At 35.1% G+C, this 127,614-nt stretch overlaps 2 protein-coding genes and 3 pseudogenes across 8 annotated transcripts; 4 read left to right on the top strand and 1 right to left on the bottom strand.

Annotated features, from left to right (window-relative positions):
- Positions 1 to 6,620: 6,620 nt before the first annotated feature.
- On the top strand, positions 6,621 to 20,812 carry KLRK1 (killer cell lectin like receptor K1). Of its 7 annotated transcripts, none has more exons than XM_077170037.1 (8): positions 7,219 to 7,416; positions 8,393 to 8,494; positions 9,782 to 9,883; positions 11,033 to 11,125; positions 11,338 to 11,373; positions 11,760 to 11,911; positions 12,762 to 12,865; positions 15,330 to 20,487. In XM_077170037.1, the coding sequence occupies exons 2-8, from the start codon at positions 8,434 to 8,436 to the stop codon at positions 15,448 to 15,450; spliced, it is 669 nt and encodes a 222-aa protein (XP_077026152.1). In that variant the 5' UTR covers positions 7,219 to 7,416; positions 8,393 to 8,433; the 3' UTR covers positions 15,451 to 20,487. The 7 variants fall into 7 exon arrangements, with proteins under 7 accessions (XP_077026157.1, XP_077026152.1, XP_077026155.1 ...); XM_077170040.1 differs by having other exon boundaries at positions 7,221 to 7,416; positions 8,390 to 8,494; positions 11,353 to 11,373; XM_077170039.1 differs by having other exon boundaries at positions 7,221 to 7,416; positions 8,390 to 8,494; positions 11,763 to 11,911.
- Positions 20,813 to 22,789: 1,977 nt separating this feature from the next.
- LOC143690499 (cAMP-regulated phosphoprotein 19 pseudogene) lies at positions 22,790 to 23,789 on the top strand (annotated as a pseudogene).
- A 7,543-nt stretch (positions 23,790 to 31,332) lies between these two features.
- On the top strand, positions 31,333 to 48,981 carry LOC143691495 (NKG2-A/NKG2-B type II integral membrane protein-like). The gene is made up of 7 exons (XM_077170021.1): positions 31,333 to 31,510; positions 33,206 to 33,433; positions 33,820 to 33,924; positions 34,486 to 34,539; positions 35,081 to 35,232; positions 47,505 to 47,605; positions 47,937 to 48,981. Exons 1-7 carry the CDS (start codon positions 31,489 to 31,491, stop codon positions 48,046 to 48,048), a joined length of 774 nt encoding a protein of 257 aa, XP_077026136.1. The 5' UTR covers positions 31,333 to 31,488; the 3' UTR covers positions 48,049 to 48,981.
- Positions 48,982 to 57,424: 8,443 nt separating this feature from the next.
- On the top strand, positions 57,425 to 64,356 carry LOC143689781 (NKG2-A/NKG2-B type II integral membrane protein-like; annotated as a pseudogene).
- Positions 64,357 to 114,941: 50,585 nt separating this feature from the next.
- On the bottom strand, positions 114,942 to 118,384 carry LOC143690498 (natural killer cells antigen CD94-like; annotated as a pseudogene).
- Positions 118,385 to 127,614: the final 9,230 nt, after the last annotated feature.

The raw sequence follows: 127,614 nt of genomic DNA, 5'->3' as shown, positions 1-127,614 counted from the left end.
AACAACTTCTTCTCTTCCTTCTCCTTCTCCTTTTTATTTTTCCCACTTTCTAAAGATGGTCCAGCTATTTATTTATTATTATTTATTTTGGCCTCCCTAGACGACATGAACCAACTGCTTATACTTTTACCTTTTTTTTATTGTATAATATAACATATATACAAAGCAAACAAACGAACAAACAAAAAGCAGTAGTTTTCAAAACACACTTCAACAAGTAGTTACAGGACAGATCCCAGAGTTCATCATGGGCCACCATACCATCCTTTCAGGTTTTTCCTTCTAACTGCTACAGAATATGACAGGCTAGAAGGAATAAATTTTTTTTTATCACCACAATTGACTTTTTGTATGAAAAATAACATATATATAAAAAAGCAATAAGTTTCAAAGCATATCACAACAATTTGTTGTAGACTAGATTTCAGAGTATGGTATGGGTTACAATTCCACAATTTTAGGCTTTTACTTCTAGCTGCTCTAAGATACTAAAGACTAAAAGAAATATCAATTTAATGATTCAGCAATTATACCTTCTCTGTATAACTCCACCATCACCTTTGATATTTCTATCCCACTCTTTAGGGGTATGTGAGCTATGGCCATCCTAAATTTTTCATGTTAGAAGGGGCTGTCAATAATGTGGGATAGAGAGATTGAACTAGCTGATGTTCTGGAGATGCTGGGCCCTCTAGGTTTCAGGGCTTAACTGGTCCAGGGACCCATCCAGACGTTGTATGTTTCTGGAAAGTCACCCTAGTGCATGGAACCTTTGTAGAAATTTATATATTGCCCTAGGTGTTCTTTAGGATTGGTGGAAAGTGTTTTTTTGGGGGGGGATGCTTGGCAAGTTATGATAGGTAGCATGTCTAACTGAAGCTTGTGGAAGAGTGGCCTCCATAGAAGCCTCTCGACTCTATTTGATCTCTCTCAGCCACTGATGCTTTATTAGTTACACTTCTTTTCCCCTTTTTAGTCAGGATGAAATTGTTGATCCCATGATGCTAGGGCTGGACTCAACCCTGGAAGTCATCTTCCACGCTGCCAGGGAGACTTTCACCACTGGATGTCATGTCCCACATAGCAGGGAGGGCAATGATTCACTTGCAGAGTTTGGCTTAGAGAGAGTGAAGCCACATCTGAGCAACAAAAGAGGTCCTGCAGAAGCAACTTAAGCACACCTGTAGGTAGGCTAGGCATCTCCCCTGCCTGCATAAGCTTCACAACAGTAAGCCTCAAGATCAAGAGCTTGGCCTGTTGATTTGGGTGACCCAAAAGTTTGACACAGTATAAAGTGTATCCCTGATGGTAAAGTTAAATGGTTCCATATTTTTTCCTCCATCCCTCAAGGAACTTTACCAATACTTTTTGATTATCTGCTTAATATATTCTAGGATGTATCTAGGCATTACATTAAGCTACAAAGGATTAAAGGCTCTCTTATTCTGGGTTCCTGTGTTTCAGTTGTCCAGATGAGGTATACAGAGGTTGTTAGATTATGTGCTACAGAAAATTTAGGTTCCACACAAAATAAACCTCTCTTCCTTTGATCTCAAAGAGTATGTGTGGTTCTAAAATATAGACACTGTCTCTTCTACTCCTTGTTCTGAATTCCTTTAATCCAACTTGATCAGTTTCATTCTTAATTCTAAATACCAGGTTATATATATATACAACACCCTCTCAAAATCCAGAAATAATAATTACCACTCCTGACTAAATGTGCCTGCTGTAAGAACTTACAATTTAGGCCCCTGTTTTTTTAAAAGCATCTTCTAAAGAAGACCATACAATAATTATTCTTTCATTTCTGCCTTATTTTGCCTCACCAAATGTCCCACAGGTTCATTCACATCATTGCATGCCTAACGACTTCATTCCTTTTTTTGTAGCAGCACAATATTCGATCATATGTATTCGTCATCGTTCACCAATCTACTTCTCAGTCTATGCATCCTTCAGCCACCTGCACTCATTAGGCATAATGTATAATGCCCAAATCACACAGTCCTTCAACACTCTCAATTTAGGTAATTTCATTGTTCCCAAGAGAAAGATAGCCAATAAACTACCCTCACCAAATAAGAAATCTAAACCTCCCCTTACCTCTTGACCCTCCCCCCATTATTGACTCCTGCTGTTGCTGTGGTAGTGCTGATGGTTTCCTTTTAAACACAGCCCATAGTATGCAATATCAGTTTTCTTCCTGCACCCTGGACTTAAACACTCTTTGTATCTAAGTCATACCTTGAAGTAGTTCTTGCAAGAACTTATTTATATTTCTAATGTTATTCTGAGGAACTCATAGGTCTATGCAACCCCTTTCAATCTTTTATTTTAATTAATTAAAAAAATTAACTAACAGAACATTTAGAAATCATTCCATTCTACATATACAATCAGTAATTCTTAATATCATCACATAGTTGCATATTCATCATTTCTTAGTACATTTGCATCAATTTAGAAAAAGAAATAAAAAGACAACAGAATAAGAAATAAAATGATAATAGAGAGAAAAAAAACAGAAACAAAAACAAAAACCTATAGTTCACATGCAGCTTCATTCAAGGTGTTAACATAATCACATTACAATTAGATAGTATTGTGCTGTCCATTTCTGAGTTTTTGTATCCAGTCCTGTTGCACAGTCTGTATCCCTTCAGCTCCAATTACCCATTATCTTACCCCTTTCAATCTTGTTCTTCTTCAATATGGTCATATTACTTATAGATCCATTACAGAAGCACCTTCACTTCTTTCTGTTCCCTTACACTGGAGTTCAACCTCATTAGCTAACCCTTCACCCATCTCCAGCTTCTATGTATCTCTAAGTTCCCCATATTCTGTATAATATGCCTCTGATTTTACCTTTACCATAATGTGAAGGTAAATGTCATAAATGGGAAGTCATACAGTAGCTATCCTTTTTTTATCTGGTTTATTTCACCCAACAGCATGCCCTCAAGGCTCATCCATCTTGTCATGTACTTCAGGATGTCATTTTATTTTACTGCTGCATAACAGTCCACTGTATGTATATACCACATTTTGTTAATCCACTTGTCTGTTGATGGGTATTTGGATTGTTTCCGTCTTTCGGTGATTGTGAATAATGCTGCTATGAACATTGGAGTGCAAATGTCTGTGTCACTGCTTTCAATTCTTTTGGTGCTATTGCTGGTCTTAGGGCAACTTGATATTTAGTTTCCCAAGGAACTGCCAAACATCTTCCATAGTGGCTGTACCATTATATATTCCCACCAGCACTGCATAAGCGTCCCAATTTCTCCACATCCTCTTCAACATTTGTAGTTCTCTGTTTCTTTAATAGCAGCCATTCTTATAGGTATGAGATGGTATCTCATTGTAGTCTTGATCTACATTGGCCTTATAGCTAATGAAAATGAGCATCTCTTCATGCGCTTGTGAGCCATCTCTATTCGTCCTTCAGAAAAAAAATGCCTACTTATAACTTCATTGCATTTTATAACAGGGTAGTTTGTTTTTTTGTTGTTGAGTTATATAATTTCTTTATGTATACAGGATATCAAACCTTTGTCTGATGCATGATTTCCAAATATTTTCTAGCATTGAGTTGGCTGGCTTTTCACCTTTTTGACAAAATCTTTAGAGATGCAGAAACATTTGATTTTGAAGAGTTTCCATTTATCTATGTTTTCTTTTGTTGCTTGTGCTTTGGATGTAAAGTTTAGGAAGCTACCTCCTACTACTAGGTCTTGAAGCTATTTCCCTACATTTTCTTCTAGAAACTTTATAGCACTAGTTCTTATATTTAGATGTTTGATTCATTTTAAGCTAATTTTTGTGTAGAGTCTAAGATAAGGGTCCTTTTTCATTCTTTTGACTATTGATATCCAGGTGTTCCATGTCTATTTATTGAAAAAACTATTTTGGTCCATTTCAGTGGATTTGGGGGCATTGTCAAAAATCAGTTGACCATAGATTTGGTGCTCAATTTTTGCACTCTTGATTTGATTCCTCTGTCAATACTTCTACCTTTGTGCCAGTACCATGTTGTTTTGACCACTGTGGCTTTATAATAAATTTTAAAGTCAAGGAATCCTAATCCTTCCTCTTTGTTCTTATTTTCTAGGATGCTCTCAGCTGTTTGTGGTCTCTTTCGCTTCCAGATAAATTTGGTAACTAGATTTTCCAAGTCTTCAAAGGAGGTTTTAGGGTTTTGATTGGTACTGCTTTGAATCTGCAGATCAATTTGGGTAGAATTGATAGCTTAACTATATTTAACCTTCCTATCCATGAGCAGGGAATGTCTTTCCACCTTTTTAGATCTTCTTTTAGCAATGTTATGTACTTTTCTGTGTTCATGTTCTGTACGTCCCTAGGTTCTTGATTCTTTAGTTGTGATTTTCAATGGAATTTCCTTAACTGACTCCTCAGTTAGGTTTTTGCTTGTGTATAGAAATGTTACTGATTTTTGCACATCAGTTTTATATCCCGCCACCTTGCTGAATTTATTAGCTCAAGTAACATTGCTGTAGATTTCTTAGGATTTTCCATGTATAGTATCATGTCATCTGAGAATACTGAAAGCTTTACTTCTTCCTTTCCAGTTTGGATCTCTTTTCTTTCTTTCTCCTGCCTGATTGCTCTTGCTAGAACTTCTAGTACAATGTTGAATAATAGTGGTAACAGAAGGCATCCTTCTCTTGTACCTGATCTTCAGGGAAAGCTTTAAGACTCTCTCCATTGAGATGATGTTGGCTATTGGTTTTTCGTATATGCCCTGTATCATATTAAGGAAATGACCTTTGATTCCTAATTTTTGAGGTGTTTTTCAGAAAAGTATGTTGAATTTTGTCAAATGCTTTTTCAGCATCGATCAAGGTGATCATGTGATTTTCCCCTTTTGATTTGTTAATGTGCTGTATTACATTAATTGATTTTTTTGTGTGTTGAACCTTCCTTGCATTCCTGGTATAAACCCCACCCCACCTGTATAATTCTTTTAATGCGTTCTCAGATTCAATTAGCTAGTATTTTCGTTGAGAACTGTTGCATCTATGTTCATTAGGGAGATTGGCGTGTAATTTTCCTTTCTTATAGCATCTTTACCCAGTTTCAGCATTAAAATGATATTAGCTTCATAAAATAAGTTAGGTAATGTCCCTTTTCCCTCAATTTTTTGGAAATGTTTGAGCAGAAGTGGTGTTAGTTCTTTTTGGAATGCTTGATAAAATTCTCCTGTGATGCCATCTAGCCCTGGGCTTTTCTTTGCAGGAAGATTTTTGATGACTGATTGAATCTCTTTACCTGTGATTGGTTTGTTGAGATCTTCTGTTTCTGCATACGTCAGTGTAGCTTGTTTGTGTGCCTATGGAATTTGTCCATTCCCTCTAAGTCATCTAGTTTTTTGGCATAGAGTTGTTCATAGTGTCCTCTTATGATTTATTTTGTTTCTTTAGGATCTGTAGTAGCACCCCTTCTCAGTTCTGATTTTGTTTATATGCTTGCTAATGATCCATCAATCATATTAATTTTCTCAAAGAACCAACTTCTGGTTTTATTGATTCTTTGTATTGTTCTTTTGTTCTCCTATTCATTTAACTCTGCTTTAATCCTATTATTTCTTGTCTTCTGTTTGCTTTTGGGTTAGTTGGCTGTTCTTTCTCAAGTTCCTCCAGGTGGGCAGAACATTAAGACATTAAGTCCTTGATGTTTGCTCTCTCTTGTTTTTTAATATAGGCATTTAGGGCAATGCATTTCTTTCTCACCACAGCCTTTGCCACATCCCATAAGTTCTGATATATAGTACACTCATTTCCATTTGTCTCCAGATAGCTACTGATTTCTCTAGCAATTTCTTCTCTGATCCACTGGTTGTTTAAAAGTGTATCATTTAGTCTCCATATATTCGTGAAAGCTCTAATTCTTAAGTGATAACTGATATCCAGTTTCATGCCATTGTGATTAGAGAAATTGCTTCGATAATTTCCAGTGATTTTAAATTTATCAAGACCTGTTTTGTGCCCTAGCATATGATCTATCCTGCAGAATGTTTCATGAGCACTAGATAAGAATGAATATCCTGGTGTTTTGGGGATTATTGACCTATATATGTCTGTTAGGTCTAATTCATTTATCAATTTGCTTAACTTCTCCATTTTCTTTTTGATCTTCTGTTTGGTTGTTCTGTCTATAGAGGAGAGTTTTGTATTGAGGTTTCCTACTATTATTGTTGAAACATCCATCACTTCCTTCTGTTTTGCCAATGCCTATCTCATGTACTTTGGAGGCCCTTGATGGGGAGCCCAGCTACTTATTTTTAAATAAATCTTTTAGCAAATTTAAATTTGATAAATAGTTTCAAATTTACAGTAAAGCTGCAAAAAAGTAGAGAGTTTTCAGATACCCTATGGCCAGTTTCACCTATTATTAACATTTTATATTGGTGTAGTAAATTTGTCACAATGAATTAATCAATACTGATACATTATTATTAACGCTGGTTCATATATTATTGAGATTTTCTTAACTTTCACCTAATTTCCTTTTACTGTTTCGTGATTCCATCCAGGATGCTGCATTGAGCTTACTTTTAAGCTCCTCTGTTATGACAGTTTACTTGCAATTTTTTAATTTTAATAGAAATTATTAGTAGCTAAAAATCAGAGAAGCTTAAGACATGAGTTGATTGTGTTGCTGTTTCTGCATGGGATTTTGTGCTATTGCTCTGTGTAATAAAGAGGGAGTATTACCTGGAGCAATGCCCACAAGAAGGAAAGAGATATGAGCCTTATTTAGGAGCAGGGATCAATCTGAAGTACCACACACACCATCAGTGAAATAATGTTGGCCGTGAGTTGATACTTATTGAAGCTAGATGAATGATGGTTTATCATACAATTTTTAAACTTTTAATAAAGTTTATACATAGATATATGCAAAAATATGATGCAACATACTTGATACCACCCAAAACAGCTTGAGTCACAGATTATTATGTTTATGTAATTTTCTTATGTTTATTTTACACAGTTCTTTTATCCACATGTTACAATAATTTTTATGCTTTTGAGTTATGAAGAGATTAGATAGCCCCATCCTCTGTTTCTCATAATTCTGGGCTGCTTCTTATCACTGAATCAATCATTGTTTTGGCCATAAAACATTGCTGGTACCTAACACTTAGCAAACCTCGAGGCACACGTCACCCATTGCAGTTATATAAAGGCAGAAGCACTGTGGTTTGTGCCACATTTATTCAACAGAAAAATTAGGTTAGAATGATATTTTCCATTTTCTTACCATAGATGTAAAAAACTGGACATCTCTAACTTCAAGTAAAAATTTGGAACTTAGTAGATGTCTGCAGTTTCCAGTTGTAGAGGAACATTTTATCCACAAGAACCAGGACTTTGCTTCTATGAACAGGTGTGTGTCTGTGTGTGGGTTGTGTATTTCTATCACGTATTACACAAGTAATGAAGAATTGTTTCTACTTCAAGAAAGTTACTGAGAATATGTCTCCTATAATGGCAGTACTACTTGTTACTTAAGTGTGTGAATAGGATAACTGAGGGCGGGAATGTTTATCACTTCTAAACAGAACTAGAAGAAAAAATCTTTATATTTTAGATTGGATGGACTGAGATTCAGTGTCAGTTCTGATTCTTATAGGTTTTAAATCTTGTTCAAGATACTTGCCTTCTGCGATGCACAATTTTACCTACAAAATGAGAGAAATTATATTACTTCCAACAATAATGATCATATATGGAAAATCGGTCTTTGAAATAAATATTATTCGTGTTTATTAAATAGCTATGATTTTTATGGTATTTCTCTGAACACTGAGATTTTAGTTTATGCATGTAAGGTAATTTTTATTAATGCAATGAAATTGGTTTTTGTTATTAGTGATGATAAGGATGACGATGATTTATTGTTAATAATGATGATAAGGTAATATAGACAAAAGTTGAAATCGTAAGTTCTTGGAAAAACATGTTACAAAAATTCATCTCTTTCTCAAATTTGGCTAGCACAGCAATTGATTATTACGAAATAAAATGCAACAACTGTAAATAGAAAAGTACCCATATTGCCATTCAATATCAGTGATATGATTTATTTGGGGAAGTAAATATCTTAATGGAGACAAGTTTAAAACACGCATTTTATATGCTGTGACACTTTGAAACAATTGGTCATTATTTTACAGCCAAGTGAAATTTATAAAATTTATTTTATCTGGCTTTCTATGAATCTTCATTTTCATTCTTCCTTTTCATAGACATGCACTGGGGAAATATATCCAAAATTTCAATTTTCCAATCAAATTCTTTCATCTCACCAGAAGGAATAAAATACAGGAAATAAAAATTCTGATTTTTATTTTATTCAGCAGTCTTTTGCAGAGTTAAAACATATGGATTTGTCGCTGGGTACATGTGCAGTCATAATTATACGAGGGAATTGATACATGATCGGAGGTCTAATCGCATCTTGGGTATGCATTTTTCACCTGAAGTTCTTTTTCTGTATTATTATTATAAGATACCCAGAATTTTATGCAAACACATAAGGCATAAGAAAGTAATGTACTCTGAATCACTTTATATTACTTTTAAATTGTCTTCAAAAGCTTGAACCCCCTCCCTCCCATTTAATTAATTATGGACAGTAAAGTCAGTTACATTTGAGGCATCTTGAAATAGTGAGATGACATTGGGCTATGAAGTCAAATATAATCTGACCTTTACCACACTTTATCTAACTTTGAGATCCAAGGCAATGTCCATTCTCTATGCCTTTTAGTTTCCTTTTCTATCCATAGAGATATATAATAAACATACTAAGCTTCCTTACTTATGTGGATTCTGAGAGATTCAAATCAAGTGACACATATATAGAAATGTTTCTTAAACTGAAAGTGTTGTAAATTACTAATGGCTTGCAGCATTATATTTAAAAAATATATATGACTTTGACCATCTCTAAGATTCATTTATCTCATTCATAAATAATATCTACCATCTTTACTTCACAGGCTTAATAATTAAATATTTTACGTGAAACCATGCTCAAATCTGATTTTTAGCTATAAAAGACATTATCATTGTTATTTATAAAAGCCTTTTCAATATTCAGCAACTGATTTATATTTCAAGATGAGAGCAAAATATTTTATGGTGTTGTACAGAGGAAAGATTTTATATTTGTCTATATCCTAAAATTTCAAACCCTACTACTTTAGTCTTTGGGTGTTATTCACTATAAAGAATGCTAGACACACTAGCATTTACTAAGTGCTTACTATATGGTTGGCATTATTGATAGTATATGTTTAATCTTTCATTTTATTTTTAAAATACCCACACCATGTTGCTATATGTGGCAAGTAAGGACACTGGGATTCAAAAGTTAAATTATTCGTGTGAGTTAGTAATTATCAGTCAACGATTTAGCATAGCTTGCTAGGCCTCTCCTTTTCACTTTAGCAGTTTATTATAAGTGTTAGTTTTCGTTATATATTATGTATTAACTTATTTTACTTAAATTTGTGTTCCATAGGATTAGTGCTAAAGATACTTCACCATGAAATAAGTATAATTTTATTTATATTCCAAACTTTAAACATCATAAGAAAATAATAATATAAAACAAAAGTAAATTTCTTATTATAATTTTTAAAAGTATATGAATGGAAAGGGCAAGTTGAATTAAAAAAATTTTTGACTCATGTAGTAGAAAGGTCAAAATTGGCCTCTTATTGGCCTGAATTGCTTTTCTCCAGAGATGAGTGAATTTTATAACTTTGAATTGGCAAAACATGATGCTTCAACACGGAGGCAGCACAGGAGATCCACGCTAACCACAAGCAAATGCAGAGAAAGTTGTGAGTCCTATATTCTATGTCTTTTTCTGTCAGTATCCTCTGGTGGTTCTTGAAAACTATCCGATTAAAGCAGTGATAGTCATTCAGTTTATTTTACCTTTATGAAGAAAGCAGAAATGAAAATTACTATCATGTTGGAATATATAATACAATTAGTGGAAATTATTGGGTTTAGGATCTATTCAGGTCATGAAAAAATGACAAAAACAAAAGATGAGACAGTTTCTAAGAAATCACTGGATCCATTACCTTTAGGGAAGAATAAGAGGAAATGGAAAGCAGAAGAGAAAAGAAAAAAAGATGTCCTCTAGAGTTATGTTTTAAGTATACTAAAAGAGATGACTGAACTGCTATTTACAGAACTGATTTAGCCTATCAGATCTGTAAATTTTAAAAATGTAAATAATATGCGATGCTGAAGAAAGCATGAGTAAACAGGCATTTATTCTTGGTGCTCTGTAAAAATTGGTTGAACCTCTTTGGATTGAAATTTTCAATCATTACAAACATTTTAAATGTGTAGGCCTATGACTCAATGGAGATTTCTTTGTGGAGATTTCTCCTAGAGAGACAGTCAGAAATATGCACAACAGCGTGTACAGAATACTATTAATGGTAACATTATTTCTAACAGCATAAATTAAGATTAATTTAAATATTTATTAGAAAAAAATAAATGTGTCAATAATTAGCTTTTAATCCTACTATCAAAGGAATACAATACAACCAGATATTTTATTAAAATGAGGTGGCTTTAAAGGCTCTTGTATGGAATGATCATTGGTACCTTTTTTTAAGTGAAAAAAAATCATAGACTATTTTGGATAGTTTCTTAAATATGTATTTAAAAACAGTCGTTGAGGTAAACTAACTGTCTATATTTATGTTTCTGAATACTAAAACAAAAAATGATGGCTGTGATATATTTAATAGAGGGGAAACAGAAATATTTGTGGGAAGAATTTTTGTACTCATATTTAAAAACATTTAAAAAGAATTTATCTATCTGAGAAAATTAATTAAAGCAGAAAAAGTAGTAATACTGGCCCAACAAAAAGAAACACCCTAAATTTTACCTGAAATGATGAGATAGCTGAGCCCTTTATCCTTCATTTTATAATCTCTCTCTCTCTCCTTCTTCTTTGACAGCATCTCCATTTTTTCCTGGACGTTTTATTGCTGTGCTTATGGCGATCCGTTTCATTGTTGTGGTAACCATATGCACAATCATATTCAAAAACTGTGAGTGATAACAAACTTAAAGGTTTCAGCATTGTTGATCTAACAGCTGTATAGCATTACTTCGATTAGCAGTCAGACATAAACCAACAATATTGAAACAGATATCCTAATATTTTTGTTATTGGTCTCAAGACTTGTAAGTTATTTTTTTGCTTAGCAAACCTAAGTTAGTAACGTTATGAAACTTTTTAATAATATGATTGTTTTAATAGCGTTATTCAATGAAGGCTCTTCAATGTCTTTGAAAGGTAAGTAAATGTTTTCTTATTTTGCAGCACAAGCGTATACATCTATATAAACACATATGCAAAGAACTTAGTGAAAGAATGATTAAGAAATTATCAAAGTCCATAATGTACTTTAGTTTATATCTGAAAGAAATACAGATACAATATGATATATAATATTAAATTTTATATATACGCAATAAAGTCATACTCATAAAAAGTAGAGGATGCTTAGCTTTGGCATGTCTTTATATGGAAATGTGTAGGCATTTGTCATTGGGGATGATCATAAAGGTTTAATTGTCTGCAATTTTAGAGTTGGAATGGAAAGGGCTTTTAACTTGATGAAATACAAATGGCTATAATATTCAGATATGTGCAGAATTAATATTATATTCTCTTTCTAGAAGGCTACTGTGGTCCATGTCCTAAAAACTGGATATGTTATAGAAATACCTGCTATCAATTTTCTAATGAGAGCAAAAGCTGGTACCAGAGTCGAGCTTCTTGTATGTCTCAAAATTCCAGTCTCCTGAAGATATACAGCAAAGAGGACCAGGTTGTGTATTTGTTTTAGCTCCATTATTTAACCCCTAATGCATGAGACAACTCACTGGAATACAAACCTGGCAAACAAATGTTCTTTCTCCTTCAGTTTCAAAATCAATGAGTCATCTCAGGCAAGAAATTGAAACTATAGCTTTAAGTAAAGTCAGACTGAATAAGACAGGTCTAGCCATATGAGCTCGAACAAAATATGTATTTAGTAAAATATGTAGTGAAAAGTTTTTTAATATTATTTTAATTACTTCAATTATTTCATTAATCCAAAGACAAATGCTAATTTAGTCACAATTTTACCAAAAATAACTGTTACAAAATGTGAGCAAATGAATTGATATCTGAGTTTTAAGGAATGGATAAAGAATAATCATTATAATAAACATGTTACATTTAGAGTGTAATAATAAACATTTTACCTCAATAATGTCATTTGAACCCATAATAACTTGAAAAGAAGGGAGTCTATATAAGATTATAAGATACATACATATATATTTGATAATATTTGTAGATACCTCATGTGATCTTTGGAAGCATCATTAAATTCCTATAACTTCTTTATTTCTAATGGTTTTGTGATTTACGTAATCTCAAATGGGTAGTATGTATTAGAGTCAGCACTAGGACTCAGATATTTTAATACCAAATCAAAATCTTTCTGCATTAAAAATAAGAAAGCAAAGAAACTGTAGGAATTATATATGCGCTAAATAGGAATTATGGTAATTAGGGAATGGAATACATTTTCCACAAGTTGGGAAGAAATGATTAAATGATTGTGTCCTTGTGTTTGCCAAAACTTTGAGCACTGACATTATTGGTGGTTTATTTCTGGTTTCAAACAGGATTTCTTCAAATTGGTTAGGTCTTATCATTGGATGGGACTAGTGCAAATTCCAACAAATGGGTCCTGGCAGTGGGAAGATGGCTCCATTCTCTTGCCCAACCAGTAAGTCTCTGGCCCAATAAGGTCTTTATCTGTGGATTTGTTCCTAAGCTATTCCATATGATCACTCCTCTATTGCATTTTTTTTTGCACAACCCAAAAACATTCCCATAGTCTATCTTATTCAGAAAAAAAAAAAATTCTTAGTGCCTAAATTCGGGAAGGAAGGAACAGAGCAGAGCAAACAACAACAATATTGGATGACTTTGAGTGCTTGTTATGTGCTAAGAAGTATGCAAAGTATTATGCCTACTTTATAGATAAGGAAACCTAAGCAGACAGGTTAACTATTCTATGAATTATTTTAAACTTTTAACACCTTAATAGAGGTGTAATAGACATACAATAAACTCTACATATTTAAAATGTACAAATTGCTAAATTACATTTGTAGACACCCATGAAATCATCAATGTCATCAAAAATAATTAACATATCCATCACCTTCTTGCCCTTTTTGGAATCCTTCTTTCTGCCCCTCCCTGTCTACTTGTCTCTGTCCTCATGCAACTGATCTGCTTGCTGTCGCAATAGATTAGTTTTCAATTTATGGAATTTTACGTGAATGTAGTCATATGGTGTATCCTTATTTTGTGTCTGGCTTCTTTCACTCAGCATAATCATTTAGAGATTAAATCATCTTATAGAAAGCCTGAAGAGTTATTTTCTTTGGTTTATGAGAGGTATTCCATTTATGTATGTAGCACATTTTATCGTTTCATTGTTTTGATGGATACTTGCATAGTTAACATTTGTTAAGTGTTACAAACCAAGCTGCTTGCTTTGAACATTTATGCACAAGTCTTTGTTTGATCATATGTTCTCATTTTTCTTGTTTAAATATCTAAGAGTGGAATGGCTAGATTATATAAGAAGTCTCTGTTAAACATCTAAGAAACTGCCAAGCTCTTATCCAAAATTATTGTACCATTTTACATCTCCAGTATGTCAGAATTCTATTTTCTATACCTCCTGGCCAACTCTTGGTATGGTCGTTTTCTTTAATTTTAGACATTCTAAAAGTTGTGTAGTGGTATCTTATTATGGTTCTAATTTGCATTTCCTTAATGACTGTTGAGCATCTTTTTTGTGCTTGTTCTTATTTCATTGATTTCTACTTTTATCTTTATCATTTACTTTCTTTTTCTTCTGGATAGATTTGTTTTCCTTTTTCTGTTTTCTTACAGTGAAAGCTGAGATCACTGATTAGAAACCTTCTTTTCTAACAGTATTCATATTCTAAATATTTAGGATTTGGGGGGATCATCCTCCATATTTTGCGATCAGTATCTCAAACATTTTCAAATGGTTTCTGATTTCCCATTTGCTTTCTACTTTGATCCATGGGTTATTTAGAAGCATGCTATTTAGTTTCCAACATTTTGGAATTTCCCAGAAAAGTTTGTGTTATGGTTTTCTACTTTAGTTCCATTGTGATCAGAGAACATAGCTGGTATGCATGGCTTAAAACATCTTAATTTTTTTTTTATTATTATTAACGGAAAGAAAGAAAAAAAAAGAAATTAACACAACATTTAGAAATCATACCATTCTACATATGCACTCAGTAATTCTTAACATCATCACATAGATGCATGATCATCGTTTCTTAGTAATTAAATTTTTTATTGAGATTTGTTGAATCAATAATGTCTATCTTGGGAAATATTCCACATGTACTTGAAAAGAATGTGTGTTCTGCTGCTCTTGGGTAGAGCATTCTATAAATGTCAATTACATCAAGTTAATTGAGAGTATTGCTCACATCTTCTATATCCTTAATGAATTTCTGTGTGTTTTATTAATTATTAAGAACAAGGTACTAAAAGCCTGGGCAATAATTATGAGTTTATTTATTTTCCTTTTATTTATAGCAAGTTTTCTTGATTATTTTTAATTCCATTATTGGGTACATAAATGTTTATGATTTTGTATGCTTTGGATGAATTCATCCTTTCATCGTTATGAAATTAGCTCCTTGATCCTTGATAACATTATGTGCTTTGAAATCCTAATTTGTCTAATGCAAAAATAGTCACTCCTTTTACCTTTTGATAAGGATTATCATGGAATACACCTTCCCATTCTTTTATTTTTATATTTAAAGTGAACATCTAACAGACAAAATATAGTAGCATCTCACTTTTTAATTCAATCTGGTCATCTCTGAACTTGACATAGTGGTGTTTATACCGTTCACATTAACATGATAACCATGGATAGTAATTATTGGATTTAAATCTATTATCTTGCTATTTGCTCTCTGGGTGTCCTATTTGTTATTTCTTCTTCTTTTCTTCCTTTGCATTTTTTTTTTAGTTACTGACATTTTATATTAAGATTTGTCTCCTTATTAAGTATTGATCAAAGGTTTATCATATACAGTTGTAACATATTTTGATATTGTAGCTCTTCATGTATGGTATAACAGCATTGTAATAATATCTTTCCATTTTTCCCTTACCAGCCATACAGGGTGTGATTGCGTGATTGCGGCCATACATTTTATCTTTGCAAAAATAAACATTATACTACAGTGTTATAATTTTTATAAACAGTCAGTTATTTTTTTAACGAGATTTAAATAAACTAATTGGAGAAAAATAAACTTATGGGACCTTCCACGACTGATGACACCACTGTTCCAAGAGGGTGATGTGTTCTGACTCTGTGGGGAAAGGACACAGAAACGTGTGTGAGATCCTCCAGACCTCGCTCTATGTGTCTCTTCTTTTGGCTTCTTCTTACACATACCCTTTTTCTGTAATAAAGCTTTAATTGAGAATGAGAGATCAGATGAAGAGACAGTATATGAAGAAGAGATGTGCTCCCGTTGTTAACCCCATCAAGACCCCGGAGACATGATGTAGCCCCAGTTAAGCCACCAGTTAAACCACCCCAAAGAAGAGCACCTCCAGTGAGCCCTGACAAAAATCCTTGACCCGCAGAATCGTGAACGATGAATTGTTCTATTAAAGAAAATTTCACATTTACCCATGATGTTACCATTTCTGGTGCACAGCATTCCATTTGTAGATCCTGTGTCCGTCTGGTATCATAGCACTTCTGTCATAAGGACTCCTTTTAAAATTTCTTGTAGTCTGGTTTTGCTGCTGATTCATCATTTCAACTTTTGTATGAAACTCTTTATTTCAACTTAATTTTTGAGAGTTGACATAGACTTCAAGTTTGACAGGTTGGGCTTTCTTTTTTGCTTTCAGTTCTTTCAACAGTTTCTCCTCACGTGCACTGCTTCTCTGAGAAGTCCGATGTCACACTTATCTTTGCTTCCCTCTGTGTAACATAGTTTTTCCTCTGGCTGCTTTAATACTTTTCCTTTATCTCTGGATTTGAAAATTTTGCTTTTGATTTGTCTTAGTTTGGTCTTCTTCATCTTTCTTGTAATTAACTTTTGATTGAGGCTCTTGGATCTGTGAATTTATAACTTTCAACAAAATTAGTAAATTTATTGCCATTATTTCTTCAAATATTTTTCTTCCCCCTACCTTCTTTTTCCCTCCGAGATTACAATTATAGGTTCATCAAGCCACTTGGTACTGAGGCAGAGCTTACCAATACTCTCTTCATTTTTCTTTTCTGGTTATGTTTCATTTGGAAAGTTTCTAACATCATGAATTCAAGTTCACTAATCTTTCCTTCTGCAATGTCTATTCTTCCACTAATGTTATCAAGTGTATATTTCATCAAAGATGTAGCTTTCATTTTAGTTAGGCTTTTTAATATTTCTCGTGTCTTTATTTAATTTTTGAATGTTGGAATGCATTTAAATGCTTTAATGCACTCTGCTAATTCTAATGTCTGTGTTCTGCATCAGTTTTGACTGGTTAATTTTCCTCCTCATTAGGGTCATGTTATTTTGCTTCTTTGCTTTTCTGTAAGTTTTTACTGAATTCCTACATTGACTCTTACTTTCTTTGGTGCTATATACTGTTTAGTTGTAAAAAATAATCTTGAGCTTTTTCTCTGTTGATAAGTGACTTAGAAATAGTTTGATCTGTTTGGGCTTTGCTTTTAGGTATTATTAGGCAGGATGTTAAGTCCAAGGTTTATTATTCCTCACTACTGAGGCAAGACCCTTCTAAGTAATCTGCCTAGTCTTATGAATTATGAAGTTTTATAATATGGCTGGAGGGATTACAGAAAATTCCATGGTCTGTGTTAACAACAGCTGCAGTCTCCTCTAAACCTCTTGGATTATTCTTTTTCCAGCCTCAGCTGGTTTCCTCACAGCCATGCATTAGCAGTAGATTGCTGAATACTCAAATGGACTTTATGTATATCTTCAGATATTTTTCTCTGTTTGACTCTCTTATTTCTAATACTCTGTTCTGAGAAATCTAGCTATCTTGGTCTCTCTGGAATTTCAAGTATTCCATGTATTCAGTTCCTATAACCTGCTCTTTTAACCACTTAACTATACAACCCAACACTACACACCAGGACTAAGTGACAGTAATCCAGTAGCCATAGTTTATGAATGGAATCTTAGTCCTTGTGCTTGAATGCAAGAATAGCTCTCTGAAAAGTTCATTTCTATCATTTGATGAGCTGTCCTCTTACTAAACTATTCAGTAATTTCTCCATTCTAGTGCAAAAGCTCAAGAATAAAATCTAAGTGGTTTGTTATTGCTGATTTCCCTCTTCTTTTAGTCTCTTAACATCACAGATGACACACACTTTCTCTAGATTGTGAATGCATTTCTTTATTTCAAATCTATTTTAGTTACTTGAGTCTCAAATTCTTTAATAAGTGATAAATTACAATAATCACAACAACATCATTGTTAATATTTGGTTATTAGGCTCTTCCTCTCTGTCAGACAGCTTTAAACTTTTTCATACCATTAAATCGTATACGGTAGATTATTACTTAGAGGCTAACTTTACTGTTAAGGAATTGGGTCTTAGAGAGTATAAATGACTCACCTACCACATGAAATTAGTAACCTATGACAGAGATTCAAATGTAGGTCTTTCTGACTGTAGAGCCAGAACTAGTCAACAATGTTTCAGTTTCTTTGTTGCTAAAGCAAGTATCATGGGTTGGTATGGGTTGGCGTTCTGGTTTGCTAGCTGCCAGAGTGCAATATACCAGAAACAGAATGAGTTTTTAAAATTTTTTTTATTTTTTACTTGGGTAGGCACCGGGAATTGAACCCGAGTCCTCTGGCATGGCAGGCGAGCATTCTTGCCTGCTGAGCCACCACGGCTCCAGAATGACTTTTAAGAAGGGGAATTTAATAAATTGCTAGTTTACAGTTCTAAGGCCGAGAAAATATCTTAATTAAAACAAGTCTGTAGAAATGTCCAATCTAAGGCATCCAGGGAGAGATACCCAGATTTAAGAAGGCCAATGCAATTCAGGGTATCTCTCTCAAGTGGAAAGGCACATGGTGGACACGGTCAGAGCTTCTTTCTCATCTGGAAAGGCTTATGGTGAACACAGTCAGGGTTCTTCTGTCAGCTGGAAGGGCACATGGTGAATACGGCATCACCTGCTAGCTTGCTCTCCTGGCTTCCTGTTTCATGAAGCTCCCCAGGAGGCATTTTCCTCCTTTGTCACAAAGGTTGCTGGCTGGTGGACTCTGCTTCTTGTGGCTATGTCATTCTTCTCTGCCTTCTCCAAACCTCCTGGCTTTCTCTCTTTTTGTTCTCTAGCTTTTTCCAAAGTGCTTCTTCTTTTAAAGGATTCCAGTAAATAAAACCAAGCAAGACCCACCAGGAATGGGTGGAGACATGTCTCCACCTATCAAGTTTAATACCCACACTGACTGAGTCACATCTTCGTGGAGATAAGCTAATTAAAGTTTCCAAAATACAGTACTGAATAGGGATGAAGAAGAAACTGTTGCTTCCACAAGGCTGATTAGGATTAAAACATGGCTTTTCTAGGGTACATAAATCTTTACAAACCAGCCCAGTTGCTTTAAACAATGGGAGTTTCCAGGCTCATGGATGAGGCCAGAAGTCCATATGAATGCATTATCAAGGCCATGCTTTCTTCCCAAAGACTGATTTTGGGGGGCTCTCTGCTGGGGATACTGGGTCCTGGGTTCCTCTATCACATGGAGATACATGCAGCAGCCTCTTCTGCTTTCTCCCTTCTCTTCTGATTTCTGCTGACTTTCAGCTTCTGGCTGCTCCCTCTGTGGCTTTTTCCCCTATAAAATCTTCAGTAATAGGATTAAGACCCACCCTGGGGCACACTTTATCTAAAGTCAAAAGGTCCTATTAACGAGGGTTCAGACCCATAAGAATGGGATAAGTTTAAGAATATGCTTTTCTGGGGTACATAACTCTGAACAATCACAAATGCTGTAAAATTTCTCTTATTTTTTCATTGACTTTATTGGCTTTGCTATCTGAATGATTATCTGGCAGTAATCAGAAAGTTTCCCCCTTGTGTTCATTGGAACAGAGAATGCTTACCTTTCCACCTAATCATATATTTGGGATTTGGAGGCCATGGTATATCCTAAGAAATGTTCTGGGGATGGCCTCAATTCTGCATAGATTGAAATTTCATCTTTGACAAAAACAAAAAGTAATTCTTTGGAAACACTAACACAATTTTGTATGATAGTAACTCAATATTTTCCCCTATGTAAATGGAAAAGTTCCTTTCAAGAACAAAGCAACTAACATGCAGAGATGACTAGTCGGTCATGATTAAGAGATTACAGAAACGTAACTCCCTCAGGAGCTTCACCCCCTAGTCAGAGATATAGAAATAAACAAATTAGCCTAATCCAATATTATCAGCGCTCTGTCTGGACTGTGATTAATGTGCTGTGGGAGAATGGATGGAAAGTGAAGAACCACATAAAGAAAGTGTATTAGAAAAGATAAAGCTCTAGTGTGCTTAGATTGAGACCTACTAAAAGTAGACACTAAAAATCACATATTTTTTCACCCTATAGTGTCCAGTTGTTTATCTATTAATAAGGTTTGTTCCCTTGTCTTTTTAAAACACAGATACTATCAGAATATGGTCCTTCCCACCAGTTTCTGGCAGAAAACAAATCATTATTCATTGCCTTCATCATAAATCTCCAAATTACTCAAAATCCCGAGCCATACATACATATAGAAATAACTATCTTTATGTGGAATACCTACACATACAGACACACACACATGCCTCAAATATATGTACCTAGTTGAGGATTTTACACTTTTTTTCCCTTAGCCCGTGAAATTGCATGTATGTCAAGATTGTTCATTTTTGCCCAAAACATTCCATCTGTTGGATTCTAAGTTGCATTGTGAATTCATCTCTAATGTAAATATTTATTCTAAAAAAGAATTTTAAACCTTCCTTTTCACAGATATATAGATGAAAAGATTCCAGTCTCTCTGAACTGGAATTCAGGTTTTTAACTATTGCTAAAAAAATGAATATAATATAAAATGCAATGCAATTTATTGCATTTATTTCCTGAGTTGACTGTATTTTACATACAGCTGTATTAAGAGGATCCAAGCATGGTCTTAAAATCTCTGTAATTGTATTATTTAAGTACTTATTTTGCAAGCCCAATAAATATTATTTCATTTTGACATTACTGTCTAAATACTGTCATGAATATGTTTTGTCTTTTTCTCTAACCTAGATTAAAAGTGGTGCAAATGCAGAATGGTACCTGTGCAGTCTATGGCTCAAACTTTAAAGGCTATACAGAAAACTGTTTATCTCCAAACACATACATCTGCATGCAGAGGAATTTGTAAGGTGCCTATGGTTTATACATTAAAAAAGATACAGAAGACACAAAGTCATTCCCAGAGTGTTGTCCATGAAGAAAAAAATATATATATATAAAAGTGTTACCAATGTTTATTAAGTTATGTACCTATATGTAGTATCCAACAAAAATGTAGCCTTGTAGGCAAAGAGGGTAAACAATTAAAGAACTTTTCCTCTATTCAGTGGGGCTGCTTTGTTTCATTTTGTTTTTAATTTTAAGTAGTCGTGCCGATTCATTTAAAAGATTTTAAGCTTTTGAAGATACCAAGGGTTGATATAAATTTGAGGTTATGACTACATTAAATATGCACAGATGTGAAAATTTGAGGCGCTGTTTATATTAAATATATACAGATATGACCAACATGCTTTAGAACTTTTAGAACTCTAAACATTTTAAAAATTAAATAAACCTACAGCAGGTGAAGTGTATTTTAGGATTCATTAAATTGTATTTTCCATGTTTTGCAATTTCAAAATAAAAGTTGAAAAATCTACAAAATACCCTCAAAATTACAACCTACTATTAACTATTTAATATAGCTAGTGTTTTGTTTTCCAGAAATTTAATTAGTTGGTGCAAAAAAGAAAAGAATCTGGCCTTTTTTTTTTTGCATGTGCAGGCACCAGGTATCGAACCCAGGTCTCCAGCATGGTAGGCGAGAACTCTGCCTGTTGAGTCACCATGGCCCACCCAGAATCTGGCTTTTTTTAATCTACAAAGAATAGAAACTAAAGAACTGAGTTTGAAGAGGTCTTATGGAAGAAATTATATCTGAATTTAAATCTGTTGAATTAGTAGAAATCATCTAGACAAATGTTAAGAGAACAGAATTACTGGTAAATGGGACAATACTTGCAAATGTGTAGAAATAAGAGTCTGTGACTCCAAGGAAAGCAAGACTGAAGAGAGCAGAATGATGAAGAGGATGAAGCACATAAAATCCACAGTATAGGGCCATGGTGGCTCAGCAGGCAGAGCTCTTGCCTACCATGCTGGAGATCCAGGTTCAATTTCTGATGCCTGCCTATGCAAAAAAACAAAACAGCAAGCAGAAAAATATAACAAGCACTCAGAAACCCTTTTTGTATTTGTTTCTGTTTCTGGAATTATGGGGGGAGGATATCCTAAAATTCTTCCTACTGAAAATAACAAAAAAGAAAAGATGTAATGAAGATGGTTCTCTAATGTGTCTATAAGCAATATTGCCACATGGAAGATGAACATGATTGAAAGGGCTTATATAGACCTACGTGTCCCACTGATTAACACTAGAAATATAAGTGCTTGCAAGAAAAAAGTTTTAAAATATAATTACAACTTAGGGAAAACATCACTAAACTGAAAAATGGATTTGAAATCAGTAGAAACTCAGAATTAAATGAAAATGAGAATCCCAACAGTAAAGCGACCACTGAACTAGCTTTCATTCTGAGGGTTTGTTTGAACTTTGGAAACCTAAGTTTTTGTTTTGATGGTTGGCATCGAGACCTAGAAATACAAAGTAGAGCCTAGGATCCAACTAACCTGAAGGGTTGAATACAACTTAACCTTTCTAAAACTGGGCTCTCCAAAGGCTAAAATCTCATGTAAGAAATACCACATAAAATTCACAGTACGGGGCCACCGCGGCTCAGCAGGCAGATTTCTTGCCTACCATGCTGGAGACCCGAGTTCGACTCCTGATGCCTGCCCATGCCAAAAAAAAGAAAAAAGAAAAAGAAAAATCCACAGTCCAGGAAACAGTAGCAAGGACCATTGCTAACCTTGACCTTTGAAGGGATGAAATGGAAAAGAAAAATCTCCCCCGAACATTTGTAAAAACAAATGAGCCCTCGGTAAAGTTTGCAGCCCAAAGTATAGCAAAAAAAACCTTGCAGGCAAAAATATTTTTTAAACAGTTTAAGTTAATAGTCTACAATAACCGATTAAAAATTGGAATTCTTAATGAAAGAAAGCAACTTTCACTCAGTGTCCAAATAATTTTGACCAATAAACTTCCCAAGACTATGAATTCAAAGTGAAAAATAAAAAAAACACAAAACAGAGCATCAGGGCTGCCCAGGAGGTCGATCAGGGAGCGGGAACATGCCAGTGTCCTTGGCACTGGTAATCGCGTCTTTTCCGGTGGCTCATCTGCAGAGGGAGAGCTCTGTCGGCGGAACACCGCGTGGCAGCCTCTACGGAGGGGGGGAAGTAAATGCAAGATAAAGTGACTAGTTCAGAGAAAGCTGAAGAAGCAAAATTAAAAGCAAGCTATGGTCATCTAGGGCAAAAGCCTGGAGGTTCAGGTTTCCTAAGAAAACAATTACACAAAGGGCCAAAATTGTTTTTATTCTGGGGATTACAACATGGCCAAAGCAAAAGTGAAGAGCAAGCAACTTCCTGCTGCAGCCCCGGATAAGACGGAGGTCACTGGTGACCACATTCCCAGTCCACAGGACCTTCCTCGATGGAAACCATCCCTTGTTGCTAACAAGCTGGCTGGAGGATTAAAAATACTGAGCTGGATGGGGCCTTTCTCCCTCTCAGCCAACAGGGCAAGCACACTCACTGCCCTACCCCTCTCCACGTGGGACATGACTCCCAGGGGTGTAAAACTCCCTGGCAACTCGGGACAGAAACCTAGAATGAGCTGGGATCAGCATCAAGGGATTGAGAAAAACTTCTCAACCGAAAGGGGGAAAGAGAGAAATGAGACAAAATAAAGTGTCAGTGGTGAGAGATTTCAGAGTTGAGAGGTTATCCTGAAGGGTATTCTTATGCATTATATAGATATCCCCTTTTTGTTCAAGGTGTATTAGAGAAGCTAGAGGGAAGTGCCTGAAAATGTAGAGCTGTCTTCCAGTAGCCATGTCTCTTGAAGAAGATTGTATAATGATATAGCTTTCGCAATATGACTGTGATTGTGAAAACCTTGTGTCTGATGCTTCTTTAATCTGTGGTATGGAGAGATGAATAAAAACTATGGATTAAAAATAAATAAACAATAGGGGGAACAAATGTTAAAAAAAAAAAAAGCACTGAACTGCATGAATCTTCTAACTCCAAATATTTCTCCTTAACATGTTACTTCTCAGCTTTTTGTTTCCTTTCAGTCACTGAGTCATTTGGGACAGACAGCTTTGCAGGTAGCAGTAGTGTATGTTACTATGTAAGGGAATATATGTGTGTAGAGTTTTGATTCGTTTAAGAGTGCATTGATGAAAAGGACATGCTTGAACAACATAATTTACTTGAAAATAATTGTGTATATTACCTAACTCCTAGTAGTACTGCTGGTTCCAACAAGTAACGAGTTTTATAATTTTTATGTTTGGGATTTTCCTTCATCTTAATTATAGCTTTGTACATTACTCTGATTTAAATAACCTCTATTGTACTGATTTCTTTAGAATTTTGCAAAACAGAAGTTTAGAATCTCAAGTAGGGGAAAAGGTTACATATTTCAAACACAAACAAATAGATGGGGTTCTTTGCTTGAACTTGAATGGCCTTATACCTGTTTCAGCTTTAACAATGCAATTTAATTTGGGCAATATTTGCCCATTCTGGTGTGACTTTTGTGACTCTAATACTTAACAGCTGCCAGTGAAGTTAGTATTTTTATTTCTATAGTATTAGAACACTTTTTGTTGTTGATGATGTGAGTGACATGTGCATGTGCATTGACTGTTGAATTCACTTTTGTGCCATTTTTGTAAATACAGTAGTTTTGCACAATTTCTCACACATGTCTATATTGATTTCACATTTTAAAAAGTAGATATCAGAGGACTTCCGGGGAGATGGCCAAATAGAGTAGGCCAAGATTAGCTCTGCTCCATGGAAAAGTTAGAGAAGGGATAGGAGTGTGTCTGAGGCAGTGATTTGGGAGTGCAGCTGACCTGAGAGAGTGCTCTGCACCCCGTAGTGAACCCTGGTTGCAGAGGCAGAGGAACTGAAAGGCAGAAAGCTAGAGCCTGTCATGGAAGTGCTGAGCTACGGAGCCCATAGGACTGCATGAACAGGAGCACAGGACAAGGAAGTAAGCCAGGTCCCGCCTCCCCCCACCCCCCAGCTCTGTGCATCAGTTTAAGGCATTCCTAGGCCCAAACATGAACACAGGCCTCAATCACATCATTCAGTTCTGGGGCCACACTTTTCAGCAGTCCTAGGACTATGCATTCACATGGCCTTCAACCACACTTCCCAGCTTTGAGAAAGTGCTGACCTGTGCAGCCGGGTCCCATCTACCCCCAATCCATGAAGGCGTAGTACCAACCTGCTGCCACAGCTCTACCATGCGCACAAAGGACCCCATGCCTTAGACCAGCACACCCCAGGGTTACACCCCCTGGACTGGTGCACCTGCACAGCGACATCCTCCCTGGCCGCTAGGCACCCACATTCATAAGCATCAGCAAAACATCCTGAACCTGTGCCTATACTTGCCCTGAAATAAAGCACCACACTGAGTGCCTCACCCCATACCCTGCTCCCTGCTGTACAACCATCCCACAAACACAAAGCCCTAGACTACTGAAAGGAATCAACTCCCAAAGTAAATCAATCAAGATATTTACATGCCACGAAGATAGCAGAAGATCACAAAGCATATCACAATGCAGACAGATGTAGCCCTGCCTAATGACCAAATTAAAACACCAGAGGAGACACAGACATTGGAACAATTAATCAAAGATGCTCATTCAACTCTACTTATTAAAATAGCAAATGATGTGGGCGGGCCGCGGTGGCTCAGCGGGCAAGAGTGCTTGCCTGCCGTGCCGGAGGACCCCGGTTCGATTCCCGGCCCCAGCCCATGTAACAAACAAACAAACAAACAAAATATAATAAAACAAGAAAATGTTTAAAAATGTTTCCCTTTCTTCCTCCCTTCCTTCCTTCTCTGTCTTTCCTTCCTTTCCTCCCTCTCTCTAAAAAAAAAAAAAAATAGCAAATGATGTAAAGGAGGTCAAGAAGACAGTACAAGAGCATAAAGAGGTATTTGAAAGAATAAATAGAAAAATAACAGATACCACAGAGATTAAAGACTCTCTTGACCAAATAAAGAGCATACTAGAGGCATAGAACATTACATTTGAAGAGACAGAAGAAAGAATAAGTGATATAGAGGACAGGATTGCTGACTTTGAGGACTCAAATCAGCAAGTGGCAAAAAAGATGGAAAAAATTGAATTGAATCTCAGGGAATGATAGACAAAACAAAGCACACAAATATAAGAATTATTTGTGTCCCTGAAGGGGAAGAGCAGAGTAAAGGGCTAGGAAGAGTAGTTGAGGATATAATGGGGAAAAACTTCCCAACCCTCACATAGGACATAAATATACAAGTCAAAGAAGTCCCACAAACTCCAAACAGAATAAATCCAAATAAACCATTCCTCAAGACACATACTAATCAGTCTGTCAAATGTGGAGAGAAGCAGAAATTTCTGAAAACAGCAAGAGACAAACAATCTACTACATACAAGGGAAACTAAATAAGAGTGAATTCATATTACTCAACTAACCCTGGAGGCGAGAAGGCAGTGGTATGATATATTCAAGACCCTGAAAGAGAGAGACTTCCAGTCAAGAATTCTATACCCTGCCAAATTGTCCTTTGAAACTGAGAGAGAGATTAAAGGTTTCAGAGACAAAGAAGTCCCGAAAGAATTTGTCAACAAGAGACTGTCCCTAGAAGAAATACTAAAAGGACTTCTGCCAGCTGAAAAAAAAAGACAGGAGAGGGAGGTCTGGAGGAAGGCACAGAATCGAAGAATACCACTAAGGGTAATTTAAGAATGCAAAGAAAAAGAGGGGAAAAATATAAAGATCTGACAAATAAAATAAAATAGAGGTAGGATTTTATTTTATTTTATTTTATTTTATTTTCTTGGGTCAAGACAGTGGACCCAAGAAACACCTTTTCAGTGATAACTTTGAATGTTAATAAACTAAACTTACGAATTAAAAGATACAAATTGGCAGAATGGATTAAGAAACTTAATCCAGTAATATGTTGCTGACAAGAGACTTATCTTAGACACAAGGATACAAATAGATTGAAAGTGAAAGGATGGAAAATTATTTTCTATGCAAGTTGTAGCCAAAAGAAAGCAGAATTAGTTATACTAATACCAGACAAAATAAGCTGTGAATGTAAAGACATCATAAGAGATAAAGAAGGACACTATACACTAATTAAAGGGTCAATTTACCAAGAAGATATAACAATCATAAATATTTATGCTCCCAATCCAGGAGCTCCAAAGTACATGAGACAGACATTGGCAAAACTGAAGGGAGCAATAGATGTTTCAACAATAAGTAGGAGACTCCAATACACCACTTTCCTCTATAGATAAAACAACCAGACAGAAGATCAACAAGGAAATAGAGAAGTTAAATAACTGATAGATGCATTAGGCCTAACAGACATATATAGGTCATTGCACCCCAAAACATAAGGATATACATTCTTCTCTTGTGCTCATGGAACATTCTATGGGAGAGATCATATGCTGGGGCACAAAACAGGTCTTTATAAATTTGAAAACACTGAAATTATTCAAAGCATTTCTCTGATCACAATGGGATGAAGTTGAATCTCAATAACTACCAAAGAACAAGACTATTCACAAATACATGGAGATTAAATGACACACTCTTAAACAGTGGGTGAAAGAAGAAATTGCCAGAGAAATCAGTAGCTATCTGGAGATGAATGAAAATGAGAATACAACTTATCAGAAATTACAGGATGTAGCAAAGGCTGTACTGAGAGGGAAATTTATTGCCCAAATGCCTATAGTAAAAAACAAGAAAGGGCAAAAATTGAGGACTTAACACAACACACCAGGAGGAAAATGAGAAAGAACAGCAAACGAACCCCAAAGCAAATAGAAGAAGAGAAATAACAAGGATAAAAGCAGAGACAAATGAATGGGAGAACAAAGAACAAAAGAAACAATCAATAAAACCAAAAGTTGGTTCATGAGAAAATCAATAAAATTGAAGGCCCACTAGCAAGACTGACAAAGAAAAAAGAGAGAGGATGCAAATAAATAAAATAGGAATGAGAAGGGGTACATTACGACAAATCCTGAAGAAACAAAATAAGTCATAAGAGGAAACTATGAACAACTATATGCCAACAAACTAGACAACTTGGATAAAATGGACAAGTTCCTGGAGACACACAAACAAGCTACATTGACTCAGGAAGAAATAAAAGATCTCAACAAGCCAATCACAAGTGAAGAAATTCAATCAGTCATAAAAATCTTCCTACAAAGAAAAGCCCAGGGCCAGATGGCTTCACAGGGGAATTTATCAAACATTCCAAAAAGAACCAACACCGATCCTGCTCAAACTTTTCCAAAAAATTGAGGAAAAAGGAACTCTACCTAATTCATTTTATGAAATTAATATCATTTTAATACAAAAACAGGGTAGAGATGCTATAAGAAAGGAAAACTACAGGCCAATCTCCCTAATGAACATAGATGCAACAATTCTCAATAAAATATTAGCAAATAGAATTCAACAATACATTAAAAGAATTATATACCATGACCAAGTGGGGGTTTATACCAGGAATGCAAGAACAGTTCAATACAAGAAAAGCAATTAATGTAATACAGTACATTAACAAATTGAAAGGGAAAAATCACATCATTTCAATTAATGGTGAAAAAGCATTTGACAAAATTCAGCATCTTTTTCTGATAAAATCACTCCAAAAGATAGGCATCAAAGGTCACTACCTCAATATGATAAAAAGAATATATGAAAAACTGATAGCCAGTATCTTACTAAATGGAAAGAGACTGAAAACTTACCCCTAAGATCAGGTACAAGACAACTATGCCCACTGTCACCATTACTATGTAACATTATACTAGAAGTTCTAGCTAGAGAAATCAGGCAGGACAAAGAAACAAAAAGCATCCAAATTGGAAAGGAAGAAGCAAGCTCTCATTATTTGCAGATGATATGATATTAAACTTGGAAGATCTTGAGAAATGTACAGCAAAGTTACTTGAACTGATAAATTCAGCAAGGTGGTGGGATATAAAATTAATGTGCAGAAATCAGTAACATTTCTATACACAAGCAATGACCTAGCTGAGGAGTCAGTTAAGGAAAAAATTCCATTCAAAGTAGCAACTAAAAGAATCAAGTACTTAAGAATGAACTTAACTATAGACATAAAGGACGTGCATACAGAAAACTACATAACATTGCTAAAAAAAAATCAAAGGACATCTATGTAGATGGAAAGACATTTCCTGCTCATGGATAGGAATGCTAAATATAGTTAAGATATCTATTCTCCCTAAATTGATCTACAGATTCAACACAATACCAATCAAAATGCCAACAACCTACTTTGAAGGTTTGGAAAAGCTAATTACCAAATTCATTTGCAAGGGAAAGAGACATCATGCAGCTAAAGCATTCTAAAAGAGAAGAATGAAGTGGGAGGATTAACACTTCCTGACTTTAAAACCTATTATAAAGCCACAGTAGGGAAAACAGCATGGTACTGACACAAAGATAGAAGCATTGACCAATGGAATTGAATCAAGAGTGTAGAAATAGACCACCAAATCTATGGTCAACTGATTTTTTACAGGGCCCCCAAACCCTCTGAATGGGGACAAAATAGTCTTTTCAGTAATTGGTCATGGAAGACTTGGATATTAAAAGTCAAGAGAATGAAAAAGGAAAACTTACACCCTGCAGAAAATTTAATCAAAGTGGATCAAATACTTAAATGTAAGAACTAGCACCATAGATCTTCTAAAGGAAAATGTAGGGAAACATCTTCAAGACCTGGTAATAGGAGGTAGCTTCCTAAACTTTACACCCAAAGCATAAGTAACAAAAGAAGAAATAGATAAATGGAAACTCCTCAAAATCAAATGCTTCTGCACCTCAAAAGACTTTGTCAAAAAAGGTAAAGAGGCAGCCAACTCAATGGGAGAAAATACTTGGAAATCACATATCAGACTAAGATTTGACTTCCTGTATATACAAAGAAATAATACAACTCAATAAGAAAAGAACAAACAACCCAATTATAAAATGGGCTAAAGATATGAATAGGCATTTTTCTGAGGCGCAAATACAGATGGCTCAAAGGCACATGAAGAGATGCTAATTTTCATTGGCTATAAGGGAAATGCAGATTAAGGAGTACAATGAGATACCACCTGACACCTAGAAGAATGGCTGCTATTAAACAAACAGGAAACCATAAATGTTGGAGAGGATGTGAAGAAACCGGGACATTTATGCACTGCTGGTGGGAATGCATAACAGTGCAGCCACTATGGAAGGCTGTTTGGTTGTTCCTTAGGAAACTAAATGTCAAATCGCCCTATGACCCAGCAATAGCACTGCCCGGAAGAGCTGAAAGCAACAACACAAACAAATATTTGTACACCAATGTTCATAACAGCATTATTCACTATTGTCAAAAGATGGAAAGAAACCAAATACCCATCAACAGACAAGTGGATCAACAAAATGTGGTATATACATGTGATGGAATATTATGCAGCAGTAAGACAAGATGATATTCTGAAGCACCTGACAAGATGGATGAGCCTTCGGGATATAATGCCGAGTGAAATTAGTCAGATACGAAAGAATGGATACTGTATGATTCCACTTTTATAACCAGCATAACGGTATAATCAGAGGCTTATAATACAGACTATAGGGGCCTCAGATATACATAGAATGCTGAATCATTACACTGATATGTCTTTTAGTCTCCAGTATTTTAGAGCAGCTAGAAGTAAAAGCCTAAAATCATGGAATTGTAACCCATGTCAATCTCTGAAATATGTTCTCCAACTACTTGTGGTGCTGTGTTTTGAAATTTATAGCTTTGTTGTTTGTTTTTTCACAAAAACAAGAACGAAAAAAGTTAATTGTGACCAAAAAAATATTTAAGCCTTCTAGCTTCCCATATTATGGAGCAGATAAAAGGAAAAACATGAGAGGATCGTATAGTAGCCTATGACAAACTGGGATCTGTCCTGTACTTGTTGAACAGTGGTTTGAAAAATATTGCTTTTTGATTTCTTTGCTTTGTATATATGCTATATTGTACAATGAAAAAAAGTTAAAAAGAATTGCATGCAAGAATTTAAAGAACTAAGACAAAGAAACCAAGGAGATAACTTTTGGAAGTATGGTCTTTGTGTCAGTTACATAAGGTAGAAAATGTAGTAATTCTCCAGAATAATTAGTGACAAAATCTTTATCTGTTTATAATGGTGCTATGCTTTATAGAGTATTTGACATCATAATGGAAATGTTATAATAGGGAGATATGGAAGAGAAGTAAGACATGCCAAGATTTAGCAGGCAACCTTAAATGTAGGACTTAGACATGTAAAACAGTGTTAACATGGCCTAAATTTATGGAATTTGTGATTGAGATTGAACCAAGTTAACTGCATGTGTGATCAAGTTCTCTCTCCAACCAAAATCCATATAACATGTGATCATCTCAAAAAAACATGAAAGATACAATCTTAACGACACATTTCAAGGTAAACTTTATACTTGTAATAGAAGTTTGAAGTTTCCTATGTTCTGGAGGTGTGCAATGTGATCAACTGAGTTAAAAATAACCCAGTTATGAGAATTTCCTGTTCATACCTTAAATAACACAATCATGAGCCATCTATGTTTTATACTCTGGCTTTGCTTTGATTCATCACAAGACAGTGTGTGAACAGCACAGATATTGTTTGTTCTTGCCCCGGATTTATGTCTTTAAATATCTCTTTTCTTTCCCAGCTATAGCAGCCTCTTTAGGGAGTCACCAGCCTCCCTACTAAAGGATGCATGACTTTCTGGCTGAAAAAAGGTATGTGCCACTGCCCTCCTGTCTTCCTCACTGAATAGGAGATTGCAAGTGCTATACATGATGCAGATGTGGTATTAATACGCAGCAAAATCAGAGTAGAACATTGGAGTCTTTATTTGAATAATTCAGGGTGAAAAAGAATACCTCAAATATGAAATATTTGTAGTACTTCTTAAAATATTCTATTTCTTATGGAGATCTTATCAAATGCACGTGCACACGCACATTTGGATTTGTTAATCAACATAATTTAAGTTGAGGTTCTACAATTATCATGAAAATGAATCACTAATTTTGAATTTTATAATCAAAGGAGTGTCATTGTATACTAATGTATTCGGCAATATTTAATTAGCTCACATTTTATAACAGTATTCTTAAAAAAGAACTCTTTGAAAGATGCAAAGCAAAACATAATTCCTCATAAAAATTAGTATAAATACATGCAGTTTGAGTTTTTCAGAAAAACATGAGATAACTTCTATAAAATACAAATCTAATCTTAATAATAAAATTAGTCTTAAAAATTAAGATAAATCTGCCAAAAAATGAGCCACACAGTTTTTAGAAACTCTTTTCTAATGAATTATTTTACAGTTTTTGAAAAGCATCAGAAACCACACCATGCCAATTGTGACTAAAATAATAATTAAGCTAAACATCTATTGAGAGTTTGATTACAAAGTGTTTTACAAGCATTATTTTAAAATATTATTCCCATTTAAAATTAGAAAACTAGGTCCTAGAGATACTAAGTAATTATTTAAAGACCGTAAATTTTAAGTTGTGAAGCCAGAGTTAAATTCTAGATATTTAGAATTTATGTCTAGAGCTTTTTTGAGGAAATTATTAGATTAAATTAACTGAAAGATTACAATTACCTACATAATCAAAGGAATCCTCACTGTCCTTGACAATCATAGTATATTTTTGGAAGTGTGAATAAATATCTTCTCCCATTTATTTATCAGTTTATGGTCTTTTATTTTAGCCATTAAACTAATTGACTATTACTTCTATAAAATAAATATTCAAACTATCTTTTTTTTGCTATGTTTCCAATATTCTTTAGGTTGTAGATAGGTTTAGTGAGGTTTTCAAACTTTTAAAATATTTCCTTAAATTTTAATGAGTCCTCAAAACTTTCTATGCATTCATTAATAAGAAAATTCATAAAATAAAAAACCTTATCTTCTTAATAAATAAATTAACATCACTAAATAAAAATAATTTAGTGTAATAATGAAATGTATACTACTTTTACATGTCTCCTATCTTTAAACACTCAGAATTTAACCTTTATTATATTTCAAAAATATCATAAAATTGATGCATATGTTTTTCAAATATAGAATTTTAATATTTAACCCAGGGGTTATAGTATTTGAATCTTTTTCTGGAACCTGATTTCAAATAAATAAAGCTACTCTTTTTTCATGAGCTTTATTCCCAAATAATTTAGTTTTCCATCACTCCAACCAATAGTATCTTGTCAAATACAGAATATTTTAAAAAATACTTACTCTGCCATGAGACACTTGTTTAAGGCTCTCAGTAAATTAGAACTAGACCTTTAGACTCTTTAACTGAGAAAGGACCTCTAGTGTTCGCCTTGCATCCTCCCCTTCCCTGCCCTGTTTGAGGGTACTAGGGATTTGTCATTGTATGTACCATGTTTCAACTTCTTAAACACAGTTATCACAGAGCACAGTTTCTGTCACCACGGAGCTACCGAGATGAATAACCAAAGTGTGATGTACGCAGAACTGAATCTGGCCAAGAACCCAAAGAGGAAGCAAATAAAACCCAAGGACATTAATTGCTCCATTTCAAACCCTGAGCAGGAAATAACCTATGTGGAATTAAATCTTCAACATCTTTCTCATGATCCTCAAGGGAATGGCAAGAATTCATACTGCAAAGGTAAAACATTTAATCGATTCTCAATATAACTGCTCTAAGATGTGCAGTGGGGTGCAGAGGTGAGGGAAAAGTAAAAGTTATAGAAATGAACATTAATAGATTTAGCAAATAAGCTCATATATTTTCTTCATTTTTGTGAATAAGAGCTCAAAGGGTAGATATGGTATTCTAGCATGAATTTTAATGAGTAATTTTATGCAGACTGTTGAAATTTGTAGACTTTGATTCACACCTCATGGAACATTATATTTACTGAAAATTCACAGCAATATTCTGAGAGAAAAATTACATTGGGAGATGTAGTCTTGGGATTCAGCATTTATGGATATGATTCCCTCCATGTAAACCAAACAATTGCCTCCATCTACTCTTTTCTTTCTCTGCAGATTTCCCATCACCTCCGGAAAAACTCATTGCTGGGGTCCTGGGAATAGCATGCCTTATCTTGTTGTCCTCCGTAATAACTATGGCAGTCATAGTTACCACTCCAAGTAAGTTTTTGAATGATCATAAGGGAATTTTCATTTTAATGATTTCAAAATTTCTCTAAATATTTCATATCAGGGGATAGAATTCACATTTTTATGTATTTATTATAACTAAACGTATATATTGCCTAAATGTGGAGAGGTCATTCTGAATTTCTCAAGTTATAAATGGCAAAATGGTTGCAGAGTATTATTTTTAAGTTTAAGTACACATATTTATTTAAGTCTAAGTGTATGTGTGTATATACTTATCTATATATGCCTTCTGATCTCAAATCAAAAATACTTGTTTTAGGAGAAACAAGTTTATAAAAAAACATAAATACAAATAAATCTTTCACATAACTAGTCAAATATTGTACAAATGTAGATATTGGTCCATTATGCTGTTGAAATTTTTTCCCCAAGACATTAATTGCTTTATTAAGTGTCCTTGGTGAAATCACTTTATTCAACATTGTTCTAATTCTAAATAATACATGAAATTTCAAGCTGGAAAACTAAAATTATTATTATTTCTTAATAGCAACTTTAATTCTGAAAGAATTACATTCATATTTCTAGCTACTGATATACAGAAACAGAAAAATGATTCCCTGATAAAAAGAACCGAGAAAGGTATGTAATGGTTTTTAAATTTCTCATACATTGGTACAGCTTTTATCTTTGTCTTAGGCCATGCCAAAATGATAATAGTTTTTGAAAAGTATAAAAATCAGCATAAATTTTCACCAATAAGGATTATATAAGACATTCCTTTTTCCAACAATAAGGACAATTCATTTAAAATCAACTTTGTCCATTTCTTATAATATTCTACTGCTATATTAAGGTAAGAAGCAAATATTTTATTATTCTAATGAAATGGTATGGCTCAGTGATTTTCAGGAAATGAATGTAGAGGAATTTTTGATTGCTTGCTTTATATGGGTACATAAATTAGGGACTAAGAGGCTGTACCTTGAGTGTTTGTGTTGGGGGGCCAGTTTGTTTTATATACATAAACCTGTGAGGGAGCATATACAGGTTATGTACATATTTATGTTAATACTATGAATGCATGCAAGTTAATTTTCTTTTTTAAAATTCATATGAAAAAATTAATTAATCAAATTAAATTAAAAAGGTTTCTGAACACTAATTCGTCATCTTTCTTCAGCCTCTCATTGTGGTCGTTGTCCGGAGGGCTGGTTTACATATTCCAACAACTGTTATTACATCAGTGCTGAACGAAAAACATGGAAAGACAGTTTGGTGGCCTGTGCTTCTAATAAATCCAACCTGTTTTATGCAGAAAATGAAGAAGAAATGGTAATATTTTAAGTGTTCCTAACAGTTTATTAAAAACTCACTTCAAATGATATTATATTTATAGGAATTATCTATATATTTCCCTTAGTTATAGTTTTTCTCAAAATCGTAAATACTCCTTTTTGAATTTACATTTGATTCATATTTTTATACCATTGATGTATATTTGCTAATTTTCAGTTCTTTGTTTTCATGAAAAAATGTTTCTATGCATGCCTTTTTCCTGAAATAAGCTTAATTTAGTTTCATTATAAAGAGAATTGAAGTTATCATAATGGTGCAGATAGTTTACAAAATGAATAGAACCATTAACTACCAATCAGGCCAAGGAATAGAAGTTTTAGCCCTCTGTATCTCCAGCCTCTGTCTGGTCTCATCACTTTTCCATTCTCCTCTCTAAACCACTATCTTGACTTAATATTATATTTAGCTTTGCTTATTTTTGAACTTTATAAAAACAGAGTCAGATAGAATGCATTTTTGTCTATCTACTTTCCCTCACATATATCTGTGCAATTCATCCATATTGTTGCTGTTAGTTGTAGTCTGTACATTTTCACTGCTGTATTATTGTTAATATAACATTTAAAACATCTATTCTACTGGGGATAGAAATTTAAGTTGTTTCTATTGTTTGGTTATTATGAATAATTATTCTCTAAATACCCTTAGGTATACTATTTGTAGGTGTGAAATTGCAGGCCATAGTAATATATGTGTCAAAATTCTAAACATTTCCAACAGTTTCCTATTTCATTGCCAAATACACGTTGCATCCATTAGCAACTAGACATGTCCCTTGATCCACATTCTCATAAAACCCTAGTACATCGGAAATTTTAATAGCAGAAACTCTGGTGCTTATATAGCAGATAGCGATATCATAATGATATTAATAGGAATTCCTGATTATAATTAGTTTGAACACAGTTATGTGCTATTAACCTTTAGTATACAGGCATATATTGGAGATATTAAAGGTTCAATTCTAGACCATGCAATAAAGTGACTATCACGGTAGACCCAAGTCACACGATTTTTTTGGCTTCTCAGTGCATATAAAAGTTAATCTATTAAGTGTGCAATAGCATTATGTTAAATAAAAACAGTGTACATACCTTAATTAAAAATACATTATTGCTAAAAAATGCAAACCAAAATCTGAACCTTCAGTGAGTCATAATGTTTTTGCTGGTGGAGGGTTCTTGCGGATATTGATGACTGCTGACTGGCCAGGGTGGTGGTCGCTGGAGATTGTGGTGGCTGTGGCAATTTCTTAAAATAAGACAACAATGAAATTTGCTGCATCAATTGACTATTCTTTTCACAAAAGATTTCTCTGTAGTATCTGATGCTGTTTGATGGCATTTTACCCAAAGTAAAATTTCCTTTAAAATTGTAGTCAATGCTCCAAACCCTGCCACTGCTTTATCAACTAAGTTCATCCAATATTCTAAAACCTTGTTGTCATTTCAACATTGTTTACAGCATCTTCACCAGGAGTAGTTTCCATCTCAAGAAATCACTTTCTTTTTTTTTTTTCTTTTTTGATTAATTAAAAGAAAATTAACAAACACAACATTTAGATATCATTCAATTCTACATATACAATCAGTAATTCTTTTTTTATTAATTAAAAAAATTAACTAACACAACATTTAGAAATCATTCCATTCTACATATGCAATCAGTAATTCTTAAACTCATCACATAGATGTATGATCATCATTTCTTAGTACATTTGCATCAATTTAGAAAAAGAAATAGCAAAACAACAGAAAAAGAAATAAATGATATAGAGAAAAAAATAAAAATAAAAAATGCAAAAAATATATATAAAAAACCAGATAAACAAAAAAAAACTATAGCTCATATGCAGCTTCATTCAGTGTTTTAACATAATTACATTACAATTAGGTAGTATTGTGCTGTCCATTTTTTAGTTTTTGTATCTAATCCTGTTGCACAGTCTGTATCACTTCAGCTCCAATTACCCATTATCTTACCCTGTTTCTAACTCCTGATGGTCTCTGTTACCAATGACATATTCCAAGTTTATTCTCTAATGTCGGTTCACATTGGTGGGACCATACAGTATTTGTCCTTTAGTTTTTGGCTAGTCTCACTCGGCATAATGTTCTCTAGGTCCATCCATGTTATTACATGCTTCATAAGTTCATTCTGTCTTAAAGCTGTATAGTATTCCATCGTATGTATATACCACAGTTTGTTTAGCCACTCGTCTGTTGATGGACATTTTGGCTGTTTGCATCTCTTTGCAATTGTAAATAACGCTGCTATAAACATTGGTGTGCAAATGTCCGTTTGTATCTTTGCCCTTAAGTTCTTGGAGTAGATACCTAGCAATGGTATTGCTGGGTCGTATGGCAATTCTATATTCAGTTTTTTTAGGAACCGCCAAACTGCCTTCCACAGTGGTTGCACCATTTGACATTCCCACCAACAGTGGATAAGTGTGCCTCTTTCTCCGCATCCTCTCCAGCACTTGTCATTTTCTGTTTTGTTGATAATGGCCATTCTGGTGGATGTGAGATGATATCTCATTGTGGTTTTGATTTGCATTTCTCTAATGGCCAGGGACATTGAGCATCTCTTCATGTGCCTTTTGGCCATTTGTATTTCCTCTTCTGAGAGGTGTCTGTTCAAGTCTTTTTTCCATTTTGTAATTGGGTTGGCTGTCCTTTTGTTGTTGAGTTGGACAATCTCTTTATAAATTCTGGATACTAGACCTTTATCTGATATGTCGTTTCCAAATATTGTCTCCCATTGTGTAGGTTGTCTTTCTACTTTCTTGATGAAGTTCTTTGATGCACAAAAGTGTTTAATTTTGAGGAGCTCCCATTTCTTTCTTTCTTTCTTCAGTGCTCTTGCTTTAGGTTTAAGGCCCATAAAACCACCTCCAATTGTAAGATTCATAAGATATCTCCCTACATTTTCCTCTAACTGTTTTATGGTCTTAGACCTAATGTTTAGATCTTTGATCCATTTTGAGTTAACTTTTGTATAGGGTGTGAGATACGGGTCCTCTTTCATTCTTTTGCATATGGATATCCGGTTCTCTAGGCACCATTTATTGAAGAGACTGTTCTGTCCCAGGTGACTTGGCTTGACTGCCTTATCAAAGATCAAATGTCCATAGATGAGAGGGTCTATATCTGAGCACTCTATTCGATTCCATTGGTCGATATATCTATCTTTATGCCAATACCATGCTGTTTTGACCACTGTAGCTTCATAATATGCCTTAAAGTCCGGCAGCGTGAGACCTCCAGCTTTGTTTTTTTTCCTCAAGATACTTTTAGCAATTCAGGGCACGCTGCCCCTCCAGATAAATTTGCTTATTGGTTTCTCTATTTCCGAAAAATAAGTTGTTGGGGTTTTGATTGATATTGCATTGAATCTGTAAATCAATTTAGGTAGAATTGACATCTTAACTATATTTAGTCTTCCAATCCATGAACACGGTATGCTCTTCCATCTATTTAAGTCTTCTGTGATTTCTTTTAACAGTTTCTTGTAGTTTTCTTTGTATAGGTCTTTTATCTCTTCAGTTAAATTTATTCCTAAGTATTTTACCCTTTTAGTTGCAATTGTAAATGGAATTCGTTTCTTGATTCCCCCTCAGCTTGTTCATTGTTAGTGTATAGAAACACTACAGATTTTTGAATGTTGATCTTGTAACCTGCCACTTTGCTGTACTCATTTATTAGCTCTAGTAGTTTTCTGTGGATTTTTCAGGGTTTTCGATGTATAGTATCATATCATCTGCAAACAGTGATAGTTTTACTTCTTCCTTTCCAATGTTGATGCCTTGTATTTCTTTTTCTTGTCTAATTGCTCTGGCTAGAACTTTCAAAACGATGTTGAATAACAGTGGTGATAGTGGACATCCTTGTCTTATTCCTGATCTTAGGGGGAAAGTTTTCAATTTTTCCCCATTGAGGATGATACTAGCTGTGGGTTTTTCATATATTCCCTTTATCATCTTAAGGAAGTTCCCTTGTATTCCTATCCTTTGAAGTGTTTTCAAAAGGAAAGGATGTTGAATCTTGTTAAATGCCTTCTCTGCATCAATTGAGATGGTCATGTGATTTTTCTGCTTTGATTTGTTGATATGGTGTATTACATTAATTGATTTTCTTATGTTGAACCATCCTTGCATACCTGGGATGAATCCTGCTTGGTCATGATGTATAATTCTTTTAATGTGTTGCTGGATTCGATTTGCTAGAATTTTGTTGAGGATTTTTGCATCTATATTCATTAGAGAGATTGGTCTGTAGTTTTCTTTTTTTGTAATATCTTTGCCTGGTTTTGGTATGAGGGTGATGTTGGCTTCATAGAATGAATTAGGTAGTTTTCCCTCCACTTCAATATTTTTTAAAAGTTTGAGCACGGTTGGTACTAATTCTTTCCAGAATGTTTGGTAGAATTCACATATGAAGCTGTCTGGTCTTGGACTTTTCTTTTTGGGAAGCTTTTGAATGACTGATTCAATTTCTTTACTTGTGATTGGTTTGTTGAGGTCATCTATTTCTTCTTGAGTCAAAGTTGGTTGTTCATGCCTTTCTAGGAACCTGTCCATTTCATCTACATTTTGTATTTATTAGCATAAAGTTGTTCATAGTATCCTGTTATTATCTCCTTTATTTCTGTGAGGTCAGTGGTTATGTCTCGTCTTCCATTTCTGATCTTATTTATTTGCGTCCTCTCTCTTCTTCTTTTTGTCAATCTTGCTAAGAGCCCATCAATCTTATGATTTTCTCATAGAACCATCTTCTGGTCTTATTGATTTTCTTTATTGTTTTCATGTTCTCAATTTCATTAATTTCTGCTCTAATCTTTGTTATTTCTTTCCTTTTGTTTGCTTTGGGGTTAGTTTGCTGTTCTTTCTCCAGTTCTTCCAAGTGGACAGTTAATTCCCAAATTTTTGCCCTTTCTTCTTTTTTGATATAGGCATTTAGGGCAATAAATTTCCCTCTTAGCACTGCCTTTGCTGCATCCCATAAGTTTTGATATGTTGTATTTTCATTTTCATTCACGTTGAGATATTTACTGATTTCTCTTGTAATTTCTTCCTTGACCTACTGGTTGTTTAAGAGTGTGTTGTTGAGCCTCCATGTATTTGTGAATTTTCTGGCACTCTGCCTATTATTGATTTCCAACTTCATTCCTTTATGATCTGAGAAAGTGTTGTGTATGATTTCAATCTTTTTAAATTTGTTGAGATTTGCTTTGTGACCCAGCATATGGTCTATCTTTGAGAATGATCCATGAGCACTTGAGAGAAAGGTGTATCCTGCTTTTGTGGGGTGTAATGTCCTATAAATGTCTGTTAAGTCTAGCTCATTTATTGTAATATTCAAATTCTCTGTTTCTTTATTGATCCTCTGTCTAGATGTCCTGTCCATTGATGAGAGTGGGGAATTGAAGTCTCCAACTATTATGGTAGATGTGTCTATTTCCCTTTTCAGTGTTTGCAGTGTATTCCTCACGTATTTTGGGGCATTCTGGTTCAGTGCATAAATATTTATGATTGTTATGTCTTCTTGTTGAATTGTTCCTTTTATTAGTAGATAGTATCCTTCTTTGTCTCTTTTAACTGTTTTACATTTGAAGTCTAATTTGCTGGATATTAGTATAGCTACTCCTGCTCTTTTCTGGTTGTTATTTGCATGAAATATCTTTTCCCAACCTTTCACTTTCAACCTATGTTTATCTTTGTGTCTAAGATGTGTTTCCTGTAGACAGCATATAGAAGGATCCTGTTTTTTAATCCATTCTGCCAGTCTATGTCTTTTGATTGGGGAATTCAGTCCATTAGCATTTAGTGTTATTACTGTTTGGGTAGTACTTTCCTCTACCATTTTACCTTTTGTATTTTATATGTCATATCTAATTTTCTTCTTTCTACCCTCTTCTCCACACCTCTCTCTTCTGTCTTTTCATATCTGTCTGTAGTGCTCCCTTTAGTATTTCTTGCAGAGCTGGTCTCTTGGTTACAAATTCTCTCAGTGACTTTTTGTCTGAAAATATTTTAATTTCTTCCTCATTTTTGAAGGACATTTTTGCTGGATATAGAATTCTTGGTTGGCAGTTTTTCTCTTTTAGCAATTTAAATATATCATTCCACTGTCTTCTTGCTTCCATGGTTTCTGCTGAGAAATCTACGCATAGTCTTATTGGGTTTCCCTTGTATGTGATGGATTGCTTTTCTCTTGCTGCTTTCAAGATCCTCTCTTTCTCTTTGACCTCTGACATTGTGACTAGTAAGTGTCTTGGAGAACCTCTATTTGGATCTATTCTCTTTGGCGTGCGTTACACTTCTTGGATCTGTAATTTTAGGTCTTTCATAAGAGTTGGGAAATTTTCAGTGATAATTTCTTCCATTAGTTTTTCTCCTCCTTTTCCTTTCTCTTCTCCTTCCGGGACACCCACAACACGTATATTTGTGCGCTTCATATTATCATTCAATTCCCTGAGACCCTGCTCATATTTTTCCATTCTTTTCCCTATAGTTTCTGTTTCTTTTTGGTTTTCAGATGTTCCATCCCCCAGTTCACTAATTCTAACCTCTGACTCTTGAAATCTACCATTGTAGGTTTCCATTGTTTTTTTCATCTCTTCTACTGTATCTTTCATTCCCATAAGTTCTGTGATTTGTTTTTTCAGACTTTCCATTTCTTATTTTTTGTTCATTCCTTGCCTTCTTCATGTCCTCCCCCAATTCATTGATTTGGTTTTTGATGAGGTTTTCCATTACTGTTCATATATTCAGAATTAGTTTTCTCAGCTCCTGTATCTCACTTGAACTATTGGTTTGTTCCTTTGACTGGGCCATATCTTCAATCTTCCTGGTGTGATTTGTTATTTTTTGCTGGCATCTGGACATTTAATTACCTTAGTTAGTTTATTCTGGAGATTGTTTTCACTTACCCTACCTAGGGTTTTCTTGCTAGATGAGTTTGTTGTCTATCTGTTCTTTGACCTTCAGTTCAGCTTTTTCTGGGCCTCTAGCTTAAGTTTTGTTCAACAGAGGGTAGTTTTTCAGTTCTTGTTTTCTTGTTTCTTGTCCTGCTTGTAAGGTACCTTTTCCCTCCCCACCCTTAGGAGGGTCTGCATAGGTTTTACAGACTCCAGCTGGGTTTTCCCAGACTAAACTGGCCTCCTTTGGGGGGGGGGGGGGTAGGAGTCACCTGTGTCAGTTTTCCCTGAGGGTGAGACCCAGCAGGTTGAAAGACTTTCCTGTAAAGTCTCTGGGCTCTGTTTTTCTTATTCTGCCCAGTATGTGATGCTTGTCTGTCTGTGGGTCCCACCAGCAAAAGATGTTGTGGCTCCTTTAACTTTGGAAAGCTCTCCCTGCTGGGGGCATGGTGGAGACAGATGAAAGGTTGTAGGCTGATTTTAATGGCTTCAAATTGTGAAGCCCTGGGGTCTGAATTCCTTGAGAGAGGGATTCCACCTGAGTTGCGTTTCACCCCTCCCCTGGGGAAGGCTCAGGCGGGAGACAGCCCTGAAAGCAGCCTGTTTCTGTGTATGCCTGGGGTAGTTCCAGCCTGTGTAATCTCGCCGCTGAATCCAGAGGCAGCCAAGCCTCCATAGAAACAGCCACAAAAGCCTCCGTTTCATCCCCTTTCTTCCTTTTTCGGTTAGCCCAATAGGCAACCTCCGCCTTGACCAGTTTCGCCTGAGCTGGTCCAGACTGGGGTATGCTGTGTGTTCAGTCAGTATCGTGGCTCCTCGAGCTGTTCTGTACTATTTCTGGTTATTTAGTAGTTGTTCTGTAGGACGAACTAAAGTGTGCACATTACTAAGCCGCCATCTTGGCCCCTCCTCACTAAGAAATCACTTTCTTTATTCATCGATAAGTAGCATTCATTAACATTTTATCATGAGATTATAGTAACAGTTTATCATGAGATTTTAGCCATTCAGTCACTTCTTCAGACTCCATTCCTAATTCTAGTTCTCTTGCTATTTCCACCATGTCTGCAGTGACTTTCTCCACTCAATTCTTGAACCCGTCAATGTCATCCCTGAGGGGTGGAATCAACCTCCTCCAAACTCTTGTTCTTGTTGATATTTTGCCCTCCTCCCATGAATAATGAATGTTCTTAATGGCATCTAGAATGGTGAATCCTTTCCAGGCTTTCAACTGACTTTGCTCAGATCTATCAGAAGATTCACTCTCTGTGCCAGCTAGAGCCGAACAATATACATCTCTTAATAAGACTTGGTAGGTGAAATTACTTCTTGGACCATGGGCTGCAGAATGGGTGTTGTGTGAAAACAATAGTAATCTTGTACATCCTTATTAGAGATCTTGGGTGACCAGGGGTATTATTAATGAGCAGTAGTATTTTGAAAGGAATCTTGCTCTGAGCAGTAGGTCTCAACAGTGGGCTTAAAAATATTCAGTAAAATATGGCATAAACAGTTATGCCACCATTCAGGCTTTGTTTATCCATTTGTAGAACATGGTCAGAGTAGATTTATCATAATTCTTAAGGGTTCTGGGATTTTCAGGAAGGTAAATGAGCACTGGCTTCAACATAAAGTCACCAGCTGCACTAGCCCCTAATAAGAGAGTCAGCCTGTCCTTTGAAGCTTTGAAGCCAGGCATTGACTTCTCTCTAGCTGTGAAAGTCCCAGATGGCATCTTCTTCATATATAAAGCTGTTTCATCTACATGGAAAAACTGTTGTTTAGTGCAGCCACCTCATCAATTATCTTAGTTCCGTAGTCTGGATAATCTGTTGCAACTTCTACATCAGCGCTTACTGTTTCACCTTACACTTTGATGTTATGGAGATGATGTCTTTCCTTAATACTCAAAAACTAATGTCTTTTGGCTTCTAACTTCCTCACCTCCCATATCCTTCATCCACTAGAAGAAAGTTAGGGCCTTGCCCTGGATTAGGCTTTAGTTTAATGGAATATTCTGGCTGATTTGATATTCTATCCAGACCACTTAAAACTTATTCCGTATAAGCAATAAGGCTGTTTTACTTTCTTATTGTTTGTGTATTTGCTGGGCTAGCACTTTTAATTTCCTTCAAGAACTTTTCATTTGATTCACAATGTGGCTAATGATTTGGAGCAAGAGGCCTAGCCTTCGACCTATTTTGGTTATTGACATGCCTTCCTCACTAAGCTTAATCATTTCTATCTTTTGATTTATAGTGAGAGGCTTCCTTTCACTTGAACACTTAGAGACCATTGTAGAGTGATTAATTGGCCTAATTTTTAGTAGATAGCCTTATGTGTAACACTTACTATAACATAGAATGTGACTTTGATTGTCATTCTTTTGCACAGTAGCATTCTCAAGAGTACCTCATGACCATTCCAAATGAGTTGTTTCATACTATATTAATTTCTTAAAAACTTGAATGCTTGATTTTGAGATCGCTATAAACCCACATGCTAGATCCTCCTTGCTAGTGCCAGTGCAGTGTCTCTGTGTAGGGAAGGTGTGTCTGGTACCTTCAGGGTCAAAGAGGCTTCCTGGGTGGAGTCTTATTATGGAATTCTCTTTGCTGTCCTCTCCCTTCGTGTCTCTTGGTAAGGGAGGAGATGTTCTTCCTTTGACTATTCACTGTTAGCAGATTTCTTGGTGGTGTCCTCCCTCCAGTACTGCCAGCCTCTACTGGTATTGTTGCAGGACTCTTTTTCATTCCAGAGGAGGAATGAACTTACCTGAGTCACCTTCTGTTGCCAGATTGGGGCTGGAAAATCTCAGACTTACATTTCTTCCTTGTGTTGGGTGGAGGGACATAAGATGCCCTGCCAGTCTGTGTTTCTTCCAGTCTTGGGGTCCCAAATAATTTTACCTTTCTCTTTCCACCTTACAGAGTTGACTTGCTTATGCCTATTATTTATTTCCATGGTTTATAGTTATACTTAGCAGAGAGTGTGTGGGGACAGGGTTGGGGGAATGTATCTTGTCTAAACCTTTATATATATTCCACCAAAACAGAAACAGATAAAAGTGGGACTAATCTAGTTAAAGAACTATGTGGGGTCTAGAAAACACAATTTGACCTTTATGTCATTTATCTCTTCAATGGCAACCCTTTAATTTCGTTCACAATGCCCTAACTCTAAGAAACATAGAAAAATGCATTCATTTAGAGGGAAAAATATTACAGTATATGGAAACTTTTTAAAAAATCATTGCTATGTTAATTTTGTTAAACTGGGTAACAATTAACTAACATAAATCTCCATTTTCTTTGTTAACATATGAGGACAGAGAAAAGTATAAGGCATAAAACTTAATGAGGAATAGAGTGCTCAGATATAGTCCCTCTCATCTATGGACATTTGATCTTTGATAAGGCAGTCAAGCCAAGTCACCTGGGACAGAACAGTCTCTTCAATAAATGGTGCCTAGAGAACTGGATATCCATATGCAAAAGAATGAAAGAGGACCCGTATATCACACCCTATACAAAAGTTAACTCAAAATGGATCAAAGATCTAAACATTAGGTCTAAGACCATAAAACAGTTAGAGGAAAATGTAGGGAGATATCTTATGAATCTTACAATTGGAGGTGGTTTTATGGGCCTTAAACCTAAAGCAAGAGCACTGAAGAAAGAAAGAAAGAAATGGGAGCTCCTCAAAATTAAACACTTTTGTGCATCAAAGAACTTCATCAAGAAAGTAGAAAGACAACCTACACAATGGGAGACAATATTTGGAAACGACATATCAGATAAAGGTCTAGTATCCAGAATTTATAAAGAGATTGTCCAACTCAACAACAAAAGGACAGCCAACCCAATTACAAAATGGAAAAAAGACTTGAACAGACACCTCTCAGAAGAGGAAATACAAATGGCCAAAAGGCACATGAAGAGATGCTCAATGTCCCTGGCCATTAGAGAAATGCAAATCAAAACTACAATGAGATATCATCTCACATCCACCAGAATGACCATTATCAACAAAACAGAAAATGACAAGTGCTGGAGAGGATGCGGAGAAAGAGGCACACTTATCCACTGTTGGTGGGAATGTCAAATGGTGCAACCACTGTGGAAGGCAGTTTGGCGGTTCCTCAAAAAGCTGAATATAGAATTGCCATACGACCCGGCAATACCATTGCTGGGTATCTACTCAAAGAACTTAAGGGCAAAGATACAAACGGACATTTGCACACCAATGTTTATAGCAGCGTTATTTACAATTGCAAAGAGATGCAAACAGCCGAAATCTCCATCAACAGACGAGTGGCTAAACAAACTGTGGTATATACATACGATGGAATATTATGCAGCTTTAAGACAGAATGAACTTATGAAGCATGTAATAACATGGATGGACCTAGAGAACATTATGCTGAGTGAGTCTAGCCAAAAACTAAAGGACAAATACTGTATGGTCCCACTGATGTGAACCGACATTCGAGAATAAACTTGGAATATGTCATTGGTAACAGAGACCATCAGGAGTTAGAAACAGGGTAAGATAATGGGTAATTGGAGCTGAAGTGATACAGACTGTGCAACAGGACTAGATACAAAAACTCAAAAATGGACAACACAATAATACCTAATTGTAAAGTAATCATGTTAAAACACTGAATGAAGCTGCATCTGAGCTATAGGTTTTTGTTTTTTTTGTTTTTGTTTTTGTTTTTGTTTTTGTCAGGTTGTTTGTCTTTTTTTTATTACTATTATTATTACTTTTATTTTTTTTCTCTATATTAACATTCTATATCTTTTTCTGTTGTGTTGCTAGTTCTTCTAAACCGATGCAAATATACTAAGAAATGATGATCATGCATCTATGTGATGATGTTAAGAATTACTGATTGCATATGTAGAATGGTATGATTTCTAAATGTAGGGTTAATTTCTTTTTTTCCATTAATTAATAAAAAAAAAAATTCATAGATTTAAGAAAATTTTCCAATATGCGTATATACATCAATGTGTAATCCTTGCCTGGTGAGCAGTCTTAGCTCAGTCTGTAAAGGAACTGTTGAATTAAATGTGATTGAAATTTAAAAAAAAAAACAACTTAATGAGTTAATTGTAGCAAAAGGTAGAAATATTTTGAAGTTTTTGACAATATGAAAAAGCGGTTTTCAACTTTAATATATTTGTATTGTTAGAATAGAATCCATTACTCCCATCTTGTTTTGAAAATTAATAACCATATGAAAGAAAATACCGCTTGCCTTTAAAAGATATTAATATTAAAAATGATTATCTAAGTGGAATTTCTTTGTTTTTTGATAGAATGTGTTGAATTGCCTATCATTAGGATCATGGGTTGGACTCTCTCGTAAAAGCAGTTCTCATCCATGGAAATGGATGAAAGGTCTCATTTTCAACAAAAGGTAAGTTTTTCTGAGTGATAATATGTAGAAGAATAAAAGCTATAAAATAGAAAATTCAGAAGATTAATTTTGATAAATTTGTTTGCATAATATTGAATTTGTTTGCAATTTCAAAGGTATTGAAAATTGCATGTCACTATAAACATTAAAGAATAGTATACTCACTGTTCAAAAAACCCAGCATTATAATACCAATATTAGTAATCATATTACAGGAAAAATGTGGTCCATTTTCAAAATATTCTTCTAATATTGTTATTCAGAAAATAACACTGCTTCACAGATTCTCCCCATAGAATAAAACTGAATTGTGCACTTTTCTCCATTTCAGAGTGATGAACTCACAAAATCCTATCTATAACTGTGCTATGCTACTCTTATATAACCTTCATGCAGACAATTGTGGATCTTCAAAACAATATGTTTGTAAGCATCAGTTTTAGAATTAAAGCACCTGAGTGTGGAAGTTTGAAGTGACTCTATGTTTCTTCATAATATTATGATTACAAAAATCTTGAAATGAATTATATTACTTGTTCTAATATTGAAAATGATTAAAACACATTTATTGAAACATGATACATACATCAAAAAATACCCTGACATCATTACTTTACCACTCAATAATTTATCACAAAACAAATACATCCTTGTAACTTCAACATAATTCAGTAATATTGAATAACATAAAATCAGCAACTCAGATGCTCCACCCTGCTAGCTCCCACATCTTGCCAAAACTCACAACCACCTATTTTTAACACCATATTTGTAATAATTTATAAATTTTTTTGTATTGGAAATCATACTGTAGGAATTATTTTGTTTCACCTTCTTTTGCTCAATTTTATATTTTGACATCCATTTGTCACAAAAGATCACATATATGATTTCTTTTATATGAAGTATCCAGAATAGGCAAATTCATATAGATATAAAGTGGATTAGTGGTTCTAACTAATCAGAGACGGGAATGGGAATTAATGGAGAAAGGATTTCTTTTAGGGGTGATGAAAATTTTCTAAAATTAGATAAATGGTGATGATCACAAGCTTTGTGAATATACAAAAACCACTGAACTATGCAACTTAAATGGTTGAATTTTAAGTTATGTGAATTTCATTTCAATAAAGCCATTAAAGAAATAGCCTGCCATGATTTTGTTTATAGACTGCATTTAATTTTAAAGTAATTTGTAAACATTTGTCATCTTTATGCTATTGAGTCTTCCTATCAATAACATAGAATATCCCTCCATGTTTGCTTTCTGTAGTTTCTCATATTTTATATTGTTCTATATTCAAGTCTTATAAAGACATAGGTGTTTTACACTTGTGCTTTTGTCAAGTCATTTCTGTTTTTTAACTTCCTTTTGTAATTATTTTTTGCTGTAAACAGAAATAAAATTGATGTTGGAATATTTGTCTCAGTAACTGTTAATTTTACTTATTACTTCTATAGTTTCAACTATAGATTCTTCTGTATTTTACCACATGGCTAGCTCATTATTTCTTAATTTCTGACTTAGTTTCACTCACTGGGATTTCATTCTAAGGTTGAAGAGAAGTCATTGTAAAGTTTCTATATGCATATTCTACTTTGAAAGCTGCTGGAATGCAGTATACCAGAAGTGGAGTGGCTTTTATAAAGTGGAATCTAAAAGTTACAAGTTTACAATTGTAAGGAAACGAAGGTATCCAGATTAAGGCATCACATGGCTGGCATCTGCTAATCCCTTGCTCCTGGGCTCCATTGCTTTCAGCTTCTATTCCTGTGAGGGTTCCTCACTTTACTTCTCCAGAGCTGGCTTTCATCCCTTGGCTTCCCTTGGCTGTCTCCAAATTCTGGCTTGCTTAACATCTCATGGCAATGTCTGCTGGGCTCCGAGCATCTCCATACATCTGTGTCTCTGTTTGCCACATGTCCACATCTGTGTAAGCTCTGCTGTGAAGTTTCTGTCGGTTCTGAGGCTTCTGTCCTTTCTGTCAGCTCCAAAATGCTTCCTCTTTTAAAGGATACTAATCAATAAACTAATCAGTATCTGCCTGGAATGGGTGAAGTTGCATCTCCATTGAGATAATCTAATAAAAAATTTCCAACCTATGCTGTAGAATCAGAATTAAAAGAAAGAGCTGCTCCCACAGATTGGGTCAGGATTAAAACATGGTTTTTCTGGGGGTACATAATACTTTCAAATGGCACAATGCACCAATCCCTATTTTATGGGAAAAGATTTCAACCTTTCATCAAGAGATTAATTGATTCTTTTCCACCATACCTACAATTCAAGCAGTTCCCTTGTATTCTTATTTTTCTAGGAGCTTTTTGTGCAGCTTGCAAACTAGAATATGCTGAATTTTTGTAGTTTTTGTATCAGTTGGAATGACAGTGTATGTTTTCTTTTAATAATGTTAATGAAGTAAACTACATTTAGTACATTCGATATGTTCTGCAACCACCACCTCTGTCTAGTTCCAAAACATTTCCATTCCTTTAAAATAAAGCCTCTTGCTCTTAAGCACTTTCTCCCCATTTCTCCTTCTCCCGGCCCCTGGTAACCACCATCCATGTTCAGTCTTTATGGATTTATCTATTTTGGTTATTTCATATAAATGGACTCATACAGATGTGATCTTTTTGTCTGGCTTTTTTTTTATTAACACAGACAGCATTTTGATGATTCTTCCACATTGTATCATGTTTTAGTACTTCATTGATTTTTATGTCAGAATAATATTCCATGCAATGGGATATACCACAATTTTTTTATTGACTATATACTACAAGTTGTTTATCCATTCATCTTTTGATGGACATTTAGGTTTTTTCCACCTTTTGGCATTTGTGAATAGTGCCACTTTGAATAACCTTTTGGTGTTCATGTACTTGTCTGAGTATTTTATTTCAATTTTTTTGATTATATAACTGGGAGTGGAATGATGGGCTATGTGGTGATTGTATATTCAACATTTATAAGAACTTCCAAGCTATTTTCCACAGGAGATGAGCCATTTTTGTAGTCTTACCACAATACAATAGGGCTTTAATTTTCCACATTTTCATAAACACCTGTTACTTTCCATTTTTTATTATAGTCATCTTATTGGGTATGAAGTGATGCCTAATTGTGACTTTGATTTTTATTTCCTTAATGACAACTAATGTTGGACATTTTTTCAAGGGTTTGGTGATCATTTGTATATCTTCTTTGGAAAAATGTCTATTTAAGCCCTTTGCCCATTTTTAAGTTGCATAATTTGTCTTCTTGCTGTGTTTTAAAAATACTTTATATATTCTGTATATTATACCCCTATCAGATATATGATTTGCAAGTACTTTCTCCAATTTTAGATGACCTTTTCTCTTTCTTCATGGTGTCTGCATTAGTTAGGGTTCTCTAGAGAAACAGAATCAACAGGAAATATTTGTAAATATAAAATTTATAAAAGTGTCTCATGTAACCATGGGAATGTAGAGTCCAAAAACTGTAGGCCAGGCTATGAAGCTAACGATTCTGATGGAGGGTCTGGATGAACTCCACAGGAGAGGCTCACCAGCTGAAGCAGGAAGAGAGCCTGTCTCTTCTGAATCCTCAGAAGGTTTCCAGTGATTAGAGTAAGCATCACTTACTAAAGAAAACACTCCCCTTGGCTGATTACAAATGGAATCAGCTATGGATGGAGCCAACATGATGATTTAATTCTATGAAATGTCCTTATAGCAAAAGACAGGCCAGCACTTGCCCAGCCAGACAAACAGGTACCACCAGCTGACCAAGTTGACACAGGAACCTGACCATGACAGTGTCTTTTGATGCACAAAAAATTTTAACTTAGAAGAAGTAGTCCAATTTATCTTTTTTTCTTTCATTGCTCTATTTTTATTGTCATATCTAGGAATCCATCACCAAATCTCAGGCTGCTAAGATTTATCTCTGTGGATTCTTATAAGAGTTTTATGGTTTTGGTTCTCCTATTTAGGTTGCTGATCCTTTTTTAGTTCAGTTTGTATATGGTATGAAGTAGGGGTCGAGTTTTGTTTTTTTCTGCATGTAGATATCTACTTGTTCCTGCACCATTTTTTGAAGAGACTATTACTTCCCTGTTGAATGGTCTTGGCACTCATCTCAAAAATCAATTGACCAGAGATGCGTGTGTTTTTCTTGTTCAATATGTGAATACTTATACTGGTACCATTTTGATTTGATTGTAGTAGCTTTATAGTAAGTGTGAATTCTCCAAATTTGTTTTTCTTTTTTCATGATTGTTTTGACTATTCAAGATCAGGTGCATTTTCATGTGAAATTGAAAATTGGCTTTTCACTTTTTACAAAAAGTCTATTGGAATTTAATAGTGATCACATTGAAGCTGTAGATTGTTTTGGCTAATATTGCTGTCTTTGTACATTGCCTTCTAATCATTGGATATAGACTTTCTTTCCATTTATTAAGGATATCTTTAATTTCTTTCAGCTATGTTTTATAGTGTTCAGTGTACAAGTCTTTTACCTCCTTGGATAAATTCATTCCTATGTGTTTTATTCTTTTGGATGCTACTGTAATTTCAATTGTTTCTTAATTTATTTTTTGTATTATTCATGGTGATGTACAGAAACACACTGATTTTTTTGTGTGGATGTTTGTGGTAGTTAGGTTCAGGTGTCATCTTGGTACCATTGTTCTGTTGCTGTGGACTTAAATCATCTGCATGTGAAGTTCATCTATGGCTGATACATCTGCAGTTTGCTAGGGAGAGTGCCTTCTACAATAAGTGACATTTGATTTAATTAGCTGGAAGTTTAAAAGAGAGAGGTCAGAAGGAAGGACAGCCTAAGCAGCTCAGCATATCTCATCTCAGCACTTGCAGCTCAGCCCAAATGTGTGGAGATGCAGAAAGCCCAAAGGCTTGGTGAAAGCCACTGGAACTCAGAAGCCAGGAGAGAAGGCCAACAGTCATCACTGGGCCTTCCCATGTGACAGAGAAACTCAGATGAAAGCTTGCTGCCTTTAATGATGTAACTAAATAAATCTCCTTATTAAAAGCCAATCCATCTCTGGTGTTTTGCATTCTGGCAGCTTTAGCAGACTAAAACAATGTTGTGCTAAGCATTTTCTTAAATTTTATTTGAGGCCCAGAAACTTTTTTTGTGCATACAATCATGGTGATGCATTCAATCGCTCTGATAGTTAATTACATATGTCAACCTGGGCAGGTTATTGTGTCCAGTTGTTTGGTCAATCAAGCAGTGCTCTGTTTATTACTTTGAGGGTATTTCATAGGGGAGATTGGTATTTATAATCATCTGATTGAATCAATGGCTGATTTCATCTACAAGCACTAAAAAGACTGCCCTCAGCAATATGGGGAGTCTCCTCATCCATACAGTTCGAGGTCTTAAAAGTCATAATCAAAGATTTTGGAAGTCAGCTTCAGCATCTAGCTTTCCATGAGAAATTTGGTTTCAACTTCAGTTGAAAGTATTGACTCTTGCTGTAATTTCCAGACAGTCAGCTTCCCTGAAGGAATTCAAACTAATGACTTTATCAACTTTATCAAAATTCTCAGCCTGCCCTATGGAATTCAGATTTGCCAGACACCAATTTCATGTGAGCCAATGCCTTGTAGTAAATTCCTCTTTATATATATTTACACATGCATACATACCCTTATATATACCCTCTGTGAGGTTTGTTTCTCTGGAGGCCCCTGACTAAATTACATACTCTATTTTAATTGAAAAATTGTTCTATTTATATTTAATGCAATTATCACTTAATTTGGATTGAAATCTATCATGTACTATTTTTCTTTCTTCTTATAACTCCAATTCTATGCTATTTTTCTCTTCCTTTTCTTATCTTTCTTTAGAATAAATATTTAAACATTTTAATTTTTTTCCATCCATCCCTATAAAAGTTTGCTAATTCATTATGCTTTAACTTTTCCTTTAGTAGTGCTCTACATACTACAATGTATAGTCTTTACTCATTAATGTCTTACAAATTAATACTTTTATTACTTCTCAAACTGTGAAGAAGATACTATACCCTGTATTTATTGCTTGCTGCTACATTAATTCTCTTCCTAATATACCTATGTGTTTTATCATTGGAAAATGTCTCATTAATATTTTGTCCAGTCAATATTCATTTATTTATATCAACATAATTTTATTTTCTTCAACTCTTCTTTCCTTTCTGCATATCCAACCTTTAATCTGGGATATATATTTTCCTTCTACTAGAAATTACTTAATATTTTCTTTAGTGAAAGTTGGCTGGTGATTCCATCAATTTTTTTAATTCTTTGGAATTAAATTGAATTTTGCCATTATAATAAAAGGATATTTTCACTTGATATTGAATTTTAATTTAGCAATCTCTCTGAAAATACTAGATTCTGTCATTTTTAGAAATAAATTGATAGGTAGATAGATCAAGTAAATAAAGTAAATTCCAACTACTCCTTAGATTTTGAGCAATTTTCATCATGTGTTTATGTTGTCTGAGCACAGATTTCATTAACTGTAAATGCCAGAAATGCCAACCCATATTATTACATGTATCAAAGGACATGATTGTTTAATTGAAGACACCAAAATTGGATTTCTGTTGGAATAGCAAGTATAAATACCTTCAATTTAAAAAAAAAGAACATTAGTGAGCATCAATTTCTGGCATCATGATAAAAGATTTTGTTACTTTTATTATATAATGTGGTAATAGGAGAGGAAAAATTAATTTATGAAATATGACAAACAGAAAAATATTTCTAATAAATAAAATATAATTAACAGAAATACTTAGCCAACATTAGCTTTAGTTATTGAAGGTTCAGGTATTAGTTCAAAATCAGGGACATAACTAAGTATGAAAATGCTATTTTTCTAGACTTGGGAGAGCTTACTATTTGGGTTCGAATCTGAACTAAATATTCTAGGGGGTGCATGAAGGTAAATTTCCATAGAAAGATATGTAACAAACTTACCCATTCTTAATATGAGATGAAGAATGATTAAAACAATTCCATTTCATACAAAGTAGGTTATATAAATTATAAATTTTTTTTTGTTTCTGTTTGATAGTCATGTGTTATTTCAACTTGTGGTATTAGTCTCCATATTCTGACCTCTCCATTTTTTTTTTTTTCGCTTGATGATGTATTAGTTTACTCGGACTACTATAACAAAATAACAAAAACTTGGATGGCTTAAAAGAATGCAAATTTATTTTCCCACTATTCTGGAGCGTAGGAATCCTAAATCAGACTTTTAGCAGGGTTGCTTCCTTCTGGGAACTCTAAGGAAAATCTGTTCCAATGCCTCTCTACTAACTTCTAGTGATTGCCAGCAATCACTGTTTCTTCTTGGCCTGTTCATGCATCTCTCTAATCTCTGCCTCCATTGTCACATGCTCTTCTTGCCCATGTATGTGTGTTTGTTTCTGTGTTTCTTCTTATAAAGGCAGCAGTGATTGGGTTTAGAACCTACCATACATAGTCCAGTAGGATCTTAATTTACATCCTAATTACATCTGCAGATACTCTTTCCAAATAGATCACATTCACATGTTCTGAGCATAGGATTTGAATGTTTTTTATTTTTGGAGAGGAAGACAAAATTTAACCACAAAACACGAGATTTTTGAAAACCACTTTTTCTTGTCCTCAACAGTTTGATTTGGGTTATTTGTGGTTTTCAATCTGATCTTCTTGTTAAATACAGATTATATCAATTCAAACATGACTGAATGCTTAATACAATGAGTAATTATTTTAAACAATCAATAGCTTGTTAATATAGCATAGTTTATTAATTTTTTTTAATATTTTTATTGACAAATCTTCACACACATATAATCCATACATTGTGTACAATGATACTTGTGTATTTATCACCATGATAATTTTTAGAACATTAGCATCACTCTAGAAAAAGAAATGAAAAGAAAAAACTCATACATCCCATACCCCTTACTTCTGCCTTTCATTGGCCACAAATATTTCAATCTACCAAATGTCTCTTACCTCTTATCTCCCATATTTTTAATTTATTTTTTATCTATTTTTTTTTTTTTTGCCCATCTGTCCATTACCCTGGATAAAAGGATCATCAGCAGAAGGTTTTCACAATCATTCAGTCATATGATATAGTACTTTAATGTCTCATCTTTACCAGAAACATTTAGTTTTTATTTTTTGGGCACACGGTTCAAGAATCAAACCCCTGTCTCCCATATGGCAGGCAAGCATTCTACCACTGAACCAACAATGCACCTTTTAAGAGACATTTATTTTTATCGGGGAATATCAATAGTTAACTTACAAAGAATAGAATTGAATGTAAGAGTTTTAAGAACTAAGGCAGAGAAACGAAAGACGTAAGTTAGGGTCTCTGTGCTTGCTACTATAAGGTAGAAAATGTAGTAATCCCTCAAAAATGGTGACAAATATCATTAAATACCTATTGATAATGGCGCTATGCTTTTTAGAACATTTGACATCACGAATAAATGTTATATTAAGGAGAGGTAGAAAAGAACTATGTCATGCTGAGATTTAGCAATCAACCCCAAATATGGGGCTTTGACATCTAAGATAGTGTTAACATGGCCTATGTTTTCAGAACTGATGATTGAGATTGAAATAAATTAATTGCATGGGTGATCAAGTCCTCTCTCCTACCAAAATCCACAGAACATGAGACCATTTTCTCAAACCCCCTAAATGGTACAATGTAAATGATACATTTCAAGGTAGACATTATGATGGCAGTAGGAGTTTGAAGTTTCCTATGATTTGGAGGTGTGCAATGTGATCAACTGAGTTAAAAATAGCCCAGTTATGAGAATTTACTGTTCATACCTTAAGTGATACAATCATGAGCCATCTACTTTTTACACTCTGTCTTCAGTCTGCCATCACAGGACAGTCTGTGAAGAGCACATTTGTGAAGACATTGTTTGCTCTTGCCCTGGATTTATGTCTTTAAATATCTCTTTTCTTACCCAACTATAGCAGCCTCTTTAGGGAGTCACCAGCCTTCCTACTAAAGGATGTATGACTTTCTGGCTAAAAAAAGGTATGTGCCACTGCCCTCCTGTCTCCCTCATGTAATTGTAGCGTGAAAACCAGGAACGAGGCCACAGGTCTCCAGGAACGTTTCATGAAGTTAGAACAGGTTGAGACTAAAGATCCGTAGTTTTGGGAAGCAGGTTTTATTTGCTATGGCCATAAGGCTCAGCCGAGTAGCCTCTGAAAGTCTGAGCCCTGAACAAAAGGCAACCTTAGTTTTTATAGACTGTATGTCAATTGGCTGATTTAAGTTGAGAATGGCCCAGAGCTGAACCGTTGAGGGGCCCCCACCCCCAGAATGTCTTCTCTTGCCTACGTGCATCTTCACCAGTTCCTGAAGCCTAGGGGAGGGGGTTTCTATCTCAGGAATGTGCCTTATCTTGCTTGCCTGCAAAGCTGTACATGATGCAGATGTGGTATCAATATACGGTAAAATCAAAGTAGAATATTGGAGTCCTTATTTGAATGATTTAGGACAAAAAGCAAACCCCAAATATGAAGTATGTTATAATATTTCTTAAATTCCTCAGATTATTACCTGTACAGAATTAATCAAATGCATAAGCATACTCACACAGATGTGAGTTCTTTAACTAATTTCATTGAAAGTGAAATCTCATAAACATCTAGCAAAATTAAATGAACATTTAATTTTGAACTTTGTAATTGGTACAATATTTGTCATATATGATAATGTGTTATTTTATATTCAGCCCAGTCTTCTTTTACTGGATTTTAAAAGGAATTTATTGGATTATACAAGGCTTAATGTAATTTCCTGTATACTTACTTCGATTAAATAAAAGCAGCTTGATTTTTAAGAAAAATCAGAATGAGCTAACATCCACAAAAACCTGATATGAACTTGATAATAAATGCCAAAAGGCTTCAAAAATTCAACAAAAGGCATGACATAAAATGAACCATACAGTTTCAAGAGAATCCTGTCTAATGAGTTCTTTTATAATCTCTAACTAACATGTTTCAGAAACAATAAGATGGCAACTGTTGCTAAAATAAAAATTAAAATAATGTCCATTGAGAGCTTACAAGTGACGGTTTACATGTTTTATATATACAACATTGTATTTATCAACATTTCCATATCTGACTAGAATATTACATTACTAGACACTAAGTAACTTTTTAAACATCACATTATAAATTTCGAAGTGCTAAGAATTCAATTCTAGATTTCACTGATTCAGGAGCCTATTGACTTAATTTTAAAATTACATTAACTGAATTATTGCAATAAGTTACACTAGCAAATGGACCTACTCTGAGTATAACAGTCATATGGTCTTTCTGGAAGTTTGAAGCAAAAATGTTAAGCCATAAATCATGTACACTTTTATTTATTCATTTATGGTCTCAGATTTTAGCCATTAGGTCAATGAACAATTCTGCTAAAGAAATTTTTTAGAATCATGGTGCCAATATTCTTTAGATTTTGGATAAGTTTAGTGTGTCATATAAAGTTTCCCAACTGACAAAATATTTCCTTATTTTAATAATTTCTCAGAACTCTCCACCCATTTATTATTAAGGAATAGACCATATGATAACACCTCATTGTCTTTAACAGGTAAGTTTTTATCACTAAAAATTAAGAAGTAAGTTTTTATCAAAGTCATTTGGAGCAATTATGCTAACTTTTCAATCCCCTTATCTTTGAAGCTCTCAGCCTTTAACTGTCATATTTCAAAATAGTTGGAAAAATCAATAGATCATTTGTTTTCAATATAACATTTTAATTAGTGCATGCAGTACAGTAGCATTAAATATTTTTGTGGAATCTGACTTTAAGTAATGCTGATCTACATATACTACACTAAATTCTTAATTTCTCACTTAATTTTTGTTTTCCATTACACTAACCAATATTATTTTGTCAAATGCAGCATATCTAAAGCCAAAATTACTTAGCCCACCATAAGACTCTTGCTCAAAGCTACAGAATAAAGCAGAACCAAACCTTTAAGTTCCATAACTTCAAACGGAACATTATTACTTAATCTTGCCTACTTCCCCCAGTTTGATTTTGTGATCTTGTCATTAAATTCAATGAATATCCCTTTCTTAAGCACAGTTCTCACAGAATACAATCCTTTACAACACTCGGCTGCAAAGATGAAACACCCGACAGTCACCCACTTGGAAGTGAATGTGACCAAGAACCCAAAGAGGCAGAGCATCAATCCTGAGGGCACTAATGGCTCCACTTCCACCACTGAGCAGAAAACAGTGTATGTGGAATTAAACCTGCAAAATACTTCTCAGGATCCTTCCACAAAAGGCAAGAATTCACACTGCAGAGGTTAAAACACTAATAGGTCCTCAATGAAATGGGCCGAGGCTGTGCAGTAGCTAAGGCACCAAGGAAAGGTACAGATGTAGACACAGAAAAAGGAGAGTCAGATTTAGGGACTAGGCTCACATGTTTCATTTCGAGGCATGGAGCTTGAAATGGAGATACAGTATTTTAATATGAAATTCAAAGAGCAGTTTTATTCAGGCATTGTTTATATTTGCAGTATTTGGTGCACAATCATGAGACATTTTATTTACTGAAAATGCAACGATATATTCTTAGAGAAAGATTACAGTGAAGGACGTGTTTTCAGGGTCCAAATTTACGTTTATGATTTCCCATGCATATGTGTGTTTTCTTCTGTGCGAATCCTTCCTCAGTGTTTCCATTTCTCTCTCTGCACATTTCCCATCACTTCCAGGGAGGTTTGTTGCTGGGATCTCTGGGAATACTGTGCCTTGACTTGACATCCATTGTGGTAACAATAACAGTGAGAGATATTTCCTGTAAGTTTTTGAAAGATTCTGAGAGTATATTCCCTTTAAAGATTTGAAAGTGCTTCTAAACATTTCATATTATTATGAAATAGTGCTCTCATTTTAATGTATTAATTTGTGTTTGTTTAAACTTGGCAAATACAGGATGCCTCATCAATGTTTACTAAATGTGGAAAGGTTATTCCCAACTTTTCAGAAGTATAAATAACAGAATGATTGTAAAGAATATTAGTTTTTAATTCTGAGTGTGTTCATGTATCAGCTCTCTCTAAATACATAAATATAGTTGTGTGTGTATACATAGATAAGTGTATTTGTATATAGCAGTTTGATCTCACATTTCAAAGACTTGCATTGAGACTGAAAAAAATTATTGTGAAATAAAAATTAATATTTGAAAGTGGTTAAAAAACGAAATAAAAAATGTTTGGCCATTAGTTTGTTGGAATGTTTTCCTAAACCTTCATTACTTTAGGTGAAATTGTTTTTAATATATATTATTCTAGTTTTTAATATTATGCTGAATTCCAAAGTAAGAAACTAAAATTATTATGATTTATTTATGCAATATTAATCTTTATAAAATTATTTTAATTCTTTCAGCTACTGTCATACTGAAACAGAAAAATTATTCTTTGGTAAAAACACAGAAAGGTGTGTAATAACTTTAAAAGTTCTGATATTGTATCAAGCAGGCCCCCCCTTTTTCTTATTCAGCTGCCTTCTCTGTAGAAAACCCCAGACCCCCTCTCCTGACCTCTGAGAACAGATGAAACTGCAGGCAATAAAGATAAAACACATTCCTGGGATAGGGACCCCTCCCCTAACAGCTCATCTGCTTCTGTAACCTGTTTCGCACCTTAAACTGACCAATTATCTTTCCTTTAATACTACTATGTGCAGTATTAGGCTTGCCTTATCTGTAGCATGTAATAGTGTCTATAAAAACAATGTTGCCTTTTGTTCAGGGCTCACACTTTCAAGGTGACTCAGCTGAGCCCTGTGCCCACAAGCTAATAAATCACTTGCTTCCCGAAACTGCAGACCCTTAGTCTCAGCCTGTTCTAATTTCCCAGAACATTCCTGGAGGCCTGCGGCCTCTTTCCTGGTTTTCACGCTACAATATTAAACATTATATATTTTTTCTAATTTAGGCCATGCAGAAATTGATCAAAGATGTTTTTGGGAAAATTAAAATTGGAGAATAAATTTTCACAAATGCCATTTACGTGAGAACTTTCCTTCTTTTTGAAACTAGGAAATACTCATTTAGAATCACTTTAATTTCTTTTTGTCATTTGGATCAAATTTCATATTGCTATAATATGTTAAGTAAATAATTTACTATTGCAACAAGCTGATATTGTTCAGTGATCTCAGGACATATATAGGATGGAGTTTTTGTTTGTTTGCTTTGTATGAGTACCTCAATTATGGGTTGAGAGGCTGAAACTCTTCTGTGGCTGTAGATATGAGACTGTGTGTTTTGTTTTGCATATAACAGCCTGGAATGCTACATCTAGCTAGCTAGCTAGCTATCTAAACACATATATGCATATATGTTTATATTTATGCAAATGTCTCATTTAATTCTCATTTTTTAAAATTCAAATTGTTTCTGGATAGTAATTTATCCTCTTTCCTCAGAATACCACTGTGGTCCTTGTCCTAAGGAGTAGTTTACATATTCCAACAATTGTTATTAATTGGTATTGAAAAGAAAGCATGGAGAGAAAGTTTGATGGCCTGTACTTCTAATAAATCTGATTTATTTTACATGGATAATGAAGGAAAAATGGAAAGATTTTGAATATTTGAAACATTTTTCTAGCTTCTACAACTGCGAGACAATTCATTTCTGTTCTTTTAAGCCATCTGGTTCACAGCACTTTGTTATAGCAGCCCTAGGAAAAGCACATAGGTTGAAAATTGAAAAAGGAAATGCAATCCTATGGCTTAAAATCTGGGTTTTTCAAACACTAAGTTCAAATGCTTTCCTTGCATTCCATTATTTGCTCAACATCATGCCAGTTTTAGTTTGCTTTAAATTTATACCAGCTCTTTGCGTACAGATTTTTCTTGAAGTTTCTAAGTATTTCTTTTTTCCAGTTCTCAAGATACTTATATGCTTCTACTGATGACCAAGCACATCAGCTTTCAAATCGTGCTGTTACAGTAAATTTACCTTCTTTTTTGAAGCCAATTTTCCTACCTCTGGCTTCCCATTCTTATTTCACAAAATTGTGGTCTAACTTTAAAATGGAATTAGCATAGTTGTCACCTGAGTGATTTTGCAACATCAAGAAACATTTCTGACTGTCATGACTTGAGGTCTGCTACTAACATCGTGTAGGTAGCGGCCAGAGATGCTTCTGAAGATCCTACATGGCCTGGGACAGTGTACCACAATCACAAATTATCTGGTCCAAAATGTCAGTCCTGCTGAGGCTGAGTACCCTGGATTAGGAACATTGTAATTTATACTGTTCTAGTTTGTTAGCTGCCGAAATGCAATATACCAGAAACAGAATGGCTTTTCAAAAGGGGAATTTAATAAATTGCTAGCTTACAGTTCTAAGGCCATGAAAATGTCCCAATTAAAACAAGTCTATAGAAACGTCCAATCTAAGGCATCCAGAGAAGATACCTTGATTCAAGAAGGCCAATGAAGTTCAGGGTTTCTCTCTCAAGTGAAGGGTACATGGCAAACACAGTCAGGGTTCCTCTCTCATCTGGAAGGGCACATGGCGAACACAGCATCATCTGCTAGCTTCTTCTCCTGGCTTCGTTTCATGACGCTCCCTGGGAGGCATTTTCTTTCTTCATCTCCAAAGATCACTGGCTGGTGGACTCTGCTTCTCGTGGCTATGTCATTCTACTTTGCTTTTTCTGAATCTCCCATTCTCCAAAAAGTTTCCTCTTTTATTAGGACTTCAGAAACTAATCAAGACCTACCCAAATGGGTGGAGATACGCCTCTAGCTAATCCAACTTAACAACCACTCTTGATCAAATCACATCTCCAGGGAGATGATCTAATTACAGTTTCAAACGCACAATATTGAATAGGGATTAGAAGAAACGGCTGCCTTTACAAATGGGGTTAGGATTAAACATGGTTTTTCTAGGGTACATACATCATTTCAAACCAGCACATATACTGTCTGTTTTTGTCCCTTATTTTTATTACATAATCACAATAATGCTTTCAGAGTGTAGCATTTCCTGTGCATTAATAACTGGTTTGGCATAAGACTGCCAGCTTTTGGGGAAGCCACCAATTCCACAAAACATCCTCTGCCTTAATCTTTGCTGTTTGTCAATACATTGAACGGTGATTCGAGTGACAGAGGTCACCATGACTGAAATAAAAGGATCATAAAATAATTCACCATGGTATTTATAACACTTCACTTATAAGAACACTGAAAATGAAGTTATGCACATGGGAAAAGTCAAAATCATACATTTTAATAATATGAAATGGTACTTTGTGAGTGAAGGCATACATAACCTTTACCTATTCCATTATGTATAGCATACTTCAAAAAATTTACAGCAACACACATCCAATTTTTACAAGTGAACTTCATTGTTTTTTCTACATGCTAAATTATTTCAATAAACATAACAATTAGTAATATTGTTTTCTAAGAGAAAGCTGTTACCCTTTTCCCTTGCTCCATTTGTCTTCTTACCTAAGCCAGGACTCTCAATTTCCTGATTCCTATGGACAGGCCCTAGGACACCATCTCTGGACTCAGTCCCAATCTTAATAACAAGCAAATAAAAGCCCTAATTTCAGGGCACCAAGTTGTCTCAGTCATAAAGATGCCTCGTGGTACCTTCTGTTTGGTATCTTCCCTGCTTAGTCTTTACCTTTTGGTGGACTCAGATGCATAAGTACCTGCAACTTAAAGAGACTTAAACTTTTTAGTTCACATGTCCATTTAGGAATTGATGAAATCATAGAGACAGAAAGTAGATTGCAGGTTCCCAGGAGCTCAACATAAACCAGGGGTGGGTTATGCTTAATGGGTAACAGAGTTTCTGTTATAAGTGATGAAAAAGTTTTGTTAATAGAGTGGTGAATGCAGTACAACATTGCAGGTGTAATTAATGCCACTGCATTGTACACTTGAAAGTGGTTAAAATAGGAAACACTGAGTTGTATATATGTCCCCATAATAAAAACTGACTAAATAAATTATTTAGAAGAATCTTATGAAAGCTACAAAACCTCTCAATAGAAATAAAAATTTATAAGTTGAGAGATAATTGTCCTTGATCGCCTGTTTTTCTGCACATCTCATGAGCACAGTCTGGCTCCCTTTCTTTATGACCTTCTTTTCGTCTTTTGTGTAGTGAATGGCCTTGGAAGGCAGAGAGGGAGTCTCCCTCAGGAGCAAAAGGCAGAGCGAAATGTATACAAAGGAAATTTCTGGGTCATAGTGATATGTGTATTTAAAGATTATTAAATTCTCTCGGGAGTTTCCTAGTTCATTGTACAAATACACATTTTGTCCTATAGTGAACATGCCATCTGATCTACATCTTCATCAAACCTTAGTGTTGTAAGGAATTTTAATAGGAGTAAAGTCCTGATGGTTGTATAGAGGTATCATTATGACACTAAAAGGCATTCTCCTGATTGCAGGAAGAATGAATACACTATTTTGTGCTTCTAGACAGTAGGATATTCTCTTTTGTGAAAGGCTTATTCCTGTCTCTTGTCCATTTTTCCTATGTAGTTCTTTGTCTTTTCCTGCCAAGAAGTTCTTGATATATTTTGGATATGAGCTCTTTCTTGAGTTTATAAGATACAAATAGCTTTTATTCCTTCTCATGACTTACATTTTTCTTCTCATGTTCGAGTGGCTTAATGAATGGAATTTATTTATGTTAACGTAGTTCAATTTATTATTTTGGGATAAACTATTTTCAGAAATTAACCAAAGTTTATGAAGAACATCTCCTATATTAATCTGTAGATTTCCTTCTTTTAAAAATTTTTTTATCTTTAATATTCCAATTTGCAAATTATTTGGCTTATTTTTTTGTGGTGCTGTACTTGTGATGCTGTTAATTATAAGAGAATTCGATACTGTAATATAATCGTTATCTAATGGATGGAGCATAATTTATAGTAAAGGTGCATCTTTCCCCATTCTTTCTCTATGCCACCTTTGTTATAAATTATATGTGTGTGTATTTCTGTATATAAATGTGTTCCTGCTTTTTATCCCATCAATACTACAGGGATCAAATTGCTAAATCTTATATTAAGTATTGATATTTGGTAGAGCAAATAATTCCTTCTTATTCAAGAGTATATTGTTGCACTTAATCCTTTAAATGTCTATATAAATATGTTTACAAGATCATGATGTGACTTTATAAAATTATATTAAATCAATAGATGGTTGAAAACTGGCATCTATGATATTGTCTTAAAATAATGTGCCATTTATTTTCCCTCATCACTGTTTTTTCATTTTATATAGAAGCCTTGCACTCTTTGTTTGATTAGACTAATATTTTATATTATCTTTTTTATTGTTGCAAATATATCACACTACAGTTGATTTGAGTATATGGATTTTGCATACTGCAATCTTGCTAAACTCAATTCTTATTCTAATAATTTACTGGTAAATTCATTTGGATTTTCTACACAACCAATTTGATCATTTATGAAATTAGTTTCAGTTCTGTAATTCCAATTTATTTGTATTTATTATTTCTTTTCCCACTGTAAAGTGGCACTGCTTTATATGTACATTACAGATTTTTATGTGGTATATTTTAATTTTATTCTATTCCATTTTTTTCTAATTTGCCCTGTGACATTCTTTTTAACATCTTGGGTCATTTTTTTTTTTTTTAATTATTGAGTCCTAGTTATATTTCATTACCTTCAAAGAACATATCTTACATGATTTCAATTCTGTAAAATTTGTTGATTTTTTTAGACCCAGAATATGATCTGTCTTTGTAAATATACTATGTATACATGCTATTTTGTGGAGTGTTTCCATAAATGTCAATTAGGTCAAAATGGATAATGGTGTTCTCAGGTCTTTTATCTACCTAATGATTTCCTGCCTACCTGTTCTTTTGAGTACTTAGAGAAAAACACTTAAGTCTGCAAGTATAACTCTGCATTTTTAATTTTAGTATGCAGCCACCCTGTTAATATGTAGCATGCAGTTCCTGGGAGACTTTTGTGGCTCTGGTTCCAATGGCATGTTAATTTCAGAGTCTTTGCAGGACTATTTTGTTCTGTTTTTTTTTGATATGGTACTGGGCTTCCCTCTAGTTTTCACTGGTGCTGCCTGAGAAGCTGGTAGAGGTTTCCCCACCCAGGTCCACTGGTTCCACTAGGTTGATGGAAACAGTGTGTGGATCAAAGTGTACTTCCCTGCCTGGGTGTGTGTTGTGGTGGGTTCCTCCCCACAATGGGGGGAGCCTGATTGCCCCATTTCTCTCAGTGGGAGATGAAAGTCCCAAGCCTGCAGGGATGACGAGGCTTCCCACAGTTGTGGCTGGATCCTCCTTGCCAGTGTGGCCAGGCAACCTTTTGTCTCTAGACAGGGGAAGGGGAGTTTATTGCTCTTAAAGAAACTTTCTAGGCTGAGCACTGGACATCATGGAATCCCCTTTTTTCTCCTCTCGCCCCCAATAACTCTATAGTCATTAAATATTTATGGCTATTTATTCACAACTTCTAATAAAATGCTGCAGAGATAGGTAATTTTTCTGTTCCATTACATATTAAAACTTGCAATTAAACAACCAAAAATGAAGTGTCCTAGCATGGGCTAAGTTAATATAATGAAAATATTTCTTTGTGAAAGAAAAGACATCCAAAAGAAAATTGTTTTTCTCCCCCAGAATTATAGACTCCCTTATTTTACAACTTAGGAAACCATGCCAGAAAACATGAGTTAATTGCCAAGATGGCAATCTGTAATTCTTTTCCCCAAAGCATTGGTTACATGCAAGATTTATGAAATCTGTGTCTTGTGTTTATCCTATTACTATGTCTTAACTGATATTATGTGTGCCTAGCCTAGTGCATAATGCCGAGTTACAGGCATGCTAGGTTCGTTTTTTAAAATTAAAAAAAAAATTTATTGAGACATATCCACACACATCCAGTCCAACCATATTATGCAATCAATGACTCACAATATCATCACATAGTTGTGTATTCTTCACCATGATAGGTTCTTAATAAATATTTTTGCCAGTGTGTTTGCAGTTTTTACTTTATATTGCTCATCATTTCACTTCTGCTTCAATATTCTTATCCAAAAAGCCAATTCGTGATGCAATAAGAATGGTTGATTATGAACACAGCTGCTATAAACATTTGAGTGCGGATTTCTGTGAACATGTCCTTTTGTTTCTCTTGGGGAAATATCTAAGAGTGGGTGTATGGGTGGTCAGTGGTAGAATGCTTGCTTTCCATGTAAGGGACCTGGGTTCAATTCCAGGACCATGCACTGCCACCCCCCCCAAAAATTGGGGACAATTTATTGAGCTGCAATAAAATTCATCAATTTTAAGTGAAGTGTACAATTCAAAAAGTTTTAACGGATGTCTATCATGTAACCACGACCACAATTTAGGACATTTTCCATTATTGTACTGGGGTAATTTTTAAAAAATCACTTTATTGTAATAATATATATATAACTCAATATTTCTCATTTTAACCATTTTTAAGCATAGAATTCGGTAATATAAATTAAATTGACAATAGTGCTTGCTTCATTGTCCACATAAATTTTGAAATTGGTCTTTTTATTTTAATGTCTCTAATCAGTCTTTACAGAAGAGTCAAGATAGTGAAATTTTCACTTTGTGGTCTCCACACATCTTGTCTTTCATTATCGCCCAATAAACAAATCTGACCACATCCAGTTTAGTGTCACAGCTTGAAATGAGCATCCTGTCCAGAGGACTGTTTCCTACCACAAAGCTGTGCTGTGGCTTCAGCACCTCCTCCCCTGGGGGACACAGGAAGGACTTAATATGTGCTCAGCAGTGCAAATCAGCCTACAGCCTATAGCTGCAGACCAGAAAGGCCAGTTCTTTCCTTGTTGGCTCTTCTCAGTTAACAAACAATTTCTAAATGCTTTGCTATGATGGTTGTTCCCAGATAACCTGAATCTGGGCTATTTGCAATGGCATTGTGGATTTCTGGCTCCAACAGATTTTTGAGGACAGATAAATATGTCCACATACTGTTAATACTTGTATTTTTTGTACTCCAGCTATTGTTCCTTCATAAATTCATTTTTCTTGATCATATTCCATTTATTAGAAAGCATGTTTTATGAAAGCTATTCCTTTTAACAATTTATATCAGCAAACTGTCAATAAATATTCCATAATAATAGTTATTCCCTCTTCCTGTGTCTTTTTCTCAAGCTTTATATTTATGAGGCAAATAATACCAGTTAAATCTAAAGCTATTAAGCAAGTGTGAATCAGATTTTCTGATAAAAAGCCTACATTCAAGCCTTCTTTTATTTCCTTTTTTAAACCAAATATTGGTAAAAATGCATTTGCAAGGAAATATCAGCTCACCTTTCACATATATAGATCTAATTTCACTATCTGCAATAGCCAATGGAAAAGGTTGACTGAAAAGAATTTCGGTATACAAATGTCAGAAGAAAACTTTTCCCATTTTCCTATGACTTGTTTCATACTCATGCACCTTGTTCTTTTTGAACTAGTTTTATATCTGTTCATTTCCTATCACCTCAATTAAAATGTAAATTCCACTAGGGTGAGAAATTTTGTCTGAAAGGTTCGCTTCTATATGCCTAAGGCCTATCCTTTCCTTCTATAGGCCCCAAGAGCCTAGTAAATACTTGTTACTAAAAAACAGTGTTGAATAAGCACGTTTATTGTCCAACTTGAAACACCACCACACAAAAAGTGCCTTCCTTCCTTCGTATATCTTTTAGATTTAGTATTAGATAATTTTGTTTTACTCAGAATAATATTATGCCTTCTCTTATGATGTTACTGAAACTTGTCATATCTTATATCAATGATCTTTTAATGAAATGAATGAATAAAATGTATATTTAACAAATGTGTTTATTCAATTCTCATGTATCTTCACTTATTTTTTTATGCACACCAGGTGTCAGTATACTTTGGCCCATGGGACAAATATGACCCACAGACCTACTTTGTAAATATAGTTTGATTAAAAAAATATTGTAACAGCACTAGCCATATCCATTCATTTATAATTGTCTAAGGCTCTTTTCACACTATAAGGGCAGAGTTGAATAATTACAACAGAGAGCTATGGCCTACTCTACAAGTTCAAAATATTTTCCATATGCCCCTTTATAGTAAAAGTACACTGACCTCGGGGCGGGCCGCGGTGGCTCAGCGGGCAAAGTGCTTGCCTGCCATGCCGGAGGACCTCGGTTCGATTCCCGGCCCCAGCCCATGTAAAAACCAAACGAACAAACAAAATGCAATAAAACAAGAAAATGTTTAAAAGATGTTTCCCTTTCTTCCTCCCATCCTTCCTTCCTTCTCTCTGTCTTTCCTTCCCTTCCTCCCTCTCTCTTAAAAAAAAAAAAAAAAAAAAAAAAAGTACACTGACCTCTGTTCTACGTTTTTGTTGCTTTCTGGGAACTCTGCAATGTTATTTCACTATGATTAAGGATTCATTTAACATATGTCTAATTGTATAAATCAAAATAGTAAATTACACACTAACGCAATCAGCAATCAAATTAAAAGCAGAAATATGATTTGAGCTGTAAACCATATTAGACCTTATGCCATCTCATTTCCACCCACATGGAAGTAACCATCCTCTTGAGTTTTGGAGTTATCACCTATTTGCTTTTATTATTGCATATAATTTTATCACATCTGAGTGCATGTCTAGTAATATAAAGGCATAACCTACAGAACATCTTGATAACAGAAATGTACATTTTAAAAATATTTGCTAATATTTGTTTAGGGAATTTTTTTCTTTCTCTCCACACATCCTTTCTTTATTTAATTAATTAGTTTTATTTTATTTTATTTTATTTTTTTGCATGGGCAGACACCAGGAATCCAACCTGGGTCTCCGGCACGGCAGGTGAGAATTCTGCCACTCAGCCACCATTGCATCACCCCCCCAATTTTTTTTTAATTAAACAGTCTTGTTATTGGGTTACCAATTTTCTTAAATTTTCACAGACTCAACATTTTAATTTTCTTTCAAACATTGTTGTATATAGTATATACTTATGTTTTCTTTCTGATTATTTTACTATCTGAAGATTATTGTCTGATTATGCTTTACTGAGTAAATTTGCTGATTATAGATTCATTGATAGAAGTTTGGTTTTTATGAGTGCATATTCAATAAGAGTTCATACTATTAAGTCCTTTGCTTTCTTAGTTGTTTCCTTCTAGAGTTTTGTTATCCTCTTCTATAGATCACCAATACATAACAACAACTTCTCCTTCTCCTCCTCCTTCTCCTTTTTATTCTTCCCACCTTAAAGAGAAGGTCCAGCTACTTATTTATTATTACTTTTTTGGCTTCCTGAGATGGGAATGATCCAGCTACTTATTTTTTAAAAATTTTTTTATTTCATAATATAACATACATGCAAAGCAAAAAAAAAAAAAGCAACAGTTTTCAAAGCACTCTTCAACAAGTAGTTATGGGACAGATCCCAGAGTTCATCATGGGCCACCATACCATCCTCTCAGATTTTTCCTTCTAGCTGCTACAGAATATGAGAGGCTAGAAGGAATAAATATTTTTTATCACCACAATCGACTTTTTTGTGTGTGAAAAATAACATATATACAAAAAAGCAATAAATGTCAAAGCACATCACAACAATTAATTGTAGACCAGATTTCAGAGTTTGGTATGGGTTACAATTCTACAATTTTAGGTTTTCACTTCTAGGTGCTCTAAGATATTGGAGACTAAAAGAAATATCAATTTAATGATTCAGCAATCATGTTCATTTGTTAAACCCTACTTTTCTGTGTAACTCCACCATCACCTTTGATCTTTGTATCCCACTTTTTAGGGGTATTTGGGCAACGGCAATTCTAACTTTATCATGTTAGAAGGGGCTGTCAATAATATGGGTTAGGGAGATGGAACTAGCTGATGCTCTGGAGAGGCTGGGCCTTCTAGGTTTCAGGACTTAACTGCTCCAGGGACCCATCTGGAGGTTGAAGGTTTCTGGAAAGTCACCCTGGTGCATGGAACCTTTGCAGAACCTTGTATATTGCCCTAGGGGTTCTTTGGGATTGCTGGAATGGTTTGGTTTGAGGTTTGGCAACTTATGATAGGTAGCAATGTCTAACTGAAGCTTGCATAAGAGTGGCCTCCAGAGTAGCCCCTCGACTCTATTTGAACTCTCTCAGCCACTGGTGCTTTATTAGTTACACTTTTTTTACCCCTTTTGGTCAAGATGGAATTGTTGATCCCATGGTGCCAGTGTCATACTCACCCCTGGGAATCATCTTCCATACCAGAGAGACTTTCACGCTTGGACATCATATCCCATGTAGGGAAGGGCAATGATTTCCCTTGCAGAGTTGGGCTTAGAGAGAGTGAGGCCACATCTAAGGAACAAAAGAGGAACTACAGAAGTAACTCTTAGGCATATCTATAGGTAAGCTAAGCTTCTCCGCTCTCTACCTAAGCTTCACAAGACTAAGCCTCAAGATCAAGGACATGGCCAATTGATTTGGGTGTCCCTAATGTTTGACACAGTATCTGGAGATTCCCTGATGGTAAAGTTTAATAGTTCCATATTTTTTCCTCCCATCCTTCAAGGGACATTGCCAACACTTTTTGATTACGTGCTTAATATATTCTAGGATGTATACAGGCATTATATTAAGTTATACAGGATTAAAGGCCCTCATTCTTATTCTGGGCTTTATGTGTTTCAGTTGTTCAACTGGCAAGTTATGATAGGTAGCAATGTCTAACTGAAGCTTGCATAAGAGTGAACTCCAGAGTAGCCTCTGACTCTATTTTAACATTCTCAGTCTGATCTATTATTAATTACACTTCTTTCCCATCTTTTAGTCAGAATGGAATTGTTGATCACATGATGCCTGGGCTGGACCCATCCCTGGGAGTCATCTCCTATGCTGCCAGGGAGACTTTCACCACTGTAGGTCATGTCCCACGTAGCGGGCAGGGCAATGATACATTTGTGGAGTTGGGCTTAAAGAGAGTGAGGCCACATCTGAGCAACAAAAGAAGTCCTCCAGAAGTAACTTAGGCATACCTATAGGTAGGCTATGATACTCTGCTACCTACATAAACTTCACAACAGTAAGCCTCATGATCAAGGGCTTGGCCTATTGATTTGGGTGTCCCTAAAGTTTGACACAGTATAAGGGGTATCCCTGATGATAAAGTTTAATGGTTCCATATTTTTCTTTCATCCCTCAAGGGACTTTGCCAATACTTTTTGATTATTTGCTTAATATATTCTAGGATTAAGCTATACAGGATTAAAGGCTCTCTTTCTTATTCTGAGTTCCTGGTGTTTCAATCGTTCAAATTAGCTATACAGAGGTTGAGTTAGAATATGTGCCACAGAGTACTTAGGTTCCACACAAAATAAATCTCTCTTCCTTTGGCCTCAAAGAGTATGTATGGTTCTAAAATATAGACAGTGTCTTCTTTACTCCTGAATTACTTTTACCCGACCTGATCAGCTTCATTCTTATCTCTAAATAGCAGGTTATATGCATAAAACATCCTCTCAAAATCCAGAAACAATAATTACCACTAAATGTGTTGGTTATAAGAGCTTGCAGTCTAGACCTCTGTGTTCTCAAAAGCATTTTCTAAAGGAGACCATATAATATTGTTCTTTCATTTCTGCCTTTTTTTTGCTGCACCGAATGTCCCACAGGTTCATTCACATCATTGTACGCCTAACAACTTCATTCCTTTTTGTAGCAGCACAATATTCAATCATATGTATTCATCATCTTCGCCATTCTACTTTTTAGTCAGTGCATCCTTCAACCACCTGCACTCATTAGGCATCATGTATAATGCCCAAAGTACACAGTCCTTCAACACTCTCAATTTAGGTAATTTCATTGTTCCCAAGAGAAAGATAACCAATAAACACAACTTCACCAAATAGCAATTCTAAACCTTCCCTTAACTCTTGTCACCCACCCCCACCCCATTATTTACTCCTGCTGTTCCTGTGGTAGTGCTGATGTTTTCCTTTTAAACACAGCCCATAGCATGCAATATCAACTTTACTCCCATACCCTGAACTTAAACACTCATTGTACACTCATCATATCTTTACATAGTTCTTGCAACAACTTATTTATATTTCTAGTGTTGGTCAGTGGGACACACATGTCTATACAACCCCTTTTAAATCATGTTCACCTTCAATATGGTAATATTACTTATAGACCCAGTAGAGAACCACCTTCACTTCTATCTATTCTGTTACATTGTAGTTCAACTTCATTAGCCAACCATTTACCCATCTCTAGCTTCTATGTATCTCTAAGTCTCCCATATCCTGTATTATAAGCCTCTGATTTACCATGGTCATACATATGAAGTCATACAGTAGCTATTCTTTTGTATATGGCTTCTTTCAGTCAGCAGTATGTCCTCAAGGCTCATCCATCTTGTCATGTGCTTCAGACATTATTTTGTTTTACTGTTGCATAATATTCCATTGCATGTATATACCACATTTTGTTAATCCATTTGTCTGTTGATGAGTATTTGGATTGTTTCCATCTTTTGGTGATTGTGAATAATGCTGCTATGAACATCGGAGTGCAAATGTCTGTGTCACTGCTTTCAATTCTTTTGGGTGTATACCAAGTAGTGCTATTGCTGGTCATAGGGCAACTCGATATCTAGTTTCGGAAGGAACCGCCAAACTGTCTTCCATAGTGGCTGTACCATTATACATTCCCACCAGCAGTCATAAGTGTCCCAATTTCTCCACATCCCCTCCAACATTTGTAGTTCCCTGTTTCTTTAATAGCAGCCATTCTGATAATTGTGAGGTGGTATCTCAAAGTAGTCTAGGTCTACATTTCCCTTATGGTTAATGAAAATGAGAATCTCTTCATGTGCTTCTGAGCCATCTGTATTTGCTCTTAAGAAAAAATGCCTATTTATATCTTTATTCCATTTTATAATTGGGCAGTTTGTTCTTTTGCTGTTGAGTTATATGATTTCTTTATATATACAGGGTATCAAGCTTTTATCCAATGTGTGAGTTCCAAATATTTTCTCACATTGAGTTGGCTGCCTCTTCACCTTTTTGACAAAATCTTTAGAGGTGCAAAAACATTTGATTTGGAGGAGTTCTCATTTATCTATTTTTTTTCTTTCATTGCTTGAGTTGTGGGTGTAAAGTTTAGGCAGTACCTCCTATTACTAGGTCTTTAAGATATTTCCATACATTTTCTTCTAGAAGCCTTATGGTAATAGTTCTTATATTTAGATGTTTGATCCACTTTAAGTTAATTTTTGTTTAGGGTGTAAGGTAAGGGTCCTCTATTATCCTTCTGGCTATTGATATCCAGTTGTCCCTTGCCTATTTATTGAAAAGACTATTTTGACCCAATTCAGTGGATGGGGGGCTTGTCAAAAATCAGTTGGTCATAGATTTGTTCCTCTATTTCTGCACTCTTGATTTGATTCCATTGGCCAAAACTTCTATCTTGGTGTCAGTACCATGCTGTTTTGATCACCGTGGTTTTATAATAGGTTATGAGTGGTAAACTTCCCAGTTTGTTCTTCTTTTTTAGGATAATTTTAGCTGTTTGTGGTCTTTTTCCCTTCCAGATGAATTTGGTAACTAGCTTTTCTAAGTCTTTGAAGTAGGTTAAAATTTTGATCGGTACTGCTTTGAATCTGCAGATCAATTTGGGCAGAAGTGACATCTTATTCATATTTAACCTTCCTATTCATGAGTAGGGAATGTCTTTCCATCTATTTATATCTTTGATTTGTGTTAGCAATTTTATTTACTCTTCTGTGTGAAAGTCCTCTATGTTTCTAGGTACTTGATTCTTTTAGTTGCTATTCTGAATGGAATTTTTTCCTTAACTGACTCCTTAGGTCATTGCTTGTGTTTAGAAACGTTACTAATTTTTGCACATTAATTTTATATCCTGCCACCTTGCTGAATTTATTTATTAGCTCAAGTAATATTGTTGTAGATTTCTTAGGATTTTCCAAGTATAGTATGATGTCAACTGTGAATACTGAAAGTTTTACTTCGCCTTTCCAGTTTGGATGTCTTTTATTTCTTTTTCCTGCCTAATTGCTCTTGCCAGAACTTCTAGTGCAATGTTGAATAATAGTGGTAACAGAGGACATCCTTGTCTTGTTCCTGATCTTAAGGGGAATGCTTTTAGACTCTCTCTATTGAGATGATTCTGGCTATTGGTTTTTCATATATTAACTTTATCGTATTGAGGAAGTTACCTTTGATTCCTAATTTTTGAAACGTTTTTCAGAAAAGGATGTTGAATTTTGTCAAATGCTTTTTCAACATCAAGTGAGATGATCATATGATTTTTCCCTTTTGATTCGTTAATGTGCTGTATTATATTAATTGATTTTCTTGCATTGAACCATCTTTGCATTCCTGGTACAAACCCCACTTGGTCATGGTGTATGATTCTTTTAATATGTTCTTGGATTCAGTTAGCTAGTACTTTGTTGAGAACTGTTGCTCTATGTTCCTTAGGGAAATTGGCCTTCAATTTTCCTTTCTTATAGCATCTCTACCCAGTTTTAGTATTAAAATGATATTGGCATCATAAAATGAGTTAGGTAATGTTCCTTTCCCCCAATATTTTGGAAAAGTTTGAGCAGGAGTGGTATTAATTCTTCTTGGAATGTTTAATAAAATTCCCCTGTGAAGCCGTCTGGCCCTGGGTTTTTCTCTTTGGGAAGATTTTTGATGACTGTTTGAATCTCTTTAATTGTGATTAGTTTGTTGAGATTTCTATTTCTTTCTGAGTCAGTGTAGTTTGCTTGTGTGTTTCTAGGAATTTGTCCATTTCCTCTAAGTTGCCTAGTTTTTTGACATATAGTTGTTCATAGTGTCCTCTTATGATTTCTTTTATTTCTTCAGGGTCTGTGATCATTTCTGATTTTGTTTATTTGCATCCTCTCTCTTTTTTTCTTTGTCAGCCTTGCTTGTGGTCCATCAATTGAATTGATTTTCTCAAAGAACCAACTTTTGGTTTTACTGATTTTTTTCTATTTTTCTCCTATTCATTTAACTCTGCTTTAATCCTGTATTTCTTGTCTTATGTTTGCTTTGGGGTTAGTTCGCTGTTCTTTCTCAAGTTTCTACAGGTGAGCAGTTGAGTCCTCGATCTTTGCTCTTTCTTGTTTTTTAATATATGCAATTAGGGCAATACGTTTCCCTCTCAGCACAGCCTTTGCTACATCCAGAAGTTCTAATATGTTGTGCTTTCATTTTCATTTGTCTTCAAATAGCTTCTGATTTCACTAGCAATTTCTTCTTTGATTCACTGGTTGTTTAAGAGTGTGTTATTTAATCTCCATATATTTGTGAAAGTTCTCAATCTTTAGTGTAATTGATATCCAGTTTCAATCCATTTTGATAAAAGAAATTGCTTTGAATATTTTCACTGTTTTTGAATTTATAAAGGTTGTTTTGTGCCCCAGTATATGATCTATCTTGAAAAATGTTCCATGAGCACTAGGTAAAAATGAATATCCTGGTGTTTTGAGGTGTAATGATCTATATATGTCCATTAGTTGTAATTCATTTAACAAGTTGCTTCACTTCTCTATTTCCATGTTGCTCTTCTGTCTGGCTGTTCTAGGTATAGAGGAGAGTGGTGTATTGAAGTCTCCTACTGTTATTGTTGAAACTTCTGTCACTCCCTTCTGTTTTGCCAATGTGTGTCTCATGTCCTTTGGAGCTCCTTGATTGGAAGCCCAGCTACTTACTTTTAAATAAACCTTTTATCAAATTTCAAATTTGGTAAATATTTTAAAATTTATAATAAAGTTGAAAAACAGTAGAGAATTTTCAGATACCCTATGGCCATATTCACCTATCATTAACATTTTACATTAGTATAGTAAAATTATTGCAATGAATTGACCAATACTGATGCATTATTATTAACTAAGGTCCATATTTGATTGAGATTTTTTTTTATTGTTTCATGATTCTAATCAGGATACTGCATTGCATTTATTTTAAGCTCCTCTCTTATGACAGTTTACTTACAATTTTTAAATTTTAATAGAAATTACGAGTAGCTTAATATCAGAACATTAAGACATGAGTTGATTATGTTGCTGTTTTTGCATGGGATTTCATGCCATTGCTCTATATAATAAAGAGGGTTGTTTTGTGCCCCAGTATATGATCTATCTTGAAAAATGTTCCATGAGCACTAGGTAAAAATGAATATCCTGGTGTTTTGAGGTGTAATGATCTATATACGTCCATTAGTTGTAATTCATTTAACAAGTTGCTTCACTTCTCTATTTCCATGTTGCTCTTCTGTCTGGCTGTTCTAGGTATAGAGGAGAGTGGTGTATTGAAGTCTCCTACTGTTATTGTCCATAAGAAGGAAGGAGACATGGGCCTTATTTAGGAGCAGAGATGAAGCTGAAACACCACACATACCATAGATGAAATAATATTGGCCGTGAGTTGATATTGTTGAAGCTAGATGAATGATGATTTACCATACAATTGTTAAACTTTGTATAACATTTATACATAGATATATGCACATATATGATGCAACATACTTGATACCACTCTGAACAGTTTAAGTCACAGATGATTATGTATATGCAATTTTTTTCTGTTAATTTCTACACAGTTCTTACATCCATATGTTACAATAATTTTTTGCTTTTGATTCATGAAATGATTATATAGCCCCATCATTTGATTCTCAAAATTCTGGCCTGCTTCTTGTCACTGAATCCATCCTTTTTTTGGTCATAAAATTTTGTTGATACCTAACATTTAGCAAATGTGAAGTCATGCCTCATCCATTCTATTAATTATATGAAGCAGAAGCACTGTGGTTTGTGCCATGTTTATTCAACATGAAGATTCAGTTAAGATAATATTTTCTATGTTCTTATCATAGATGTAAATAACTGGACGTCTCTAACTTCAAGTAAAAATTTGGAACTTAGTACATGACTTAAGTTTCCAGTTGTAGAGGAGCATTTTATTCACAAGAACCAGGACTTTGCTTCTATGAACCGGTGTGTCTGTGTGTGGGGTTGTGTATTTCTATCACGTATTGCACAAGTAATGAAGAATTGTTTCAACCTCAAGAAAGTTACTGAGAATATGTCTGCCATAATGGCAATACTACTTGTTTCTTAAGTGTTTAAATAGGATAACTGAGGGCAGGGAATGCTTATCACTTCTAAACAAAACTAGATGAAAAAATCATTATATTTGGGATTGGATGCACTGAGATTCAGTGTCAGTTCTGATTCTTACAGGTTTTCAATCTTGTTCAAGATACTTGTGTTCTGTGATGAACAATTTTACCTCCAAAATGAAAGAAATTATATTACTTCCAACAATAATGATCATATATGAAAAATCGGTTTTTAAAATAAATATTATTCATGTTTATTAAATAGCTATGATTTTTATGGGATCTCTGTAGGCACTGAGATTTTAGTTATATGCATGTCAGGTTAATTTTTATTTATGCAATGAAGTTGATTTTTGTTATTATGATGATAAGGATGATGATTTATTGTTAATAATGATGATAATATGGTAACAGACAAAAGTTGGAATCATAAGTACTTGGAAAAACATATTACAAAAATTCATCTCTTTCTCAAATTTAGCTAGCACAGCAATTGATTATTTGAAATAAAATGAAACAACTATAAATAGAAAAGTTTGCATGTTGCCATTCAGTATCAGTGATGTGATTCATTTTGGAGGTAAATATCTTAATGGAGGCAAGTTTAAAACACACATTTTATATGTTATGACATTTTGAAACAATGGTTTATTATTTTACAATCAAGTGAAATTTATAAAATTTATTTTATCCAGCTTTCTATGAATCCTCATTTTCATTCTTACCTTTCATACACATGCATTGGGGAAATATATCCAAATTTCCAATTTTCCAATCAAATTCTTTCATCTCACGAGAAGGAAAAAAAATACAAGAAATAAAAATTCTCAATATCATTTTATTCAACAATCTTTTGTGGAATTAAAACATTTGGATTTGTCACTGGGTACATGTGCAGTCATAATTATACAATGGAACTGATACATGATCGGCAGTCTAATAGCAGCTTGGGTATATATTTTCCACATGAATGTGTAGTTCTTTTTTTGTATTATTTTAAGATACCCAGAATTTTATGCAAACATAAAAGGCATAAGAAAGTAATGTACTCTGAATCACTTTATATTACTTTTTAATTGTCTTCAAAAACTTGAACGCCCCCCACTTAATTAATTATGTATAGTAAAGTCAGTTACATTTGAGGCATCTTGAAATAGTGAGATGACATTAGGATATGAAGTCAAATGTAATCTAACTTTTACCACACTTTATCTAACTTTGAGACCTGAGACAATGTACATTCTCTATGTCTTTTGGTTTCCTTTTCTGTCCATAGAGACGTATACTAAATATAATAAGCTTACTTGAGTGGATTCTGAGAGATTCAAATCAAGTGACATTTATATGGAAGTGTTTCTTAAACTGAAAGTGTTATAAATTACTAATGGCTTGCAACATTATATTTAAAAAATTATATGGTTTTGACCATCTCTAAGATTCATTTATCTCATTCATAAATAATATCTACCATCTTTATTTCACAGGCTTAATAATTAAATATTTTACATGAAACAATGCTTAAATCTGATTTTTAGATATAAAAGATAATATTATCATTGTTATTTATAAAAGACTTTTCAATATCCAGCAACTGATTAATATTTCAAGATGAGAGCAAAATGTTTCATTATGTTATACAGAGGAAAAATTCTATGTTTGTCTTTATCCTAAAACTTCAAACCCTACTACTTTATCTTAAGGTGTCATTCACTATAAAGAATGTTGGATGCACTAGCATTTATTAAGTGCTTACTGTATGGTTGGTATTATTGACAGTATATGTTTAATCTTTCATTTTATTTTAAAAATATCCATACCATGTTGCTGTATATTGCAAGTAAGGACACTGGGATGCAAAAATTAAATTATTTGTGTGAGTTAGTAAATATCAGTCTACGATTTAGCATTTCTTGCTAAGCCTCTCCTTTTCACTTTATCAGTTTCTTTATTCAATGTTAGTTTTCATTATATATTATGCATTAACTTATTAATTTTGTGTTACATAGGATTAGTGCTAAAGATACTTTGTCATGGAATAAGTATAATTTTATTTATATTCCAAACTTTGAACATCACAAGAAAAGAATAATACAAAAGTAAATTGTCATTGTAACTTTTAAAAGTGTATGAATGAAAATGGTAAGATGAATTAAAAAAATTTTTGCCCCATGTAGTAGAAAGGCCATAACTCCTATTGGCCTGAATTGTATTTCTCCAGAGATGAGTGAATTTTATAACTTTGTATTGGCAAAACATGATGCATCAACATGGAGGCAGCAGAGGAGATCCACACTAACCACAAGCAAATACAGAGAAAATTGTGGTCCTATATTCTATGTCTTTTTCTGTCAGTATCCTCTGGTGATTCTTGAAAACTATCTGACTAAAGTAGTGACAGTCATTCAGTTTATTTTCCCTTTATGAGGAATGCAGAAATGAAAATTACTATAATGTTGGAATATATAATGCAATTAGCAGAAATTACTGGGTTGAGGATCTATTCCTGTCATGAAAAAATGGCAAAAAAATGAGACAGTTTCTAAGGGATCACAGGAGCATTACCTTTAAGGAAGTGTGCCCTTGTGTTTGCCAAAATTTTGAGCAATGACATTGTGGGTGATTTATTTGTGGTTTCAAACAGAATTTCTTCAAATTGGTTAGGTCTTATTATTGGATGGGACTAGTGCAAATTCCAACAAATGGGTCCTGGCAGTGGGAAGATGGCTCCATTCTCTTGCCCAACCAGTAAGTCTCTGGCCCAATAAGGTCTTTATCTGTGGATTTGTTCCTAAGCTATTCCATATGATCACTCCTCTATTGCATTTTCCTTTGCACATTCCCAGACATTCCCATATTCTAATTGATTTAGCAGGAAAAAAAAACTTAGTGCCTAAATCTGGGAAAGAAGGAATGGAGCAGAGCAAACAACAACAATATTAGATAACTCTGAGTACTTGTTATGTGCTAATACGTATGCAAAGTATTATGCCCACTTTATAGATAAGGAGACCTAAGCAGACAGGTTAACTATTCTATGAATTATTTTAAACTTTTAACACCTTAATAGAGGTGTAATGGACACACAATAAACTCTACATATTTAAAATGTACAAATTGCTAAATTACATTTGTAGACACCCATGAAATCATCAATGTCATCAAAATAATTAACATATCCATCACCTGCAAAACTTTCTTCTTGCCCTATTTGGAATCATTCTTTATGCCCCTCCCTGTCTACTTCTGTCTGTCCTCAGACAACGGACCTGCTTGTGGTCACAATAGATTAGTTTTCAATTAATGGAATTTAACGTGAATGGAGTCATACGGTGCATCCTTATTTTATGTCTGGCTTCTTTCATTCAGCATAATTATTTAGAGACTCAGTCATCTTATAAAATGCCTGAAGAATTGTACCCAACAACACATTAAAAGAATTATACATCACGACCAAGTAGGATTCATCCCAGGTATGCAAGGATGGTTCAACATAAGAAAATCAATTAATGTAATACACCATATCAACAAATCAAAGCAGAAAAATCACATGATCATCTCAATTGATGCAGAGAAGGCACTCGACAAGATTCAACATCCTTTCCTGTTGAAAACACTTCAAAAGATAGGAATACAAGGGAACTTCCTTAAAATGATAGAGGGAATATATGAAAAACCCACAGCTAATATCATCCTCAATGGGGAAAAATTGAAAACTTTCCCCCTAAGATCAGGAACAAGACAAGGATGTCCACTATCACCACTATTATTCAACATTGTGTTGGAGGTTCTAGCCAGAGTAATTAGACAAGAAAAAGAAATACAAGGCATCAAAATTGGAAAGGAAGAAGTAAAACTATCACTGTTTGCAGACGATATGATACTATACGTCGAAAACCCGGAAAAATCCACAACAAAACTACTAGAGCTAATAAATGGGTACAGCAAAGTAGCAGGTTACAAGATCAACATTCAAAAATCTGTAGCATTTCTATACACTAGTAATGAACAAGCTGAGGGGGAAATCAAGAAACGAATCCCATTTACAATCGCAACTAAAAGAATAAAATACCTAGGAATAAATTTAACTAAAGAGACAAAAAACTTATATAAAGAAAACTACAAAAAACTGTTAAAAGAAATCACAGAAGACCTAAATAGATGGAAGGGCATACCGTGTTCATGGATTGGAAGACTAAATATAGTTAAGATGTCAATCCTACCTAAACTTATCTACAGATTCAATGCAATACCAATCAAAATCCCAACAACTTATTTTTCAGAAATAGAAAAACCAATAAGCAAATTTATCTGGAAGGGCAGGGTGCCCCGAATTGCTAAAAACATCTTGAGGAAAAAAAACGAAGCTGGAGGTCTCATGCTGCCTGACTTTAAGGCATATTATGAAGCCACAGTGGTCAAAACAGCATGGTATTGGCATAAAGATAGATATATCGACCAATGGAATCGAATAGAGTGCTCAGATATAGACCCTCTCATCTATGGACATTTGATCTTTGATAAGGCAGTCAAGCCAACTCACCTGGGACAGAGCAGTCTCTTCAATAAGTGGTGCCTAGAGAACTGGATATCCATATGCAAAAGAATGAAAGAAGACCCATCTCTCACACCCTATACAAAAGTTAACTCAAAGTGGATCAAAGATCTAAACATTAGGTCTAAGACCATAAAACAGTTAGAGGAAAATGTTGGGAGATATCTTATGGATCTTACAACTGGAGGCGGTTTTATGGACCTTAAACCTAAAGCAAGAGCACTGAAGAAGGAAATAAATAAATGGGAACTCCTCAAAATTAAACACTTTTGTGCATCAAAGAACTTCATCAAGAAAGTAGAAAGACAGCCTTCACAATGGGAGACAATATTTGGAAATGATATATCAGATAAAGGTCTAGTATCCAGAATTTATAAAGAGATTGTTCATCTCAACAACAAAAAGACAGCCAACCCAATTATGAAATGGGAAAAAGACTTGAACAGACACCTATCAGAAGAGGAAATACAAATGGCCAAAAGGCACATGAAGAGATGCTCAATGTCCCTGGCCATTAGAGAAATGCAAATCAAAACCACAATGAGATATCATCTCACACCCACCAGAATGGCCATTATCAACAAAACAGAAAATGACAAGTGCTGGAGAGGATGCGGAGAAAGAGGCACACTTATCCACTGTTGGTGGGAATGTCAAAGGGTGCAACCACTGTGGAAGGCAGTTTGGCGGTTCCTCAAAAAGCTGAATATAGAATTGCCATACGACCCAGCAATACCATTGCTGGGAATATACTCAAAGGACTTAAGGGCAAAGACACAAACGGACATTTGCACACCAATGTTTATAGCAGCGTTATTTACTATTGCAAAGAGATGGAAACAGCCGAAATCTCCATCAACAGAAGAGTGGCTAAACAAACTGTGGTATATACATACAATGGAATACTATGCAGCTTTAAGACAGGATAAACTTATGAAGCATGTAATAACATGGATGGACCTAGAGAACATTATGCTGAGTGAGTCTAGCCAAAAACTAAAGGACAAATACTGTATGGTCCCACTGATGTGAACAGACATTCGAGAATAAATTTGGAATATGTCATTGGTAACAGAGTCCAGCAGGAGGTAGAAACAGGGTAAGATAATGGCCAATTGGAGTTGAAGGGATACAGACGGTGTAACACGACTAGATACAAAAACTCAAAAATGGACAGCACAGTAATACTTAATTGTAAAGTAATCATGTTAAAACACTGAATGAAGCTGCATCTGAGCTATAGGTTTTTGTTTTGTTTTGTTTTGTTTTGTTTTGATTTTACTATTATTACTTTTATTTTTTTCTCTATATTAACATTCTATATCTTTTTCGGTTATGTTGCTAGTTCTTCTAAACCAATGCATATGTACTAAGAAATGATGATCATGCATCTATGTGATGATGTTAAGAATTAATGATTGCATATGTAGAATGGTATGATCTCTAAATGTTGGGTTAATTTCTTTTTTTCCATTAATTAAAAAAAAAAAGAGAAGGGATAATTGGAGCTGAAGGGATACAGACTGTACAACGGGACTGGATATAAAATCTCAGAAATGGACAGCACAATACTACCCAATTGTAATGCAATTATATTAAAACACTGAATGAAGCTGCATGTGAGGTATAGGTTTTTTGTTTTTGTTTTTGTTTTTTTTTTTTTTCTTTCTATTATTGTTTTAATTCTTATTCTGTTGTCTTTTTATTTCTTTTTCTAAATCGATGCAAATGTACTAAGAAATGATGAATATGCAACTATGTGATGTTATTAAGAATTACTGATTGTACATGTAGATTGGAATGATTTCTAATTGTTTTGTTAATTCTTTTTTTAATTAATAAAAAAAATCTGTAAAAAAAAATGCCTGAAGAATTATTTTCTTTGATTTCTGAGAGGTATTCCATTTATGTATGTAGCACATTTAATCATTTCATTTTTTGATGGATAGTTGCATAGTTAACATTTGTTAAGTGTGCTTGCTTTGAACATTCATGCACAAGTCTTTGTTTGATCATATGCTTTCATTTTTCTTGTTTAAATACCTAGGGGTGGAATGGTTAGATTACATAAGAAGTCTATGCTAAGCATCTAAGAAACTGCCAAGCTCTTATCCAAAATTATTGTACCATTTTACATTTCCAGTATGTTAGAATTCCAGTTTCTATACCTCCTGGCCAACTCTTGGTATTGTCGTTTTCTTTAATTTTAGACATTCTAAAAGTTGTGTAGTGGTATCTTATTGTGGCTTTCATTTGCATTTCCCTAATGACTGTTGAGTGTCTTTTTGTGCTTACTTACCATTTGTTTTGCTATTTTTATTTCATTGATTTCTACTCTTATCTTTATCATTTACTTTCTTCTTTTTTTCAGGATAAATTTGCTTTCTTTTTTCTATTTTCTTACAGTGGAAGCTGAGATCTCTCATTTGAAACCTACTTTTCTAATAGTATTCATGCTCTAAATATTTAGGATTTGGGGGGATTATCCTCCATATTTTGAGATCAATATCTCAAACCATTTTCAAATGGTTTCTGATTTCCCATTTGCCTTCTACTTTGACCCATGGGTTATTTAGAAACATGCCATTTAGTTCCATTGTGATCAGAGAACATAACTGATATGCATGGCTTAAAACATCTTAAATTTATTCAGATTTGTGGTATCAACAGGGTCTATCTTGGGAAATATTCTACATGTACTTGAAACTAATGTGTGTTCTGCTCTTCTTGGGTAGAGCATTCTATAAATGTCAATTATGTCAAGTTGATTGAGAGCATTGCTCAAATCTTCTATATCCATAGTGAATTTCTGTTTGTTTTATTAATTATTAAGAACAAGGTACTGAAATCCTAGCCAATAACTATGGGTTTATTTATTTCCCCTTGGTTCAAAACAAGTTTTTCTTGATGTATTTTTAACTCTGCTGTTTATCATAACTGTTTAAGATTTTGTATACATTTGAAAAATTTATCCTCTTGTCATTATGAAATGAGCTCCTTTATCCTTGATGACATAATGTGCTCTAAAGTTTGTCAAGTATAAATATAGTCACCCCTTTTTCCTTTTGATTAGTGTTAACATGGAATATATCTTCCCATCCTTTATTTTTAAACTATGTGTGTCTTTATATTTAAAGTGAACCTCTAACAGACAAAATATAGTCAGATCTCACTTTTAAATTCAATCTGATAATCTCTGACTTTGAAATTGTGGAGTTTATGCCATTCACATTTAAGATGATAACCATGGATAATCATTGTTAGATTTAAATCTATTATCTTTCTATTTGCTTTCTGTGTGTACTATTTGTTATTTATTCTTTTCTTCTTTCAAATTTTTTTTTAGTTACTGATATTTTATATTAAGATTAGACTCCTTTCTTGATTTATTAAGTATTGCTCAAGGGTTTATCATATACAGTTAGAGCTTATATTTTTGAAATTATATCTCTTCATGTATGGTACAACAACATCACAATAATATCTTTCCATTTCTCCCTTCCCAGTTTTTGTGTGATTGTAGCCATACATTTTACCTTTTCAAAAACAAGCATCACACTATAGTGCTATTAATTTTGTTTAAATAGTCAGTTGTTTTTCAAAGAGATTAAATAAAATAATCAAGAAAAACTTATGAGATCTTCTATGACTGATGACATCACTGTGCCAGGAGGGTGATGCGTTCTAATTCTATGGGGAAAGGATATAGAAACATGTGTGTGAGATCCTCCAGACTTCACCTTATATGTCTCTTCTTTTGGCTTCTTCTTATACATATTCTTTTACTGTAATAAAACTTGAATTGAGAGCCAGCCCTTCTCTCCCTCTTTCTCCGCAGGTGATGCTCCCGCTGCTAGCCAGCCAGCCCTCCTCTCCCTCTTTCTCCGCAGGCGGCGCTCCCGCCACCAGCCAGCCAGCCCTCCTCTCCCTCTTTCTCTGCTGGCGGCACTCCCGCCAAAAACCAGACAGCCCTATCTTCCCCCTTCTCCACTGGCGGCGCTCCTGCCACCATCTTGCCCTTCTCTTCCCCCCTCCTGCTCTGGTGCTCCATCCGCCATCCTGCCCTTCTTTTTCCCCTCCTGCTCTGGTGCTCCATCCGCCATCTTATCCTTCCCTTTCTCCTCCTGCTCTGGTGGCTCTCCAACCACCACCGTGCCCTCTGCCGCCTTCACCAGCCCCTCCGCCACCATCCTCGACAGCCTTGCCACTCTCACCTTTCCTCCTCCAGAACAGCTACTGGGGGAGTGGAGACGATACAGAGCAGCTCCCGGAGCCACAACGGAGGTCAAAGGGACGGCGTACCCCATCCTGGAACGGCTGACTGTCTGGGAGAACCAGCTCCGGTGAGATCGCCGAGGGGCACGGGCGACTCCCCGGTCTGGCTGTGAACAGTGCACTCTCCCGGGCCGCAGCGGCTGGTGCCCTCCCGCCACGCTTGGTACCCCTGGCCGACTAGGAAATTTGGTCGGGCACTCTTCCGGGCTGCGGTGGCTGGCAACCCTCCTCACATTCGGACCCCCGGGCCGGCTGGAACTCTTCCAAGCCGCTTCGGCTGGTGAACCTCCCCCATGGCGAGAGTTTTCCAAGGTTAAAGGACCCACAGCACCTTTTGCTGGTGGAACCCGCAGACAAACGTGTGCCATGAGTGCCACCTACTGGGCAGGATAGGAAAGACAGAACCCAGAGATTTCACAGAAGGATCTTTCAGCCTGTTGGGTTCAACAACCAGGGAAGTCTGACTAAATGCCCAGATGCCAGTAGAAGATAATGGATCACGCTCAGAAAATTGAAAATACAGCCCAGTCAAAGGAACAGACCAATAGTTCAAATGAAACACAGGAGCTGAAAAAACTAATGCTGAATATACGAACAGAAATGGAAAACCTCTTCAAAAACGAAATCGATAAATTGAGGGAGGACATGAAGAAGACATGGCTGAACAAAAAGAAGAAATAGAAAAACTGAAAAACAAATCACAGAGCTTATGGAAGTGAAGGATAAAGTAGAAAAGATGGAAAAAACCATGGATAACTACAATGATAGATTTAAAGAGACAGAAGATAGAATTAGTGATTTGGAGGATGGAACATCTGAATTCCAAAAAGAAACAGAAACTATCGGGAAAAGAATGGAAAAATTTGAACAGGGTATCAGGGAACTCAAGGACAATATGAACCACACAAATATACATGTTGCAGGTGTCCCAGAAGGAGAAGAGAAGGGAAAAGGAGGAGAAAAACTAATGGAAGAAATTATCACTGAAAATTTCCCAACTCTTATGAAAGACCTAAAGTTACAGATCCAAGAAGTGCAGTGCACCCCAAAGAGATTAGACCCAAATAGGCGTTCTCCAAGACACTTACTAGTTAGAATGTCAGAGGTCAAAGAGAAAGAGAGGATCTTGAAAGCAGCAAGAGAAAAACAGTCCATCACATACAAGGGAAACCCAATAAGACTATGTGTAGATTTCTCAGCAGAAACCATGGAAGCTAGAAGACAGTGGGATGATATATTTAAATTGCTAAAAGAGAAAAACTGCCAACCAAGACTCCTATATCCAGCAAAATTGTCCTTCAAAATTGAGGGAGAAATTAAAACATTCTCAGACAAAAAGTCACTGAGAGAATTTGTGACCAAGAGACCAGCTCTGCAAGAAATACTAAAGGGAGCACTAGAGTCAGATATGAAAAGACAGAAGAGAGAGGTATGGAGAAGAGTGTAGAAAGAAGGAAAGTCAGATATGATATATATAATACAAAAGGCAAAATGGTAGAGGAAAATCTTATCCAAACAGTAATAACACTAAATGTTAATGGACTGAATTCCCCAATCAAAAGACATAGACTGGCAGAATAGATTAAAAACAAGATCCTTCTATATGCTGTCTACAGAAAACACATCTTAGACCCAAAGATAAACATAGGTTGAAAGTGAAAGGTTGGGAAAAGATATTTCATGCAAATAACAGCCAGAAAAGAGCAGGAGTGGCTATACTAATAGTCAACAAATTAGACTTCAAATGTAAAACAGTTAAAAGAGACAAAGAAGGACACTATATACTAATAAAAGGAACAATTACACAAGAAGACATAACAATCATAAATATTAACGCACCGAACCAGAATGCCCCAAAATACGTGAGGAATACACTGCAAATACTGAAAAGGGAAATAGACACATATACCATAATAGTTGGAGACTTCAATTCACCACTCTCATCAATGGACAGAACATCTAGACAGAGGATCAATAAAGAAATAGAGAATCTGAATATTACTATAAATGAGCTAGACTTAACAGACATTTATAGGACATTACATCCCACAACAGCAGGATACACCTTTTTCTCAAGTGCTCATGGATCATTCTCAAAGATAAACCATATGCTGGGTCACAAAGCAAGTCTTAACAAATTTAAAAAGATTGAAATCATACACAACACTTTCTCGGATCATAAAGGAATGAAGTTGGAAATCAATAATAGGTGGAATGCCAGAAAATTCACATATACGTGGAGGCTCAACAACACACTCTTAAACAACGAGTGGGTCAAAGAAGAAATTGCAAGAGAAATTAGTAAATACATCGAGGCGAATGAAAACGAAAACACAACATATCAAAACTTATGGGACGCAGCAAAGGCAGTGCTAAGAGGGAAATTTATTGCCCTAAATGCCTATATCAGAAAAGAAGAAAAGGCAAAAATTCAGGAATTAACTGTCCACTTGGAAGAACTGGAGAAAGAACAGCAAACTAACCCCAAAGCAAGCAAAAGGAAAGAAATAGCAAAGATTAAAGCAGAAATAAATGAAATTGAAAACATGAAAACAATAGAGAAAATCAATAAGACCAGAAGTTGGTTCTATGAGAAAATCAATAAGATTGATGGGCCCTTAGCAAGATTGACAAAAAGAAGAAGAGAGAGGATGCAAATAAATAAGATCAGAAATGGAAGAGGAGACATAACTACTGACCTCACAGAAATAAAGGAGGTAATAACAGGATACTATGAACAACTTTATGCAAATAAATACAACAACTTAGATGAAATGGACGGGTTCCTGGAAAGACATGAACAACCAACTTTGACTCAAGAAGAAATAGATGACCTCAACAAACCAATCACAAGTAAAGATTTTGAATTAGTCATTCAAAAGCTCCCTAAAAAGAAAAGTCCAGGACCAGACGACTTCACATGTGAATTCTACCAAACATTCCAGAAAGAATTAGTACCATCTCTCCTCAAACTCTTCAAAATAATTGAAGTGGAGGGAAAATACCTAATTCATTCTATGAAGCCAACATCACCCTCATCGCAAAACCAGGCAAAGATATTACAAAAAAAGAAAACTACAGACCAATCTCTATAATGAATATAGATGCAAAAATCCTCAATAAAATTCTAGCAAATCGCATCCAACAACACATTAAAAGAATTATACATCATGACCAAGTACGATTCATCCCAGGTATGCAAGGATGGTTCAACATAAGAAAATCAATTCATGTAATACACCATATCAACAAATCAAAGCAGAAAAATCACATGATCATCTCAATTGATGCAGAGAAGGCATTCAACAAGATTCAACATCCTTTCCTGTTGAAAACACTTCAAAAGATAGGAATACAAGGAACTTCCTTAAAATGATAGAGGGAATATATGAAAAACCCACAGCTAATATCATCCTCAATGGGAAAAAACTGAAAACTTTCCCCCTAAGATCAGGAACAAGACAAGGATGTCCACTATCACCACTATTATTCAACATTGTGTTGGAGGTTCTAGCCAGAGCAATTAGACAAGAAAAAGAAATACAAGGCATCAAAATTGGAAAGGAAGAAGTAAAACTATCACTGTTTGCAGACGATATGATACTATACGTCGAAAACCTGGAATAATCCACAACAAAACTACTAGCGCTAATAAATGAGTACATCAAAGTAGCAGGTTACAAGATCAACATTCAAAAATCTGTAGCATTTCTATACACTAGTAATGAACAAGCTGAGGGGGAAATCAAGAAACGAATCCCATTTACAATCGCAACTAAAAGAATAAAATACCTAGGAATAAATTTAACTAAAGAGACAAAAAACTTATATAAAGAAAACTACAAAAAACTGCTAAAAGAAATCACAGAAGACCTAAATAGATGGAAGGGCATACCGTGTTCATGGATTGGAAGACTAAATATAATTAAGATGTCAATCCTACCTAAACTTATCTACAGATTCAATGCAATACCAATCAAAATCCCAACAACTTATTGTTCAGAATTAGAAAAACCAATAAGCAAATTTATCTGGAAGGGCAGGGTGTCCCAAATTGCTAAAAACATCTTGAGGAAAAAAAACGAAGCTGGACGTCTCGCGCTGCCGGACTTTAAGGCATATTATGAAGCCACAGTGGTCAAAACAGCATGGTATTGGCATAAAGATAGATATATCGACCAATGGAATCGAATAAAGTGCTCAGAAATAGACCCTCTCATCTATGGACATTTGATCTTTGATAAGGCAGTCAAGCCAACTCACCTGGGACAGAACAGTCTCTTCAATAAATGGTGCCTAGAGAACTGGATATCCATATGCAAAAGAAAGAAAGAAGACCCATATCTCACACCTTATACAAAAGTTAACTCAAAATGGATCAAAGATCTAAACATTAGGTCTAAGACCATAAAACAGAGGAAAATGTTGGGAGATATCTTATGAATCTTACAATTGGAGGCGGTTTTATGGACCTTAAACCTAAAGCAAGAGCACTGAAGAAGGAAATAAATAAATGGGAGCTCCTCAAAATTAAACACTTTTGTGCATCAAAGAACTTCATCAAGAAAGTAGAAAGACAGCCTACACAATGGGAGACAATATTTGGAAATAACATATCAGATAAAGGTCTAGTATCCAGAATTTATAAAGAGATTGTCCAACTCAACAACAAAAAGACAGCCAACCCAATTACAAAATGGGAAAAAGACTTGAACAGACACCTACCAGAAGAGGAAATACAAATGGCCAAAAGGCACATGAAGAGATGCTCAATGTCCCTGGCCATTAGAGAAATGCAAATCAAAACCACAATGAGATATCATCTCACACCCACCAGAATGGCCATTATCAACAAAACAGAAAATGACAAGTGCTGGAGAGGATGCGGAGAAAGAGGCACACTTATCCACTGTTGGTGGGACTGTCAAATGGTGCAACCACTGTGGAAGGCAGTTTGGCGGTTCCTCAAAAAGCTGAATATAGAATTGCCATACGACCCAGCAATACCATTGCTAGGTATCTACTCAAAGGACTTAAGGGCAAAGACACAAACGGACATTTGCACACCAATGTTTATAGCAGCGTTATTTACAATTGCAAAGAGATGGAAACAGCCAAAATGTCCATCAACAGAAGAATGGCTAAACAAACTGTGGTATATGCATACGATGGAATATTATGCAGCTTTAAGACAAGATTAACTTATGAAGCATGTAATAACATGGATGGACCTAGAGAACATTATGCTGAGTGAGTCCAGCCAAAAACTAAAAGGCAAATACTGTATGGTCCCACTGATGTGAACGGACATTCGAGAATAAACTTGGAATATGTCATTGGTAAGAGAGTCCAGGAGGAGTTAGAAACAGGGTAAGATAATGGGTAATTGGAGCTGAAGGGCTACAGAATGTGCAACAGGATTAGATACAAAAACTCAAAAATGGACAGCACAATAATACCTAAGTGTAAAGTAATCATGTTAAAACACTGAATGAAGCTGCATCTGAGCTATAGGTTTTTTTTTCATTTTGTTTTGTTTTGTTTTGTTTTGTTTTACTATTATTATTACTTTTATTTCTTTTCTCTATATTAACATTCTATACCTTTTTCTGTTGTGTTGCTAGTTCCTCTAAACCAATGCAAATGTACTAAGAAACGATGATCATGCATCTATGTGATGTTGTTAATTATTGATTGCATATGTAGAATGGTATGATTTCTAAATGTTGTGTTAATTTCTTTTTTTTCCTTTAATTAATAAAAATAAAACTTGAATTGAGAAGGGCTCTAGCGAATGAGAGATTAGGTGGAGAGACAGTATATGGAGAATAGATGTGCTCCAGTTCTTAGCCCCATCAAGACCCTGGAGACATGATGTAACTTCAGTTAAGCCACCAGTTAAACCACCCCAAGATAAGCACCTCCAGAGAGCCCTGACAAAATTCCTGACCCACAGAATCATGAACAATAAATTATTGTTATATTAAATAAAATGTATGCGTTCATTCAAGATGTTATCATTTCCAGTGCACAGCATTCCTTTTGTAGATCCATATTTCCATCTGGTATCCTATCACTTCTGCCTTAAGGATTCCTTTTAAAATTTCATATAGTCTGGTTCTGCAGCTGATTAATCATTTTAACTTTGTACAAAACCCTTTATTTCAACTTAATTTTTGAGAGATATTTTTACTGTGCATAGACTTCTAGTTTGACAGATTGGGTTTTCTTTTTTCCTTTTAGTTCTTTCAACAGTTTCTCCTCACTTGCATTGCTTCTCTGAGAAGTCTGATGTCACCCTTATCTTTGCTTCTCTATATGTGATATATTTTTTTTCCTCTGGCTTCTTTAATAACTTTCATTTATGACTGGATTTGAAAAATTTGTTTTTAGTTTGGTTTTCTTCATCTTTATCATAATTGACTTTTTATTTTTGCATTGGCAGGCAACAGAAATTGAACCTGGATCTCCAGTATGGCAGGCTAGAACTCTGTCTGCTGAGGCACCATGGCCCACCTTCTTGTAATTGACTTTTGATTGATGACCTTGCATCTGTGAATTTATAGTTTTCAACAAAATTAGAAAACTTACTGCCATTATTTCTTCAAGTATTTTTCTTCCCCTTACCCTCTTTTTTCCTTCAGATATTCCAATTATAGGTACATCAAGTCATTTGATACTGAAGCAGAGCTCACCAGCACTCTGTTAATATTTCTTTTCTGGTTATGTTTCATTTTAAATAGTTTCTAACATCATGAATTCAGGTTCACTAATCTTTCCTCCTGCCATGCCTACGCTTCCACTAATTCTATCAAGTGTATATCTCATCAAAGATGTAGTTTTCATCTTTGGCTAGACTTTTAAATATCTCTCTTGTCTTTAATTTTTGAATGTATGGAATGAATTTAAATGCTTTAATGCCCTCTCTGCTAATTTGAATGTTTGTGTTCTGTGTCAGTTTTGACTGGTTGATTTTCTTCCTCATTATGGTCATATTATTTTGATTCTTTGCTTATCTGGTAAGTTTTTATTGAATTCCTACATTGAATTTCACTTTCCTTGGTACTATATATTATTTAGTCATAAAAAATAATCTTAAGCTTTTTCTCTGTTGATAAGTGACTTAGAAACAGTTTGATCTGTTTGGGTTTTGCTTTTAGGTATTATTAGGCAGGATGTTTAGTCCAGGGTTAATTATTCCTCACTACTGAGGCAAGACTTTTCTAAGTAATCTGTCCTGTCTTGTGAATTATGAAGTTTTACAATATGGCTGGAGGGATTACACATAATTCCATAGCCTATGTAAGCAACAGCTGCTGTCTTCTCTAAACCTCTTGGATTATTCTTTTTCCAGCCTCAGCTAGTTTCCTCACACCATGCATTAGAGTAGATTACTAGATAATCAAATGGACTTTATGTATATCTTCAGATATTTTTCTCTGTTCAACTCTCCTACCTCTAATACTCTGTTCTGAGAAAACTAGCTATCTTGATCTCTCTGGAATTTCAGGTATTTCATATATTCAGTTCCTATTTAACCACTTAACTATACAACCCAACACAACACACCAGGTCTAAATGACAATAATCCAGTAGCCATAAAGTTTATGAATGTAATCTTAATCTTTGTGTTTGAATGCAAGAGTAGCTCTCCAAAAAGTTCATTTTTATTATTTGACAGAGCTTTCCTCTTACTAAACTATTCAGTGGTTTCTCCATTCTAGCACAAAAGCTCAAGAATAAAACCTAAGTGGCTTGTTAGTGCTGATTTCCCTCTTCCTTCAGTCTCTTAATATCACAGATGAAGCAGGCATTCTCTAGATTGTGAATGCATTTCTCTACTTCTAATATATTTTAGTTACTTGAGCCTCAAATTCTTTTATAAGTGATAAATCACAAAAATCACAACAATGTTAATATTAGGTTACTAGGTGCTTCCTCTCTGTCAGATAGTTTTAAGCTTTTTCATACCCTTAAATCTTACATGGTAGATTATTACTTATAGGGTAACTTCACTGTGAAGGAATTGGGTCTTGGAGATGATAAATGACTCACTTACCACCATAAAATTAGTAACTTGAGACAGAGATTCAAATATAGATCTTCTGACTGTAAAGCCAGAATTATTCAACGGTGTTTTAGTTTCCTTGTTGCTAAAGCAAATACCACAGGTTGGATATGGGTTGGCTTAACAGTGGGAGTTTCTTGGCTCATGGATTTGAGGCTAGGAGAAGTCCAAATCAAGACATTATCAAGGCCATGCTTCCCTTCCAAAGACTGATTTTGGGGGCTCTCTGCTGGGGATACTTGGTTCTGGGTTTCTCCATCACATGACAATGCACATGGCAGCCTCTTCCGATTTCTCCCTTCTCTTCTGGTTTCTGTTGACTTTTAGCTTCTGGCTGCTCCCTCTGTGGCTTTTTCCCCTATAAGATTTTCAGTAATAAGATTAAGACCCACCCTGGGGCACACTTTATCTGAAGTAACTTCATCAAAAGGTCCTGTTAACGAGGGTTCAGACCCATAAGAATGGGATAAGTTTAAGAATATGCTTTTCTGGGGTACATAGCTTGAACAACCACAAATAGTTTTAAATTTCTCTTATTTTTTCATTGATTTTTATTGGCTTTGTTACCTGAATGATTATGTGGCAGTAATAAAAATGTTTCCCCCTTGTGTTCATTGGAACAGAGAATATATATTTTTCCACCTAATTTTATATTTGGAATTTGGAGGTCATAGTATATCCTAAGAAGTATTCTGGGGATGGCCTCATTCCCGCATAGATTGAAATTTCATCTTTGACAAAAACAAAAAGTAGTTCTTTGGAAACACTAACACAATTTTGTATCATATTATCTCAATTTATGTAAATGGAAAAGTTCCTTTCAAGACCAAAGCAACTAACATGCAGAGATGACTAGATGGTCATGATTAAGAGAGGACAGAGAAACGTAACTCCCTCAGGAGCTTCACCCCCTAGTTAGAGATATAGAAATAAACAAATTAGCCCAAACCAATATAATCAGCACCCTGGCTGGACTGTGATTAGTGTGCTGTGGGAGAATGGATGGAAAGTGAAGAACCACATAAAGAAAGTGTATTGGAAAAGATAAGGCTCTAATGTGCTTAGATTGAGACCCACTAAAAGTAGATACTAAAAATCACATTTTTTTTCACCCTATAGTGTTCAGTTGTTTCTCTATTAACAGGGTTCATTCCTTTGTCTTTCTAAATCACAGATATTATCAGAAAATTACTCAAAATCCCAAGAGTCACAAACACATACAGAAATAACTGTCTTGATGTGGAATACCTACACATACATACACATACACTTGCCTCAAATATATATACATAGTTGAAGATTTTACACTTTTTTTCCTTCCTTGCCCAGTGAAATTGCATGTACATTTATAGGATTCTAAGCTGCATCCTGAATTCATTTCCAATGTAAATAATTGTTCTAAATAAGAATTTTAAACCTTTCCTTTTACAGGTATATAGATGAAAAGATTCCAGTCTTTCTGAACTGGAATTCAGGTTTTTAACTATTGCTAAAAAAAAAAAGAAATAAAATATAATGCAATTTATTAATTTATTTCCTGAGTTGGCTGTATTTTGCATACATCTGTATGAAGAAGACCCAATTTAAAAATCTCTATAATTTTATTATTTAATTACCTATATTACAATGCAAATCCAATAAATATTTCATTTTGACATTATTACCTTAATACTGTCATGAATATGTTTTGTCCTTCTCTCTAACCTAGACTAAAAGTGACTGAAATGTAGCATGGTACCTGTGCAGTCTATGGCTCAAGCTTTAAAGGGTATACAGAAAACTATTTATCTCTAAACACATACATCTGCATGCAGAGGAATTTGTAAGGTGCTTATGATTTATAAATTATAAAAGATACAGAAAACAAAGTCATTCATAGAGTGTTTTCCATGAAGAAAAAATATGTATGAAAATCTTACCAATGTTCATTAAATTATGCTCCCATATGTATCATCTCACAAAAATGCAACTTTGGAAGCAAAGAGGATAAACAATTAAAGAACTTTTCTTCTATCCTAATGGGACTACTTTGTTTCATTTTGTTTTAAATATTAAATAATGTGCTAATTCATTTTAAAATATTTCAGGTTTTTGAAGATACCAGAGGTTGATATAAATTTGAGGCTATGATTATATTAAATATGTACAGATATGACCAACATGCTTTAGAACTTTTAGAACTTTAAACATTTGAAAATTAACTAAACACACAGCTGGTGAAAAGTATTTTATGGTTCACAAAATTATATTTTCCATGTTCCACAATTTCAGAATAAAAGTTGGAAAATCTACAGACACACCCTCAAAATTACAACATGCTATTAATCATTTAACATAGCCAGTGCTTTGTTTTTCAGAAATTTAATTACTTGGAGTAAAAAGAATCTGGCTTTCATTGATTATACAACATATATGGAATGTTTGCATGCTAAGAATGTTCATGTTTGTATGTTGTTTTGGTGTGCCAATAAAAATAATAATAAAAAGAATCTGAATCTTTTACAAAGAATAGAAACTAAAGAATCAAGTTTTAAGAGGTCTTATAGCGCTTATGGAAGAAATTTGATCTGAGTTGAAATCTGTTGAATTAGTAGAAATTATCTAGACAAATATAAGAACAGAATTACTGGCAAATGGGACTATATTTGCAAATGCATAGAAATAAGAAGAGTTTGTGACTCCAAGGAAAGCAAGATTGAAGACAGCAGAATGATGGAGAGGATGAAGCACATAAGACGTGAGGGAGAGCGAAGCAGAGGCTAAATCATTCAGGGTTTTGTGTAACTTAGTAATTTGGGATTCTTCCTTTATATGATTTCAGAGTTGTGTGAAATAGCTAACTTTAACTATTGTCCTGTTATAAATGCATGTTGGAGTAAACCGAAGTTGAAGATAAATACTTTATGAAAACTGGCTAAGGAATAAAATAAATGGCCTGTTTGTTTCATGTTCCAGTGGCTCCTAACTTAGTAGTGTTTCAGAAACACTTCATTTCTGAAAGCTAAAGCTGACTAGGACAATTATAGTTCTTGTCAAGATGAGATCGCACAGATTATTGGATTGTTTTGACGACTAGGAAGCAGCACGTTTGTGGTAGTTTTACAAGTTGTTCAATATTCTTGTGCTGCTTCCCTAAAAGCACATCTTAACATTCTTCAAGACAGGCTTGGAAGGACCTCTGCTTGTTGTCACTCCAATAGTTGGCAATATTGTTCCTACATGAAAGTAACAAACTATACCTCTGGATATTCACTGACACTTTTACTAAATCATACATGTATTCTTTCTCAGTCCAAATTAATGAAGCCAAAATATAATGCCTACTCAATTTGTGCTCTAAACGTGGTGTTTGGTAACCCAGGAACCTGCAAGAAGACATCTGAGTGGCAACTCAAGTCATTTCTCTGATGGTCTTTTCACATTCTGCAACATTCAAACATTTCTTCCATTTTTCATTTTCCTTCTTTCACTTTGTTTCACCTTACCCCATCTTTGCTTATTCCTTAAGTCCACTGATGATACTCATTAAATGATGTTTAGGGATGATGAATTATCAATCTGTAATATCTTACCAGTACACCACAAAATACTTTCCTAATCTGAATAGTGGCTAATTTGAACCACTGCCCCAACTCTGCAACTCAGCATGCACTGCTGGTCTTCCCCCTTCTCGCTTATTCTCCCAATGCCTCAACCCACCTTGTAAGATTGCAAAGAAGAAATCTGACTGGGATTGTTAGCTTAAGGATAACACCACAGATCTTTATACTATTTTATTAGTTTCAGCCTTTTAGATAGATAGCCCTGTGGGTTTTTATCCTGCAAATCAAATTACTGGTGGTTGTGACAGCCATTTATGTATGTTTGCATTATGTTATTTATCACCTAAAGAGCAGCTGGAAGAAAACATCTTATTTCCTTAATATCATGCCCCTAAATCTGTTATGCATCTCTATCATTTGTGATGCACTATGACACCTCACCTTTATTAAAAGGGCCATGAATGAATGGCTTTTTTCTTGAACACATCTGTAAAATTTGAAGTTCATGCTGAAATCGATCAAATAACCATTCCAAAACCATACTTGTGAAATATATAAGAAGTAAAATAAAAATGACCTACCGGAAACAAAAACAAAACCAGTAGAGAAAAGAGACTTAAAAATATTCAAATATTGAAATTATAAGTCAAAAATTTCAAATATCTAAGTATTTAAGCTAATAAGAAAGAAGAATGAACACATAAACATGGAATAAGAGATTTTTAAATACAATAAGGACTCTAAATGAAAACTATAGTAATTTGTATTCGAAATTATTGCTACAAGAAATTCTAAAGAATATATTTTTTATTGAAAGATAAATATATTAAAATGAAGTTCTGTGGTATAAAAGGTATGTTGAACACATACAGTATTAATGATATGAGTAAATTGAAACAAGCAGTAACTATATAAAACAGTAATAGTTATTTATTGAATTAAAGGTTAAAATGCAGGGCAATAGTTAAATGAAGATATAAGTCAATAACACAATGTAATTAGCAGACCACCTTTTGGAATTGTAAGACACTTAAACATTGCTTGCCTTTGGAGAGCTGATAGAGTTTCATTGTTTTTATATTATTTCTATAATGACAATTTTTTTTTCCAACTCAGATCTCTCTTCTGTACTTCAGAGTCCTTATTCCAATTTCATCAAACACAGTTTATCCTAAACTGAAGTCCTTATCTTCAGTTTAGACAAGGCACACACACATTAAGGATCACCTTTTACAAAGCACAGGAAAAAGAGCAAGCAGCCATTCAGCAGGTGAGGAAAATACAAATGGAAGAACTTGCTAAAATTTCAGGGATTGTTTTGTTCATAGAAAGGCTTATCACCTCTTTGGTAGTCAGTTCTACAGAGAAGCAGTTTTCTGTTCTGAAACTGAATTGATTAAGCAATGGATTATTTTAATAGATTCCACTATGTGAGTGTTAGAAAAGCTGATTTCTAATTTAACACAGATTCACATGTTGTAGCTAAGATTCCAATGGACAAAAGAAGCCTTCAGCAAATGGTCCACAGAAGACTTGCAATGAATTTCCACTTAAATAAAGCAGGGAGATCTATAAAGAGAAATGGCTAAATCCTTTGATATTCATTTCTAAATGTTTATTCAGAGTGCTGCTTCTCTGTAGATGGAAAAAGCCACAAGAGAGTACGGATTACACCCTAAAAATGGGCAAAACCGAGATAACCTGCAAAGCCTCTATTGGATTCAAAAGGCAACCAGGTGAGCTGACTTCCAAGGAGGTGATGCGGCCTTCAGAGAAGAGAAGGAATGCACACTCAGGTTCATCTTTCTCAAAGCACAGCAAGAAGACGGAGCAGCCCTAATACAAGTAAGGGGAAAAATTACCCTGAAATTTTAACAAATTCATCAAGGCCAAGTTCAGGTCATCATGAGATTTTAGAATCCCTTGCAGCCATGGACCAAGGGGAGATCACAAATACTTGCAAATTTTTTGCTATGGGCCCCACAGCAAAGAGAGGAGGAGAGTAGGAGACTGTGATACCCCCTTTCTGGGGCACAGTCCACACGTCTACCAAGGTTTCAGGGTTTGGTGCACGAGAGAAACACCCACACTCTGGGCCCCACCTGGGTAAAAGCTGGTGATTGACTGCTCTTGGGAGAAAAATATATTTTGTTTGCATGCCCTTGTTCCAGGACCCAACACAGATTAGCTACCATCGGCATTCCAGAAGTCCAGCTGCTACTTACTAGGGGAAAGCAGAATACCAACCTGCTCACACCCTGCACGGACAAAAAAGAAATCTGTTTCTGGTAGAGGGGAAGAAAACCAGCTAATGCTCAGGATCCTGCAATGATACAAAGAGGACTTCAGGTTGGGGAGAGGCAGGAAACCTCCTCCCATGTGAGATTCTACTGATACAAGACAGAACTCAAATGCCTCAGGGGGAGTGACAGGAAATCTGCTTCTCTGAGCCATAGACTGGTACTGAGTGAGACGTGTTTTCCAAAGATAAAGCAGTGAAGACTAGTTCTAGAGTTGGACCAGACGTTGTAATTTCTTGAAGATAATTTGAAATATCCATGATTTATAGTATAAAGCATCTAGGGGGCAAGGTACAAATCAGCATGGAGTATTTCATTAGAGAAACAACATTGTAAGAGCAAAATGGAATTAATTAATGAAAAACGTGGTATCTTTAAAAAACTTCAATCACTGCATAGACTTGTTGATAGACTCAACAGCAGATGAAAGTCTGCCACTAGTGATCATAGTGATGATATTTCCTTCTGGTTATTCTAAAACTCGAGACACTATAAAGAAATACCCATATAATGAGTCAGTCATAGTAATTTGCTAAATCCTAATTTCTCAGTTATACCTCCTCCCTGTTATTTGATCTTTCTCTCAATCTTCAGGGATATCTGGGCAATGACTTCACGCTGGAAAGTGGTGTTGACATTATGGGGTAGAAGAGTAAGGCTGGTTGATGTTCTTGGAAAGACCCGTACCTCTAGGTTATCGCCCTATCTGGCATTGGTTCAATCTGGGGGCCTTAAGTTTCTGAAAAAATAAACTTTCTAAGAAAAACTTTTATACAGGCTTAGATAGAGCCTAGGGCACTCCCTGGTGTTTTCAGGAATTCTGTTGGTTGGGGCTTGGCATACGGTAGCTTGGAATATCCGACTAAACTTGCATAAGAGTAACTCCAGAATGACCTCTTGACTCTGTTTGGAATCCTTTAGCCACTGATTAGGCTGGTTTCTTGACACACAAATGACAAAGAATACTTGTTTCATTCAAAAGTTAAGGGAGGAAAATGGGGTGCAGGGAACAATCAATGCCCTTCCACTAAAGCAATGATAAAGCTGGCAAAAATCTCTCAGGTCCAACAGAAAGCTGAAAATTTAATAAACATCTACAAAAACCAGAAAAGTGTATAATAAAGAACTGTGCATGTCCAGGGCTAGACATATGCTCATGAGAGACATTGAAAGACACTAGATTTCACCTTTGGCTGCTCTTTATTCTCTTTACGAACAGGGAGCAAACGCAGAGGCTGAGGTATAAGTGGGAGGTCTAAGCATTGATCAACTGCTCTAACACAGAGCAAATCTACAAAGATTGAGTTTTGGTTGTGTTTTTTTTTTTTTTTACTGTTGTGTGTGTGTGTTGATTTTTTGACTCCAGGCACTTAAGGATATCTCCACTAAATAATTAGCTGACAATAAGTTAGATGAACAGATGTTATAGTGACCACACATGACAAAGAAGACATTCTTTAAAAAAAAACTCTAAAAAAGTCACTAAATGTAAAAAAACTACAACCCACCACAAGTAGCAACAATGAACCTTGAAGGATTTGTACTTCAATATACTTGCAATGAACAATTGAAAAGAAAATTAAGAAAACATTCCATTTACAATAGCATCTAAAATAACAAAATATCTAGGAATAAATTACACTAAGGAGGTGCATGATTTGCAGACTGAAAATTACAACTCACTGTTGAAAGAAACCAAGGGAGCCCTAAATAAATGGAAAGACACCCCTTGTTTATGGGTTGGAAGATTGAATATTGCTTAAATGGCAATACTCCCCCAAAGTTATCTGTGCATTTAATGCACTCCCTACCAGATTGTCAACAACCATTTTCATAGAAATGAATAAATTGATCCTAAAATTTATATTTAATTTCAAAGGGCCCCAGTTATACAAGAAAATATAGAAAAGGAAGGGGAAAATTTGAAAACTCACAGTTTTGATTTCAAAACTTACTGCAAAATTACAGTAATCAGGACAGGCCATGACGACTCAGCAGGCAGAGTGCTTGCCTGCCATGCCAGAGACCAGGGTTCAATTTCTGGTGCCTGCCCATGTAAAACAAAACAAAACAAAAAAATTTACAGTACTCAAAACTATGTATTAACATAAGAATAGACATATAGAGCAATGGAATAGAACTGAGAGTACAGAAATAAATCTATTTGTAAATATTCAATGAGGGTATAATGTTATTCAGGGAAGGAAAGAATAGTTTCTTCAACAAATGGAGCTGAAACAAGTGGAAATCCACATGCAACAGAATGAACTGGAACCTGACCTTAAACTATATTCAAAACTGAACCTGAACCAAAGACCAAAGTACAAAATCTGAAACTTCTATTAGAAAAGAAGGTGGGGGTAAATCTTCATGACCGTTACTTTGGCAGTAGTTTATTAGATATGACACAGAAAGCATGAGCATCAAAAGAAAAAAATAGTAACTGGAATTTCATCAAATTTAAACACTTTTGTGCATCAAAGAATTCTATCAATAGGGTAAAAAGACAACCTACAGAGTGGGAGTTAATATTCACAAATTACATATTTGAGAAGGGTTTAGTATCCACAATATAAAAAGAACTTTTGCAATTCAATAACATAAAGGCAATTAACTCATTAAAGATAAATGGGCAAAGGATTTGGAAAGATGTTTTTCCAAAGATGATATACAAATGGCCAACAAGCACATGAAAAGATACCTAACCTCCTGTCCCTCAGTCATTAGGGAAATAAAATCAAAAGCAAAATCAAAAGTCTTCGGTACTATTTCACACATACTAGGCTAGCTATAATCAGAAAAATGGAAATTAAGTTTAGCAGAATGTGGAAAAATCAGAACCATTGCACAATCCATACAATGGAATATTATTCAAATTACAGAAGGAATGAAGTACTGATTCATGCTGCAATATAAATGTGTTGAAAGAAGCCAGACATATAAAGGCACATATTGCAAGATCTCATTTATATGAAATGTCTAGAATAGGCAAATCCATAGATACAGAAAAGAGATGAGTGACTTTCCTGGGCTAGGAGGACACGAGGAAAAGGAGTGACTGCCTAGTAGATATGGAGCTCACTCTGAGGATGATGAAATTGTTATGGAACTTAAGAGTGGTGACGCTTGCACAACATTGTGAGATTACTAAATGCCATGATTTTTGAACTTTAAAATGGCTTAAATGGTAAATTTTATTTCATATGCATTTTACCATAATAAAAAGAGACTTTTTAATAACATAGGCATAACTGAAAAAATCTGATTAAACTATTATTTATAAGGTGTGATCCCAATTCTTTTGAAAAAAAAATATATACCTGAGTAAAAAAAAAAAAGAAGAGGAAAATATATCGAAGTATTTAAAAGTGTCCCTTACAAATTAAATTTAAAAAAATTAAGGAGATTTTTTCTGGATAATACAAGTTAAATCTAATCTCTACCTAGAAAATGGCTTGCTTTTACAAAGATATAAGTCATTAATCTCTATATTAAAAGTTATTACTATTCATTTCTAAAGGAGAAAATATTTGGAAATCACATAGATGAAAGTTTGATGTCCTGTATACACAAAGAAATCGTATAACTTAACAACAAAAAAACAAACAACCCAATTACAGAATGGGCTAAAGATATGAATAGGCATTTTTCTGAAAAGCAAATACAGATGACACAAAAGCACATGAAGAGATGCTCCTTTTCCTTGGCTATAAGGGAGATGCAGATCAAGACTACAATGAGATACCACCTCAAACCTATAAGAATGGCTGCTATTAAAAAACAAGAAAGCATAAATGTTGGACAGGATGTGAAGAAACTGGGACACTTATGCACTGCTGGTGGGAATGTATAATAGGGCAATCATTATGGAAGAATGTTTGGTGGTTACTTAGGAAACTAAATATTGAGTTGCCCTATGACCCAGCTGTAGCGCTACTTGGTATATACCCAAAAGAGTGGAAAGCAATGACATGAACAGACATTTGCACACCGATGTTCATAGCAGCATTATTTATAATTGCCAAAAGGTGGAAACAAATGAAATACCCATCAATAGATGAGTGGATCAGCAAAATGTGGGAAATATATACATAGGATGGTATATTATGCAGCAGTAAGATGAAATGACATCCTGAAGCACATGACAAGATGGATGAGCCTTGAGGATATAATACTGAGTGAAATAAACCACACACAAAAGGATAGTTACTCTATGATTCCACTTTTATGACCATCATAAAGGCATAATCAGAGGATTTTAATACAGAATTAGGGGACTTGGAGAATATAGAAGCTAGAGATGGGTAAACAGTTAGCTAATAAGTTTGAACTGCAACAATAGAGAGAAGTGAAGTTGGTTCTCTAGTGGGTCTATAAGAAATATTACCACATTTAAGATGAACAAGATTGAAAGGGGTTGTATAGACCTACATGTCCCACTGATTAACATTAAAAATATAAATTAGTTCTTTCAAGAATTACTTCAAAGATATGAGTCATGTACAAAGAGTGTTTATAAGCCCAAGTGCATTTCCTCATATAAGTTACATGGACAGGTTAATTGAGTATCTTAAGTACATGGAATCTTGAATAGAGCATGAGATTTTTGTAGGCTTATCCAGTGTGATGCCCTGATAAATCCCAGAGTAATCTGAACAGTGAACAAAGAAGTATTTGTAAAATTCCCTTGGGGGAATGGTGAGAGAGGGGGAATGCCTGATATTCCTGCAAGCAATAGGGACAATAAAATCGATAGGCCAAGCTCTCAATCTTGGGTTGCTCATATAAAACTTATCCCTGCAAAGGATAGGCTAAGCCTACTTAAAATTAGACCTAAGAGTCACCCCCAGAGAACCTCTTTTGTTGCTCAAATGTGGCCTAGTGCTCTCTCAGCCATCACGGAAAGCAAACTCACTGCCCTCCCTCTCTCCTCATAGGACATGACTTCCAGGGCTGTAAACCTCTCTTGCAATGTGGTACAGAAATCCTAGAATGAGCTGTGACAGCATCAAAGAATTGAGAAAACCTTCTCAACAGAAAGGGGGAAGAAAGAAATGAGACAAAATACAAACAGAGTTGAGAGGTTATCCTGGAGATTATTCTTACACATTTTATAGATATCACCTTTTTAGTTCAATGTCTATTAGAGTGATTTGAGGGAAGTACCTGAAACTATAGAGCTGTGTTCCAGTAGCCATGTTTCTTGTAGATGATGGTATAATGATAAAGCTTTCACAATGTGACTGTGTGATTATGAAAACCTTGTGTCCAATGCTTCTTTTATCTGTGGTATAGACAGATGAGTAAAAATATGGATTAAAAATAAATAAATAATAAGGAAACAAATGCTAAAATAAATTGAGTAGATTGAAAAATTAGTGATCAATGAAAGAGAGTGGTAAGGAGTATAAAAAAATAGAGGGGAACAAAGGTTAAAATATATTGGGTAGATGGAAATACTAGCGGTCAATGAGAGGGAGGGGTAAGGGATGTGACATGCATGAGGTTTTTCTTTTTATTTTTTTTTTCTGTAGTGATGCAAATGTTCTAAGAAATGATCATGATGACGAATATGCAACTATGTGATGATATTGTGAGCCACTGATCGTACACCAAGTATGGAACGTTCATATGTTAAGAATGTTCAACTTCTATGTTGTTGTGCTTTGTCAATAAAAAAATATATATATAAAAGGGTGTTTACATCCAGGGTAAGGGGGACAACTTCTATTGCATGCTGTGGGCTATGTTCTAAAGGAAAACATCAGCACTACCACAACAACAGCAGAGGTAACTCATGTGAAGAAGGACAAGAGTTAAGAGGAGGTTTAGATTTCCTATTTGGCAAGGGTGTGTTTATTGGTTTTCTTTCTCTTGGGAACAATGAAATTATCTATGAGAATGCTGATGGACTGTGGACTTTGGAAACTATCTATGATGGCTGGTGAATGTAGGTTGCTGAAGGATGCAGTGACTAAGAAGTTGATTGGCAAACGATGGTGTATACTTATGAACAAAGGATGTGCTGCTACAAAAAAGAACAAGGTCGTGAGGCATGCAACGATGTGAATGAACATGTGGGACATTTCGTGAGGCAGAATAAGCCAGAAGCAAAAGAACAAGAATGGTGTGGTCACCTTTAGAAAATACTTATAAGAAGACAAGGGCCTAAATCGCAAGCTTTTGTAGCAAACAGTTAAGTCCAGAGCGGTAATTATTATTTCTGGATTTTGAGAAGCAGTTTTATATATATATAAAACCTGATATTATATATATATATATATATATATATATAAACTGATATTAAAGATAGAAATGAAGCTGAATAGGTTGGGGTTAAAGTAATTCAGAACACAGGGATAAAGAAGACAGTGTCTATATTTAGAACCACACATACTCTTTGAGACCAAAGGAAGAAGGTTTATTTGGAACTGAAATTTTCTGTACTGCATAATCTAACTCAACCTATCTGCATGGCCCATTTGAACAACTGAAATTCAGGGAGCCCAGAATAAGAAAGAGGTCTTTTAATCCTGTATAGATTAATATAATGCCTGGATGCATCCTAGAGTATATTAAACAAATAATCAAAAAGGATTGGCAAAGTCCCTGAGGGATGGGGGAAAGAATATGGAACTATTCAATCTTACCATCAGGGGACCCCTGATGCTGTGTTAAACTTTAGGGATGCCCAAATCAGTAGGCTATGCCCTTGATCCTGAGACTTACTCTTGTGAAGTTTATGCAGGTAGTGGGTAAGCTTAGACTACCTATAGGCATGCCTAAGAGTTAGTTCAGGAGGACCTCTTTTGTTGCTCAGATGTGGCGTCATTTTCTCTAAGTCCAGCTCTGCAAGTGAAATCATTGCCCTCCCCTTTATGTGAGACATAACATCCAGGGGTGAAAGTCTCCCTGGTGACATGGGAGATGACTCCTGGGGATGAATTTGGCACTGGCACCATAGGATCAACAATCCCATCCATACCAAAAGGGGGAAAAGAAGTGTAACTAACAAAGTATCAGTGGCAGAGAAAGTTCAAATAAAGTCAAAGGCTACTCTGGAGATTGCTCTTACACAGGCTTCAGTTACAGCTTGCTGCCGATCATAACCTGACAAATCCCAACCAGGAGCATTCCAGCCAATCCTAAAGAACACCTAGAGCAATATATAAGGTTCCATGCAATAGAGCAGCTTCCCAAAGAAACCTACAACCTTCAGATGGGTCCCTGGGCCAGATAAGACCTGAAACCTAGAAGGCCCAGCCTCTCCAGAGCATCAGTTAATTCCATCTCTTTACCTTATTTTTGTGACAGACTCTTTCAACATAAAAAAAGTTAGAATGGTCATAGCTCAAACACCCCCAAAGAGACAGATGGAAAGATCAAGGTGATGGTGGAATTGTACAGAGAAGATAGGATTTAACAAATGAATATGAATACTGAATCATTAAATAGATATCTCTTTTACTCTTCATAAAAAAAAAATCAACAAGGTGACTAAGTGTTGTTGGGTCGTAAGTTTTCAAAAACTTTCTAATTTTCTTTTTTGATGGTTATTTTCCTTTGTTCATATCTTTTGCAATTATGATTTTTTGCATAAAAATGTACTATTTTCTGAGGTCTTGCATATATATTTGATACTAAAAGGCAAGCTTTGCTGGATAATTTCTTGGCTTGTATTTTCTTTCCTTGTATGAATTTTTAAAGATTGTTGTCTTACTTTTCATTCTACTATTGAGGAATTTATTTATTTTCAATACTCTCTTAGTGACTTTAGTTTGTTGCCCAGATTATTTTCCTTTTTCATAGAGTGTAACCATTTTGCTAAGCTATGTCTGGAAGGTGATCATTCTGGGTCTATTTTGCCAGGAATACAAAGATTCTCATATTATTTTAGGGAATTATTCTTGGATCATAGTTTCGTATTTTAGTTCTGTTCCGTTGATTTGATTTTCTTCTACAGAGACTCCAATTACACATATATTCTATCTTCCTTGTCTGCCTTCTAACCTACATTTCCCTTTAGATCTCTTCACCTCTTTATGTTGTTAGTTTAACTGCATTGGCTTTTCACATTTTTACACTACATGACTTTAATTGTAACTTTGGTCACTGTAAAATAATATCTAATTGTGAGATTTTTTTCTCAACCTTCAATATTTTTATCTGAATTCTGTGAAGTCATATTTTATATCTTCTATTTGTTTTTCCTTTCTATTGTGTTTTCATATATGAAATTGCTCATTTAATCATATGTAACTTAAATTGGAGTATAAGTTTCAATTTGTTTCTGCTTCATATTCATTAAACTTTGTTTGCTTTCTCTTTTCTGCCAAAAAAAGCCAGACAAAAGATGTATATATTGTATGATTCTATTTATATAAAGCTATAGAAAATGCAAATCATCTCTAGATTTAAATAATTGGCAAAACTATGTGTTGGCAAGGATGCAGAGTAAAGCAAACTCACGTCAACTGATGGTGAGGCCACAAATGTTTCCAAGCATTTTAGAAAGCTAGCTGGCATTACCTATTGGATCTAAATTTATTCCAGAAATTTACCTAGAAATTCAACTGCTACACATATATTCAAGAGGAAGGAGGTATATTCACCAAAGAAATATACAAAACTGTTTATAGTAGTTCTATTCATAAGTCAAAAAGAAGAGACAACTCAAATATCTATCAACATTAATATGGATAAGCAAATTATAGTATGTTCTTATGAATTTTACATAATTATAAAACAATCAGTGACTTAGATGAATCTCACAAACATAATTCTTAGGAGTCACTGAGAATCTATGACTAGCCTCCCATTCATAGGAAGTTCAAGACAGGCAAAACAAACTAAAGTTTTTAGAAATCAGAATAGTGGTTCTCTGAGAGCCAGCAACTTAGTATCCATTAGCATGCTGCATGAGAGACCATTTGTTAATGTTAGAAATAGGCCCTTTTTTAATCTGCTGGTGATTGCATTACTTAAATGTAAACTTAAGGCAGATACACCTCATGTAGGGTTTATATAGTTAAAGTAAAAAGGAGATAAGCTGTTGTTGATAAAATATTTGGTATACCGTAGAAAATCAATCAAGGATAAATCCAGGACAATAGTTTGCTGAGCAGGTAGATAGAAGAGTCATTGCAGATAACAACAGGTGGATGGGAGTTCTTAGAAGAATATCCTCATGCTTTCAAAGGAAACAAAGTGATACCAATGAATAATAGAATATTGAGAACCTTTAAAATCTTGAATAATTGTTTTTAATTTTATAGAGTTGCTTTTGCTTTCACAGAGGTTATAACAATAAACTTAGAAGAAAGAACTATAATATAGCTTACTAGTGGACTCTGAGACCACTTCTCTCCCTGGGGTCATGATGAAAACACATTACTTACACATTGCTAAGAAACACATGGTTAACTAGTGCATGTAACATATTAGCCCCAAGCCTACCAGCTTAAAACAACAAATATTTGTTACAAGAAGTGGCTCAGTTCCTTCATGATTGTTAGTGGGAGGCCTCAGTTACTTGTCACAGGGAGCTCTCCATAGGTTTTCTTATGACATGGTTGCTGGCTTCTCCCAGATTATCTGAGAGAGTTAAAAGATAAAAGCCACACCGTCTTTTATGACCTGACTCCTAAATGACATACCATGTTAACTGAACACCATAAGTACATGGAACCTTGAATAGGGCATGAGATTTTGTAGGTTTGTACAGTGTGATGCCCTGATAAATCCCAGAGTGATTTGTACAATGAATGAAGAATTATTTGCAAAGTTGCCTTGGGGGAATGGCAAGAAAGAGGGAAAATTCAACTTCCCCATTTGGAGAATTCCTGATATTCTCACAAGCAATGGGGACAATGAAATCAATAGGCTGCACCCTCAATCTTGGGATTTGTTCATATGAAACTTATCCCTGCAAGGAATAGGCTAAGGCTACTTAAAATTAGGCCTAAGTGTCATCCCTAGAGAACCTCTTTGTTGCTCAGATGTGGCCTAGTACTCTCTCAGCCAGGAAGGAAAGCAAACTCACTGCCCTCCCTCTCTCCTCACAAGACATGACCCTCCAGGGGTGTAACCCTCCCTGGCATTCAGCATCAAGAGATTGAGAAAACCTTGACAGAAAGGGGGAACACAGAAATGAGACAAACTACAATGTCAGTGGCTGAGAGATTTCAAACAAAGTCAAGAGGTTATCCTAGAGTTTACTCTTATGCATTATGTAGATATTTATTTAAGGTGTATTAGAGAGGCTAGAGGAAAGTAACTGTAGAGCTGTGTTCCAGTAGCCATATTTCTTGAAAATGATTGCATATTGTTATAGCTTTCACGATGTAACTATGTGATTGTGAAAACCTTGTGTCTGATGCTCCCTTCATCTATAGTATGGACAGATGAGTAAAAAATATGGATTAAAAATAAATAAATAATAGGGGGAAAAACTGACATACCTTAACTTTTGCTATCGTGTGTTAGTTACACAGACCAACCCAAATCCAAGGTGATTGATTATCACAAAAGGGTATGAATTCCAGAATGCAGTCATCAACAGGACCATCAGGGAAGCTGACAGTAAGAGTCCAACCTTCGGCCTCCAGTAATTCATATACTTCTTACACTCATCCCTTCCCCAGGCCCACAGAATCTCATCCCATTAAACCATCAGCTCCAAGTCCAGAAACTCATCAGGGTCATGTGTATGACTTTTATTGGGTATAAGTTTATCTCCTTGAGTACAGTTCCTCTCAATTGAAGATCTGTGAAACTAACAATACAAGAATTCTTCCCCCTAGGCAACCAACAAACAAAGGAGGAAAAAAATTCTCATTCAAAATGGGAGAAATGAGAAGCACAAAGGACAGATTGGTGCATATCAGTTCTGAAATCTAGTCAAGCAAGATGTTAGCACTCAAAATGACTCTTCATCACTCTTGGGTCTAACTGCTAGGTTCCTAATTCTGCTGACTAAATTATCCTTTGTTTTCCATGAACGGTAGCACTACTTTGTGACTGAGTAGTTACCTCAGCCTTCTACTTGCTTGTAAACATTTGGGAAGCCAAAACCTTTTTATTTATTTATTTATTTATTTACTCATTCATTCATTCATTTGTTTCTGTCTCTGTCCCTTTCAGTGCAAGCTAACCATGCCTCTCTCAATAGTCTCTTAAAACCTTTTTGGGTCTTCTGTGAATCCTGTTGGGGCTTGCAGCTTTCTAAGACCATGAGAAAGAATATAATTAAATCAGGAAAGCTGTGAAATAACAAACACGTTGTTTTGAATCTCTCAAATTGCGGCAATTGTTTTACACAGCAGTACAAAACTATATAGTCATGGCACAGGATGAAATTAGGGAAGATTAAAGAGATTCTAGGCAATATTGTTTAACTATTTTCTCATCATTCTCCCCTTAGTTCTACATCCAACAGGGAGACATTCGCCCAAATAGAACCTTTCATGTACATTTAACACAATTCATAGCAAAACTGAGAGCAAAAGAAAAAATGTTTTTCCACAGTTAATATGTAAGAAATTTCATCATGTGTTTTTGAAAGAGATTCGTTAGAAAGCCTTATATATAAAAGAAATCTTCCCCACCCCAAAGACTAGAAAGAGTCTCAGAATGAGAGAAAGTAGAATGCAGTAAGAGCTGTATAGTGGTGTGTATGTACCCCAGAAAAACATGGTCTTAAATCTAATCCATTCCTGTAAATGTGAATCCATTGTAAATAGGACCTTTCGGTGAGATTACTTCAGTTAAAGCGTCACCCACCTCATTTAGGTTGGGTCTTAATTGTATTACTTAAGTCCTTTACAAACCAAATGAATACGGGGTGGGGGTGGGACAGAAAAAGAGTGAGAGCCAGTCATGGAAGTAAGAAGTTGAAAGCAGTGAAACCTGGAAAAGAAGGGAAAGACCAGCCACGTGACTTGCCATGTGAGAAAGAAGCCAAAGATTGATGGCAGCTGGACGTCAGGGAGACAGCATCACTTTGATGGTGCCTTGATTTGGACATTTTCCCAGCTACAACCATGAGTGGATAAATTCCCATTGTTTAAGCCACCCCATTTCATGGTATTGCTTTAATTAGTCTAGGAAATTAAAACAGGTAGGGAAAAAGAATTTTTAAAAATGTAACAGCAGGGCAGTGTGACGGTGGCTGAGTGGCAGAATTCTCACCTGCCATGACGGAGACCCAGGTTTGATTCCCAGTGCCTGACTATGCTAAAAAAAAAGCAACATCAGATGAACCTTCATTTTGCATGTTTGATATGATAGGTCCGTATTCTGAGAAAGAATGTCTGTCTTGGGTGACCAATGGCCTCTGTTCAATGCAGTAATTCCCTTATCAATGCCCTAAAATGATATGGGAAATGAAGAAATACCTGAGCTATAATTATAAAGCAATATAAATTCTATTCTTCCAAGAAACATAATCTTTAGGCATGGATTAATTTCTAAAATTAGGCATATTGCATTATATTTAAATCTCATTTTTCATCCACCTCTTTCAACTGTAGTGAATGCCCATGAATTCTCAGACATCTAGGGGCTCTAGATACCCCGGGGGTTCTCACCACTTGAAAGGGTGATGATGTGAAAAGGAAAATCTTAAATTTATACTTATGTGTGGCTCAATTAAAAACAGTTTGAAATTCATCTTGGGCTAAACCAAGGAAAACAGACTGTCCTTTGTTCATTACAAGGAAAACAACCAGCTGTAGCAAAATCAAACCAAAGTGAGATGATACATTTGGGACATGAAACTGTTGGCTTTTATTATAAACCCCTCTATAATATTGTGCTTGGGGGTGGGGTGGGGGGATTAGTTTGATTAAAAATGCATTATTTTGAAAACACATAGACAATTGTCCAGAATGTGCAATGCATAAGTTCTCTTAATGGGATTTCAAATACTTTGAAAGACATTTATTCTAACCTGCACCTTTCTTCATCAAACTTAATGCATTTTTCCTAAGTCAATCTTCACACAAGAACCTGGAGTGGTCTTTTTTGTAGTCTTATTCTATTTATATTTTAATAAATAAAATATAAGAGGCTCTTTCATCTTTCTGGCCCTTTATATATTGAACCTGATTTTTGCTTCTTGCTATCATTTAATTGGAGCATAAAACTAGAAAGCAGATAGGGATACTGACCCAAATTTCTCGAGACCTGTTGTCAGTGGTCCTGAAAAGGCACTGGCTCTTGGAGACTGGAGCAAGAAGATCCCACCAGGCCAGAGGTGTCAGACCTCAGTATTATCTGTACCGTTTTGTGGATCCCTCAAAAAACTCACCATAAAATGCTCTGACTTACCCATTCCCCCCAAAAAAGGGGAGTTGTGCAGTATTTGGCAACTGACTTTTAGGAAAATAAATTATTTAGATTGATCAGAGGAAAAGATTTTCAGTGCACAAATAATTGACTGTTTTACTGATGAATAAGCTTACAATGAGAGAGATCTAGGTGGGAGAAGAAAAAGTTTGTGAATTCATGTGATATGGACTTGGATTCCCTTTCCCCTTGCAGAACATGGGAACAGTCACATGGGAAACACATATTTCAAAGGCATTGCCAAAGGCCTCCATCTGCTCTGCAGAAGATAAAATCGAGAAAAGATGCAAAATTTGTTTCCCCCTGAAGCTGGAGGACACGTATGAGAAAGCAGTCATATAGCTCTATTTTAGCTCTAAATTAAAAGGTATGTGTGTATACATACATACGTGTGTGTATTCAAGAAATACTTCATTGAAAAAACATTGAGGGCAGGCCACAGTGACTCACTCACGGAGTTCTTGACGGCTGTGCCACAAACCCTGGTTCGATTCCCGGTGCCTGCCCATGTGAAAAAAAAAAAAAAGCATTAAAAGAACTTTCACATTTAGAAAGGTGAGGAAGGGAGTTTCCAATTTGGTTCAACATAGGAAGGACTGAAACGATGTTGATATGTATTATTTGATATTAAGAAAATTCTCCTTAAGCTTATACAGTGGGGAACAGCAAGAAAAGATGCATGAAATGAGAATACATTTAATATTAAAAACACAAAATAAAATCTAAATTTTCATGAAAGTATTTATTTTGATGCTTTATAAGTTCAAGTGTAGACATAGAAATTTCATCAATTTTCAAACTCGATTTCAAATACGTACAAATTGCATGATACACAAATTGAAACATTTTACAGATATATATCTACACAAGTAAGTAATTAATAACAGTAAAGGAGAAAAGGTCCTATTCTTAGTGAATCTGAAGTTGTATCACGCATTCACCCTCATAGCCCCAGGAAACATTTGAAGCTGTTGCTTACAGATAAAATGACTTTTTTTCACACAGTTTTCATTCAAAACACCTTCAGTTGGATTATATAATATGCAGTTCTCGGGAATTAGTTTCTGAGAACTTGAAAATCTGTAATGAGCAAGAAAATATTTACAAAAGGGAAAGGAAAATGAGAATGTAGAGATGGACAATGTTTTTCATTAAATGTAGAACTTCTAAAAGCATTCGAATGAGACAACATATTGAAACAATCCGGGTTTTTTTCATTCAATAATCACAATTTTCAAGACTTTATAGTACATTGTTTAAGAAACTTAATTATTCCCTCAACAATCAATAGTTTTGAGAACAGGGATTTTCCTTCTTGATGTTCTTATTCACAGTTTTGATTTGCTTTACTTCTGCTTTGTTTAAAGGCATACTGATTGATTTAGTTTGGGCAAAGAACTCAAGGTATACAATCTGTCATCCCATGAGGTTGCAAATTTCATGTTTATGAATGAAAATGAGATTCAAATTTTACACATATGCAGAAGATAAGCTCAGAATATTTGAAATACAGGAAGTACACTGAGAATTTTGGGTTCTACCCAAATAAAGAAGAGAGTAGATATACAGCTTTGTCTTGCTGGGATTGTGACTCAAGGACAGTGTATCTGAGCATGCAGATACACACTCCCACATCCATGTGATTGTCCCAAGGAAAACTGTCAAAACGGGCATGTCAAAAGTTCTCTAGTGGCACAAGAACACTGACTTTCATGTTACTTGAGCATACACTTGGATGTTCCATGTGAGGTTAAAATTGCTATTCTGTTGTTCCACTGACCTTCTCTGTAATCCCATGCACTATGCATGTTCCTCCTGCATGTTAGCTGTGCACACAGAGACCAATAATAAACTCACTTGCATGCAAGAAGGTACTTGAGTACCAGAAATTTACAGATTAGGGGAAAGAGCAGAGCCGTCTTCCCAAAACCAAGCATCATGGTCTTTACTATAAGAGAGCCCAATCCAGTAAAAATGTTGATGGTTGATCAGAAACCCCTGATTGGAAACAGGCAAACACATTACCAAATTTGCATCTACACTGGGAAGAGTTCATTTTTAAGAAAATCCATGTCCCAGCATTTCACTCAGCCTATCAATCACACAAAGTAAGTAATTTTGTAACTTCCAACTGAGAGACTGCAGTCTTACGGCTCAGTTTTCTCATTCATGAAGCCCATTCATTTCCGGAGGAAAAAAGACTGCAAAATCTCACTACTGTAGATGAAAGCAATTATGAAGGGAGTTAAATTTTTCACGGAAAGTTTCTTCACAGGGATCAGAAATCCCAACCTCAAAATCTTCCAACATTATACAGAGAGATAAATCTCATGGGTAACCTACTCACCCTATACTCAGCACAGTTCTGCATAAACGTAGAGAATTTTTCACCTTTTTCCTAAGAATTGGGTCACTTTTATGTTTATATCCAGTCTTGGTTCCACATATATGGGAGAAAGATGACATAAGCTACATAATTACCAAAGAAATTGCAAATTCAATTAAAGAAATGAAATTGCAAGGTTGTTTAGTTGGGTCTCTAATTAAAATGAGTAAATGACCTATTATTTTTTTCTTTTATTTCTCCTTGAGAAGTTTCTTGCATTTATCTGACATCTAAATTTTTATACCTCTGATATAAATCTTTGTGGGATGTTATCGGATTTTGTAATAATAGTTTCAAGGTACAGGAAATTAATATGATATCTGTTCAAATGTATCCTCTTAATTTTACCCTCTGTTTAAAAACTTGAATCAAAGTATCAGCTTGCTTAAATATGATGCTTACCTAGATCAAAGAAAATATGATACACAGAATTAAGTGCATACCAGTTCATCTCTGCTTTCCAGCTGTAGTAGAGTGGAATTCTGAGAAGCACAGGCAATGATGCTTTCTTTCCAAGATTTTTCTTCATTAGAAGGAAGTAACACCTGCACCTGTACCCAATCCACTTTTCATGGCAAGAGCAGCAACCAGAGCCTAACAGCAAAAAAAGCATAATTTATTTCATTGGTGTTTCAAAAATTTAAATGGCTATTTATTCATTCTAAAACTACTTGTTACTTACACATTAGTTTCTATAAATAACCTTTGCACATCTGCTATAGGCAATGGTGTGTATTGTGTTTTATATAATTGATGCACACTCAATGGAATTTAATCATTCTTACACTAAAGAACAGTAGGATGAGAATGTCCTACAATTAGAAAGGTAACATTGTATTATTGTTTGCAGTATTCCAACATGGCCCTCTGTATGTAAAACAAGAATCTGTTGTTTTCATGCTCTACCAACATTACGGATTTCCGAAAATAGAACCTAACTTCCTGGGGTTCTCTAGTGGGTTCTGAGGAGAATGTTGGCTGAACAACTTCTTTAGTAAATGCTATAAAAAAATGATTAGAAATATTTATAAATAGGTACAGAATTAAATGTATCTCTGAATTAACAAAATATTACAGATTAGCAAATTATAAGGTCTACTGCTAAATTGTTTAAACAAAATTTTGATATTTATAAAGACTTGCCTAGAAAAACTAACATTTTTTCAACAAAATTCCCAAAGTAGACACCAACAAAAGGCACATTATTCCTAAGATCCCAGAAATCAACCTCCATGGAGTAATCTGAAAACCTGTAGAGAAAGAAAGAGATATAGCTAGGGCAAAGACTTAAAGAACAAACACAGAGGCTGAAGATTTTAAAAGCAGAAACCAGTGAAAGAGAATCCAAAAGCTTCATGATCCATATAATGGACATACGGACGTATGAAAGAATCTTTTAGTCATTAAGTCTTTGATTTGATAATCCAACCAATGAAACATTAGCAAAGAAAAACATTCCATGAAGAGCTACAATCAATACCACAGATTTTATCTGGTGTACTTTGATCTTCACTGAGATTGTCCATAAATTTTCTCCTCTACCAACTTTGTCTCTAAAACACAGTAAAGGGGATTAATTATTCATTTTTGAATTGCCAAAGAAACTTAGAAACCTAGTACAACAGGAAAGCAACAAGCTCCAAGTTCTTTGAATGTGGGAAATCAGTCTCTCAACAGAAACACAAGGTAGATGGTACGATACACATCACATAGACGAGAAAATCGAAGGTCCAAAATTGTTGTTTTCTCTAGATATCAAAGTTATTAATTACCGGAATCTTCTCCAGAGCACACAGAGTGCATTTGGAACTCAGCAGTTGTGGAAACAAAGCTATTAAGTGCCCAAGTCAGAAATCAAATGAGAGTTCATTTAAGCACAGAGTCTTTCATTAAACACACCCTAGCGCTACCACTGACTGCACCACCCTTTGGAAGTGTACCCTCTGCTAATCCCAGTGCAGGACTGAGGACTGTCGAGCTGCTCATAGCTTTTTAGAGCTGTTATAGGAAAGAAAGGAGAAAAGAACACTCTGGACTTGGTGCAATGAAGGACCCACAACCAATGCGTGGGTCATACCTTGGCCAGGTGGGCTGATTTCACAGAGTAAGAGCATTACATTTGCTCATGTACAAAATCATCAGGTCATAGTTTTTTCTCCTACAAGAATTCAAATTGCAGGGAAACAACATTTACATTAACATTCTACAAAAGCTGATGTTGTTAGTGACAACAATACAGTATGTTAACTTGGAAATCTCAGAAATCTTTTGATGTCACAACTTAAATAGCACATTTTTTTCAAAACCAATGCTTTGAGTATTGAATCATTTACATTTGGCATTCTCTACTTATCTCCATGATAAAATGAAATTGACCATTTTATATATAGATGAATTTGATTATCATTCAGAATTTAGAGGTGTTCATATCAGAAGTCATTTTTTAAACTGGTTAGGAGAGCTTCACAAAATAATTTCTAAGTTACTGAAAGAATCAGGAAATTAAAACAAATGCAGAAAATACTGACACACATCAAACCTAAAAATATCTACTGGAAATTGGGTCCTTTTTATAAAAAGAAAACAGTAGTTATCCTTAAATTATCCATACCCATGAGAGAACATTTTTAGTTATTTCTTTAGTCTTTTAATTTTCTGATTGGGTCCACATATACCTGCCATAAGAAATGATGTCCCAAGGTCAATTAAGGGAAGGTCGGATATGTGTTTGTTGGGGAGTAGCAGGCTGTGTAACAGAGATGAGCTGGATGTTAAGGAATCCAAAAGTCCTGTATGAATAAATTTAACATAAAAGAGAAAAAATTGCGTATTTGAATAGCGTTCTTGAATCAAATACTAGTAAGCCAAATATGTATAGTAGGAGTAAGAAGCAGCACAATCACTGGCTCTAAAATGTTCTGGGTACCACAAAACAGGAAATTCTCACTGTTCTTTTGTAATGTCCTTTGGTAACAACAATAACAACAAAAAAAAAAAGGTTAGAGGGAGTTCTTTTAGTGTTTGAATATTGAACTTGACTTAAAAATCTATATTGGAAATGATGGACAAGCAGAAACTAAATTTACTTAAGTGTAGTAAAATTCAATAAAGAATTTTCCTGTGCCAAATACACTTTAAAGCACTTTGCATACATCAATGCAGTTCTTTCTCAAAATGGCTTTATAAGAAAGATACTATAAATACCTTCATTTTGCTAATGATAAAATTGAAGTCTGGTACAGCTATGTAGAAGGCCACTTAAGTTGGAAAGCCAGGCTGTCTTGTTTCTGAGCACACATGGAATATGCTTCATAGAAAGCCCATCTCTCAATGTCTATAATTTATGTAGATTCTTATTTCTTCCCTTTTGCAGAGAGCAGTTGTTCTTTCCATCTGTTCTCTATTTTCTATCCCTGTCTCAGGGATCCAGGGTGGGCAAAGATCAAAAAGGAAGAAGCAGAGGGTCTTTGATTACTGTTGTATTATACATAAACAGTCACAAATTGCACTCTAATGCTGCATCAGTTAATACAAGCTGCTATGATATCCAGATGCTATGATAAATACCACAAACTGGTTTTGGCTTAACTATCAAGAATTTATTGGTTCACAGTTTTAGAAGCTAGAAGCCTTGTGTCCTCCTGGAGTTGGTAGCACGCTGGCTGGCTGGCAATTCTTGGGTGCATTGGCTTTTCTGTCACATGGCAATGTCCTTTCCTTTGTCTTCCGGGTTCCTTCCTTCCAGCTTCCAACTCCTCCATGTTATCTTCTCTCTCTATGTCTGAATTTCATCTGCTCATAAAGGATTCTAGTAATCTGGATTAAGGTAACCTCATTCAGTTGGGCCACACCTTAGCTAAAATAATGTCTTCAAGTGGCCCTGTTTCCAATAGGTTCCTCCCCACAGGAATGTGGGTCAAGACCAAGAACATGTCTAAATTAGGGCGCATACTTCTATCTACCACAGAAGCCAGCATTTCACAGCCTCACTCACCTAACTCTTAAGAACTTCTTTCAACATCTTATTGTCCAATGTTCCATATCATTAAGATCTTTTGAACATGACCTCAGCTGCTCTAGTAAGTCTTATTATTACTAAGATGTTAATATTATACTTGTTTACTTTGTTATCTTATTCAGATAATATATTGTTATTTCAACTTGTACTTTTGGTCTTCAGAGGGCGACATTAGTGGTGATTTCAAATGTGGGCTGGAAAGGCAGCCTTTGCAACAGGCATACTGATGTATGATTTAGCGCCTTGAAATACCATCAAACTATTCATCTACATTCAAAAATAGACTCGAAAGTAAGTTTCATGTTGTGACTTTTTAAGCATTTTAATATCACCATCATGAAATTAATTTAATATTGTCTTAGATAATTTAAGGTAATTTAACATTACCTTAGATGAAATATCCTGTCCCGATTTTAATATAGGACAAAACTGAATATGCAGAAAGCTACCTAATGTCATCAATTTTGCCCCATGTAAACATAAAATTTTGTTTTCATTTATTTGAGGGAATGGGACGAATTGTGAGATGTGACAGAATATGGAATGGAGATTATTGCTACACTTTGAGCACTAATAAAAATCACTTTCATTGGGAAATAATTCTAAGTTTTAAGAACTGTGCTTGGTGAGGAAGAAATAGTTCATTTTCTTTTTCATCTTAGTTCACTGACTCAGAAATTAAAAGTAGCAAGACCATGTCCAACCCAAGAACTTGAGGCTCAGCTCACTAATAACAGAGCCGAATCCATCTGTCTATCTCTTGGTCTCTCTATCTATATGTACTTGTACATACACATAATTTTTATCCTGCCCATATCCATCAGAATAATTGATGAACTCTGGCAGACTAAATTTCATATCTCTGTGCTTTAAGGCTATTTCTTCCCCTAGAACTTCCAAAGGCCTTGTTCCTCTCACATATTGCAGCCTAGAAGTACTGCTGAGGTCTCAACCAATGAATTTCAAGATTTGGTGTAGTCAAGCAATCTCGGTCCTAACCTGGGGGATTCCGTGCTTTGTGCTTGCGTCATTTCCCAGAGTCACTCAAAATTGTTAAGTTCAATCTCCTAGTCTAGATCCTAGAATAAAAACATCACCTTTATTGGATGCCTTTCTTTCTCCATGTAAACTCCCTCTTCAAATCTTTGGTCCACATATTTCCCAAGTTAACTGCCTGCACTCCAAATCTTTCTCAGGTTCTGCTAGACAGGAACCCCAAGTAGAAATTATTCTGATATTGTTTCAAGTCTATGAATTTGTTTTTGAAAATTATATATCCTTTCCAAAGATGCAGGAACTGTACTCTCATCGCTCTTTACAGGATCTCTGCTCCCTTAGTGTCCACTGTAGCTTACCACACTATTTCCTGTTATTTACTGCTTATCTAGTGCACCTATTCAAGGCAATTGATGACTTCAATAACTAAAATGCCATTCAAACCTCAACAAAAACCTAGGGAAAGAAAACTAAGGTCCACTTAAGATATGAACAGTTGGACTTTTCACTGCTTGGAAATGTATAAGAAAATATTGCAGAACAGAGTCTAGCATATATTCCTATAACCACAGTTAAAAAAATTAGAATGTTTTCAGTGCTTTGAAAATTCTTGCCTTCTGTGAGTAAAGAGGAAGTCGCTACCATCACACTGTGATTTACTATCTTTATTTTGTGGAGGTTAGGAGTTTTGGAGAAAGAAAGAATGACAGTGACCTGGTGTGGTCTCTCTGTATACATGACAATAACAGGAATATTAGCAAACACCAGTGGCTTTTACTAACCAGAATTCTTACCCATGGAATGTTTTCAGTAGGACATTTTTTGCTGTCTATGATTTTTATGGAAATCTATGGATCTTTGAGGCATGGACCCCTGAAAAATGTTGTATAGGTTATATTACCATCTAAGTATAAAATGGAAATGTGACCCCAAATCAATAAGCCAAGCCCTCGATCTTGACGCTTGCTGTTGTGAAGCTTATGTATGTAGTGGAGAAGCACAGCCTGCCTATAGGTATGCCTGAGAGTTACTTCCAGAAGACCTCTTTTTTGCTCAGATATCGCTCACTCTTTCTAAGTCCAACTCTATGAGTAAAATCATTGCCCTCCCCGTTATGTGGGACATGACATCCTGGGGTAAATATCTCCCTGGCGGCATAGGAGATTACCCCCAGGGAGGAGGCTGGCTCAACCATGCCATCCTGACCAAAAGGGAGAAAAGTAGTGCAACAAACAAGGTACTGTTGGCGGAGAGAATTCAATAGAGGTTACTCTGGAGGTCATTCTTATGCTAGCTAAGAATGCTTTGCTTGCTACGTATCATAACTTGCCAAATCCCAACCAAAACCATTCTAGCCAATCCTAAAGAACACTTAGGACAATATGTAAGATTCTACAACGCTCCCATGCTCTAGGGTAACTTTCCAGAAACCTACAACTTCCTGATTAGTCCTGAATCCTAGAGGGACCAGCCTCTCCAGAGCATCAGCTAGATTCATCTCCCTACCCCATATTATTGGCAACCCCTTCCAACATGAGAAAGTTAAAATGGGCATGGCCCAAACAGCCCTGACGAGTGAGAGAAAGATCAAAGGTGATGATGGAGCTATGTGAAGAAGGTAAGGTTTGACAAATGAGTAAGGTTGTTGAATCATTAGTCTTCAGTATCTTAGAGCAGGTAGAAGTAAAAACCTAAAATGGTGGAACTATAACCTATAACAAAGTCTGAAATCTGTTATACAACTAATTGTTGCAATGTGCTTTGAAATTAATTGTTTTTTTGTATCTACGTTCTTTTTTACTAAAAAGGAAAAGAGTCAATTCTGATGATAAGGAAGTGTTTATTCTTTCTAGCCTCCAGTGTACTGGAGAAGCTAGAAGGGAAAATCTGAGATGATGGTATGGTAGCTGACATGGTCAGGTTCATGTGTCAACTTGGCCATGTAGTGGTACCTGCTTGTCTAGTTGGGCAAGTGCTGGCCTGTCTGTTGCTGTGAGGACATTCCATAGAATTAAATCAGGGTCATGTCAGCTGCATCCACAGCTGATACCATTTGTAATCAGCCTAGAGGAGTGTCTTCTGCATTGAATGATGCTTAACAATCACTGGAAGTCCTTTAAGGAGGATTCATAAGAGACCGGCTCTCTTCTCTTCCTGCTTCAGCCAGCAAGCCTTTCCTGTGGAGTTTATCCAGACCCTCCATCGGAGTTCACTGCTTCACTGCCTGCCCTACAGATTTAGGACAGGTTCCCATGGTTACATGAGACATTTTTATGAATTTTAGATTTACGAATATTTCCTGTTGATTCTGTTTCTCTAGAGAACCCTACCTAATACAGTAGCCCATGACAAATGGTGGGATCTGTTCTGTAACTATTTGTGGAAGAGTGCTTTGAAAACTACTGCTTTTTTTTCTTTGCTTTGTATATATGTTATATTATAAAATAAAAAAGTTAAAAGTATGGAGATGTGTTATGACCAAATCATCTCCTTTTGTGTAACTGATGTTGGCTCTGACATTATTTAGAGATCCCATTTGTTAATTAGTTAATCTGGGCCAAAGTGTGTTGTAGATGGAAAAAAAAGATCTGAGAAGCTGCATCAGCAGGTCCAGATTTCCTGCTCCTTTTTCTGTGCTTCATGATCATTATATCTTCGAAATTATTGGCAAAGACAGATACTGGGTAAATTCTCTAGTATTTGTGGGTCTGATTTGTCCAGCCAAATTATGTAAACTATTTTCTCTGAGCACAATGGAATGAAGCTAGAAATCAATAATAGGAGGAAAACTAGAAAAGTTACAAATACATGTTTGTTTAGCAACCACAGGGTGAAAGAAGTCATAGGAAAAACTAAGAAATATTTTGAGATGAATGAAATAAAAAACCTCACCTGCCAAAACATATGAAATACAGCTAAGGCAGTGCTCAGGGGGAGATTTATAGCTATGAATTCCTATATTAAAAGAGAAAAAATTTCTCAATTAATCTACCTTCACATCTGGAAGGATTACTAAAAGAAGAGCAACCTAAACTTAAATTTACTAAAAGAAAAGACATAATAAACAATTAGAGAGGAGAAATAAGAAATAGAGATGAAAAAACAATCAAGAGAAGCAATGAAACCAAGACTGCTCTTTGCAAAGACCAACAAAGATGACAAACATTTAGCTAGACTGAAAAGTAAAAAAAGAAAAAGACAAATTGCTAAATTCCAAATGAAAATAGAGACATTAATACCGATTTTTCATAACTTAGAAGGATTATAAAAGAATTGTTCAAACAATGAACAATTGTATGCCAACAAATTAGAAATCCTAGCTGAAATGGATAAATTCCTAAAAACACACAACTTATCTAAATTGGCTCAAGAATAAATAACAGATCTTGGTAGATCTGCAAGTAACAAAGCATTTGAATCAGTTATCAAAAACTTTCAAGCAAGGAATAATCCAGAGCATGAAGATTTACTGGTGAATTCTACCAAACATTCAAGAAGAATTAATACCAACCCTTCTCAAACTCTTCCAAACAATTGAAGACGAGGGAATTCTTCTACTTCATTCTATGTAGCCAATATTAACCTAATACTAAAGCCACAGAATAAGTCACTAGTGCTAACAAAAACAATTCAATAAAGTTTTGGGTTACAGATCAATGCAAAAAGGCTGTTTTGATTGTATTTGCTAGCAAAGAACATTCAAAAATGCATATTTAAAATACAATCCTATTCACAATAGCTTCTGAATAATAAAATAATTAAGAATAAATTTAATCAAGGAAGTGAAGGTTGTGTACAGTGAAGACTATAATACACTTCTGAAAGACATTAAAGAAGACCTAAATAAATAGCAGCACATTCTGTGTTCAAGAATAAGATGACTTTTTATTGCTAAAATGTTAATACTACCCAAAGCGATTTACTAGTTCAGTACAATCTCATCATAATCACAGCAGTCTTTTTGCAGAAATGGAAAAGATGATCTTTCAAATTCATTTGGAATCAGAAGGAGCCTCAAATTGACAAATCAATGCTGCAAAGTAAGAAAAAAAGAGTTGGCGGTCTCACAGTTCATGTTCTAGTTTGCTAGCTGCCGGAATGCAACACACCAGAAATGGATTGGCTTTTACTAAAAAGGGATTTATTTCATTAGTTCTTCAGAGGAAAGGCAGCTAACTTTCATATGAGATTCTTTCTTATGTGGGAAGGCTCAGGTTAATCTTTGCCCCTGGGTTCCAACAACTTTCCTCTGGGTGATTCCTTTCTGCATCTCCAAAGGCCTGGGCTGAGCTGTGAGTGCTCAGATGAGGTATGCCAAGCTGCTTGGGTTGTGCTACGTTGCACTCTCTCATTTAAGCACCAGCCAATTGAGTCAAATGTCATCCATTGCAGCAGGCACCCCTCCTAGCCAACTACAGATGTAATCAGCAACAGATGAGGTTCATGTACCATTGGCTCATGTCCACAGCAACAGAACTAGGTGCCTTCACCTGGCCAAGTTGACAACTGAATCTAACTACCACAGTTCTCTATTTTCAAACTTCCTACAAAGCCGCAGAAATAAAAACCTTGTGATACTGCCATAAAGAGACATACATCCATTGGAAAGGAAATGAGAGTTAAGAAATAACCCTGTGCATCTGTGGATTTTTCACAAGAGTACCAAGTACCTTAATGGGGAAGACTGGTCCCCATTGAAGACTGGTCTCTTTGACAAATGTTGCTGGGAAAAATGGATTTTCACTTTCAAAATAGTGAAGGAGGGCCCCTACCACATCACATACAAAAACTAACTCTAAATGTATCATGATCATAAACATAGGAATTAATACCATAAAAATCTTAGACGAAAACATATAGGGAGAAACCTTCATAACCTTGGATTTGTTACTGGTTTCTTATAAATGACTGCCCCAAAAAATAAGCAACAAAAGAAGAAATAGATAAAATGTCCAAGGACATCGCCAAAAAGTGAAAAGACAACCTACAGGATGGGAGAAAATAATGGTTAATTGTCAATTTGATAAGGGTTTAATATCCAAGATATAAAAAGAACTGCTACAACTCAACAACAAAAAGACAAATAGGGGCAATGGTGGCTCAATGTCAGATACCTCCCTGTTGTGCTGGAGACCCAGTTTCATTTCCTGGTGCCTGCCCATGGGAAATGTGCGCGCATGCACACGCACACACACACACACCCCTACACACACACACAAATAGTAGTGCTTAAAAGGGGGGGAAATGACTTGTGGAAAATTTCCTCAGAGAGTATATACAAATGGCAAAAAACACATGAGGAGATGCTCAGCATCATTGGTCATCAGGAAGATGCAAATCAAAACTACAATAAGAAAAAATAACAGTAAGATGCCACTTCACAACGACCTGGATGGCTATTGCAAAAAAAAAAAAAACCACCAATAGTAATAATAATAATAGCATAAGGGTTGATGAGGTTGCAGAGAAATTGGAACCAGTATGCCACACCAGGGCATTGTGAGGCCACTGTGGAATTCAGTTTGATGGTTATGAGGAAAGTTGAACGTAGATGATCTGGTAATTCCACTTCTTGGTATATATCCCAAAGAATTGAAAGCAGGGATCTGAATGATATCTGTGCCTTGCAATATTGTTGTTATGTTACTTTATGTTAAACTATATTTAAATTTGTCTTCAAATAATTTCAAGAAAACAAGACATGGGGGGAAATCACTAACATTTATTTTTTTTTATGAAATACATTTAAATAAGGATATTTATAAAATTAATTATCTTGATGTTTCCTACTTTCAGGTGAAGAAACAAATTCTGTCAGTAATAATGAGAATTTTAAAAATGTTTTTAAATTATATCTTAACATGAGATGAAATATACCTTGATGTATTTCAATGACTTCTAGTGACAGAAAAAAAACATGATTTTTTAAAGTGTAAGAGGTTTATTTTTAGTCATGTGTAGCTGAGTTTTTCTTTTAAACAAGTTAAGCTGTTGCTTACAAATATTTCCCAGCTTCCTTTGGACAGCCTACATGGATAAAAAAGAGATGGGTTGTGTGTGTGTGTGTATGTGTGTGTGTGTGTATGTGTGTGTGTGTGTGTGTGTGCATGGTGTGTACAAATGAGGACAAAGCATGAGTTTGAAATTTGTGTGGGCACAGGAAGACTTTCATCCTTAGAGCCCACTGAGGGCAACTGGAAGC

The sequence above is a fragment of the Tamandua tetradactyla genome, chromosome 7 (assembly GCF_023851605.1).
Source record: "Tamandua tetradactyla isolate mTamTet1 chromosome 7, mTamTet1.pri, whole genome shotgun sequence".
In the NCBI taxonomy this organism is placed as follows: domain Eukaryota; kingdom Metazoa; phylum Chordata; class Mammalia; order Pilosa; family Myrmecophagidae; genus Tamandua; species Tamandua tetradactyla.
The sequence above is the reverse complement of the archived record's forward strand: the minus strand, read 5'-3'. Positions and strand labels throughout refer to the sequence as shown.

Coding starts and splice junctions, on each gene's coding strand:
- KLRK1 (XM_077170037.1), top strand. CDS start 8,434: ATGTGCAGTCATAATTATACGAGGGAATTGATACATGATCGGAGGTCT. Junction 9,884..11,032: donor AAGCAAATGCAGAGAAAGTT/GTGAGTCCTATA, acceptor CTTCTTTGACAG/CATCTCCATTTTTTCCTGGA. Junction 11,912..12,761: donor TATACAGCAAAGAGGACCAG/GTTGTGTATTTG, acceptor GGTTTCAAACAG/GATTTCTTCAAATTGGTTAG.
- LOC143691495 (XM_077170021.1), top strand. CDS start 31,489: ATGACTTTCTGGCTGAAAAAAG. Junction 33,925..34,485: donor AGTCATAGTTACCACTCCAA/GTAAGTTTTTGA, acceptor TCATATTTCTAG/CTACTGATATACAGAAACAG. Junction 34,540..35,080: donor GATAAAAAGAACCGAGAAAG/GTATGTAATGGT, acceptor ATCTTTCTTCAG/CCTCTCATTGTGGTCGTTGT.